Genomic DNA, 144,179 nt, shown 5'->3' on the forward strand with positions numbered 1-144,179 from the left:
AATGCTTTACAACATTCACATTAAATAGAGAGAAAAAAAAAGCCACATAAGATGATTATTTTTTATCCATTCGAGCCACGAAGGCAATATAAAGAAGGAAGGGGGAATTCGAACATGTGAATGATCGTTCACAACACTTCAACCTTAACCACAAAGTTAAGATACCTTTGGCACCATAGAAGATGATTATGTATGCATTTTGAATATTTTTAGAGAAAAAAATGTTACAAGTTAAAAAGAATAATAGATGAAAAAAAAATTTGCAAGTTAAAAAAAAAGTTAGTTACATTATCTTGAAAGTTGTGACTAAAAACAAGCAATTGGTGTAGTGAATGGCAGAGCAAGTCTCCTTTGGCATGTCGGATATTATGCATTTGCAATCTCCGCATGCCAAAAGAGATTTGCGCTGTAATTCACCAAGCCCACATTTTTCCAACTTTGTTGTTTTTGCTTTGGATAGGAAATTGAAGAAGTCCGTTATATATAAGCTACACATAAGTTTTTTTGTCAATTGGAATGTACCAAAGATGAATAGCATATGCTACAAATATATATATATGCTCTATGCCTCTATGTATCGGATGTGTGCCTCCTGAGTCTTCCAATTTCTCTTTTTGTGTGTTTTATGGTGAGACTCGATGCTCTTTATATTACGGTCCCTATTTTCGGGGTGCTAATACATAGTAAAGTACGCGATAAAAAAAACTTTTGTGCTATGCACTTGTATTATTTCGTGCACCATACATTCTTATTGGTCCATGTTTATTATGTATTACTTTTTTTCTTATCTTGACAAAAAAAAGTTGCGCTAAAGTTGATAACATGGATCAATATAATAAGTGGCACTATAATGGTACAAAAAATGGGATAAATATTTTTGACTCGTGAAATACATGAATTTGAATACTGTTGGAACATTTATAGGGTAATGGGTTTGAAATTCATATGTGTATGTACTAGAAGAGGAGGAGGTCTAGTATGCAAAAGGCTAGAGTGCATCAAGTGGCAAAACGCATTGATAAACCAAGGGAGACAGAAGACTAGCCGCGAGTCGCGACAACCGTCGCGAGTCGCGACCAGTGGCCCGTCGTGAGTCGCGACAGGCGTCGCGGGTCGCGACCAGCTTCTTCGCGAGTCGCGACGTGTCTTCTGCCTTGGAATGCGAAAAGATGCCTTGACGGTTTTATGTCCGTTGTGATGTTATGGCCTCATTTTAATGACCTTTAAGGTCCTTAAATCAGTAGATTAAAGGCCTTTGATGGGTGATTAAAATGGGGGTTATGGGATTAACTACTCTAGTCAATGAAAGGTTTATTCTTCCTATATAAACCTTGGGATTCCTATGAGTGAGGGGTTAGAAGAAAAAATCAGATTTTCTAAACTCTCAAATACTTTTGCTTTGCTTAAGAAACCTTGCAATCTTCTCTTGAGTGTTCTTCACAAACACAAAAACACAAGTTCTTGTTGATTCACTTAGAAGATCATCTAAGTGGATTGTTTCTCTCCATTGTATCTCATTAGTTATTTCGTGTTAACTCGGTGATCCTAGAGGGGCGAAATTAAACTAATAGGAAAGCGTAGTTTCTGTGCCTTGGAGTGAGATATCCGGTTCTCTCATTATATTGATCACATATCTAACAAATACTTTGTTTCATGTTTTGTGTAGAATTTTGTGCCACTCATTTCATTGTTAATTATAATATATATAGTTTAAATACTTTATATAATAATAGATGGATAATATAATACCAACCAATAAAATAAAGTGGTACACAAATGGTAAACAAATAGCGCGACATAAGATTTTGATTCAAAGTATATATACTATTTTTTTTATCGAAATCTTCTGTCCCACTATTTATGTACCACTTATTATTTAATTGGTTGGTATTAATATCACTATGGTCCACCAACTTTAAGTTAAATTTATTTAAATATATTGTAATCAAGTAATAAGAATTAGTGATACACAAATGGTACACAAAATGTGTGGGACTGCAAATTGAGTTTAGTAATACACTTATTCTTGTTACAAATGGGTTCGATTATTTGATGTATCATATTTATATATTATTTTTAGGTGCATTTAGATTGCACTTTAGAGTATTTAGATTCATATTTAGGTTCATTATGACTTTATACAAATTAAATATAGTAAAAAGTAGGGCTGACAATCAAGTCAGGTTGGATCAATTTCAGGTCGACCTGATTTATATTTCAGGTCGAAAACCTCAACCCAAACCCGACCTGATTTATATTTCAGGTCGAAATAATCAACCCAAACCCGACCTTATATATTTCGGGTTGACCCGAAACCAACCCAAAATGACCTGAAATAAGAATCAACTAAAATACTGCCAACTTAATTCGCAAAGCACTTGTAGATGTAAAAGTTAAAGTTTCAACTTTCTACATTCAAAACCATAAATTGGCCACCAACTTCAAATTACAAAACATAAATTCAAGATTTAACTATGTCTTGCAAAAAGTAATATAAAATAGTTCAATTCACTCAGTAGTTGCTTTATTCTTCTTCTCTGACTTGCCATGACTGTCACAGTGTCACTGATATCAGAATCCGAATCATCTCCAACATTAATGGGTCGCTCACGATGAGAGTCAGCCATCTAATAAGATTAAACACAAAAAAATCATCACTACATGTCTACTGTCTAAACAAAGAAACAAAAAAAAATGAAACCATCAACATTCAAGTTTCAACCATGCGAGCACAACATTCACAGAAACCAGCAACATTTATAGAAACCAGCAACATTTAAAAAAAAAGTAAAAACGAAAATAAAACGAAACCATCAACATTTATAGAAACCAACAACATTTATAGAAGAATCAGCACACAAATTTAAAGTCTAAACACTCGAAACTTAGAGAAGAAACAACAAAAATTAACGAAAATAAAAACGAAAGTAAAAAATTAAAAATGAAACTATGAAAGATGAAACAGAAAAAACACGAAAATAAAAACGAAAGTAACTAGATTTAGTCTTTTAGAGAGAACTTACTGTTAGCCTTTGAAGATTTAGCAGAACGGCGAAGAATTTCGAAGAACTTCAAATCTTCTACTCTCTAGGGTTTTTTTGAGAGAAGTCTCTCTCTACTCTAGGGTTTTGATTTTTCAGCCTTTGATTGTAATTGCAGAGCGGCAGAGTAAAAAGTAAAAAAACACTTAGCCTTATTTGGGTTATTGACTTATTGGGCTTGGCCCAATATTATAAAAAAGTTTATGTTATTTTTATTTCAGGTCATTTCGGGTTGTTTTCAGGTTCAAAACCTCAACCTGAACCTAACCCATTATATTTTCAGGTCGGGTTGGGTCGACCCATTTTTTTTTTCGGGTCGAAAATCTCAACCCAAACCCGGAATTTTCAGGTCGGGTTATCAGGTTGGGTCAGTTTTTGCCAGCCCTAGTAAAAAGCGTATGTGGCAATGTATACACACCACATGTCACCTATGTTATTCCACTAGCATTTTCCAATGTGTACATAAGTCATGTCGATTAACAAAAGTAAAATGATCTTGCAACAAGATTTGAACCCGTGACCTCTTGCTATTATAACATGACACAATTACCATCTCAACCAACTTTTAATCATGCTTTAAGTGTCCACAATAAAAATTTAAATTACCATCTAGGAAAAGACATAATACAATAAGAAAGCACCCGAAAATCAACCCTATTGGTAAAAATAAACCCGGAGGCCATCGCTTTACATTATGAAAAAAGAAAACCTCACTTACATAAATAGAAGTGGAAGCAAGGATGTGTAAATCAATAAACATTAAAAAAAATCTAAAAATCTATTTAACATGGAAACTCTCATGAAGATCATGTTTCCCATTTTTGAAACTCGGGAAGACAAAATATCTTTGAAAGACCAGCGAGTTTTCTGCCTCTATGATCTTCAGTCACAAAATTATATTTTCCCAACTAAAAATCTCTTAGCTAACTCTATAGTCTATGCCCTATTATATACATCTTTTGTCGGTAATAAATAAAACTACAACATATTTCGATACAACAATAGTGATTTAATTCTAAATTTTGGGTTTCACGAAAAATGAACAAATGGGGTATTCATAGGCTTTTTTTGAGGCAACATAAAGGTGCCAAGCACCCGTGCAATGTTACAAGTCACATCGGCTTTCCTACGATTGTTTCGTGAGAAAATATGAACATGCCCGAAAAAGTGCAAAAATGTCCCAAAAACAGCCAAAATTGAAGGTTATAATACACGCTTTCGTACTTTCCCATGGCCCGAGACCCGGAAGGCACGGGGTGCCTTCTAGGAACATGAGATGTCATTGGAAAGAAGTAATGTGGATTGGAACGAATATGTGGATGCCTTTACGTTCATCTCGAGGCAATTTTGGGTTTCACGAGAAATTAACAAATAGGGTGTTCAAAGGCTTTTCGAGGCAATGCAATAGTACCAAGCACCCGCACAACGTTACAAGTCATGTAGGCACTCCTAGGAATATTTCGGGAGAAAATATGACCAGGCCTGGAGAAGTAAAAAAAATCCGAAAAACGGCCAAAATTGAAGGTTATATAATACACGCTTTCAGACTTCCCCGAGGCCTGAGCTTCAAACTCTACGGGGTTACTTTTAGGGGCATGGGAGGTCATTGGAAAGGAGTCATTTGGCTTGGAACGAATATATGGATGCCCTTACGTTCATTTTGAGGCAGTTTTAGGTTTCACGATAAATGAACAAATGGGGTGTTTAAAGGCTTTTCGAGGTAACACTAATGGTTTCAAGCACCCGCGCAAATTTACAAGTCCCTACGGCTTTACAAGGAACTTTCGGAAGAAAATATGGTCAGGCCTGGAGAAGTCCTAAAATGTCCCAAAAACAGTCAAATTTGAAGGTTATAATACACGCTTTCGGAATTTCCCGGGGTCCAAGCTACGAATGTCGCGGGATGCCTCCTAAGGACATGGTAGGTCATTAGAAAGGAGTCATGTGGCTTGGAACGACTATGTGGATGTCTTTACGTTCATTTCGAGGCAATTTCGGGTTTCACAAGAAATGAACAAATGACGTGTTTAAAGGCTTTTCGAGGCAACACTAATGGTGTCAAGCACTCGCGCAACGTTGTAAGTCACTTTGGCTTTCCTAGGAATGTTTCGGGAAAAAATATGGCCAGACCCAGAGAAGTTCAAAAATGTCCTCAAAACAACCAGTATTGAAGGTTATAATACACGCTTTCGGAGTTTTCCGGGGTCCGAGCTCTAAAAGCCGCGGGATGCCTCCTAGGGACATGGTAAGTCATTGGAAAGAAGTCATGTGGCTTGGAGCGAATATGTGGATGCCTTTACGTTTATTTCGATGCAATTTTGGGTTTCACGAGAAATAAACAAATAGGATGTTCAGAGGCTTTTCGAGGCCCGCGCAACGTCAAGTCACGTCGGCATTCCTAGGAATATTTTGGGAGAAAATATAACCAGACCCATAAAAGTCGTAAAATGTCCCAAAAACAACCAAAATTGAAGGTTATAATACACGCTTTCGGACTTTCCCGAAGTCCGAGCTCCGAACGCCGCATGATGCCTCCTAGGGACATTGTAGGTCATTGGAAAAGAGTCATGTGTCTTAGAACGAATATGTGGATGCCTTTACGTTCATTTCGAAACAATTTTGGTTTTCACGAGAAATGAACAAATGGGGTGTTTGGACAACAATGTGTTTGGACAACAATTTACCGAATTAATACTACCTCCGTTCTTTTTCTATTAAAACAATGTGTTTGGATACAATTTTTAAGGATTTGGAACAAATGAGTAGTTTATCATAAAAGTAACTCTTTAATTAAGTAGAGTAGGAGAGAAATCATCCTTAGAAAATAAAAGCAATTTTATAAGACAAAGTGAGTAATTAATGATGGTTTTGATAAGATAAAGTAAGGGTAATATTGTCAATTAAAGTTGCTTTTTATACCAAAATTGGAATTTGTTGAAATAGATGTGAAACTACTTGAAATTGTAATTATTGTAATATAAAAAGAACGGAGGAAAGAGATAAAAACAAAAAAAAATTATGGCCTATGTGCAGAAAGAGTCGGTCTTATAAGAGACCATATAATTTTTAATTTAAAAAGGCATTTTTTTTGTAAGATGAAGGGGAATCACTTGAGGGGGATATGGGAAATTACTCAAATGAGTCCTATGAGGTTTGATCCCTTTACCTCAGGGATAACAGATGGAAAGTGATACCACTACTCCACCACCTCAACCTTCAATTAGGCAACTATTCAAGTTTAATATTAAGAATAGAACATATGCCACTTTTTTAATACAGTGAATATTTTAAGCTATGTTGATTAACAAAAGTAAATTTAGCTTGCAACAAGATTTGATCCCATGACCTCTTACTATTGTAACTTGACACAATTAGCATCTCAACCAACTTTTAATCATGCTTTAAGTGTCCACATTATTATATTTGTATCTTTTAAATGTTGAGTTTTCCTTAATATATTTTAGTGGGAATGGAAAAAAATGTATATCAAGTGCGAAACACACAATACCAACCCGAGTCAACGCCCTGACCCAAATACTAGTATGTATTATGTAACCTGCTAAGTTACATGACTTCAACTTATTTTACTTTAGATAAAAGTTAAAACGGCTTTTTTTTACTTGAACAAAAAGGATTTCATTCATAATCGAAAATTCAATACAAGTATATAACACCTTAGAACTAATACCTCGCAGATTTGATTAAAAAAATTTCATCCGAAGCAATACAATATGTGAGTTCCCTCTGATTCGAGTTAACTTCTGGTGATGCATAGTCGTTTGGGTGAAAATACCTCCGTAGTCGTAGTCTTCTAGATTCTTAAAGAGATTAGAGAATGTTAAATCTTCCTCCTTCATTAGATTAACAAAAAAAGAATTGAAAACCTAAAATAAATATCATTTTAAGGATGGGATGTACTTATTGGAAGCAATTAATAAAGGAGTTCTTGGAGATTACCACTGGTATGAACACCAGTGGAAGCCTCTGCAAAGATTCACAATTAAGGCCAAGAAGAAAAGAGATGAAAGATAAAAAGAATGAAGGGTAAAGAATGAAGGAAAAACCTTCAAAAAAGAAGAATAACCTAGCTATGTACTATGAAGGTTAGGAAAAAAAACTCTCCCGAAAAAAAGCCCTAGAGAGAAAAACCCTCTCAAGGAGAAACCGTAGAGGGAACCTTTAAAAATTTGCTAGTAATGATGATGTATTTTAGTGAAAATTTGCAAGGAAATACCCATGTGTTCATACATATTCCAAAATATCTATTTTTCTTTCTATAATCTCATTACATGGACATTATTCTAATACCAGTATACCACCAATGGAGAAGGTGGTATTGAAGGACAATAAAATATTATGCAGATTAGCCGATATTTTATTATGAAATTTCACCACATAGATAATTGACATGAGATTTTCTTACAAATTCACACTATATATAATTCATCAACATTAGCACCATTAAGTCTGTTTGTTCAAATTATTTTAATTTATATCATAAAAATAAGATAAGATCAAATTAGATCAGATAAGATAAAATAAACTAAGATGTTAGACACATACAATAAACTATCTTATAAGGTAAAAAAAAATATAAAATAAAAAATGATCAGATCAAATAAAATAAGTTGAATCAAACAAATTCTTAATACAGTCTATCAAATTGGGCAAAGATAATTTCATGATTTGGTTGAGCTACTAGATAGCTTGTCAAGCAAAAAAGCTTCGCAAGGTGTAGACTGTTGAGAAGATAACCGCACATTTCACATTTGCCGCGTGCTTTCTCTTTCAACATGGTCGACTTGCCACATAATGCAGAAGCTATATTGACTATTGTTTATGCTGAATAATATGCCGCCTAGTTTTTGTATATGCTGGAGAAAAGCATAGCATATGCTAGAAGACAATTCTACTTCTTAAAACTCTTTTCCTCATTTTCTGTTGTTTAAAGTTGCAACTGATGCTAACAGGTCAATGCCTACTTTCCCCTTTCGCACTTTATTAGATTTAGGGGCCTCCTATTGACCAAAAAGTAATAATATTCTTGGGCCTGTTCTCCTTACCTTATTTTCAGTTCAATTCAGTTCAGTTTAATTCAATTCAGTTCAGTTCAGTTCAGATCAATTCAGTTCAGTTCAGCTCTGGACAATACTTTTACTCTCACATATCACTATTCATTTCAGTTCATTTCAATTCAGTTCAGTTCAATTCAGTTCAGTTCAGTTTAGCTGTTTTATGTCAATGAGAACATGCCATTAGTATATTTCAATGTTAAATTCTACTCCCCGTTTCAAAATATAAGGCACGCACGATGTTCGGGGTCAAACTTTGATCGTTAATTGCTCTCGATATATGTTGATAGAAAATATTAAAAAAATAATATTATTATAGTATTTTATAACACGAATCCAATGATATAATTTTTATAATTTGTATTCATCATATTGTGAGAAATATTTGTGATCAAAGTAAATTTTCATAAAGTGTGAATGTCTTATATCTTGAAACGGAAGGAATATCAAAGAAGTCAAACTTGCTAATTCATAATTTGTCACTACTGATAACTTCTAGCACATACGCATAGTGTATATATATTAATGCCTATTATGTACTTCCTCTATTTTATTTGAGACAGTTCTCTTAACATGCTTGTCAATGCGTACGTGCATATCTTTAACTATTATTAATAGTAAGTTCCTATAAAATTATGAAAAGTTGATATTTTGAAAATATATATTGAGATAAATAATGTAACAAAATCACATATGATTGTATTATACGGAATTCACAAAAACCAGTCAAAATAGCATAGAGCGTGTGAATAATGCACAAATCAAACCGCGTGTCTAGTATTTTAAAACGGTGAAAGTATAATATAAGAGAAATCACGCTAGCTAAATAATCAGAAATTTTCAAATTGCCCCTTCATCATCGTACTAAACAGTGATAGGTGAATTAGATTCAAAAAGGTAGATTCTGAAAGGTTTTGTGTGATACGCGTCTCACTAATTTTAAATGACAGAAATTCGTGCATCAGTTTCCGCACATTTTTATTAGTTTGTAGGAATTTGTGTATCAATTCATGGGCATAATCTATTAGCTATTCTAATATTTTTAATCAATTTATAAATTCTTCTATAAATTTATACTTTAAGCCAATACATGTATGCCTTAGGAGATGGTATTGTGTCAGACTCGTCTGACAAACCATTCTCGTCGGACGTCACACACAGAAGACCAAATGAAAGAAAAACAACATAAGCTGAAAGAATTTACACACCAACTGAAAGAATACAATAATTTTAACTGAAAACATCAAAAAATCAAAGAAAAACAAAATCAAAAATACCAAATGAAAGGTAGAAATGTCCAAATGAAAGAAAAACAACATCAAATGAAAGGATAAACCAACCAACTGAAAGAATAGACCAATGAACTGAAATAATAAATCAATCAACAGAAACTGTAAAAAACAAGTGAAAGACATGAACTGAAATAAAAAAGACATCAACTGAAACATTATAAGCATTAACTGAAAAAAAGATCAAAGTTGTGGAAGATGTTCAGAAACCAGTACGATACCGACGTAACAACATGGAGTCCCGCGGGACGGCTGTTTCAGGTAGAATACGCCATGGAAGCAGTGAAGCAAGGTTCTACTGCAATTGGCCTTCGATCTAAGACCCATGTGGTATTGGGTTGCTGATGTGTTTAAAATATACCGCAAGTGCACGGTGTCTGTTTAGCAGAAACTGGCAAATACGGGTCGATCCACAGGGAGAGGAGTTCTACAGATTTATGTTCAATTATCTAACTACTTCCAGAGAGTAATTGATTGAGTAATTAATAACTAAACTAGACTAAACTAGAACGCAGAAAAATGGGAATTTATCAAATACTTAAAAACCTAGGGCAATCGATCGGTCCACCATGCTTATACCAGTTTAATCAATATAATATAATTCAACAACACTTGGATTGAGATTCAAATAATGAAGTAATTCGTTAATCCTTGGTCAGGCATTAACAACTCCTAGATTAACATATGCCAGTACGGTCGCTCAACATAATCAAATCTACCTATTGTAATAAGCCTCTAATGAATATGATCTTTCGATTCTAATTCTTATTAGCTAAACATAACTCATGATATTGCGCAATTACATGAATTAAACAAGTATAACAAATCAATAGGAATTATTCTAATTCAATCCAATTATTAAAGAACATCAAACCACAATCAAAAAGGTATAAACATGGCTTCCCTCTCTAAACCCTAGAAAATAAACTACTCACTCATGATGATATTGAAAGCAATAAACATAATCTAAGTAAAAGAATTCATGAAATTAAACTAAGTAGAGAAGAATACCAAATGATTGAAGAACGATGGAAAAAAATCGACGATCTATATAATCTTCCAATGTAAAGGTTCAACAAAAGTAGAGAGAATAAACTAAGTGTTTAGCCCTAAAAAACGTAGAAAATAAGATAGGTTTAACGAAAATACTAAAAACCTATTTATACTAATTACAAAACCGGCTAAAAAAACCGAAAAATCGCGTCTTGAGAGTCCGCCCGGTCGACCGGGCGAAATCCACCCGGTCGGGCGACGGTGATCAAAACTTACGACGAAGGAAAAATTCCGCCCGGTCAACCGGGCGAAATCCGCCCGGTCGGGCGCGTAAGCGTTTTTCTTCGTCTGATCGCCCGGTTGACCGGGCGAAATAAAAGATGAAAAATCCCAAGTATTGAAGTTCGCCCGGTCGACCGGGCGAATCCGCCCGGTCGGGCGCGTAAGCGTTTCAAGCTTCCATTTCAATCAGCAGCTAAGTTCGAAGACTCGCCCGGTCGGCCAACCCGCCGGTCGACCGGCGACATCTTTCCTTGCTTTTTCTTCGTGGAATCCAATCGAAATGCTTGCGTGGTTTTCCGGATGTTCCTTGGACCATGTGTGAGTGCTAGACTTCCGTGTCGCGACTCAGATAAATGCACAAATGCCTAATCTGCATCAAAACCTGCAAAAATCGACAAGAGCTCCAAACACATCAAATCCACAAGAAAAGAGCTCAAAAGAGCCCAAATCGACTATCAAAACTAAGGGGATTAGAGCGAATAATCGATGAATAATGAACACATCAAAATCCCCCAAGCTACCCTTTTGCTTGTCCCTAAGCAAAATCATGACATGAACAAGAATATGATTGCCTCACCCTTCAAATATGAAAACAGAGATCAAAATTTTTATAAGGCTCACAAATCATCAAGCAGGCACAATTCAAGTTCAACTGTTCAGATCACTCTAGTTACCAATCACCCAAATAACCAATCCAATGCAGCTGCCTTATATGACGTACAAATCTTGAAAGGTACTCACTGGGGTGTCACTCCTCTCGACATTTTGTGGCAGGCAAAAGATGTGCCCGATCGCTCACCATCCCAACCATAATGACCCTTCCCACTCACACTCTCATGTGTTTAAAAGGTGATAATGTCACTCAACCTAATCATGTCGACTCAAGTAGCGAACGTACTCTTTAACTTTGACAAACTGACCACATCAATCCGATAGACAATATAAGCGCAAGCTCAAGAGGACTTTTTCGGGGTTGTAATGGGGCTTAGGTATGGGTATGGATTATGTATGGAAAGTGGTGGAGAAAACCAAGAATAGGGGAGCACAAGTTATTTAGAAGTATCCACTGATATAGCCAATAATAGTTTCCCAATTCTATAAATCACCAAATTTGCAATGAACTCATTCTAGAAACAGCGTGATTGAATTTTTTTTCTTTGCAAGCACTTGGAAAAGAAAGAATTTTTGACTTTTTGTTCGTTTCTTCTTTTCAATCTTTCTTTTTCTTTCTTGCATTTTTTTCAATCCCATAATCAATGTATTTCATTTTGCTCATTCTTTTCTTTTTCTCAATTTTGTACCTTAATACAATCTTCCATCCAAAGTAACTCATAAAAACTGTTTCAAATACTAGCTTAAACAGATGCTCCCCCAAGCTAGGCTTGGGATTAATATCAAAACAGGGATATGGGCATGTAATGAGGTTTAAGTAACATGAAATAGTCATTAGGCTCAGCAGGGCTAAGGAGGATAAAAGTATATCAAAAATCACTTTAGGCTAAAAAGCAGACAAAAGAACGCCTCTATCACATCAATTGCCACAATCATCAGATTCAATGCGTACGATGTCAAAGTCAAGATCAGTCAGCTAATGAGGAACTAACACACAAGAAAACAGAATGGATATAGAAATGAATCCATTGGCAAAATGAATCCTCACAGTCTAACCAATTCAAGTATGCAGTCAAGATAAGCGCTTTATTATCAAAACTCATTGAGGGTCAAGGCTTTAGAGTTCACATTCCAGCATCACAATCTCAAGTGCCCAACTATCCAGATAAAGAGCCCAAATATACTTTCAAAGAACATCATGGGGCACAGGGAAGCAATCACACCAATCCAGTCAAATCGTATTTTTCGTATTTTTTCAGCAATATTTGTTTTTTTTTTTTCTGAAAGCAAATAAATCTGGCCTAAGAAAGCAAAAGATCTACACTAAAAGGTAGTAAAAGAGAGAAAATACATACAAAAATCCTCCCCCAAGCTGAACGCTGGCAATGTCCTCAGTGCCGCAAGATGAACTATAGGACTATGCTTAGAGGAAAAATTAACGTTAGTACGCTCCTGCTCTCTCACTCTCTAAAAGGGAAAAAATGAAAAAAATAAGAAAAAAAAAAAAAGATAAGAGAAAAAAACTACGGGTTGCCTCCCGCTTAGCGCTGGTTTATAAAGGTCCCGCACGACCATATTACCTCCTCAATCTCAAATCGGAGGGGCTTGGCAATGAGTGCCCCCCTCATCAAACATTTTCCTCCTGCAGCAATTTTGCTCAAGCATAGGAGACTTAACAGCATTGGTTAGTTTAAAAGTGACATTATCATCACCAACACTCAAAGTTAAAGACCCAGACTTGACATCTATAACAGCACCAGCTGTACACAAAAACGGCCTACCAAGAATAATAGGAATTTGGGCATCCTCCTCCATATCAAGCACCACAAAATCAACAGGAATATAAAACTTTCCCACCCTAACAGGGACGTCTTCTAAAACACCTAGAGGGTATTTTATAGAACGATCGGCCATTTGCAAAGTAATTTGAGTGCACTTAAGTGCTCCCATATTCAGTTTCTTATAAACAGATAAAGGCATGACAGATACAGAAGCACCTAAATCACACAATGCCTTATCTATAAATAACGCACCTACATGGCAAGGGATGGAAAAACTACCAGGATCCTTCAACTTAGGCGGGTTCATTTTGTAAAACAGCACTACACTCTCAGTTAGAGCGACTCGATCTACCCCACCAAAGTCTTTCTTTTTAGTAATCATGTCTTTCAAAAACTTAGCATAAACAGGCACTTGAGAAATAAGTTCAGTAAAAGGAATTGTTACCTCAAGGTTCTTGACCATTTGCCAAGAACTTACCAAGTTTCTATCGACCTTGGACTTCTGCATCCTATGGGGAAAAGGTAGCCTTGGTGTAATAGGCGTTTCAGAAACCTTTTCCCTCCGCTTTCCTGTCTGATCTTCTTAGCTAGTTCGACCTCAGACATCGAACTCTTCCCGCTTCTTCTCTTTACCACCTCTTTCTCCTTGCTCGGAGCAGCATCATCAATGGGCAGTGGAGGAGCATCATAAACAGTGCCGCTACGAAGTGTAACGGCATTGACAGTCTCCTTTGGGATGGGTTGTCCCGGCAGATGACCTGGTTGCCTCTGTGCATTATTTTCCGCCACCTGAGCAAGTTGAGTCTCCAAATGCTTGGTGGTGTTCTTCAGCTCCTTGATGCTCTCCTCATGATTTTTCTGCATAGAAACCATCATTTTCATTAGATCAGACATAGTAGGCTCTTGAGAGCTGGTATTATGAGGAGTTTGCTGCTGATAGCCTTGGGGTGAAGGCCTATTGAAACCGGGGGGGTTTTGAGGAGCCCCTTGATAATATGGTTGTCTAGCAGCTGTTGTGGTGGGTTTTGATGTGGTGGTTGGTAGGAAGATTGTGGTGGAGGTTGAGGATTTTGAACATTGTTGTTCTTGTAGGAAAAATTAGGATGTTCTCTCCAACCTGGGTTGTGTGTTTAGAGTATGGGTTGTGTGGAGGTCTTTGCTGAAAAACATTTGCATGCGCCAGTTGATTCGGATCAGGTTGATTGTAGCAACAATCATGACCAAAGTGGCCTTGAACACCACACACTTCACAAAAGGAAGAAGTAATAGGAGCCATGGAAGACATTGCATTAATACTCATAGGAGGAATAATAGACTGCAAAGATTTCAGCGAGTCCATCTTCATGCTCAACTGGGCTACTTGTGAAGACAACAAGGCATATGCATCAACATCCAACTTTTTCTTTGTAATAGTCCTGGAAGAACTATGATCATTCTCTGCTAAGTTGGCCAGGAAATTATATCCTTCATCCACCTCCTTATCTAAGAAGACTCCCCTGCAGATGAATCAACTGTACTCTTGATATGGGTTGTAGACCATTGTAGAATGCTTGGGTGATGAACCACTTATCCAGATTGTGGTGTGGGCATTCTCTCTGCAGATCCTTGAATCTATTCCATGCTTCCTTCAGTGTTTCATCGGGTTCTTGTTGGAAGGTGGCAAGCTTGTGTCTTATTTCTGCAGTTTTGGTGGGAGGGTAGTACTCTTTCAGGAATGCTTCAGATATAGCACTCCACTCAGTTTCATTAACATCATTCAGCCACTTCTGTGCCTTGTCCTTTAGTGAAAATTCAAAGACCATGACCTTCAACTGATCAGGAGTGACCCCTTGGTGCTTAACGGTACGACAAAGCTGTTGAAACCGTTGTAAATGATTTGCAGGGTCTTCAGATGGATGGCCACCAAATTGATTCTGCTGGATCATGTTGATGAGGCCAGGCTTGATTTCGAAGTTGACTGCTTGATATCAGGCATAGTAGGGCCTGTGGGAACATTGCCAGGAGAAGGTACCCCATAAGATTTCAGCGACTTAGGAGGCATAATTGGTTCAGTTGGTTCTTCCGTGGCTTTTTTGTTATTACAGACTGCTTTTCTTCTTCTTGTGTCTTCTTGAGCTGCCGGATGGTTTTCTCAAGATCAGGATCAGTCTGAACTGGAGAACCTGTTCTTTTAGACCTGGGCATAAAAGAAACAAAGAAAAATGTGCAGTGAGATGGCCTCAATTGGAACTTGAAGTTCCAATGAGACAGCAGAAATAGTCAAATAATTAATCAGAAAGATATAGAAACTAGCCGTCTCCCGGCAACGACGCTAAAAACTTGATGTGTTTTAAAATATACCGCAAGTGCACGGTGTCTGTTTAGCAGAAACTGGCAAATACGGGTCGATCCACAGGGAGAGGAGTTCTACAGATTTATGTTCAATTATCTAACTACTTCCAGAGAGAATTGATTGAGTAATTAATAACTAAACTAGACTAAACTAGAAGCAGAAAAATGGAATTTATCAAATACTTAAAAACCTAGGGCAATCGATCGGTCCACCATGCTTATACCAGTTTAATCAATATAATATAATTCAACAACACTTGGATTGGATTCAATAATGAAGTAATTCGTTAATCCTTGGTCAGGCATTAACAACTCCTAGATTAACATATGCCAGTACGGTCGCTCAACATAATCAAATCTACCTATTGTAATAAGCCTCTAATGAATATGATCTTTCGATTCTAATTCTTATTAGCTAAACATAACTCATGATATTGCGCAATTACATGAATTAAACAAGTATAACAAATCAATAGGAATTATTCTAATTCAATCCAATTATTAAAGAACATCAAACCACAATCAAAAAGGTATAAACATGGCTTCCCTCTCTAAACCCTAGAAAATAAACTACTCACTCATGATGATATTGAAAGCAATAAACATAATCTAAGTAAAAGAATTCATGAAATTAAACTAAGTAGAGAAGAATACCAAATGATTGAAGAACGATGGAAAAAGAAATCGACGATCTATATAATCTTCCAATGTAAAGGTTCAACAAAAGTAGAGAGAATAAACTAAGTGTTTAGCCCTAAAAAACGTAGAAAATAAGATAGGTTTAACGAAAATACTAAAAACCTATTTATACTAATTACAAAACCGGCTAAAAAAACCGAAAAATCGCGTCTTGAGAGTCCGCCCGGTCGACCGGGCGAAATCCGCCCGGTCGGGCGACGGTGATCAAAACTTACGACGAAGGAAAAATTCCGCCCGGTCAACCGGGCGAAATCCGCCCGGTCGGGCGCGTAAGCGTTTTTCTTCGTCTGATCGCCCGGTTGACCGGGCGAAATAAAAGATGAAAAATCCCAAGTATTGAAGTTCGCCCGGTCGACCGGGCGAATCCGCCCGGTCGACCGGGCGAATCCGCCCGGTCGGGCGCGTAAGCGTTTCAAGCTTCCATTTCAATCAGCAGCTAAGTTCGAAGACTCGCCCGGTCGGGCCAACCCGCCCGGTCGACCGGGCGACATCTTTTCCTTAGCTTTTTCTTCGTGGAATCCAACCGAAATGCTTGCGTGGTTTTCCGGATGTTCCTTGGACCATGTGTGAGTGCTAGACTTCCGTGTCGCGACTCAGATAAATGCACAAAGTGCCTAATCTGCATCAAAACCTGCAAAATACGACAAGAGCTCCAAACACATCAAATCCACAAGAAAAGAGCTCAAAAGAGCCCAAATCGACTATCAAAACTAAGGGGATTAGAGCGAATAATCGATGAATAATGAACACATCAGTTGCGTTAACAAAGCCCAATCTGAACTTTCCTCTCATCAGCGTCGGCTCGTTCGAATTTGAGTTTTGGGCTCTGCCCGTCTGACAGTAAGCATTGGTCAGATGGTCTAACCCAATACTTTTACAAAATTAATATATATATGCCTTAGACTGGTATTTATGCTTTAAATTGTAATGCTGAGAATTTCATAAGCTCGACAACGACCTATCAAATACTATTGGCATAGTCTGCTACCGAAGACCTATATTCTTATGGCTAAAGCATTATTCAAGAGCATATCCATAAACAAGATGAATATAAACAAGTAAATTAAACAAAATCCTTTAAGCTAGGTAGTCCCTCTCCTGATCATGGTACTTCAAGTCTAATAATCGATTCGAGGCAACCATTTAACTTCATTTTTCGATTCTTCGCTAAGGGTACCAATTATGCTTATATGATGGCCAATCATACGAACGTACATTTTTTTTTTGTTGATTGGGAAATTAAGTCAGCCCAAGGGCTAACCCCTACCAAGGCTACTAGCCTTGTAGGAACTACCAGCACATTGGCTGGTAAAACATGCTAAGGAAATACCCCAACATAATGTTGGGGATAAGGATCGAACCCCTGACTTCAGGGATCAGAGGAGAGTGCTCTACCACATGAGCTAGCTCCTCATCCTTTCATACGAACGTACATGAAACCGACAAATCAAATAACAAAAATTATCTCAAGTCAAAACCCAATATTGAGTACAGAAGTGCATGAACTCATCAATGACTTCAAACACTAACAACTAAAACATGAAATCGAACATTAATGTACGATAGACAAGTCATTATAGTGAAAAATAAAATGAAAATAAATGAATAGAGAAACAAAATACGAGAGAGAGTATGAATATAAATCCTTATTGAAATTAAAGGAGTCACCAAAATTTCAAGGTTTTTTCTTAGATGCTTTATAATTCAAGCTTTCAACAAATTTCTGTCACTTATCTGTAAAGAAGATGAAATGTTCTTTCTCCAAAAACCTTAACTGAACCTAAAACTAAAATAATGAAGGCTAGCCCTCCTTCCTCCATTGAAAAGTTAAGCGTGCATGCCTTCTAAAGGTTCAAACATTACATTATTAAAGGGAGTCCAGATCCTGATCTAGAGTTTTAGTGAAACTCTACAAGATAGAGTTGTATCTGATCCATACAATTCATAGCATAAATAAGGTTTGCAACTTGCAAGGCATTTGGAGCGGGCGCTCCGTTCAAATCCGGAGCAGATCACGCTCGATTCTAGCAAATACACCAGACTTCAAATGGTAATATCTCCCTCTTTTATGATCTGATGAATTAGGATTACGATAAAAAAAATTTATGTATCGAGCTAAATTTTCATATCCAACTTTAATTACCCAAGAATACTAAGTGTGCTTAAAGATATGTCCATTAAAAGTTGACCTTTGTGTACAAATCCTTTTAAAAGGTCTTATTTTGCTAAATTGCTTCATTTAATGCTCATTGTGCACGATGGATACCTTTTTGAGGTAGATCCTACACCATCAAACACGAAGTAAGTATTATCAAACCCTATAAAAATAGCCGAAATAACTAATATTCACAAATAAGCTACAAATAACTTAGTTACTCTAAATTAAGCAAAATAAGCTAGAAAATGCAGAATCAGAAGAAAAAAGGAACCTAAACATAGGGAAAATAAGGTAGTAGAGAGATCAGGAGCGGGATGGGTGGCCTAGTGGTTCAAGGAAGGGTGGAGGAGCAAGAGTCGTGTTGGTGGCGGTGGACCGGTGGCGAATGAGAGGTGGAGGAGGAGGAGAAAGAAATAAAGGAGCTATTGATGTATCTTGGAGGGTAGGAGAAAGAAACAAATGAGAGGGTTAATGGTTTAAGGGTATTTTATTGGAAGAGAGCAAATTTTGGTGACAACATAAACCACAACAAGAGGGCTACTACTCAAATAAAATTCACCTGCCTAAGGGAAAAAGGAAGACAAAAAAATGTAAAGCATGCAATCATGCATAGAGAATATGAATATGTAACATGAAAAAAAAAAAAAGTTAGTCCACAAGTATATAAACCTCTAAATGTAATTTCGAACTAGCTCTCGACACTCTCTCTCCTAAGAATATGAGCATGTACAATAGTAATCATGCATAGAGAATATGAATATGTAACACAATTCAAGGCAACTAAACAAGAATGATACCAAAGCAAGTTTTTTCGGAGACAAACTCTCTACTCTCTACTTCTCTAGTACACCTTGATCTTCCGGGACTTTTCGACTTTCCGGCGTTGGCGAATGGCAGGGCAAGTCTCCTTTGGCATGGCAGCAAATTGGCAATTGCTGAATTGCATGAATTCTCTGCATGCCAAAAGAGATTTGCACTGTAATTTACCAAAGCCTATATTTTCTAATTAACTTTGCTCTTGTTTAAGGTAGTTAGGGGATTGTATGAGATAGCTATTTAAACTAGTGCTCAAGTGATTCTCTTTACTGCGGATGTAATAAAACCAGGTGGATATGCTAAAAAAAATGCTATGGATTTTCTTTCTCCATGAAGTTCCAAACATTCCTTTTTTTTGCATTTAGGGTTCTAGTAGTGGAGTCATGGTCCCTCCTCTTGATTCCGAACGAAATATCATAATTCACTTTTACCCTTTTCTATATGAGTGAGGCTATTTGGCTCTTTAACTAGCTAACTCTCGTCTTATGTAATACTTTCTCCGTTCTGTTTTAAATGAAACGTAGTGTCTTAGCATGGGAATTTAAGAGAGGATCGAGAGTGACAAATAGGAAGAAATTAAAAGACGGACTCGCATGAGGGGAGAGATAGAGAAAAGTGAACACCAAATAAAGTAATATTTTATTTACGTTGAAACAGTCTAAAATAATAAATGTTTCGTTTATTTAGAATGGAGGAAGTATAAAAATGTATCCTTGTATAACTAGCTACAATTAGCCCCATAGAGTTTTTTGTTTTTGTAGTCACGCCTATAGGCTTGATTTTCTGTTGTCTACTTGGAGAGTTGCAGTCACGTATATAGATTGTTATGTTGTTGCCTCTTTAATTGTTGACTTGGTGATGGAGCATTAAGGATTTCTTTATCTCTACCTTATTAGAATAAGTTTCCGCAAAGCTAAATTAAGTGAACAAAAATAGATTTAGATAAGAAAAAATAAGTCCTACAAACATAACTATAGTCCAACAACAATGATTGAGTTTAAGTTAAGCTAAATATAAGATACATTAGGCAAGACTAACTTAAATTCTACCAAAAATATTAATTTGAGCTTAGATATATTACCTCCGTCTTTTTTAGATACAACATCTGATTATTTTAATACACTCATTAAAAAGAGAAACGTTGCATCTAAAAAAACTCAACAAAAAGGCAAATGTTACATCCGAAAAAAGGGGGAAAGTATAAGTTTAGTAAAAATGCAGTAAGTTCAGCAAAATAAAATTAATTAATGCAATTTTAAATTTATCTCTGCAGAATAACTAGAGGAAAGCAAAGCCAACCTTATGCTCCCTCTAGTTTATCAGAAAATATGATTATCTTTCTCTTAAAAAAAAATGATTATCTATGAAACACAACTTTCAAAAAAATAAAAAATAAACTTGTAATTTTATTTTTTATTCAAAAGTTAGAGTGATAATAAGATATATAAAGTGTAGGTAAAATACTAGATAAGAGGAGTAAAACAGACTTTTAAATTTTTACCGAGTGTCAAGTAGTTGTGAAAATATATATTTTGTTGGTAATAAATGATGATTAATGGTGGTAATGAAAAATTAGTTAGGATAACAAAAACTTACCAAACGGATCGTTACAATCTCCACGCACTTTTAAGCCATACAAGTTTTTGGATCATGCTACAAACAATAAGTCTTGGTGTACTATTTTTTTTTATCCTTTTTCTTCCTTTTTTTGTATATCCATGTTCATCTTAAAAATGTGGCTCTAGAAAAGATAATTCTTTTGAACAAGCTCGAAATGTCACAAATTTTTTACTTGAGAAAGCCATGCATGTTTATGCTGAATAATATGCCCTTTGGTTTGAGTATGTGCTAGTGAAAGTCGTGGCATATGCTAGGAGACAATTCCATTTCAGTAGCCCTTTTTCTCATTTTATGTTCTTCTAAAGTTGCAACTGCTCTAGGTCAATGCCTTTTTTTTTTTTTTTTTGTAGTTTTAAGAGATTTTTGATGCCTCATTTGACCAAAAAGTGATATTCTTGGTGTAAAAATATATATAAAACCAGCATATATATATTAATTCTTTCAAAAATATAAATATATATTTTGATTGGTGTGAGTCCATGGATAGGGTCTGTGTATTTGAGGAGTGAACCCTTATCCGATAGTACTATGACCCATACCCTATCCTTACCCATAGGGTCCAAAAAATTAGGATCCATGCATACCCTAATTTTAGGGTAGGGTCTGAGTAGGGTCTTGGATCCATTGTCATCCCTACTTATTAGGTGGTAAAATAAAATAAAAAACCTAAATCAATATTTTGAAGAGAGAAAATGTCTCTTCAACTAACACATTTATTATACGTTCTCTTTATATCTCACGTAAGAATTGCTAATCTTAGGATTACTCTATCATTGTCCGATGTACTTAATTTACTGTGGAATATTTGTTACTTGTGTAATGGCATGATGATCAAGAAACTTGGATAACTATCAAACTATACTTCCACCGATTTGTTTTAAACTTGCAACTATGGAGTATCATACAAGAAATTAGGAGAGAGGAGAGATTAAAATAGCCAAAAAATATCTCGTGTGATAGAAGATAGATAAAGAGAATATATTGCTAAAACAAAAAATTACAAGTAATATGTAACTTATCCCAATAGAAAATGTTGCAAACAATAAAAAAAGGAAGCATATCATAAGTCGAAAACGGAATAGATACAAATATATATATATATATATAATGCAAATTAAACTATTTAACAAGTTATGCTAAAATCGACAACATTGCACTATTTTGCTCATATCTATTGATGTAGATATATAATGATCCAAAAGAGCTTTAATTTGGATCAGAAGCTATATGTTTGAAATTGAGTTGTCCACCTTAAACATGTCACATGTTCCTTTATATGATCATGTACCCTATCGATTGAGGGGTAGAAGAAGTCCACATTTGGGATCGGAGGGGAAGGTGAGGGAAGGGAATTAATAGAAAGGGAAGAGCGAGAGTAGAAGCCGAGAGGGTGGGAGAAAAGAGAATGGAAAGGAAGAAATGGCAATATATAATTGTATAAAATATAGGGTGATACTAAAAAATGTAGGACGAGGAATAGTTGCTCACATGTTCTTTAGAAGAATATACGCATAACGACTAACGAGTAATAACATTGATAAAGTAGTAAGTGTTGCCACATCAAGTTGCTTCTTCATTTCTTTTTCTATGTTTTTCAAGGTGTAGCCCTTCTTTAGCACCAAAAACATACAAAAAGAAAGGAGAGGCTAGACCCCTACCCGCCCCAACTAAAATCCTCCGATGCCCTAACGCGGCATCATATATAGGCTTATGATCTACGTACGTACGTTCTGCATGGCTGAATTGCCGGGCAAATTTCCTTTGGCAGTGAACTGATGATGGTAATCTCTTAATTAATTACCAAAAATTCGAAACCATCAACTGCCAAAAAGAATTTGCCCAGTAATACATCCATGCAAATTCATGCATTTGGTTTGTCAAGCTCAGTTGAAGCAACTTTAAGGCTCGAAATTACGTATATATAAGGGAGGTGCAACTCTTGACTTTTTGAGCATCTTAGAAAACTTATATTCATATTGCACAGAATAATACAAGAATTGCATATTTTAAAAAATATTGAGAATATATAGTATGGTGGTTGATTTATTTGTAAAAGAGATATTCCAGTAAAATGCTATATCTACTCCCAAGGTACTAAAAATGTGCTTGGGTGCCCTTTTTTTATCCCCTTGTTTAATTACTTGAAGTACATTATGATTTAAGTGAGGCTTAAATCACACAACATGTGACATTTTTGTAGCATAAAAGGTTAACTTAAAGGTAGTTTATCAAATTATGAAGCGCAAGTTAGTTAATGATGCAATGGTGTAAGTGCTTGCTGGTGCTTCACATGTTAATCAAGATTTTCACTTATTATTCACATATATAACCCGCTTTAACCATAAATTTTTACTAACACATATAGGCAAATTTTAACATAGAAGATTATTTTGTTTGGCTTTGAACTATTCATGATTCTTACTAATATATATAAATGGATTTTTGGTTAAACAAGACCAAATAAAATATATCTTGTGGAGAAAGACCTAATAAAAGAATTGCACGAAAAAACCAAATAAGAAAGTTTCATTGGCAACTTAAATCCGCTTTATAAAGATTTTCGGCTAACAAGTCCGGCTAGAGTTTTGATATTTCCTCCTTCATCATAGCCAATTCCTTCTTCAACAACTTCATATCATTCAACAAGGTTTTCTTCTCAACCACAAGATCATTTATTACATCTTTTTGCCAATTAGCGCTAGCTACCATCATTGAACCAGTAGAACATAATTGGAAGGAAGGAAAAGTCATACACAAGGAACTGCATGCCATGTCCCTCATGAATGCGAGTTTGAACTGCAGTGCAGTCCTCGCTTCTCTTGAAGACCCTAGTTGACTTGCTAGCCGAAAATTGAAAAAGTGATCTTAGTTACCATAGGAACCTTCTTATTTGGTCTTTCCCAGCAAAAAAAAAAAAGTAATTTTCTCAACACAAAACCTATTTTATTTGGTTTAATCAGACAAAAAATCCATAATAATTAAAGATATCTATATAACTATATTAAAAGACGTGTGTGACAATGTATACAAGCCACGTGGAACCTCTGTTAATCCACTAGAAATGTCCAATGTATACATAAGTCATGTCGATTAACAAAAGTAAAAATAGCTTGCAACAAGATTTGAACCCGTGCCTCTTGCTATTATAACATGACACAATTACCATCTCAACCAACTTTTAATCATGCTTTAATTGTCGACAATAAAAATTTAAATTACCATCTAGGAAAAGACATAATACAATAAGAAGCCACCAGAGAATCAACTCTCTTGGTAAAAATAAACCCGGAGACTATCGCTTTGCATTATGAAAAAAGAAAACCTCACTTACAGAACTACAGAAGTGGAAGTAAGGATGAGTAAATCAATAAACATAAAAAAAAACTAAAAATCTATTTAGCACGGAAACTCTCATGAAGATCATGTTTCCCATTATCGAAACTCGAGAGGACAAAATTTTTTTGAAAGACTAGGGAGTTTTCTGCCTCAATGATCTTCACTCACACATTTTCCCAACTAAAAATCTCTTAGCTAACTCTAACGACTATGCTCTATAATATACATCTTTTATTTGTCGGTAATAAACAAAATTACAACAGATTATTATGCAACAAAAGTTATATAATCCTAAATTTTGGATTTCACGATAAATGAGCAAATGGGGTGTTCAAAGGCTTTTTCGAGGCAACACAAATGTGTCAAGCACCCGCGCAATGTTATAAGTAACACCGGCTTTCCTAGGATTGTTTCGGGAGAAAGTATGATCACGTCCAGAAAAGTCCAAAAACGTCCTAAAAACAGCCAAAATTGAAGATAATAATACACGCTTTCGTAATTTTCCATGGCCCAAGATCCGGACAGGACACGGGGTGCCTTCTAGGGACATGGGATTTCATTGGAAAGGAGCCATGTGGCTTAGAATGAATATGTGGATGCCTTTACGTTCATTTCGAGGCAATTTTGGGTTTCATGAGAAATGAACAAATGAGGTATTCAAAGGCTTTTCGAGGCAATGCAAATGGTGCCAAGCACACGCGCAATGTTACAAGTCATATCTGCACTCCTAGGAATGTTTCTGGAGAAACTATGACCAGGCCCGGAAAAGTCCAAAAATGTCGCAAAAACAACCAAAATTGAAGGTTTTTCCGGGGATCGAGCTCCGAAAGACACGGGATGCTTCCTATGGACATGGGAGGTCATTGGAAAGGAGTCATGTGGCTTGGAACTAATATGTGGATGCCTTTACATTCATTTCGAGGCAATTTTGCATTTCACGAGAAATGAACAAATGGGGTATTCAAAGGCTTTTCGAGACAACGCAAATGGTGCCAAGCACACGCGCAACGTTACAAGTCATGTCTGCACTCCTAGGAATGTTTCAGGAGAAAATATGACCAGGCCCGGAGATATCCAAAAATGTCGCAAAAACCGCCAAAATTGAAGGTTATATAATACACACTTTCGGACTTTTCCGGGGCCCGAGCTTCGAACGACACGGGATGCCTCCTATGGACATGGGAGGTCATTGGAAAGGAGTCATGTGGCTTGGAACGAATATGTGGATGTCTTTTCATATATTTCGACGCAATTTTGGGTTTCACGAGAAATGAACAATTGGGGGTACTCAGAGGCTTTTCGAGGCAATCCAAATGGTGCCAAGCACACACACGCAACGTTACAAGACATATCTCCATTCCTAGGAATGTTTCTAGAGAAAATATGACCAGACCCGGAGAAGTCCAAAAATGTTGCAAAAACAACCAAAATTGAAGGTTATAAATTATAATACACACTTTTGGACTTTTTCGGGGCCCGAGCTTCGAACGCCACAGGATGCCTCCTATGGACATGGGAGGTAATTGGAAAGGAGTCATGTGGCTTAGAACGAATATGTGGATGCCTTTACATTCATTTCGAGGCAATTTTGTGTTTCACGAGAAATGAACAAATGGGGTATTCCGAAGCTTTTCGAGGCAATGCAAATGGTGCCAAGCACACACGCAACATTACAAGTCATGTTTGCACTCCTAGGAATGTTTCTGGCGAAAATAGAACCAGACCCGGAGATATTCAAAAATGTCGCCAAAACAGCCAAAATTAAAGGTTAATATATACACGCTTTCAGACTTCTATGGGGTCCGATCTCCGAACGGCACGGGATGCCTCCTACAGACATGGGAGGTCATTGGAAAGGATTCATGTGGCTTGGAAAGAATATGTGGATGTATTTACATTCATTTCGAGGCAATTTTGGGTTTCACGAGAAATGAACAAATGTGGTATTCAGAAGCTTTTCGAGGCAATCCAAATGGTGCCAAGCACACGCGCAACGTTACAAGTTCTGTCATCACTCCTAGAAATGTTTATGGAGAAAATATAACCAGGCCCGGAGAAACCCAAAAATGTCGCAAAAACAGCCAAATTTGAAGGTTATAATACACACTTTCGGACTTTTCCGGGGCCCGAGCTCTGAACGACACAGGATGCCTCTTATGGACATGGGAGGTCATTTGAAAGGACTCATGTGGCTTGGAACGAATATGTGGATGCCTTTACATTCATTTCAAGGCAATTTTGGGTTTCACGAGAAATGAACAAATGGGGTATTCAGTGGCTTTTCGAGGCAATGCAAATGGTGTCAAGCACACACGCAACGTTACAAGTCATGTCTGCACTCCTAGGAATTTTTCTGGAGAAAATATGAACATGCCCAGAGAAGTCCAAAAATGTCGCAAAAACAGCCCAAATTAAAGGTTATAATACACGCTTTCGGACTTTTCCGGGGTCCGAGCTCCGAACGACACACGATGCCTCCTATGGACATGGGAGGTCATTAGAAAAGAGTCATGTGGCTTGGAACGAATATGTGGATGCTTTACATTCATTTCGAGGCAATTTTGGGTTTCACGAGAAATGAACAAATGGGGGTATTCAGAGCTTTTCGAGTCAATGCAAATGGTGCCAAGCACACGCGCAAGGTTACAAGTTATGTCTGCACTCCTAGGAATGTTTATGGAGAAAATATCACCAGGCCCGGAGAAGTCCGAAAATGTTGCAAAAACAGCCAAAATTAAAGGTTATAATACACGCTTTCGGACTTTTACGGGCCCCGAGCTCCGAACGACACAGAATGTCTCCTATGGACATGGAAGGTCATTGGAAAGGAGTCATGTGGCTTGGAACGAATATGTGGATGCCTTTACATTCATTCCGAGACAATTTGAGTTTTACGAGAAATGAACAAATGGGGTATTCAGAGGCTTTTCGGGGCAATGTAAATGGTGCCAAGCACACGCGCAACGTTACAAGTCATGTCTGCACTCCTAGGACTTTTTCTGGAGAAAATATGACCAGGCCCGGAGAAGTCCAAAAATGTCGCAAAAACAGCCAAAATTGAAGGTTATAATACACGCATTCGGACTTTTCCGGGAGCCGAGCTCCGAACGACACGGGATGACTCCTATGGACATGGGAGGTCATTGCAAAGGAGTCATGTGGCTTGAAACGAATATGTGGATGTCTTTCCATTCATTTCGACGCAATTTTGGGTTTCACGAAAAATGAACAGATGGGGGTATTCAGAGGCTTTTCGAGGCAATCCAAATGGTGCCAAGCACACGCGCAACGTTACAAGTTATGTCATCACTCCTAGAAATGTTTCTGGAGAAAATATGACCAGGCCCGAGAAATCCAAAAATGTCGCAAAAACAGCCAAATTTGAAGGTTATAATACACACTTTCGGACTTTTCCGGGGCCCGAGCTCTGAACGACACAGGATGCCTCTTATGGACATGGGAGGTCATTTGAAAGGACTCATGTGGCTTGGAACGAATATGTGGATGCCTTTACATTCATTCCGAAACAATTAATGTACAATTAAATGGGGTATTCAGAGGCTTTTCGGGGCAATGCAAATGGTGCCAAGCACACGCGCAACGTTACAAGTCATGTCTGCACTGCTAGGAATTTTTCTGGAGAAAATATGACCAGGCCAGGAGAAGTCCAAAAATATCACAAAAACAGCCAAAAGTAAAGGTTATATAATACACGCTTTCGGACTTTTCCAAGGGCCGAGCTCTGAGCGACACATGATCCCTGACAGGCTAAAGTCGTATCACCTTATCAAAAGTAATCCTAAGTCCTCTAACAAATAGTAGTCAGGGAAGTAGGGTCGAATCCACAGAGAAACAGTGCTCTTTTCCTAATTGTCAGTCAAATCTAGAGTATAGGAACGAGTGTTTGTGAGTAATTATACTAAACTATAACTAATTCAAGAATTATCAATAATAAAAAGTCTAGGGCATAGGTTCACCAATGATCAATATTTCGGGATGAAACACAAAAATAAACAATTAATAATGCAGTTAAACAGATTGATTCGCTCTCTCAAGTCTAAATCAAGCATAGAACGATATTAACAGGCTCTCGCAATTTATTAACACCAATTCTACCTATTGAAACTAGCCTTAATATCAAGTTTATACCTCTCGGCGCATAACCTAATATTGCAACTCTATAACAATCAAATCTGGCCAAATTGGATTAAAAAGACATAAAAACATTCAATAGGAATCAACATGCATTAATAAAAATCAATACTTTAATAAACATCCCTTCCTAATTGATCATGGATCCCCCTAAACCCTAGAAATAGACTACTCAATCATAATTGGGGAAAACATATTCATAATTAAATAAGCAAACATGAATTAATAATAAAGGATTGAATAGGAATAAAAAGAGAAGAGAAATAATACCAATTGTAGAACCAATCTTGCAAAAATCAAAGCTTCTATTGAAAATTCAATGTAATTGGGGAAAAAGCAAAACTAGGGTTCTTCAATAATTGAGAGAAAAAAAAGAGTTCTAATTTTTAATCAATTAATTACGGAAAAAACAAAATAGAAAATAAGATAGGAAAAAATCATATTCCCTTGAGTCCTTATTCCTTTCTATTTCCTAAAACAACTAGAAAAATAGAGTCAATTCGTCAAAAGATAAAGCCTTATCCGACTAGGAAACCCGGAATAATCCGCGGCCGCGGTTTTCGGGCTGCAAAACAGCGTCAACTTGCAAAGACCATATCCCAAACTAGAAGTCGTATCGGGGCGTGTAATATACCGTTGGAAAGCTCTTCAAGTCTAGTTTCCAACCCACTGGAATCACTGAATTCCGATCTCTGGATAATAAGTTATGATCAAAAGAGTGCACATGACTCAATTTCCATACTTCTTTTAATACGTTTCCGCTATGTTTGGTTGCAATCCGACTTGAAGATGCCCTTTGGACTTCTCATTTGACTTAGCTCCTTCCTAGATGCTTCTCATGCTTAAGCTTGTCCAATAATACTCCAATTGTTTCTCAATACCTGAAAACTATCAAAAACACCGAAAACACACAAGAGTAATATCTTCTCAACTTAAGTAACTATATGCAATTATGGACTAAGAATGCAACTAAATGATCCTAAAATGCAACCTAAATGCATCATGAAATGCCTATATTAATATGACTCATCAAACTCCCCCAAGCTAAACTGTTGCTTGTCCTCAAGCAATAAACAATAGACACGGGAAGAAAATGATAACCTACAATATGGGACTAAAACAGGGTCAAGCACACAATCCAAAACACGAGAGATATCAATCCTACATGAACCAAGCATCGAGTATCAATGAAACAAAGCCGCATAGCACGTCATGTGAAATCAACTCGACAATCTTACCACACCCCTTTCCCCCAAGCTGGACTTAACAACACTTGACAGACCTCACTATAGGTATGTGAACTAATACTCTCTTGTGTTTAGGGCGAAAATCAATGACACTCAACGATCTCAACCTATATATATCAACTCAGAAGAAGCATTACTCTTTAACTTTGACCTTTTGACTCACTTTCAACACGAAAAATGTAACACACAAAGATCAAGAGGACTTTCAAGGGTTGTAATGAGGCTAGGGTTAAGGGTATGGATCATATTTTGGGAAATGTGGTGGAAAAGCCAAAAGGGGAGCAAATATCAATGTAAAACGGCCTAACAAGGCATTCATACAACTTCATATAACACCATCATTACCAAATATCACCAAATATCTTTCATGCATAGTAACCCATATTAACCTTTTCACTTTTCTTTCAAAATATGTTCACTTTCTTTGTTCTTTCATTTCTTTTTCTTCACTCTTTTTCATATTGCCAAAATCTCTTTGCACCACATTCAAATTCGATGATAAAGCTCATTAATAACACTTTCCTTCAACATAACCATGCATTAACTACATCCATGTAATACAGTATGACCAAAACTAACACTTGCTCCCCCAAGCTAGGCTTGGGACAATAATCAAATGAGGTTAAGGGTTGTAATATGGGTGTAAGTAGCAAGCAAGGGTCAAGAAAGCTCAGCGGGGCTAGAGACGGGAAATATGTAAACAAATAGAACTCTGGAGCTAAAATCATGAAATGAACGCCTCAATCATATCAAATAGTGTACACAATCAAGTATCAAGGATGTACCAGGTCAAAATCAAGATCAATACATCAACTGAGGAACTAATCACTCATGAAAGAACATAACTGACACAGATTCGTCAGTTTATTAGGCACAGAAGCTCACATGGGTCAATTTTGTCTGCACAGTAAAGTTAAAGCCAGCCAGAGAGATCAAACGTCTTACCATAAGCCAATCAATCGTATCACAATTATGCTATGAAGAATCATGAAACCACTGTACAACAAAGCTGTAGAGCTGTAGTAGAGATATCCACAAAATTCTCGAAGGTGTGCCAACAATAGTCCCATAGATGAAAACTATAATGAAATGAGCTATCTAAAATGCAACTATGATGCAACTAAGAAAGCAGTACATTTTTTTGGTTACACGTAAACTCCCACTCCTAATAAGCAGTACAAACCGTGCAACATCCTATGAAAGCAATGAAATCTACACTAAAAAGCCATAAAAGATAGAATATTCCTCCCCCAAGCTAGAATTTGCAGTGTCCTCACTGCATAAACTAGTTTAGAAAAAGAATCAGAACCAACCCCGACAATCATCCAACACCAAAGTCTCCCACAAACACCGCAATCCACCACAAAAACCACACACAAATCCTGACAATCCGATGAACTAACAATTCAGTCAATGTGTAAGATTCTCAGCGAGATGGGAACAAAATAATCCAAGCAAAAATGCGAGATGAACATTAACAACAATTATAAGTGAGAAAAGATGCTATATACCCAATGAATTGGGGAGAAGAGTCAAAATACTCAAAAATCATGTCATACTGCTTCACAAACGCGAACTTAGACTAATTTGATGCCTTCAAGAAGAAACCCCAATTCAATGAGAAAGGTTAGGGTTGGAAGTGTAGGTGAATGGGGAAAAAAAGGAAAAGGTGGCTTTGTGGTGGTTTTGTGTCAAGTGGCCGAGGGTGGCTCGTCGCTGGCGGGCGGAAACCGGTCGGACGCCCGGTGAAGAGGCGGTAGAGAAGAGAGGGGTCGAGTGGGGCCGATGGGTGCTGGGAGAAGGGCGAAGGGCGAGAGGGCGCTGAAGGGTTTTAGGGTCGCCGGCGTGGTCGGGGTGGTCGGACGCCCGCCGGTCGTCGGGGCTGGTGTGGGGGAAAGGGGTGGGGAGAGGGTTTGAGGGTGTGGGGTTGGTGGTTGGTTGTTTTTTTTTTTTTTTTGTGTAGGTTTTGTGTTGGGTCGCGATGGGGTAGGGGAGATCGAAAACCCGCGGGCGCGGGGATATCCCGCGGGCGGACAGGAGGGTGGGCGTTAGGGGTGTTGGGGTCTGCGGGCGCGGGTGGGAGAGAGTGCGGGGCGCGGGCTGGAGGCTAGATGGAGATCCCGCGGGCGCGGATTGGACCCCGCGGGTGGACAAATGCGTGAGATGTGGGGGGAAATTGGTGCTGCGGGCGCGGGATTTCGGGTGGGGGCGCGGGTTTTACCCCGCGGGCTGGCGGAACATTGGTGAGGGAGGGGTCGTGGCTGGCCGCGGGCGCGTGTTTTACCCCGCGGGCTGGAGGAAAAAGGGTGATAGTGGAGCCAAATTCCCGGGCGCATGTTGGAGCTTGTGCTTTCACCTATAGTCAAAAATTATACACCAAAACCACTAAACAACACTTGTTAGCATGGTTAGTCTAATAAAAAATGAAGCTTGAATTCAAGTGAATTCAAAAACTAAAAGAAACTACGAAAAGAAACTAACTAAACTAAAAAAAAAAGAAACGAATTCAAGTGAATTCAAAAACACACAAAAGAATAAAATTAAATTGAATTCAAGTGAATTCAATATGCAAATATTTTTGTTCTTTTCTTTTGTTTAGAGAAATGAAGATAAAAGAAAAAAGAAAGAGTTAGAGATTCGGGTTGCCTCCCGAATAGCGCTGGTTTATGAGGTCCCGCACGACCGTTTACCTCTACATTACACACAGATCGATCGAACCTCTTTACCTGTTGGCATCCATCAAGGTCGAATTCTTCACTTTCTAGCATCTTCTCAATAGCAGCTACCTCATTGCTCCATATACTGCCATCACCTGTGGAAGACTCAAGACAAAGTACCGCCTCCAAGGGGTCTCTATAGAGAGCTTGGGGCATGTTATCATGGCAAATTACATCAACCACATCAATACTCCAACACTTTTCCTCTAGCATAGGACTTTTCAAAGCAGTGTTTAGATTAAAAGTGACCTCATCATCCCAACAGATAGTGTAAGCTTACCATTTTTCACCTCAATGACAGCACCAGCAGTATGAAGGAATGGCCTACCCAAAATGATTGGAATTTGCCTATCTTCCTCCATATCAAGTACAACAAAGTCCACGGGAATAAAAAATTTACCTACTCTAACAGGTACATCCTCTAAAATACCTAGGGGGTATTTAACAGAACGGTCGCCATTTGTAGAGTAATATTGGTAACTTTCAAACTTCCCATATTCAATTTTGAGGAAACAGACAATGGCATAACACTCACACTAGCCCCCAAATCACATAAAGCTTTATCAATGAACAAACTACCAATGTGACAAGGTATAGAGAAACTACCAGGGTCTTTTAATTTTGGTGGAGATTTATTTTTGTAAAATGGCACTACATTCTTCAGTAAAAGCAACTGTCTCCACCTCGTTAAAAGCCCTTTTCCTAGTCAAGATATCTTTCATAAATTTAGCATAAGCAGGCACTTGAGTAATTAATTCCGTGAAAGGAACTGTTACCTGAAGATTCTTGACGACTTCCAAAAACTTACCAAATTGCTTGTCCAGCTTACTCTTGAGGTGACGATTGGGGAAAGGAAGTTTGATAGGAGGAATCTCAATAGCAGGCTTTTTGGCTTCATTGGTCTCTTCATGTTCAATGGCGTGCTAGAGTTCTCCTTGTCATTTTTAGCTTCAGCTGGGACCTGTTCCTTATCATTTTCACACTCAAAGTATCATCAATAGGCATGGGTGGTCCATTATAGTGAGAACCACTCGGAGAGTGATGGCATTTGCCGAATCTGTAGGCTGAACAGGTTGTGCTGGAAGAGCACCTTGTTGGCGAGTAGAGTTCGAAGTAGCCAATTGTGCCAACTGATTCTCCAACATCTTATTGTGAGATAGAATGGACTCAATTTGTGCCTTGTCAGCTTGTCGATCTTTTTGCATTTGTAGCATCATGTTTCTCATCTCAACCATCATTGGATCGGCAGGAGGTGCTTGTTGAGATGGATTAAAAGGTGGTCTAGAGAAACCAGGAGGGTGTTGGGAGGTTGTTGGTAGTACCTTGGTTCAATTGTTGTGCTTGTGGTTGTGGTGCAGGAGGATTCAGGACATTAGTCTCTTGTAAGACAAGTTAGGATGATTTCTCAATCCTGGATTGTATGTGTTGGAGTATGGGTTGTTCGGCCGATATGCTTGAAAAGCATTAACTTGTTCGAGAGAACTCCGACACTCTTGTGCCCAATGTCCAACTGTACCACAATTATCACACAAAATCACGGATGTAGTACCCAAAGCAGCAACACTTGCAGGAGAGGAGAGTGCATATTGTCAACTTATTGCTGATTGCATTCATCTGTGCAGCTAATAGGATATAGAATCTATCTCATGCTTTCCACCCTTGTTAGCTAGTCCTCGAGGATTACCATATTGAGAGTTGTGGATAGCCATCTCCTCGATCAAATCATGTGCAGCATCAATTTCTAGTTTCATGAATCTCCCATTTGCTGCAGAGTCAAGGATAAGTCTCGAGTTGTTCCCCAAACCATTGTAGAATCCCTGAACTAGGAACCATTTTTGTAGACCATGATGGGGACATTCTCTCTGAAGATCTTTAAATCTTTCCCATGCCTCATGTAAAGACTCATCAGTCCCTTGGGTGAAGTTTGTAATCTGACTACGCAACCTAGCAGTCTTCTCTGGAGGGTAGTACTTTCTGTAGAAAGCTAGAGCCAAGGTATTCCAATCAGTGATCCCAAGAGTGGCTCGATTAATCCCATTGTACCACATCTTTGCCTTGTCTCGAAGTGAAAATGGGAAAAGAATCTCCCGAATCTGATCTTGTGTCACTCCCTGCTGCTTAATGGTAGAGCAATATTGGCAGAAATCTTGATAATGAAGATTGGGGTCTTCATTAGGTCCACCACCAAATTGTTTTCTTTCGATCATGTTTAGCAATGCAGGTTTGATCTCGAAATTTACAGCTTCGATTTCAGGCATTTGATTGCTCTTGGGAAGTTCAGCCAAAGAGGGTTGGGAAAAGTCAGTAAGCCTCCGAGCCATCTCTGATTCTGGTGGAGCAACAGAAACAATGCTGGTAGAATCAGAGTCAGAATCCAAAGGATTATCTTCCCTTGGATTATCTCGCAACTGTCTGGAAAAGTTCTTCTGTCTATGAAAGGATCTTTCGATTTCAGGATCAAATTGTAGGCAATCTGAACTCAAACTCCTGCGCATAGAAGAACTAAAGAACAAACAATTAAGAGATTTTGTCCAAAGAACAAGTGTTCTCTGAGACGAGAGTATATAATCTAGACTCTAAAACAATTAAAGAAAATGGAACAAAACCGTTTCCCCGGCAACGGCGCCAAATTTTGACAGGCTAAAGTCGTATCACCTTATCAAAAGTAATCCTAAGTCCTCTAACAAATAGTAGTCAGGGAAGTAGGGTCGAATCCACAGAGAAACAGTGTTCTTTTCCTAATTGTCAGTCAAATCTAGAGTATAGGAACGAGTGTTTGTGAGTAATTATACTAAACTAAACTATAACTAATTCAAGAATTATCAATAATAAAAAGTCTAGGGCATAGGTTCACCAATGATCAATATTTCGGGATGAAACACAAAAATCAACAATTAATAATGCAGTTAAACAGATTGATTCGCTCTCTCAAGTCTAAATCAAGCATAGAACGATATTAACAGGCTCTCGCAATTTATTAACACCAATTCTACCTATTGAAACTAGCCTTAATATCAAGTTTTATACCTCTCGGCGCATAACCTAATATTGCAACACTATAACAATCAAATCTGGCCAAATTGGATTGAATAGACATAAAAACATTCAATAGGAATCAACATGCATAATAAAAATCAATACTTTAATAAACATCCCTTCCTAATTGATCATGGACCCCCTAAACCCTAGAAATAGACTACTCAATCATAATTGGGGAAAAATATTCATAATTAAATAAGCAAACATGAATTAATAATAAAGGATTGAATAGGAATAAAAGAGAAGAGAAATAATACCAATTGTAGAACAAATCTTGCAAAAATCAAAGCTTCTATTGAAAATTCAATGTAATTGGTGAAAAAACAAAACTAGGGTTCTTCAATAATTGAGAGAAAAAAAGAGTTCTAATCTTAATAATTAATACGGAAAAAAAAAATAGAAAATAAGATAGGAAAAATAATATTCCCTTGAGTCTTATCCTTTCTATTTCCTAAAACAACTAGAAAAATAGAGTCAATTCGTCAAAAGATAAAGCCTTATCCGACTAGGAAACCCGGAATAATCCGCGGCCGCGGATTTTCGGGCTGCAAAACAGCGTCAACTTGCAAAGACCATATCTCGCAAACTAGAAGTCGTATCGGGGCGTGTAATATACCGTTGGAAAGCTCTTCAAGTCTAGTTTCCAACTCCACTGGAATCGCTGAATTCCGATCTCTGGATAATAAGTTATAATCAAAAGAGTGAACATGACTCAATTTCCATACTTCTTTTAATACGTTTCCGCTATGTTTGGTTGCAATCCGACTTGAAGATGCCCTTTGGACTTCTCATTTGACTTAGCTCCTTCCTAGATGCTTCTCATGCTTAAGCTTGTCCAATAATACTCCAATTATGTTCTCAATACCTGAAAACTATCAAAAACACCGAAAACACCCACAAGAGTAATATCTTCTCAACTTAAGTAACTATATGCAATAATGGACCAAGAATGCAACTAAATGATCCTAAAATGCAACCTAAATGCATCATGAAATACCTATATTAATATGACTCATCAATCCTTCCTATTGACATGGGAGGTCATTCGAAGTAGTCATGTGGCTTGGAACGAATATGTGGATACCATTACATTCATTCCGAGGCAATTTGGGTTTTACGAGAAATGAACAAATGGGGTATTCAGAGGCTTTTCGGGGCAATTCAAATGGTGTCAAGCACACGCGCAACGTTACAAGTCATGTCTGCACTTCTAGGTATTTTTCTGGAGAAAATATGACCAGGCCCGGAGATGCCCAAAAATGTCGCAAAAACAGCCAAAATTGAAGGTTATAATACACGCTTTCGGATTTTTCCGGGGCCCGAGCCCCGAACGACACGGGATGACTCCTATGGACATGGGAGGTCATTGCAAAGGAGTCATGTGGCTTGGAACAAATATGTGGATGTCTTTCCATTCATTTCGACGCAATTTTGGGTTTCACGAAAAATGAACAGATGGGGGCATTCAGAAGCTTTTCGAGGCAATCCAAATGGTGCCAAGCACACGCGCAACGTTACAATTTATGTCATCACTCCTAGAAATGTTTCTGGAGAAAATATGACCAGGCCCGGAGAAATCCAAAAATGTCGCAAAAACAGCCAAATTTGAAGGTTATAATACACACTTTCGGACTTTTCCGGGGCCCGAGCTCTGAACGACACAGGATGCCTGTTATGGACATGGGAGGTCATTTGAAAGGACTCATGTGGCTTGGAACGAATATGTGGATGCCTTTACATTCATTTCGAGGCAATTTTGGGTTTCACGAGAAATGAACAAATGGGGTATTCAGAGGCTTTTCGAGGCAATGCAAATGGTACCAAGCACACGCGCAACGTTACAAGTCATGTCTGCAATCCTAGGAATGTTTCTGGAGAAAATATGACCAGGCGAGGAGAAGTCCAAAAATATCATAAAAACAGCCAAAAGTAAAGGTTATATATATAATACACGCCTTCGGACTTTTCCAAGGGCCGAGCTCTGAACGACACAGGATCCCTCCTATGGACATGGGAGGTCATTGGAAGTAGTCATGTGGCTTGGAACGAATATGTGGATACCTTTACATTCATTCCGAGGCAATTTGGGTTTTACGAGAAATGAACAAATGGGGTATTCAGAGGCTTTTCGGGGCAATTCAGATGGTGTCAAGCACACGCGCAACGTTACAAGTCATGTCTGCACTTCTAGGTATTTTTATGGAGAAAATATGACCAGGCCTGGAGATGCCCAAAAATGTCGCAAAAACAGCCAAAATTGAAGGTTGTAATACGCGGTTTCGGACTTTTTCGGGACCCGAGTTTCGAACGACACGAGATGCCTCCTATGGACATGGGAGGTCATTGGAAAGGATTTATGTGGCTTGGAACGAATATGTGGATGTTTTTCCATTCATTTCGACGCAATTTTGGGTTTCACGAGAAATGAACAAATGGGGTATTCAGAGGCTTTTCGAGGCAATGCAAATGGTGCCAAGCACACGCGCAACATTACAAGTTATGTCTGCACTCCTAGAAATGTTTCTGGAGAAAATATGACCAGGCCTGGAGAATTCCAAAAATGTTACAAAAACAGCCAAAATTAAAGGTCATAATACACGCTTTCGGACTTTTACGTGGTCCGAGCTCCGAACGACACAGGATGCCTCTTATGGACATGGGAGGTTATTGGAAAAGACTCATGTGGCTTGGAACGAATATGTGGATGCCTTTGTTCATTTCGAAGCAATTTTGCATTTCACGAGAAATGAACAAATGGGGTATTCAGAGGCTTTTCGAGGCAATTCAAATGGTGCCAAGCACACGCGGAACGTTAAAAGTCATGTCTGCACTCCTAGGAATGTGTCTGGAGAATATACGACCAGGCCCGGAGAAATCCAAAAATATCGCAAAAACAACCAAAATTGAAGGTTATAATACACGTTTTCGGACTTTTCCGGGGGCCGAGCTCCGAACGACACAGGATGCCTCCTATGGACATGTGGGGTCATTGGAAAGCAGTCATGTGGTTTGGTACCATTATGTGGATGCCTTTTGCATTCATTTCGAGGCAATTTTGGGTTTCACGAGAAATGAACAAGTGGGGTATTCAGAGGCTTTTCGAGGCAATGCAAATGGTGACAAGCACACGCGCAACGTTACAAGTCATGTCTGCAATCCTAGGAATGGATCTGGAGACATTTCCGGGGCCCGATCTCCGAACGATACGGGATGTCTCCTATGGACATGGGAGGTCATTGGAAAGGAGTCATGTGGCTTGGAACGAATATGTTGATGTCTTTACGTTCATTTGAAGGTAAATTTGGATTTCGTGAGAAATGAACAAATGGGGTGTTCAGAGGCTTTTCGAGGCAACAAAAATAGTGTTAAGCACGTGCGCAACATCACAAGTTACGTCGACTTTGTTAGGAATTTTCGGGAGAAAATATTACCAGACCTGGAGAAGTCCAAAAATGTCCCCAAAAACAGCCAAAATTGAAGGTTATAAGTAGTAAAAGTAAAGGTGACACAATCCAATTTTAAAATTTGCCGAACTAATTCTTCCTCCATTCTTTATCTATTATAACAAAGTGTTTGGACACAATTTTTACGATTCGGAACAAATGAGTAGTTTAGCATAAAAGTAACTCTTTAATTAAATAAAGTAGGAGAGAAATCATGTTTAGAAAATAATAGCAATTTTATAAGAAAAAGTGAGTAATAATGATGGTTTTAATAAGATAAAGTAAGGGTAATATTGTCAATTAAAGTTGCTTTTTATACCAAAATTGAAATTGTTGCAATAAATGTGAAACTACCCAAAATTGTAATTATTGTAATATAAAAAGAACGGAAGAAATATATTGTAATCTCGTCTCATGTATGAATCTATATATGTAAAATTTTGTGTATTATAGGAGTTTTAGTGCTTTACCATTTAATAGTACCATACATCATATGAGTCCTATGAGATTTGTTATTACTCAAATGAATCCTATGAAAATTGTTATTATAACTTGACACAATTACCATCTCAACCAACTCTTAATCATGCTTTAAATGTCCATATTATTATATTTGTATCTTTTAAATATTGATTTTTCCTTAATATATTTTTAGTGAAATGGAAAAAAATGCATATCAAGTTCAGAAACACAACCAACCCGAAGCAACGTCCGAATTCAAATACTAGTTGATTGTCAAATATGAAAGTCAAATTGTTGCAGTTTTTGTCTGATAGATGGATTGAGTATAATACCCCCTCTATTCAATAAAGTAGAATTTATCACACCCTCTCTTTTCAGCAAAGTAGATGGCCTTGATATCCATGATATGGTCAAGCAGCTAAACTTTGAAAGAATCAAATATCTTGTCCATTAAGGATTTGATAATCAATTATGCAAATAGACTGATTTAAGATTGGTGATTAAATCATGTATCAACTGCACAAGCCAAATTTAGAAGTGTAATAGCAGTTTTCCCTGTACTCCTTTCTTTTTTTATCAGTCTCCAAGACATCACTTTGACGAATAATATCATCCGCTATGTATAAATAAAATTTATAAGTAAAATCTACACATTGAAACAAATCTAACAAAATCTAATGATTTTTGTTTAATGTCCACTATAGTTGTACTGTTACAGAACTTCTGCATGGCAAAGTTGGTAACGAAGTCAAACTTTATACAAAAATCTCAGTTTCATAACTGCGTGCATCCCTCACAATTAGTAAAATGGTAATCATGTCAGTTTAGAGCACATTTCAGCTGGCTTATCACTTGCAGAAACTCTCACATCAACATCACAACCTAAGTTTATAGGCATTTCGGTTGAAACGTCTGATACAAGGATTCAGGCACTCGTTTCAGTTTATAAGAGCCAAGTCCGGAATCGTGATAACCTCCAGGACAACATTACTAAAGCCAGATTCAACCAGTACAATTGACATAGAAAAACCCACATGGCTACATAAGTATCAAAGAAATCTAGAGGTAACCAAAACTAAGAAAGCAAAGGCTTAAAAAACGTATCAAAGAAAAGTGTGTTCAGAATATAACTGGATTTATCAAAAAGAAGAGGGAAAACTATCAATAAACTCAACAAATGCTGAGAAGAAAGCAACCGATGAAGTGAAAAGGTAAGCAAACCTACTCTCAGACACTAATCAATTGAAAATATTGAACACAGAAAAGTAAAATAAATTTACTACAATACTACTTTCGGATCGGAACTGATGGAGAGGTTATTGGTGAGGTTAACAAGAGCTGGAACAGAGGTCGCTTGAGTCCTTTTCAGTTCTTCTCCACCTTTGGCTTCAGTATCCAACTGCTTCTGCCATACATGAATTTGATTTGGTCAGTTAGGTACAAAACTTAAAAGGAGACCCATCTTTCAAAGAATTCAGTTCTGCAACATTTTTCTCATAATTGACATCATTATCAGCAGCAATACTGATTACACAGCAGCAACACGTCTAATGATCCTTGGTTGGTTATAATGCATCAAAGATGCTTGCAAGTTTCGAAATAAAGATATCACTAACTAATCTGTTTGTTGACTGAACTCTGTGGTGTGCAAGTCCATATTATTCTTTATCATGAACATAAATTACAAAAACAAAGATGAAGTTACAAACGAAATATCAAGGACTAATCTATGACTGATTAACCGATAATATGTAAGTACAGTGGAATAGAGAAAATAGACTGGTGAATATGCAATTCTATAAAACAAAGAGGACACCATATGATAAACAAAAAAAAAAGAACAGATCGATATTAAGTAGTAAACAAGAGAACACTTGGGAGGAAAGAAAAAAAGCACCAGAAGGCAAATGAAGGAAACAAGAGCAACTTACTACTGAATCCGCATTCCCAAATAGCTGAGTCTGATGGGGGACAGATTTGCTGCTTCTTTTTATGTCCACTGACTTTTCTCGGGTTTCATAGAATCCCAAGTCATCTACAAGTGACGACTTTGCCAAATAATTCTTAAATATCTTCAGCATTTCTAATCCTTGCTTTAGCCCAATCTACACAATCATTTAGAACCAGAATTCAGACGTGGAAAGAAAAACAAATTTAAAAACGGAACGCTATTTCAAATTATTCACACTAAAGAGGCATGCTGTCCAGGAAACTGGAAAAACATCTCTGGGATTTGAAGAATGCTGCATACAGTACAACAAAGAACGCGAGCGCCCTGAGGGCTGAGGCCTCACCTCACCCTAGGCAGGATCGTCATAGCAACTTTGGATATGTATGCTACAGAAGAGACTTCCCAAAAATCGTAATAAAGGAACGCAACAATGATTAAGCCTACTTTAGAGATTTATAGAATATAGAAAGAGGTTCAAATTCTATTGACATAGAAAAGAAAGCGAGAAGGTATCAGTCCTGGTAATTGCATAGTGCAGACTGTAGATGTGAAAAATTAAGCCACTCTTGAGAGAGAGTAGAAAAAGAAGAATTATAGCTACCACAACACTGAGAATTTAAACGAATAGTATTTAGCATGTAAAACACCTTCACTCCAAGTTTAACTTTGCTTAGGGCAATATAAAGAGAGCCTCAGCAATTTCACAACTCTAATCGACAAGGGAGCACATTTAGAAGTGCAATTTCAGATTCGACAGCCTATTATCCTGACTGTAGGTGAAATTGTCATACATTTGCTGATAATGTTTGTTTCCTCCATTCTCAAACACAAAATTGGTTGGAAACATCAAAACACAGTCAAAACATCAAATATCATAGAGTTAAACAAGCCAAGGTCAATGGGATATTAATTAATAAATTTATTACATCTTACCTCTTGGGTATCCCGAGTGTAGGTCACAGGCCTATTATCATTGTTTTCAAGAAGGATATGTCTCAGTTGGGAATTAGGAATATCTTTCACAATATGCCACTTTACTGGGAAGAAGCCACTCCACTTGTCAAGCTGCCAAAAGTCCATGTTCTTATTAAAATCCACTTTGCCTAGCATCTCCGCCACTCCAACGAATTGACCACTTCCATTGACCTGTAATATTAAACCACAAGGGCAACAAATTTCAGCAAGAACTCAAACCTACAAGTAAAAGGAGCACTTTCCAATAATAAAAAAAGATCTGATTCCAATTTGACATGGGACATTTCCAGACATGAACATTCCATACAAGATGCCCAATTTTCTTTTCATCATTTGTAGCCAGTCTTGGTGAAAAAAGTTTCAAAATCTAGTTCATCAAATACTTCTAGTTCATCAAATACTTGCACACCAATTCAGAATCACCTTTTGCAAACCTGCACATGCTTTCTAGTCACATAAACAGTTTTTAACAATATCAAATCCGTCTTCAATGTTATTCTTGGATTACATTTATCAGCACAAGAGAATTGCTCAATTGAGATAAAATTAAACACACTGTGATCTTATTCTTTAGATGTACCCAGTAACACTTACTGAGAAGAAAAGGAATACTGGACACTTGATGCCCATCTCATTGGATTTCACTTCTGCGTCATGAAATGCTGCATCTAGCTTCTTATTCCCATTTGCAGTACTTGACCAAACAGCATACTTGATACATTTGTGAACATCATCTTCACTATATGATTTAATTACGTAAAACTTTGCAGCTTTATACTCCGTCGGGAAATCTGCCAAATTATATTCTTCTCTCTGAACAGCTGAACCTAATGATTCCTTTTCAGATGAATCTGAACTGCTCTTGTTGGCTCGAGGACCACATGTAAGCTCAGCTGACATCTCAAACTCACTTTTCCTATTGGATCTAAATTTGTCATTTCCATTCCACATCCTTGCAGTTGGTCTGTAGCCCATTGGACCAGCATTTCCAAACATACCTCGCTTGGGGAAAGACAAAGACTGGAAGTTCCCGCTTGGATGGTAAACGTTTGTAAACCCAGCTGACGGTAAATAGGAACCTGACTGAGTAGAGATAGGAAGGACACAGAATCAATCAAAGTGGATGACTAAAAAAATAAGATTAAGGACAATATCCAAAGCAAAGGCACATAAAATGAAGATGGAACCATTTACAAGTTTTTCATTGCATGAAAATTTGCATAAGAATGATCCAACCATGAGCAAAGGTATTACTTGAACTCTCTGAGACAAAATACTAGGTCAATTTACACGAGCTTTTCTTGTAAGCTACTACATGTTTCCCAGAGTCAAACTACATGGGAACAAACATCGATTCTAGTGCTTTAAGCAGTGTCAAGCAGTGCTTTTATACCCTGTTTGTTGTTTATAATCACATAACTCAAAGGCTGGTCTCACCAAGCAAATCTTTAAGCTTAATTAACCAGACTAACCACTTATATAAACCTTAGATATACAAAATAACATTGAATCACCACAGCAATTAGAACATCAACCACTTGATGAACATCAAAAAAAAATGAATGGAGCGAAACATAACACAATATATGCAAAGAAATGACAAAGCCTCTAACTGAAAAAAATATTATCAGAATACATTGCATAACATTCAAAAGACAATATTGTATTTACTATTCAGGACTTTGTGGTCTATATGAGCCTCCTAACCTGATAAAACACAAGCAGCATACTACAATTATGAAACTCAAGCCTCTTCAGCCAAGAACAAGACATACAAAACATGCTCTATTAGCAGATAAAGAAAATAAAAAGACATTAAATTTCACAAAAGGTCTCTGAAACTTAGCGATACACATATCCCATTTTTAATATAAAATAATAAAAAGGTCAAAATTTCATACATCCACCGCTAAGTGCTCAATTAGATTATTTGGTTAACTACAATAATGCTTACTTTCAAATCCAGTCATCACAGAAAGCAAGACTCAACACCTTGATGTTAAATGATTAGGACAAAAAAAAATACTCGTATCCTTGCATAAAATTTATAACTTTGCAAAGTGATAAGTTATGCACACCTTATTCAATGACTTGTTTGGTTGAGCATCAAACTTGGGTTGAGGAACATTAGGTGCACCAACAGAAGCACGTGATTTAGCGTTTGAAGACATTGAGGAGAGCTTGCTCATGGAACTATATAATTTTGAAGGTTTGATGCCGTTTGACCTCACCACAGTAGCGGGAGAAGGATTAGATTTGACATTCGCAGAGGCAGCATTTGATCCAGTTGAGGGATCTCCACCATAATTATAATCCCAAGCATAACAAGGAAGCGCTTCAGCCCCATAGGTAACTGGAGTATAATATGGCTGACTAACACAATGCCCATCAGCACCAACAAAAGTTCCAGCACCATAAGGATTATAGCCAGGCATATAATAAGCTATTGAACCGTGATTTGTTTGTACACCCTGCATTGCAAGAGACAGCTATGTGAGAAAAAGAACTACCATCAAACTTTGTGGAAGATATATAAGAGCATCAGTTCAAAAAATAAATTCAAATGTCAATGATAAGTATACCATAGATGAATGATCCCTGCCATCATCTGATTGACCAAAAGACCCACTGTAGCCTGCACAATAATTGCTGAGAAATGTCAAGCAAACTTCTTTCATCCTTGTAATTTTTTTACATATTTTGGCAGAAGGACAGGGGAAGGGGAATTTAAGCCTAGTAGCGCATCACAAAAAAGCACTGAGGTCTAGCTAGCCAAGTTCATAAAGACAAAAAAAAATCCATAAGTAGGCTATTTAGCAGAATTAGCACTGAAGAACTAATAAAAATGTTACATATACAAATACAAATGTCTAACACCCTGAGGTTTGTATCTAGTTCTTCCCATTTCCTTTTATCTTTTCTTATATAGAACAATTCACTTGTCAATGTTTCCTTAGATAATTAAGAAAATTATGTGACTCATTCTCCAAGTTGTCAAGCATCTTCTCAATCCCGGAATTGTTTCACCCAACTATTATAGTAATAGTTTTACTCTTCAGTTACCGCTAAAGCTAAACTAACTGCTTATATCTTGATCCAAACTAAATCCCACAGAAACATACCAATAATACTATTTTCAAGCAAATCTAACTGCTATGCATCTAGATTGTCTTGCCTACATAGTTCCCTGAAAATTACACGATCCTAAAGTCCAAAATCACCAATTTAAGTCACCTTATGCAACGATCATTGTACTACTGTGCAATTCCTTTATTGAGCCTAATGTTCATCGGAGTAGTTTGCAGTAACTGATTAATAACACTTGCATTCAACTTCAAAACAAACATTTTTATTCATCAAAGCACTTCAGCAAGGAAACATACAGATATAAATAGATAAAAATGCGAGAAAGCAGATTTTGAAAAACAATAAACTACTACTTCGAGTCTGACCTGGATAATAATAATTGTAATAGCTTGCAGGTGGATTAAACATATCTTGCCCTGCAACTGACTCTTGACCAGTCTCGCCTTTGATGCTGGAGGCAGCATACTGGTTCGATGAGGTAGAATCAGATGTGATCCCATTTTCAGATGCAACCTAGTGAATGCCAATCAGTGACTAATAAGCCAATCCAGCAAAATTTGAGCTAGGATAAAAAGAGAGATGATTTCCCAAACAGATCAAAACATACTATCAAATTTACATGACAACAGTATGACACAGTTACCAATCACATAGACGAAACACTGATTGGATGATACAAAGAGAAGCCACTGACACAAAAGATCTTGGGATGAGGTCACGAACAAAATCAGTTTAGAGATAAGTTTACAATTGATGGCCTAATCATCAATCTACACCACCTCACTAGAAACCATCTTTTAGGACCTCTAAGTGAAAATTTGAGTTGCATTGCTGAGTCATTGAAACATAAACAAGCATAGTGAGAGGCCACTGAAAAGACAATCTTCTAGAGCCACAGACAAGCAGCTTATCAACAGATAAACTATTGCAAACACCTTAGAAACACCTCGTTCAATTAAGCACTTGAATTCAGAACTGTGCAGTTTGTTTAATCACAATTGCTTTTTGAAACAACTGTTTAAGCACCTCAATAAAATATAAAACAAAAAGCATAGCAGTGCAGTGCAGCCGAGAGAAGTTTCCTTTGTACATGGTAATTGCTCCAATTATATAACATAGATAAAACCACACTAATCATCTTCTTCCCGACAACCATTCCAGATGCCATGATGTTGAAAAGTAAAATATGGGTTCATACCAAATTAAGTCCAGTCCATTTCAGGTTCCACTCATGTTTACTCATGTGTTTAGTAATTTGTCTCATAGACTACAAACAGTCCAAGGAACCTTGTGGCTCGTACGCATTAACATGTAATATGGAATAAAGTAAAGTGAACAAACAAGTAATTGACAAGAAAGAAACTTCCAAAACAAAGTTACAAATTTGCTGCCAAAACAAAATTGACATACTGTAGCGTTTTCTGCTGGTTTTGACAGAATCAAACCGGAATCCACTCCATTAGCTGAATCATGAAGTCAAGAAAAGCATTTATTTTTAAAATAGCTAATGGTCCATCAAAGAACATAAGAGCAAACAGTAAACCCCCACTCAGCTACCAAAAGATATCAGCTAAGCTATGCCACATTCAAAAGCGTAATAATCTTAATAGATCAACATCCCCGAAAGGAAGGGGGGGGGGGAACCAAACTAAATCATCCAGAGTTGTATATGATGTCTTATGCAACTTCATGAATGAGATGTACTTTTACAGACACATATCAATAAGAAAATCAATAGAATCAAACCATATCCTCAAAATAAATTTGTGGATAAGAATACAGCCACACTTAATCAAAATCGACAATAACATTGAAGTCCTTTCATTTGTCTACACTAGTTTCTAACATCATTTACCCCACCCAAACACCCCCCCCCTCTTTCTACAACACAAGGAGACTTCTCTTAGAGACTGGCTCGCCCCACAAGTTCCCTATATTGATTATTGAGTAGCTCAACAATTGAACAATCATATATCTAATACTTTCACATTAACAGAAATACTGCCACGATCAAACAGGAAGTGGAGTAACAAATATGAATATATGCATACACCAAAGGATACATTGCTCTATCGGCTTTTCGCAAACCATCCTTCCTCCAAGTCACACCTATATCACAAGGGTGAAAAGTTAATGAAAAAATTCTTCTTAACAGAACAATCAACTAATTCGTATGATTTCCTTAATGAAATAGTATACAAACTGAACACGGGGAAAAATAAGAAAGAACCCTTTTCCCCTTAAAACAAAATACCTATAAACTTGGAAGAAAACTAACAAGAGAGTAAACAAATATCACACGAAAATGTCACTTTCACAATTATATACTCAGTATTACCAAAAAAATAAACAACTTAGTGCAAGGCAGTAAGAGAGTATTGATTCTGCATCACTAATCAACCAAAGTAAAAGATTCTATCTCTTTGAAAATGATAGATATAATAAGATACAAATATTTACTTATATTACATCACAAGAAATCAAAAAAAAAATCAATACTTTGAATTTTCTAAGCAAAAAATAAATAAATCTTAGCTATTAAGAAATTTGAACTAGCCAAAACAAAGGGGAATCACATCAGCAAAAACCCAAAAAGTTCATCAAAAAAAAATCTTTAATCAAACCCACAAAAAAAATAGATTTTCTAAGATCAAAAAAATCATGGGTTTTGACTAAAGCTCAATACTTTTCTAAATTTACAATTCAACAGTTAATTCAGTGTAAAAATCACAAAAGAATCTTAAATCACTAATATTTGGCAACAATTCACTAATAATTGACACAATGAAGAATTCAGTAACAATATACTAACTAACTAGCAGCATAATCATAAATCCATTAATTTTATAAGTACATAAATAGATTAACAATTTAATCTTCACAAACCATGATTTCAACAGTACATAAATTTACTAACCACAACCACAAAAGCCCAAATCACTGGTACGTAGAAAACTCGAAGGGCACAGGTTGAGGAGAGAGAACGAGGAGTCGAGGAGAGAGAGAAAAGAAAAGGGGGGACGCAGCACAATTAGGGCTTCCTTTATATTCTTTGCAGCTTCAAAATTGAATTTCTTAAAAAGAAAAATTAGGGGTAGCCTTTGTTACCACGTGGCTCCGCTATTTTATAATGGTGGAGGACTCGTAAAAACTGACCCGATCTGAAAGTCCGACCTGAAATCGATCTGAAACATAATTGGATTTGGATTGGTGATTTTTTACCTAAGTAAGTAAATGGGTCGATCTGAACTCGACATGAAAACTAAACAATTCGCCTAACTAGAATTTAACCTTTTATGTTTAGAATTTAAGTTTTATTTTTAATTTTGGCCCAAGCACAATATAATTGATTATAAAAGATAATACCCTAAAAATGTGTTTAATTGTTACTCATGCTGCTACACGCTACTTATCTCCCTTCCCTTTCCTCGCATCTCTCCTTTACCTTTATCTTTCTATTCAAAGAATATGTGGATTGCGAATTTGTAATAAATGTTAGTATATGAGTATATAATGGTTGGAGAGTAAAATTTTAGAAATTTCACTGTGTTGATATCAATTCGAATCGGGTGAACTTTGGATTTGTCCGTTTTTAGACCCATAAACATGAAAAAATAATCAGGTTAAATAGGTCTTGTTTGGGTAAATCCGTTTATAAATAGACTAGGATCTAGGTTGCAATTTCTGACCCATTGAGGTAAAGAGGTCGGGTTCATATTTGGGGATGTCGACTTGTGTACATAAACAAGTCAATCCAAACCCGACACTACCTAATTGACAGCTCTAATAACGGACAACTTAATTCAAGTAAGATACCTTAAAATCATGTTACTACCATTTTTATGTTTAGCTAACATTTATTATGATACATTGCATCAAGCCCTAAAGGGTTTAATGTTTGATGTTTATGTAAGTGTGAAGGCCCAATCATACTAAGAAGCCCATGATAAATAGTCAACAACTAGGAGCCCATAAAGAAAGCCCAACAGTCAAGAGTGGTTAAAAGATGGAAGTCAAGAGATGGAAGTCAAACGACGCCAAAAATATAGACAAGGACGTGGGTGGTAGTTAATCTGATTATGGAGCATGCAAAAACGTGGGTGAAGGGATATGATCATTGTGGCGCCAGAAGATAGCAATTGTGATTTGAATCATAAATGATTCAAAGCATTTCCCTCCAAAGAAGCAAGCAAGTTTCACATAGTTACGCAGTATAAATATAAGAAGGAAGATCAAAACAAAGACAACAAACACAACACACAACAACGTGTAAATTTACTTTCTTTTTAGTGTAGCTTTCCTAGATTAGTCAACCCCCTTCTGGGGTTATAGTTAGTTCCTAGCCTAAATCTAGAGCATGTACTTAGTGATACGTTTGTTCAAACTCCGTTTTTAGCCGGAACTCATGGAGTTATCCATCTCCGTGTTTTCCCTCTAATTGTTCAGTCTGGTTTATCTTCATGTGTGTTATAAAAGAATCTTTCTAGAAGTTTGTGATATATGTGGGAATATTCAGCAATTAATAGATTAATCATTCCACTAACTGTCTTATATAATACCTATCGCCTGAATTTATTAGGCGTTGTAGTTTAATTACATTAACCTATAACAAAGTACGTTAGCAAGGTTTTATCTAATTAAAACCGGTAACCTCTAGGGACTAAGACTCCTGTGACACTCAACATCTAACTCTTGGGTGTGCATTGACTTGTTCACAAAGTCATCCAACTGATTTTGCACCAACAAATCCTCAACTTGTTCTAATAGTATAAAAAACACGATAATACTTGTATATTTCAGTCCAATTTTCTACCTTATAATTTTTCATCTTACAAGTGTTAGGAAAAACTAGAGCAAACTATACTGCATTTAACTGCCCTATACCTCATGTCATCTTTGAAAAATCCTTTTATTTAGTGGCTTCATCTTTGGAAATTAAAGCATGTAAACCTTTTTGTCATAATATGAGTCATATGACCCTTTCATATGCTGCCCCAACCCTTCAAGGGACATTATAGTAGTGTGCATTTTGACTTTTGTCTAGGATAAAGGCATAAAGGGTATCCTCCAAAGCCCAAGACATCATTTTTAGCATATATGAGAAAGATCCAATTGGCATGTTTTATGTTGGTCCAATCACATATCTTTTTATGTTGTAGAAGAGAAAGTTTAGTAGTCCTCTTTTGTCAGTTCTTGACTCTAGCATGATTGACTTTCATGAAAGTATCCAATAAAGTTATTGCTCCTATGAAGAACCAGCATATTACTAATCCCTCTATCCCAATTTAACTATTATACTTCCTCTATTTCGTTTTAAATGCAACAAAGAGATATTATTTATAAGATATAAAATATTACTTTGTTACATTTAAAACGAAACGGAGGAAGTATAAGCTTTTAGCACAAATTTAAGACAACGAAATAGTTTATAACAAAAAATAATCATGTAGGATCTTATTAGATTCAATTTAATGTGTATAAGTCAACGATTTATCTTTACTTAGTACATGTTTAAAGATATTAATGGTTAAAATTACGTCTTGAATACTATGCAAAAGCAAATGAAAACATAGTGTTTAACATGTATATGGGACATCCAAAAAGGACCATGCATGATTGCTATTTTGCCACATACTACAAAATACTAGACATGTCCTAGTCACCTGACAAATAATGTATATGACATCATTAATATACTTGCAAATCTATACTTCCTCCATTTACAAATAGTTGATCCATTTCATGTCTTCATGCTTACTGAAGCATGGTTTCAAACAATAATATCATAAATTATCAATTAAAAAAATTTATAAAAAGTTGATATTGAAAATAATACATTGAGACGAATCTAACAAGATCTTATATGACCATATTTTTCCTAATTAAGTCACTAAAGACAATCAAAGTGTAAGATGTGAATAGTAAACACCATGCAAATTGTGCAACTAATTCTAGACGAGGGAAGTATATGAATACTTCTCTAGGTTTCGGCAACTAAACGAACAAGAAAAATTAAGAAGATGAAAGATGGGTCCATGGTGATGGCTTGGGACACTTTAAGGACCATGATTTTGAAAGTAAAAGTACAAATACTCCTCCTATTTGCAAAGCATATGCCACCATTCTATGGCATATCCAATAATCCAGTTTCAGGGTAATATGATCAGCATATATATATATTAACATTTCAGTATAGGTAGAAAAATAACATCTGAAGCAAGAAGAAAAATGTTGGTGCTATAGGTGAATAACAGTGCAATTCTCCTCGGGCATATGGAATGTGCATGCATTGTGCATAACTTATATGCCAAAGGAGAATTGCCCTGCTATTCACCAGCATCGTGATTTCGAGACATTGACAAATGCAAACCATATAAGATAGTTATCTCTTAACATCTCTAACTATGTTTCTTCTCTCTTTGGACAGACCTGAGACCTCTTTGAACTGTGTCGTATCAAGACGAATTGCTCATGCTGAGATGAAGTTGCGGCGAGAAATTACAGTGTTACAGCAATCGAGAGACAAGAGCTAATGGCGCAAGCAATTTGCTTGGATCAAGTATTTAGTTTGCACGAACTTTGTACAAGTTGAGACACTGAGAACAACATTACAAGCTTAAGGTAGGAGCACATACAGCATCTTCCAGATAACTGGTCCTTTCATTTCACCGACCTAGCGTGCCCTCTACAGCAAGTACCTGAGCTGCATCTTGCTACCCAGTAGTCTGAACGCGCAACAGTTCCTTGCACAAGCCTCTACAGCAAGTACCTGAGCTACATCTTGCTAGCCAGTAGCCTGAACGTGCAACAGTTCCTTGCACAAGTAGCACAACAAGCTGGGCTGTTCCACAAATGCTCACTAAGTCACTAGTAACCACATCAGTCTACGACCTAAATACAAGTATACAACCAATGGATAAAGCAAGATAGATGATTTACATATTAAGAGAAGCAATAGTAAAACATAATAGAACAGAAAACATATTGATCTGTTGAAATGATTCAGATTAACTTCAATACAAAAATTTAACTCAAACTTCTTCGAGAATATTATACTTCTTGTCAGTGAGATTTAAATATTCTAACTTCAACAGCAAGAAAGAATATTCTTTAACTTCAAAAGTTGTAAATATACATTTAAATTACAAAAAAAGACTGGAAGATAGAATTTCTAATGCATAGTTCTATAGTTCTACATAATTTTATAACAAAAGCCCAGCTACATTCTATGTAAATATAACTAGATACAGGGATAACTTTTTACAATCACCAATATATATACATTTTTGAGCTAAATCTTCCTCTTCCCGCGTCTTCCAGGATCTAAATCCACAAGCCTTGAGGACGAACTTGCAGGCATTGATGCGGTCAGACCAATAGATTCAGGGATATCAAGATCAACAGCCATAGATGAACTTGCGATAGCACGTTTACTATCAGATTCATGCAATTGCTGAACTTCAATTTTCTCTTTGTTAATCTGCAGAAGAAAGAGACAAGTATGGTAATAATAATTTACGAAAGCTAAAGCCTACAACGTTTTAATCTTTCTTTTTTGACGGAAAGCATTTCATCAAGCTTTTAATCATGTAAGTGGAACCAACAAACGAATAAATTCAAAATTATCATAGGCAACATAAAGAAAGCTTACTAGCTCAACATGATAAATCGATGAAAAAGCATCTCCAAGTCGTTTATACAGATCATCTATCTTCTTTCTTTGGTACTCTGTATTCTCCATTTCATTTCCCCTCTCTCCGAGCTCCTGATACAGTTCTGCAGTTGCAAAATTAACAGTCTTAGAACCACCTTTGCTTATGTATTTGGCTACCTTACAGATCTTGCCACATTAGATTATTGACACAATTGATTTTCACTATTTCATACTCATATTTATCATCCAGAAAGTCCATCATATAGCCTTCCTCCAATTAACACATAATCACAGATTCACAGCTGACAGGCAGTAGATGTTTGAATTACTTATCAGTGTATTGCATAGTTGTACAGTCCACAAAGTATTTTAGAAGTTCCTACAGTACAATCTCAACCAATTCCTTAAATCTTGAAAAAACATCAGAAACTCCGAGCCAAGCCCCGAAACGACACTCATTGCAAGAAATTGAAAAGAAGTTTCTTCAGTCATTGAACTGAGGGATTCTTATCCTCTAATTAAAATGAGACGCTATATCACTATCATATACCTGACATAACTGATAGTACCCAGATCTGTGTAGGGACATCATTGAGTTTCTTCGCCAATGTCAAGGCAGACCTCAAAATTTCTCTAGCTTGCACAGTGTCGTGAAGAGCAAGTGCCAAACTCCCAAGTACTGTTAGATACTGTGAAACCAGTTGAAGATTACCGAGAAAACTGTGTGTTATTTGCAATCCACTGGCCAGACGTATACTGCAGCACGGAAGCAAAGTAGTAAAATTAAAGATCTCAAACTTCACCAAACAGCCACAAAAAGAAAAAGAAAAGGAAATAGGTGAACATATGAACTGTTAATCGATATCTATGATTTAAAAATACTGAAACCAAATACTACAATTTGCGCAATTTTGGATATGTTTCATGCACGTTTCTAGACATGCACCTGTACAACAATAGTCTAAATCTACACACATGTAGCAGGAATTTGGGATGCCAATATGCCATAGAAGGACAATACAAAGAAACGGAATTAGAGGAACATATGAACATTTAAAGATATTTATGGTTTGAAAAAAAAACTACAAATCTACAATTTGCGCAATGCATGTTTTTAGACATGCACTTGTATAAGAATAGTCTTAATCTACACACATATAGCATTAATTTGGGAAGACATGTGTCCTCTTCTTTTTCCCTCTTTCTTAAAATCCAAATTAAGAATATAAAAATACAGTCAGAACCAACTAAAAGATTTGCTCTGCAAAGGTTACAACCCTCTCCTTTCTCCCTTCTCCTTCCCATTTCCTTCCCCGTCCCCTTCTATCTGCTTGCTTCCTAAATTCTACCCTTCCCATTCCCAATCATCATTCTAGCAATTACTATTGATCAAACCCACACACCCTTCCAGGAACTTCTGAGAGACAGTAAAGCTCATATTGCAGATACTTCTGCTTTCAAGCGTTGTTGCTTTCCTTGAATCAGCGACTTGTCAAAAAGTAACAGCCAGCACAAACAATACCGCCGCTACTATGGCCGCTTGAGGCACAATCTGGTACCTTTTCTCCCTCTTAAAGGTGTGTCTAATTGCAGAAGACCATTTCACGTTCTAAAGTTGGAAGTTTTGTATCATGTCTTTAAGGGTGTGTTCTTTGTGAATGGAATCTTTTGGTTTAATTAGGTTTAGATAGCATTTCAAAAGACCATTGCCACAATCTCGTTCTCTAGGTAGGTGCATAACTCATTTGATTACTGGATTTTTCTACCTCAGATTAAGCAACATGGCTATTGTCTTGGAGAAAAATAATTACAGCCACAAGCTTTCGCTCTCTTCCTCTCTCAGATAGCTTTAGGCAGATATGGGTGAATTTGATCATTGGAGCTAATGCTAATTACTTTTCCAAGGAAAGTTGGTTCTCTAATCCCATAATCTTTCAATTACCCCAAACAAATTTAAAGGCAATTGTTCTTTCTTGCTATTACTCTTTAATCCCCTTATTTTCATTTGCTTCAAAACCTTTACTCACTAATTCTGCTTTGCAAACACTGCCAGTTCAAAACCATTAATCAAACTTTAGTTCAAAACTCACTTAACTACATTTATTGTCTCCCTCTCCCTCTCTCTCTCTCTCCCCCTCCCTCCCTCCCCCCTCACTCTCTCTCCCCTTCTCCTTCCCTCCCTCCCTCCCCCCCTCTCTCTATATATAATGTAAATTTTGTAGTTAAATTACATAAAGACTTTGTAGTCTCGTAGTCAAGTCTACAACTATTTAGAATACAACTACTCCAATAGGGCAGTTGCAGTGGCCATGTAAAATGCCACAATGTTTGACATAGCTGTAGACTGTAGTAATCCAATTGAAGCAAAAGGCGAATTATGATTTTAATCTCATACCGTGCATCCTGAAGGTTGTTCTGCTTCATCAGCAGAAGACCATAACCAAAAAGAACACTTGTTTTCTCTCGGACTCCAATGAAAGAATCCATCACCCTGTAGACCGGCCCTATCAGATCAAGAGCCTGCCAGAGACCACGTTAAATAAAGGTCTGGAGCTTATTATACACATGATTGATATTACAAAAGATATCATTCTTTTAGAGATGAGGAAAAGAATTTCATTAATTCCAGGAAAATTTATTACCCGTGAAATAGATTCTGCGTCTCCAATACATATGTATGAGACAGCTGCATAAACTTGACACATAGCTTGGACTGACTTACTCTCTGTCAACTGCACGTGATATGACAGTCAGGAAATCATAAATAATAAATACAATTCTGTTGTTTCAGAGCAAGAATAAGGCAGTGTATATCCTGACTGCAGTTACCAAGCAAGCTTAGCTTAGGGGTGGGATTCTCACCTTCTGACTTGGAGATCAGGGGTCCAAACTCATTAAAGCGCACGCTATTTGTAAATTGTAAATGGCAACTCACAGGTTTCTGCATACTTAAGAGCCTAACAAGGCAGTTGATATTTGTCGGTCATCAAAGGGTAATTGGTGAATGTTATTCAAGCCATGGATATGTGGTGTAATTATTTTCTAAAAGTTTGGGGGGGGGGGGGGGTATTACCGGATTTGGTGAATTCTCTTAAAACTCAGAGTCATATGGTAAATATTACCTATTAGTTCTTTTCTACAACAATATATCTCAGTCCTCAAAATGATCTTTTGTTTTACTAAGTATTCCCCATCCAAGCACCCATGGTCCATCCCGAGATTGACAGTCATTTTGCTGTAGAGAAACATTCCAATAAGGCATGCATTAACTCACATACCTTGCCAAGGTGCAAATAGGGATATTTATGGGGTGGGTTTAATGAATAGCCTCCCCACATCCTCCCCAGTTGGGGAGGAAATAGGCATTCGGTAGAGCTCTGGTGGGTAGAGAGGACGGAGACAGAATTGTACTTGCCATGAGGGAACAGCCAGCTGTGGTTTTGAGATTCTACACGTCTCGTACCTATCCACCCCATACCCACCCATGAACATAATCTCAAAAACAGACTAACAATCTTGTCATAATCTCAAAAAAAAGGGCAACTCAGCTGTGGTACAGATTCAATGTTTCTAAAATGAGATTGCAAAAGAAAATTTTGGTTGGTATTTGAATTCTGAAGTGGATGTGTAAGGTGGGTATGATAACCAGGTAGGTGGGGAGGGGGTGATTTAATTCTGTACCCATGAAGGCGGTGATAAATTAAGATTGTGTACCCTCCATGGAAGGAGAGGCAGGGATGCATGTGGAACTGTGAGATGGATATGGGTACGGGCAGACCATTCTACACATCTGACTTGCCAATTCACATCCCTAGCAATGAACATGCTCCTAGCTATAAGCAATATTTTTAGTGTTAAATGATAAATTGGATACATATACAAATTTCTCATAGGGAAAAAGGTGGAAAGGTACAGAAAAATGTTCAGGCTCTGGCTGAACAGCCAATAAAACATTTCCTTCCTACTAAACCGAAAACTTTCCCCCTTTGAAGTACTTAAAAGTTGTGTTCATTGCCCTTCTAAGTTCTAACAGTCCAGTATGAGTAGAGTGGATATTCAACTAACTAAGAAACACCGGTCAATTCGAAACAAGAAAGGAATCTTTATATAAAAAATTGTTTCAGGAAGAACTATGATTCTACGACATTGTCCATAAAAAGGCCATTGTTAATTGAACCCCAAGAAATAGAGAAATAAAATTAGAAAGATTTATTATACAGATTAATACTGCTTCCGGTAGTCATGCATTCTACTATAAATCAAGTTGAGCAGCTAAAGCAATACCCCCCCCCCCCCCCACCCCCAAAAAAAACAAAAAACAAAACTGAGAAAATAAAAGATGTATAAAGTATATACCTTTGCTGCTTCAACAAAATGGAAAGCTGCCTCATCGAAGCAGCCAATCGAGTGAGCATATTGTCCTCTTAACATCTCAATAATGCTTTCACAAGCCTGTAAGATTGTAGGAAAACGGATGTACCAATTTCTCATCTGCACCAATGCCTGCAGAGACATACAAATAACAAGAACATAGAACTGGTTAACTTTGTGAAACATCAACTGGATTCACCTTGAGAAGGCTTCTTAGACAGCCAGGGAACAGATAAAAATAAAATCCCTGATGAGGCAGCTTCACGACCCCACCCAAAAGCTTAAAAGGGAGAAAATAAGAGGTGAACTTTAGAGTGACATAACAGAATAAGCCATATTCCATATTCCACCCATCCAATGTATTTAGGACTCTATGAATATCTGGGTTTTCTCCCACATAAATCCCTAAAGGAAGCCTAATGTAATTAAAGAGTCAAAATGACACCACCTCACTAGGAAGAAAACCATTCAGGGTAATGGGTCTAAATTAATCCCAATCATACTAGAGCTAGCTAAAGTGATCTTGAATCTCTAGATCAACACAAAAATATAAATAAAAGTTAAAGCGCTCATGGACTTCTCCAAATCAACAACTTTAGGGAGATACAAGTACCCCCTGGCCCCTACTAACGAACCCCATGTACATCCGTTAAGAACGTTCTACTCAAAACATCCACCACCTTGGTAATAGCAGCTGTCATTGCCTCAGACCATAATAAACCATAATTCGTCTTCTCCAAATCAATGAACCCCTCATTATCCTGCTATGCTTTTCTCATACTCCATTGCCACTAGGGAGATGATCCTAGGCTGCATCAGCTCTTCTAAAGTAGAAGCCTTCTAGTATTTATAGATTCTGATTTCGAACTCAGTACCATATGATGTTTGTGTTTGGACAAACTTCTAGAATTTAATATTTGGTAGGCTGACATTCGAGATCAACACCCAGTTACCTATATGTGCTGAAAAGTGTTCACTATCCAGGTCAGATTCAATCATGCGCTTCATCCAATAATAGAAGTCCTACTTAGGGAATCCAACAGAAGAATGGACTAGGTAGAGGAAACCTGAAGTGATACACTTGGAAACAACTTATTTCATGCAAAAACGAAGCTGACAACCCACCTCTTGAGCCTCTACAAAATCAGCTCGTGTGAGATCCACTGCTACCTTATTTTCGAGGAACTGCATCAGAAGCATTAGATATACACCAGCCATCCAAATGGCAGAATGCTGTAGATCTACTTCTGTGGAAAGGATAAAGCAACTGTCACTTGTTACTACTCATTTAATATCAGTATCCTGTGTTACAACTAAGAGGAGATTAGAGACTAATGGCATAAACAGAACATCATACTTTGGTATAAGAAGAACAGCTTCTCCTATAGCAGAAAAGAAAAATTGCTCAACATAACCTGAATTATTGACCACAAATTTTAATAATGCCAAAAAATATATGTTATACAAGGATAACCTAATATTTTAACGACAAAACTGGGAAAAATAGGCCAGCATCTCACTTGATAATGGAGTTTCCATCAGAAAGGATGATGTATACATGTATTTTGCTTTCCCTTTCATTTGTCTGTACAATTTTTCTTCGTTTTCTAGGTATGATGTATGTGTTTCCAGATGACAGATTTGTTTACAACTGAAATACAGGTTATAAATAGTTCAGTTGTTGAAAAAATAATATTTTCGTAACATTTGATTCATATATTACTTATTAGTTGTTTTGGTCAATAGTTCAGGTTCAATTAGGCAATTTTCCCATACAAGAAATCCACCTTACCTCTCACACCATCAGTAATTCCCAGCCTTGATAATTCCACTGCAGAAAGATACATGTGAAACATCCAATCAGAATTCAGACTAGTTTATGGAAGTACTACAAAGTCATTCTCATCAATCAAAATGCTTTTCACTCATAACTACATGTCAACATCTTAGCAAAAAGGAAAATAAAGCAAAGCACTCCGGTAAAAACTCAAGTGTCTCACTATTAAAGTAAAATACATCTGCGGATAACTTCATTTGGATATATCAGGCAGAGATAGTAGGGGAACCAATCTCACATTTTCTTAGCATCACAGGACTGGAGCCTTGTATAGGTAAAAGTTCCAAATTAGTCAGCAAAATAGAAGAAGAACCACTCAAATTTGGAAATAAGCTCATCTTGACAGCAAGAAGACTAAGGCACTGACAAAAGGGAGGAAGACTATCAGATACTTCTACAAGTACCAACCTTGGATAACCTGTATTCCAGATCGAATCCGCTTTGCACACTCCTTGAACTGTCCTTTTGGGCGCCCAAAAATAACGACCATAAGGTCCACCAAAGCATAAACTGCACTCTTGGGCAACCACTCCCCATCAATGGGATATGGTGCCAGCTCAAGCTTGTCAGCAGAAGGCCTCCTCTCATATTCAACACTTGCAGGATCAGCATAGCCTTGGGGACTGAGACTTGAATTGGTTATAGTCCTGAGCTGCTGCTGAAGCTGAGCACGTTTCTCAATCAGCATTGAGCAATCTCTCTGCTTCATAGCAGGATCAGAGAGAGTTTCATTCAATTTTTTTAGTTCACTGGTCAGCTCATGAACATGTTCTGTTTGCTGCATGTCAGCCTTCATAGCAGCATCAAGCTTGTCAACATGTTGAGCAATATTCTTGTAGTCGCATATGCGAAACCGATAGAAAAGGTGTAGCAACTCATTATAAAAGAGCAGACCAAGACATTGCTGTCTCTGCAAAGGCGAAGCAAGAAGAAGATAGGCAAACAGATGCAGAGGTCATCAGTATAATAAAAATAAAAAGCACGTTGACTGCAAAGGATAACATAAGTGGCAAAAGAAGCATCTTTTTCCACAATGCAGCATGTAGTTGCGACTTGCGATATGCAAAGACACAAGGAACCAAACAATAAATTCAAGGTATTCAACTACAGTATCACTAAAGAGACAAGAAGCGCAACCATATATATTATGTACTCATTTGTGTTATTTGCTTTCACTAACGCATATTGGGCATTAGGCAAGTTCCTTCAACAGATTTTCATTTCAAAAGAGCTCAAAGGTCCATAACTCAATAAAGCCTTTAAGCTGTATGTTGTCATTCAATCTACATATATTCTCACCTAAGATAAAGGAGTATATCAGAGACTAGGTCCAACATGTTGTCATTCAATCTACAAAAGTTTGTAAAACACAAGGAGTAAAGTCAAAAGAATCAAAAGCACTAAATACAAATTCAAGTCGTGTCGTCAACATGAATTCTATCCCTCCAAGTTTGCCCTATCCAACGCCATATATTTCTGAATACCAAGTACTCATATCACTCTCAATCACCCTTATCCATGTTTTCTTAGGTCTTCCCATACCCTTACAATCTCATCACTTTGCCATTATTCAAGCTTTATATCTGGTGCATCACTTAATCTGTGTCTCATATGTCGAAACCACATCAGAAGATGCTTACTCATCTTGTTCCCAATAGATGCAGCCCTTACTTCCTAATTAATTCATTCTTTAACCTAACTTTTCTTGTATGTCCACACATCCAAAGTAACATACACATCTCTGCCACCTCCATCTTACGAACGTGACTTTGTTTCACGGCTCAACATTCAACACCATATAACAGTGCAGGTCTAATTGTCGTGCGATAGAATTTTCCCTTCAATCCTTGGGGCAACCAGGATGACATACAAATCCCATGGCACTCTTTCACTACAACCAACCAACTTAATTTCTATGAGCTACATCTTCATCCAATGCCCCATTCTTTTGGATAATAGCTCCTAGATAGCGAAAGGAGCAAAAAAAAAATGTCAACTACTACCTCATTTCAAATCATATTTCAGAAAATGGAAATCTGCTGTAAGGAGCAAGGTTTTACCAACACTTCAAACTGCAGCTTTTTGATGACATTGATACGGATGTCAATTGACAAATCACAAATCCTAAAACAAGAACTACAATGCCTGATATAAGTCACGTTTTAAGGATAGTGAAAAGACTCCGAATTACATGATTCTGCGCCGCATTACAAATAATAGCTTACCACAAAGAGAATCCCATGAATCATGATACTTAAGGTTGGATTTGTGCAACTATCATTGGAGTATTCTTTGGCCAAAATACAGCAACAAATGCTTCCTTTTGATAATGTTATTAGAAAGCAGAGAAAGCATCCTACACCAGAAAGCTTTCAGTCTAATATTTTGAAGCACTGAAGCTAATTCATGTCCTTTATGGATGTGCTTTTTTTCACTATGAGGGAGGAGCTCTATTAACCAGCATTATGTGTTATTTTTTACTTTGTCATATACTCAAAAGGGAAAAAATTAAGGGACACACTCTTTAAATTCTGTAGCATCCCATATAGAGCTATAAAAGTGATTTTGTCATGGACTTATATACTGAACCAGAAAAGAGAATGCACTGCCATAACAAGATCAAATGAGGCCACAGATATGAAGAGACCCAGATTATCTTATGCTGAGCCTTTATAAGCCCCTTTCTCACTAAAAAGAGAAGGTAATCAAAGCTTTAGCAGAAACCTTAGCTTAATTGACATGGTACATGATAAGTGCATATATTTCTATATTTTTGGCCCCTAAAATTAGTTTTATGATTGTCTTCTATGTGTTATTTTATAATATTTATTGACTTTTATTAGTAATGGGTTATTTATGTTCTTATTTTATTTTATTAAACAATTATCTTAAATAGTGTATTATTTTGATTATAGGTACTTTACAAGTTGACTTTGCGAAAGAAAGTCAACAAGAATAAAAGAAAGAAGAAAAATACTTCATAACAAGTATACTACAAAGAAGCCACTTTTGGTGGGATGCAAAGAAAATAAAAATATAGAACATGAAACTACAACAACAGTAGCTCACATGAGCTTGTGTAAAAGAAAACAAGAAAAGTGCAAACCCATATTTCCTTCTGCCTTATTTCCTTCGTCCACTGAGAAGTGAAAGAGAAAATAGGAAATTTCCTATTTTTCAATTTCCACGATATGTACAGTAAAGGAAAGGGAAATTGTTCCCTTCATTCAATATTCTTCAGCGAATCAAGAGCTTAATTTAGGAAATCAAAATCAATTATTTATTTTCCTTCTTGCCAAGTAATTTCCCTTAAATCGTTAAGGAGGATTTCTCAGTATATATTGGGCATTCGTCTTCGTCAGCGAGACACATAAGTATACACAATGTAAGGGTTTTGTGAGATATCCGATTGATGACTTTGACGTTGAAGGCCTATGAAGGTGGACGATCGTTCTTTGTGGGTGAAATCGAAGGCAGCGGCTGCGTCGGCGGAACTCCAATCTATGAGTTTTTCCCTTCTTACTTTCAATTAATTAGTTTTTAATTGTTATTGTATTCATGACTTCTTAATTTTAGATATAGTTTTAAGTTGTTTTGATGTTCTTATACTTTTAGTGCACATGATTGAACGCGGCGTTAGTCATGATAATAGTTGATTTAGTAATTATTCAATTCATATTATCGTGTTCTTAATATAAATTCAATCTCTTTGCTTGTGATTGTGCGCACGCTTACAATTAGAGAGTAATTAAATTATGCTAAGTAGTCATTAGGCGCAGCGTTTAATGGTTATTTAGAGTCAACGGCTTAATATAATTAGAGTGAGCGGCTCACCTTAATTTTACTAAGTATATGAATTGGTCTAATAAAACAAGTTTGTTAGGGTTGTATTTGTCTTAGTAAGATCTAGTTTTCTAGTGAACAAGACAAGAATTGATCGCGGCGATAATTCACCAACCTAATTGCTAACTCGAGTACTAAAGGGAACTAGATTATAAGTATTAAACAACTGTTAATTATCTAATTAATCTATGATCGAACCGTTATGTTGGCTTGCTCGTTTGTCACTTGTACATATTTACATTATTTATTAGTTATTTGATTTAGATTAAAAGGTACTCTAGCATGATTCCAAACCCCCCCCCCCCAATTCTATGTAAATAATGTATATATTAGTTGTCATATTCTTTATGTGCATAATAGTTTATTTTTGTTTTAGTTAAGCTTTGAGAGTTAGGAATTTTAATAATCTTCTTGTGGGATCGACCCTTTCTTACCCTTTTACTAGTTGTTAATATTTTTGAAAGACTAAGATAGGTATTATAAATTATTATTTTTGTATACGTTAAACGACACGTATCACTACATGAATATAAAACGATAAATTCTTGCATGGTAGTTAGAGTAACCTTCGTGACAAAAAATCTTAAGTTACCTTATTCAACTCAAAGGACTCCCACACCTCATCGCATTTTGTAAGAGCCCGCTCCACCAAGTTCACATCATCCCACTGCATCAGGTGTACATGGAATATCGAAGTCGCAAAAAACATCTGACAACCACGACAAATTTAAGAACATATCATCATATTAGTGGATGAACTAATATGATACAATCTATCTTCATCTAAGATACTACCATATAAGTCAAGAAAAGAGGAGCGAGAACATCATGCGTTGAACAAATAGAACCTTAAGTTTATTTTTAAAACCCCAACACATGTACACATATACATGTCTGACATATGAGATCCCAAGTCCAAGTAAAGTAACATAGTCAACATCACCGAGAATTGTAATTTTACCCATTCTAATTGGTGCTTCCATTTATGTGGTCCTAGCATCATGACCAAAAGAATGGTATTTTAGGTAATTAATGGCACTCAAAGAAAATGATAAATATGCATACTTGTGGCGACCTGAAAGAGGACTAGGAGAACAAGTACATATAGTTAATAATGCGTTATCTAATCATATTAGACACCCTATTAGAAGAACACGGTTCTAGAGGACACCTTTTACATAGATATTATCATACAACCAACCTAAATTAAATTTACTTCTCTCTTTACACATATAGTAAAAACAACACACCCTGGCAATTTAAGGATCAGAACTTTTCAATTGGGGAACAACCCACCCATGTAAGGATCTAGAAATATCTACGATATCTTAACAAATACAAGAAGTGATCAAGTGAAAAACTATCTTATTTCTATCTCACACATACAAGCCATAGAATCTAGACAGCACCCAATTGAGCACTAACCTGCATTTCTGGATAACATATTTCAGCAGCACAATTGTGTCCTTGTTCAAGAGTAGCAAGGGAATTCTGATAGTCCCCTTCAATTATTAAAGCCGTCGAAAGCTGTGAAATGAAATTGCAGTACCATAACTTTGCTGCAAATCTTCAACCAAACAACATGTATCATTCAGTGTCAATCCCAAACATCGGAATTTTATAAGAATTGCGTGATGGTATGTGGCACTAAATGGGGGTAATGGCAATGAAATCCAATGTAATTTGCAGAGACAATCCACTACTCAATACCATGATAATGGAATATCATCCCCAAACATGTGATTGTCTGCACAATTTTCCATCCTCACTCAATGCCACATCTAAAATGGTAATGCAAATATGTGAAGAGAAAGACATCTTTGGGGATGGATTCTCATTAACATGAACATCGACACGAGTTTTTTTTCCATAAAAAATACTAAAAGTGATTATAATTACCGCCATTTATAACCACCAACCAATCTGGCTGTTACTTATTTACAGCAACAAGTACATACAATCAAACCCATGATCTCCACAACAATAACAGCAGAAAGCACATCATAATAACCCACAAACTTCACTCCAAACACCCAAAAAAACAAAAACAAAAAGTGGGCATACCCGTCGCCGAGTGACCTTGTGAGCTCTAAACCCTTGTTCAAAATCTGCTTCTGTGAAGGAATAGCTCCAACCAGATGATAACATTGGCTAAGCAAACTACAAGCTCTACATTTCAATTCGAAACAAGACGGAATCGACTTCAATAACAATTGCTGTAGAACAAAACATACATCAAATCACACACCAAACCCAAAATTAAGCAATACCCAATACACATTTTTTAGTAAAGAAACAAAAAAATTAAGCATACATTAAATCACAAAACAAACCCAAAATTAAGCAATACCCAATACCCATTTTTGAGAAAAGACACATTACAAAAAAAAAAATCATACATAAAATCACAAACAAAACCCAAAATTATGCAATACCCAATACCCATTTTTGAGGAAAGAAACATAAAAGAAAAATTCATACATAAAATCACAAACTAAACCCAAAATATACCCAATACCCATTTTTGAGGAAAGACACATTACAAAAAAAAAAAATCATACATAAAATCACAAACAAAACCCAAAATTAAGCAATACCCAGTACCCATTTTTGAGGAAAGACACATTATAAAAAAATTCATACATAAAATCACAAAAGAAACCCAAAATTAAGCAATACCCAACACCCAAAACTTAATTTTGAGGAGAGAGAAAACAGAAAGAAGCATACTTACAGAACGTTCAAGGTGAGCTTTGGCATGGTTGACATTATGAGAGTGGCGCAACAAAAGTGTGGCGATTCGAAGGCGAGTTTTGACTTCAATAATTGGAAGAAATGAAACTGGACTCTGACAAATTGCTTCTAAACATTTAATTGACTTTGATATTTCCCCTTTTTGTACGTGGTAATCTGCTAATCCCCATAATCCTTCTGCTAATGCATCCATGGAAGTTTTAGTTTTTCTTCAATTGCAGCACTTTATAGACTTCACTGTTTTAAGACCAAGAAATTTTCACTTTGAGATTTGAATTGGATCCTCATGTAGCATTCCCACAAGTTACAGTTATGAAGTTCAGGAATGCCAAATTTGCATAGAGGTCTTTACTCTTTTTTTTTTCTTTTTTTTTTTAAGAAACATCTTGAACAAAAATTTAGGGCTCGTTTATTTTTTATTTTTTAGTTTTTTTTAAAGACTAGAAAAAAAATACTTCTAGTTTCTAGAGGTGTATATTAACCAAAATAAAATTCTAAATTTTTAAAGTAGAGTCGTGACAAATCTCTATTCTATATGGGAAGAGATATAGGACATTAAAATATTAGAAACCTCATTTTATCCTTATTACATCTCTATTCTAACTATTTACTTTAATTAAAAAAACAAAAAAAAACTACCTAATTAATTAAAAAAAATAAAAAAAGACATTACAAAAAGAAAATCATCAACAATCCAAATATCCCTAATTTATTAGATATAATTAACAATTAATTTAATTTTCGACATCCCCTAAAAAAAAATTCTACGTATCTTGACACGCATTGCGTGCATATAAAACTAGTTATCAATAATGCAAGACCATGTGAATCAAGAGGTGTATAAGTCTCTCTTTTGGAAAATTAGCACAACAGAATATTTCATTGGTGCATGTCAAGCTCAAATCAGCACGAGTATACAACACAAGACCCACTAACTTGATACGTAAGCCAACATGACAAGAACATGCATAATCCAACACCTAATATAAGATGAAGTCTTAGGCAAAATTCCAAATTTTAACTAAATTGGGTCAACTCCATAAACCAATTAAGTTAGAAAGTTAGGTTAATCATTGGTCGATTTACTTAGCTGGTTAACTTTCCAACAACCTATTATCAAGATATTCTATTAGCGATAATCCTTGAATAATTTCACACCATTACGATTAAAGTTCATATTGCTCATATCAAATAGTTCAATTTATTTTATTTTGCACGTACCAAAGAACGGTATACAAGTGATAATATGTATCTAATATAATTTCCAAAATCAAACTACCTAATCAAACACCTCTCGTGCAATTTCGTGCAATTTCATTTAAAATTTAGATAATACTCAACAAGCGATAATATAGTATGTTATTATACTATTCGAGATTTATGTAATGGTTTTAAAACCAATTTGACTAAATAATTAATTACAAAAAGGGCCTCGATCATGGATTATAAAAAAATTAACTTAACATTTTACAAGACTTAAACTAGGATACAATATGAATTGAGCTGAACAAACCTAAATTCAAAACTGAATTTGGCTATCTCATTCCTTACATATGACCATGGCTAGATGTTTTCGAGCATTGTCTGCAAGTCCTAAGCTAGAAGCACTGTCTGAAGATTCTCCTGTACATGTCTATGGAAAACAAAAGATGTATACACATACCAACTAAGTTTCATCTGTTGAATGCTAAAACAAACCAACATAACCACCAAATTTCAGCAGGGCTACAAGTTTTCACATGTACACATTTACATCAAAGGTTTCTTTCATGTGGTTCTAGCCAAGGAAACCCCAGGAAATCAAAGACCTGCTTCTCTGTATCAAAGTGCAAACTCGCCGTTCCTCTTGAACCCTGAATTAAGGATTGAGACACAATATTCATGAACTATATTAGGAACATGATGAACAACATGACAGTTTTGATATTCGAAGAACGAACTAACAACTTAATCCTTACTCGTTTACTGCCTGAACCTGGAGTGGCAAGAAATAACCCCGTATCATCAAGCCGATACCCTTTTGATTCTGCCACTAATCTCAGCCTACACAAAAAATCACAGAGACACAAGTCATCAATGCTTCAAGTGAGAGTTAAAGATGACTTTGCTAACTAGGAAATCATCTTGTTCATTAAAAGGTTCACTCCGTGTGAACAAGTGGTAATAGTTTTGTGACGATTAGACTCCCTCTGTTCCTATATAATAGGCCACATTTATAAACGAGAGCCACATTTAAGGAGTTTAATTATATAACACACTTTCTTTTCACTTGTTCAATCCCTACATTTCTACCATGTTTACATAGTCTCAAGTATTCACAATCCATGGTATCATCAATGGTATTGTGGAAAAGTTTCAGATATCAATACTAAATCCAGAAAGTGTCTTATTAACTTGAGACGGCTTGAAGTAAAAATTTCTAACTTTAAATAGGACAAGAAGGGTAATAGCACTTACACAATGCAGTAGCAATACAAGTTCTTTCCTGTATCTGATTTAGAATATTGTGGTTAGCTTTAAGATACATAAATGCTCCTAAATAATTTAGTCGTCTATCATGGTTTGAAGAATTAGGAAAGAGAGCCACCAGGGAGCGGTAAAACTAATCAGATATCAAGGGGAAAATGGTCCAAGAGGAGTACAGGACAAGGTCAGAAGGTCTATATGCACAACGTGAGGGTAAGTTCAACAATTGTATAAATCCCTCATTATTTTTACTTTCACATACAATTGTAAGTTTATATAAAAAAGATTAAACTCGGGAGAGAAATGATATTAAAGTATTGACAATCTGAACATTGCATACCTTCTATTCAATGTATCATTGCCCGTCCATGCTATCAGCCCAAATGGGTATATTTTCTTAGGATACACCTAGAGAAAGCAAAGAACTACCAATATCATGCAACATACAAAATCAACTGTTATCTCATTTTGTGTAAATAGGCTTGAACTAAGGAAACATGAAAATTTTGAACTTCGACTCTTTATCTTTTTGGGTCATAGATATATAAAATGCAGGTTGCTCGCTCTCATTCCAGCGCATGACTTACTTTTATGAGCCTATGAGGACCTTACAGCTTATACCCCCCTTGCAGAAGATAATACTTCCTGTGAGTACCTTAAAATCAATGCGATGGCGTAGCTCTCGGCCAGGATAAGTGCACAAGCCAAAAAATGTGTCTACTCCATGATCAGTACCCTGCATATACATTTATAACACAAACGATCAGAAGTCTTGTGCACCAACATACCCATCTCGACCTGGACCCTCTGAGATAAGGGAATAAGGACTATTCAGGTCCCAAATAAAATCATAATCATACAGTACATCAGTGTATATCACAGTAAAGACAGTAGATTCTAAATTTCAGAGTGCTTGTTAAGCAAGAATCATATAAGGTTAATGGAATGAGCTGAAGGTTAATGGAATGAGCTGAAGTGAGGTAGATTTACCTCTTCACTGTGAGTACTGAAGACCAATTCCTCCCTTAAAAAATTCATATCCTTTAAGTGCTTGACAAACTTCGATAGAAAACCTTTGTGACTGAAAATTTGACACATATCAAGCCACACCAATATGTTAGCTAACAATCACAAACAAGATGACTTCACGAATCAGGGTTTCTTCTGAACTTTTGCTATTCTATGCTCAGCTAGGTGCTATTACCACAATCGATTAAATACACTTATTAAGTTAGCTTTTCCTGATTTTCTGTTACTCTACTAGCATCTAGTGGCTCGGGGGAGGGGGTCAATTCTGTGGCTTTATTCTGGTTAATCCATCGTCAAGATCACTCAAAGACACCCGATTTTGCAAGTGCTTTTAGATCCAGCCATTTAAAAAGATGATGTAATATTATCCTCCCGGTTTTTGTTTTCTCTGGAAGTGGGGAAAATACTCCATTCATTCCCAAATAATTGTTCCTCTTCCTATTTTGCACCATCTCAAAAAAAGTAATTCTCCTTTCCATATTACTCTGAGTTTCTACAGCTACCAGATGAATAAAGCCATCCACTTTCTTGATGGCGCATGCTTTTTAAAATGGTGAAGATCATTTTGTTATGGAGGGGCCAATAAGCACAACAGCAGCAGAATAATTAGATTATGAAACAGAACACCTTGATATCTGAAGCAAACTCTAAAATGCTAATAATGATATTACATAATCTTAGGAAAACCATGAGAAAATGGTTCATCAAATGTCTTATTCATACAATTAGAAAAACTCTATTTAAATTTCAATTAGCTACTAGCCATATATTCAAAGCCTCTTGTATTTTCAACTTATAGGTCTCCTGGATTTCTTTCTTTTGGCTTCAACATTAGCTACTAAATGGAAAAGAATAAGATGGGAGAAATTAGGATTGTAAAAAAAAACAAAAAGAAGATTAAAAAAAGAAAAAGGAAAGTACAACCATTTACCTACAAAGTGCAAATGATGATTTACATTAACTATGTTACAAGTTATGCAACGGTATAAGAGAGGTCCTTACCTCTGCCCATCAGGATGTGTAATTACTATGTCCATATCTCCGCAAGATGATTTTCCACGTCTATAGGATCCACCACATACAATCAACACCTTCAAAATAATAGATATGGGGTAACGTCAGTGAGAGACAGAAATAAGAAAAACATGCTTAAGAGACCAAATCAGTAGCTACATAGACTGTATTTTGAGATTCCACCGACTAAGAACTAGTAGCAAACAAATCTAACGGTCAGGCCAGATATGTTCACTTGTTTCCAATAATAGTCTAATACTTCCAATCTATTAAATTCATGAAAGAAAAGTGTGCTAGCTCTTCATGCTCATTTGCAAGTCCCTATAGATATCCAAGCCCGACACTTAAAAAAAAGCATCATCAGAGTAGCTCTACAGCAAGCTGAAGTGGACATGTACAGTAACACACCATAATTCAAGATATGCCTTTTAATAAGACTATCACCTTCAGGGTGTATAGGGGATTAAATTTACGCACCCCAACCAAATGTGCTGGGGTTGTTTCCTACCGACTCTTGAGTCTTGACTACTTGATCCAAAGATACCTGGGTTACTACTTATCGTATAGGAAGTGAGAGCAGTTTATTGAGACATTTGATTTTGTTTTATGAATCAATGTTTTAAAAAGTTGTCCATTTGAGGTATACAATTAGCCAAAAATGGACAAGAAGAAAAGGACATGAAGGCTATCTTATATGACAATCAAGAATAGAAGCAGAGCGCATGTGATGCATACACCAAAACAGCATATATGCCACCAATGCATGGCTGCACACAAGTACATCAAAAAAGTGAGAGAGATGGGAAACTAACCACACAATGCAGAGATCACAAAACAAAACAAAAAATAAAGTCCACATTGCAACTAACCACCAAGTAAAGGTGAAAAAGGCTCATTATCAACACTCACAAGCAAACTATGTGGCCGTACTGTCATACAGGAGGAGATTCGACGATTTCAACAAACTCCTCACCCCAAGAAAAAAATAAAGCAAGAAGTGAAACAAAAAAACAGCAGGTAAAATACTTTCTCTGTTTTTTCTACTTGCAACATTGAAATAACACAAGACTTTCGGAGAGGAGAGAGATAGAAAGATATAAAAAGGGCCCCAATGTGCTAGGAGAGAGAAAGAGATAATATATTGCCAAAAATGTCAATGTTATAGGTAATATGCAACTTCCTAAAATGGAAAACGTTGCAAGTGGAAAAAAATGGAGAAAGTATATGTTTATGGTATCCCAGTTACAAGAGAGGGTCAACAAGCTCACTCCTGGCAGAACTTCTTCTCCAGCCTTCTGCAGCAATTTCTCCATTTCTGCTACCTGTTAATTTCAATGAAGCATAAGATCCTAATAAAAACAGTTTAATAGCAATCTCAAAAGATAAGTCTTTCTAGGGCGCAGACAAAGTGCAAGATTGAACCTCGTGCCGCGGAATCCTTTTCTTGATATCATCAAAATATTGTAAACCTATCTTCTGGGCTTTGGTCAAAGATGGATCTTTCTCCAAATCTTCCAAAGTACGGTGTCCTTTTTCATAAAGTTTTAGAGCAGTGGCAGGACCGATTCCCCAAACTTCCCCAAACAAAGAGATAGTTTTCACCTACAAGGATTGTCAAAAACGATCACTCAGAGAAGACCAACACAAGATCTGTGACAAAACCACCTCAAGTCATACCAAATTCAATCAATGGAGAAGGTTGAATGTAAAAATTGATTTCTTAACAATACCCAGAAAGGAAGGATTAATTTAAAAGCGCATATAAAATGGAATCAGAGAAACCAATAATAAATTGGTGTGACAATCACCACTTCTGCAATCCTCAGCCCAACAAAGTAATGAACCCGAGAGAGATAAAGCATATAAAATCACAAAAGAAGATGAACAAAAGGAAGAAAACGCAAATAAGTTGAAATACAATCCTCCCCCCCACTTTCATACGGAAAGGATGGCACTAGTGGATGAACACCTTATCTCATGTTCAAAAAGATATCAAAATCAAAGAGAAGATAGATATAGAAATGCACCAAGATAGAAAGAGAAAGCTTGAGGTTATTTGTATCACATAATGAAATCTTTATTAAGGTATGGTTTACCATTGATTAGATATTGTAATATAGAACTCATCCATAACTGCTATGAGAATTCTCATGGAGTAAGAGAAATCGAGAACCTAATTCACCCCTAAAAACATTCCCAAGCCATGCCGATTCAACGTATTAGCACTATAAGCTTAATATCAGGTGTGAAAAAACTAACTTACCTTTTCATCATTCTCAAAGTGCTCCAACTTTGACAACTTTCCAGTAGACACTATCTCTTGTATCTGAAACAGATATAAGACATGTAAGAATAGCAGTCATCTGTCATTACGTGCTGGTATGTCCACACAGGAAGCCTTCCCAGTTAAAGCACAAAAAGATTTCTACCAGCAGACACCACACTGGACCACTCATCTAACAATTTCTTAGAAGACAAAGAAATGCATGCATGTGGCTTTTCCATATTTCAGAAAAACCATTTCGCGAAAAATCGAATGTCAGGCAACTAGGCAAGTACTCATGTCGATATGCACATTAATGCTTAACCATAATTCTTCATACACAAGATGTCCGTGCCAGTTATTTTGTCTTAATACTAAATTTTTACAAAATTTTACAAGGCCACAAGGCAATCAGTATTTGATGAATAATTATATGCCCAACTTGTGCAATTTAGCATAACGACAAAGGAGCTCATTAGCCTTCAATAGTCATATATGAACAAATGTAAAAGACAGAAGCTATACAAAAGGATCACAAGAGTAATTGCATTATTTGTGACAAAGTTTGTTGAGTGCAAGCCCAATATGATGTGGACGTGGGAGGACCAGAAATGTACTTGGCAAATCATGTAATAGTGGAAGAGAATAATGTGAAAGAAAAGGTAATAATGGGTTTCAAAAGGGTGGCATGCTCGAGCTACCAGGCAAATACCAGTCAGGCAAGGCACGCCCATGCTTCTTGTTCCAGATTCTTGTTTACTGTTTCCTAATCAGAGGCGATTATATTACGATATAATAGTATGTTTTATAGAGTCTTGTAATTCTAGTTATTATACAATTTAATATCTCCAAGGGTTGGTAGGAGTAGCTAATCATCCATTATATCATGTCAACTTGTCAAGCTACTGGGACCAACCATGTGAAATATTGTTTGATTTTTGCAAACCCAGCAAGTGGGTCTTACGATGCTAGATAGTGTTATTTATACAATTGTGTATTGCGAGAATCATTTTGTAACATTTGGAAGCTAGAGAATGTTAATGAGATTTTGATGTAATGTAGTGAAGCATTTGAGCATTCTTGGTGGATTCATATACTACACAATTTAGGGAAATTGTATGTGTTATGAGGTATATCTGAAGTTGTTGATTGACTAGTAATACAAGATTGGTGGTTTCCCCCTACTTGTCTGAAGGGTTTTCCACATATATTTTGTGTGTTCATACTATAATTTCTGTAACCTTGTGATTCACAATTGTTGATTATACATCCAACCATTGTGTGTGTTGCTTTTCTCAAAAATGCTGGCGGTATGTTAACCTAAAAATGCTAAAGTTGGACTCCAAGACAAACCAAAAGATTTTTTCATAGGCACAGCTATTTGGATGCTCTCTATGGAGACATCTCCAAATTTTTAAAATCAAAACAACTACCATCGAAAATGCCAATAAAGCAGAAGTACAAAATGCAACTGCACAATCAGCATGTCCCCTTGTAATGTAGACTATAAGAAGCTCCAGTACTAAAGAACAACAAAAACTTAAAGTAGAAAGCAGTAATTAGTCAGAACGCTGAAGAGTATAAACGGTAAATTGGTCATGTTTCTATCAGCTTACATGATCACGCAATGACTTCCCGATCCCAGGCAAGTGCTTGACTTGATCAGCACTCTCAATTTTAAAAGGCAACTTCTCAATCACGGGAATGGCCTTATAATAGCTGAAAGACCTTCGATCATCACCAAGTGCTTACCAATTGAACAACCAAAAATAGCAGCCGTGAGAATAGAGAAAAAAATATAGCCATAATGCATGCAGAGATCGCTGCATCGAACTCTAAGCTTACCTCTATAATTATCGATGAGCTTCTTGAAGACATCAGTGATATTCCTGTTTAAATCAGGTGGGTTGTATGTGCTAACCTTAATCGAGGTAAAACCAAAATCTCATTAGTTCCATAAGACAGCTTTGTGAATTTAACAATGCAACACTCTCTCTGTCAGTCAATCCTTCTAATCCCTAATCTCATGCACTCACACATGGACAACAACATAAAGAAAGCCCTTCGACCCTGGGAAGACAGAAGAAGAGGCAAATCAAGAAAAATAGATCATACGGATAAGTGAAAATATCAACAAAGTTCATCAATGAAGGCATTCCGACATATGCATCTATGTACATTCTGTCTGCATTCAAGAGTGTTTCGAGTAACAGCATAGTATCAGATTAGTTATAAAAAATCATAGAGAATTACTTCTTTATCTGAAATTCCAGCTACATTGAAATTGGCAGTCTGTGCATCCGAGGTGTCAGACAACCCATCATAACTCCTAGATCTAAAAATCTCTCCATGCAATTCCTTGCTCTCAGCACTTGAATCTCTAGAATCTTCAGGCAACGCTTTGGTTGAATCTTTTAAATTTAGAGGAGGAGAAGATCTCAACTTCTTATGAGGTGAAACCTCTTCACTGCCTGAAGAGTTCTCATTTGCATGACCAGAAGCCTCCGCTGAAGACTGATGGGAAACATTTTCACCAGGTTCCTCTTTGAGACGATAGGAATCCTCGGATACCTTTTCTCCTAATCTCAAACTATCTTCCAGCCACTGGTACGCTAGAATATTCTGAAAACGGAAGCAGAAACAACATGTTATCACTGCTGACCCTTACTCAAGCCTCTTGCTTTTACTCGCACACAAAAAAGTTATTTTGAAGTAGACATACACATTATTATTCAATGTCAAGGATGAAACAGAGAAAAGATGATCATTGAAAAAGAGTGTACTTTGAGATTCACCTTTGCATTAACACAATGGAAACTGACACCAAACAAACATACACCCAATAACCAGACAAGTATAAACTTTTAAAGAATGTTCAAGTCAGACAACAAAAGGATGGAACTCACTAAAAGTAGTTTACTGCATTCAGAATACAGTATCATGAAAACTCTGCAAGCTACCTCGTTTTTCATGATTCATGAGAAATCCTGGCCATCGGGCTCCCTCAGCTAAAGCTCTCAACTTGATATTGTGAACCTAACAAAATCCCTTGGAAGAATTGCTAGCTTCTTGATCAAACTAAGATCCACATTTTCACTTAAGCCCTCCCTTCCATGGCATTAAAAATCGGCTGCATCTCTCCATCGCAACTGCATTGCAAAGGTTTTTGAGTTCATCGCAACCGAGATATAAAGCCACAACAACCTCAAACCGATTGCGTTACCCACAAAAGTGGTCCCACAATCGTGACCGCATCCGATATTGAAACCATGTTCCCTTCTGAAATTATCACAGCACTTCCTATTTGTATTGTCCCAAAAGCACAGCATGTCCTGTGATACAGTGCACTTCTCCATGCCATTCTTCTAAATTTACTAACAACCATTTTTGACAAGGTATGCCTTGAATTGCTATATATAGCAGACATGCATTGCAATTTGCACATTATCAAACAAACAAACATTTCATCATTCAAAGACATTATGAGTCAAATCTTACCATATCTACATCTTCTGCAAACTAGTTTGTTTATAACCAAAATTTTCCATTTAAATACAATCAAACATACTTAAACCCTATTTTAGAAAAAGGAAAACCTTGTACTAAGAAAATCAACAAACACAAACACTTCAAAAAAAAAAAGACAATTTCTTGGAGCAACAATTCAAGTATTTAATCAATTAAAAAGAGAAAAAAGGAACATACTCCTTTGAAGGTTGACAAACGCTTAGAATCAATTTTCTGTTTGAGAGCATTCAAATTCATGGCAAAAATATGAGTTACTTTCTTTGACAAATACCCTTCAATTTTAGCACCCATTTGCTCCAATTTCTGCTTCCATATCTGAACCCACCAAAAACATTCAAAAGATAACATGGTATAATTCACTAATTCAGCATAACAAAAAAAAAAGCACCAATTTTTTTGGAGAGAGTGTATGTAAAAGTGAACCTGTAATCGACGAGGTTGAACACCAGTATCAACTAAGAAGACGAACATCCCAGAAAACATGCTATCTGAAGGAGATGGTAGTGAGGTTTCCTTCTTCTTTGGCGCCATTTCATTGATTTAGTTACTGTGTTTGAAGAACAACAAAATTGAAGGAACATACTTTATATATTGGGTTAAATTCACATAAATAATCCCAACTTTTTGCATTGTTTTTTATATGGGCTAAAACGACTAGAAATCCGGGGGTATATGCTATACTAAAGTGTTGTTTTAGCCGGAACAAGTATATTAAAATATTGTTTGATTGACATAAAAATATAGGAATAGAGTGCGATTGTTTGGTTGACAAAAATGTAGGAAGTTAGTAGAATTTCTCCATTTTCAATTTTTCTTTTTTCCATCAAAACTTCTTATGAAATTATTAATATACTTGCAAGATTTGTGTTTTCTTCAAGATTGAATATAGTTATGCTAAAAATCATTTAAGTTTTATTCCAAAATCATTTTTTTGTCTGATTTACCAGCAAAGAGATGGATGACGAAATTTCCCTATGGCTTCCTTTGTCTCAAAATATAGTTTCTGGTTCTATTTTTTAGTTAAGGTAAGTAGAATTGGCGAAAGAGAGGGATAGTAAATATTTTTTGTTTATTTAAAAAATTGTTGGATGAGAAAAGATGGTTTTAGGAGAGATAATGAAAAATAATTGGTGAAAAAGCATTAATTGTAAGACGGGTTGAATAAACAAAGCAAAAAACTTGTTTCAAAAAATAAATAAATGAAAGGGATATGGTTTTTCTAGGCAAATTACGGAAAAATGTGGAATTAAATATAGAAAAACGAATTACTCCATCCGTTTCAAATTATAAGACATGTAAACTACTTTTATGCATATTAAGAATTTAGTTAGTTTTTCATAGATAATAAGAATTGACATTAAATATTGTATTGATAATCGAAAATAACCTATAATCTTATCTTGATAGTATAAAGTTGCATTTAATTTTACACTGATAATATACAATGCCTTATATTTTGAAACAATATTTTTTAGCTAAAATGCCTTATAATCTGAAATAGAGGGAGTATATTTTTGGAACACCCAAAATGACAATAGGGACTATATTTTGGACTGAGTAAGTATTATTATTCAATTTCCAATTGAAGATTTCCTTTTTAACATAGACTACCATCGTCTTTTTTCACCGTCTTTTATAAGGTTTTTTTTACAAGTTCTTTTAATATAATGAGGGTTTCTGAATTTAACAATTGGATTGCCAATTTTTTTTTTTTTCACGGGGCTCAAGTTTCATTTGACTATTTGACGGAGGGCGAAACCTATTAGAGGAGAGAGAAAGTGGCATAAATGGGAACACAACTAGCTCAACCAATAAGCTATATATGGTCGCTGCAACAACACATGTAGGTGGGATTAACGTCTAACGACTGCAATACATATGAGGTCGTGAATCGTGATGATGTCGTATAGCTAACACAGACAGAGGGATCGGGAGGCGTTTAAGAGGGGGTTTGTGTAACAATTTGCTCTTTTGAGCTGGTAGCCAATCATACTTAGCCTTTACAAATCTCAATTATCAATTAATAAGCCTCAATATACATTCATTTGGAGTAGACTCATAACCTACAAAATGAGAACTACTGAAATCCTCGATCTTAAACATGTGGGTTAGGGTCCACATCACAACAACCCAAAAAGATATGAATTGATCGAAAAATCTCCAGCAAAATACAACAAACTACCATAAGAGCTTTTCTCAACTAAATTGTTATTCTTTACGATAGCTCCGGCAAAACATCTCTCCTATCACACAGTTACAAACTTTGGTTCCTTTTGGAGCTTTTACAAGACATGCAAAACCATTAAAGAGAAAAATATATCCCTAATATAACAGGTTTGAATAACAAAATCAACAAAACTGAGTATAGGCTATCCCATCGCAAACTCTTTTCAACGGCTTTAAAAATATGAATGTATTGTTGAGTGTATCTTAAAATAAAATGAATAAAGTACGTAATACAAAAATTATCTTTAACATGTAAACTTTTTATATCAAACATAATCAATATACTTAAAGCAAATTCACAAAAGTATTATCTAACATGATCTTAAAAAAACAAAACATAAACTTAACCTATTTTCTCATAATTAGATTTTAAAGTCAATCATGTTTCCTTTTTAACACATCTCTATAAAGCCGATGCAAATGATGGTGCGATTTTTCAGCTTCTCCAAACCCTAATTTCCGAATTTCAATCGCATGATCTCTATGGTAATCTCTGCATCTGCTGAATTTTCTCTAATTTCAAGTTATATTTCTATACAGCTGAAACCCTAGTGTTGTTTATCGTCTTTAATTTCTGAAATTCAGTTACATTACCCACATGAAATTCTGAATTTCTGTTGTTTTTATATATTGATCACGAGTTCTATAGATTGTGATGATTGATAATGTCGAATTTGAATGTGAATGATACATTGATGACTATTCCTTTAGATGTTATTAGGGATATTCTCTTACAATTGCCTGCAAAACCTTTGCTACGATTCAAGTGTGTGTGCAAATCATGGTATAATTTGATCAATGATCCTAGTTTTATTCGGCGCCATGTCGAACAATCCCTTGCTACTCAATCAAATCTCCACTTTGTTATTAGAACCCCCATGCTTCATTTGGCAGATTTTGATACTTTCGATAACCCCGTTGAGCTCGATTACCCTTTCAAGAATTCCAGTGATGGTGGTGGTGAAATCGTGGGATCGTGTAATGGTTTGTTTTGCCTTTGGAATTATGATTATGGTCTTTCCTTATTCTTGTATAACCCGACTACCCAAACCCACAAAATCCTTCCCGATTTGCCTATCATTGCTCCCTTTTCTTTTAGGCTGTCGAAGTTTGATATTGGATTTGGTTATGATAACATTTCGGAGGACTATAAATGTGTAAGGATTCTTCAGAATCATGACAAGGAAGCGGGTTCTGTTGAGAGTGAAGTCATGGTTTATAGCTTGAAGAGTGATTCGTGGAGAAGGGGTCCGGATGTTCCTTACTACTTTCATTACCACAATGGATTGGGAAATACTGCTCTGCTGAATGAAACTGTCCATTGGGTTGGTGATAATGGAGATAGAATCGCACTACCTATAGTTGCCTTCAATCTAAGGGATGAAACTTTTAGCTCAATACCATTGCCCGATTTTGATGCTCAGTGGAATGCTGGCATGTTTGTGGGAGTTCTGGATGGGTTTTTGTGTCTTTCGGTAAGCTATGTAGATAACTTTGATGTATGGGTTATGAAAGAGTACGGCGTGGCTGCATCTTGGACATGCTTGTTTAGTGTTGATAAACGCACGATTATTGAGCATCTGGAACGGCCTATCTTTTATTCACTGAACAGGAAGGAATTGTTTGTTAGGATTTGCCTGTTGAAAGTTGCCGCCATCAATTTGGAAACACTGCAAATCAGAGATGTGAAGGTTGCTGGTTTTCACAAATGTGTAGATGCCCATGTTTGTGTAGAGAACCTTCTTATGTTGAAAGATGTTGTCGTTGATGTTCCTGTTGGGGAGGAAAACCAAGGCCAAAAGAAGTCTAAGAGAAGGAAAAGAAGGAAACATAGGAGGTGAAGATGGTTCAGTCTTTTTCTCTTCATCTATTATCTTCACTTTGATGATCAATGTTGGTCTCAAGTAAAATAAAGGGAAGATAAAGCACATCATTATCTTTTATCTTTCGTGTTTGCTAGTACTATTTGTTGTGGATCTTTGCTGTTATTACACTTTGAATATAAATGCATCTTATACCTTGTTATTTGTTTCACATGTTTGATTCTTTTTATTAGCATGATCTTTATTGATGGTTATTCAGAGAGTCAGAGTTGGTGAAGTGCGTGATACCTTTATGTGCATGCTTGTCTTAATATCTTGACCAGGTTACCAGATTTACTCCTCCCCTCTCTATATATCTGTGTCATTTTCGCATTTGCTTTTCGTGATTTGGGCATATCTAATGCTAAGCAGAAAGTATACTTGAAATTACTTCCTGTAGTCTTGTTACACTTGTATCCCTACTACTTCCTCCGTTTCGTTTTAAATGCAACAAATGGGTATTATTTGTGAGATATAACTATATTCATTTGTTGCATTTAAAACGAAATGGAGGAAGTATATTGTTTCCTGGTTTGATGGTCTATTCCTACTTAATCACCCTGATGTTGTCTCTCTCTTCTCTACACTAATCTGAAGCCATTTAAGCCCAATGGAAGCTTTTGCTGTCTATACCTTTTCATCCTAGTATGCTGCTAGCTTCCGAGTGTTAATATTGAGCTTTGAGATACTTCATATCTCTTGCTTTCGATGATATCCTGCTGGCTTGTCTTGTTTGCTCCACATTGGTGGCATTTTTTTTTATTTTTCTACTTCTAGAAGCATCTAATGAAGTCTCTACGTTGGCCGCAAATGTGACCAATAATTCCTGCTTCTTATACTTCCTGAGTTCCTGGTGCTTCATAGCATTGTCATTCGCCAAGCTTTGAATTTGAGATGATAATGTCCCCCATGGGCCCATGGCCCTCTTCGAGTTCGGTAATGGTGCTGTGTGGTGACTGGTGAGCTGATTCAATGAGGGTCCGATTTAAAGGTAGATTTTTCGAAATTGATGTGAGCTCCGATTTGTTGCTTATGAAGGAGTTTGATAGGCTTTGTAAACATTGGATATAGGGATGGTTTTTTTTGGTACAACCAAGCGTTGTACTAATCTAAATAATATTGCACTATAATTGTTCGTATGAGATAAATTTCTACCTCGTTAGAAATTATTGTAATATGCAAGCAATTGAGAAATACCAGACTTTCTTTGACATACACCCTGAAGTGACCCAGCAACTGCAGTCAAGGAGACCAGCAGGCAGACTAAACTCAACAGCTGCAGCATTAACCACTTCAACGATTCTTTTTTTAAAGGTAACGAAAATAAAATTTTAGGAGACCCTCCTCGCGAGGACAAACTTTAACGAATATGGCGTGATCTTGTTTTGAGCAATGTACATCTGAATTGAGAAGTACACGTTTCGAGGCCAAAACCCAATTGATCCGATGACCCGTATTGGAATTTGAAATCTTCTTTGTGCTTAATTTGTGGCAAAAAAACTTGTGTAGTCTAGTCAAGCCAAGGATAACAGGAAAATCATGAGTAATGTGATTACACCAACCATCCATCCAAGATTTGCTTAAAAATATAAGTAACAGAAGTTAATGACAGTTCTCTTATGGGTACCTACATTAGCTTGGACCTCCTTCATGCATGTGTAGATTTGTGGAAAAAAGTAATTAGATACTTAAATTTAATGGATGGCTCATAATCCTCTCTAAAACCTAGAAGTTTTTAGTTAATTTGCTTGGTCTGTTTATATTTTAAATTAATCTTTTATTTTTAAAATTTAAGGAAATCTAGAAGTTTTGTTCGTACTTATTTTTTAACATGGTAGTTTGTAAATTGTCATGTGTTGATTATTGTTCTAGAAAGTGTCTCATTTTCATTATATGATTCTGCCCTAGCACCACTTAATTTTTCTAATTTTTTCTAATGAGAATGAGGGATAACTAAGTTGGTTAGAACTTTCCTCCGATTCTAGGAGATCATGTTTTCTAATCCCTCATTACAGACTCTCGCTTTTGCAATACTCGTTAATTGCCCTGTCCTCATTAGAGCCAAATATTCTCATTCACATCACAAACTTCTAGAATAAACTTTTATAACACATATGAGGATAATTCAGGCTGAACAATTAAATGGAAAAACATAAAGATGATTACCTCCATCGGTTCCTGCTAAAACTGGAGATGAACAAACTTGTCACTAGTACATGCTCTAAATCTAAGAACTAAACTATAACCCTAGAAGGGGGTTGGCTAGGCTAGACTAAGACTACGCTAGAAAGTAAGTTGCAAGTTGTTGTGTTTGTTGTTGTTTGCTTGATCATCTCCCTTGTATTTATACACCAATGTGATACATAACTTTCATGCATCTTTTGGAGGGAAATGATTTGAATCATCTTTGATTCAAATAATAACTGCTTTTCAGGCGCTGAAGTATGCACATTCTTGATATTCACGTAGCTCGTCCCATGATCATGTTATTCATTAACTGCCCATTTCCTTGCCTTTGCGTGACTTCCATCTCTCAAGAATTAAATCAATCTTTGACTTCTGTTGACTTTTTTCATGCACTTCGTAATATGATTTGGTCTCTATATTAAAATAAATATTAAACTTTTTGAGATTCAATACAATGTACCAATAACAAATATTTACTCATCATCTAAAAATGAAAGTAACAACCTTAAACGGGTCGCTTCTGTACAAGTGATCTATTTAAAACAATAAATTACCTCGTCTCACACACTAAAATATATTATACACCGATCTCATGTAATAATTTGTGTTTTAACTTACGTGTAAAATTTAGATAAATGGTCTTTCACAATTACAAATATAGAAATAAGGGTTTGTCTTGTAAGGGATCGTCTATTTTTAAATTAAAATTAGGCAGCAATAAGCCCAATATTAAAAAGAGAATTAGCATAATAATGACTAAGTTAATTTCTTTCGCTGACTAGTTTAATACATTTAGTGACTAAGTCTACTTTTATATTAAAATTAGACGGTCTCTTTTAATAATTTTTGTAGGAATAATTAATGTACATACTATAAAGATTACAAATATTCCTACCACACTTTTTTTATTTAGGAAAACATTCCTACCACACTTTGCTTAATTGCTTCATCGATCTACTCATTTGGCATTTGCCAAAGTTGTATAGAGCTAGCAGCCAAAATATAATACAAAATAATTACAAAAACACAACAGAAAGTTTCAAAAGGCAGATTGGAATATAGCAACTTCCTTCCGTAAATCCCTCCTTATAAACCTTTGTCCTTTCTACATGCCTAATTGCCTATGCCTCTCCTTTTAAAGTGTTCTTATTAGGCTTTTTATCAGGTCTTTTTTTGTCCCCTGATTATTCACTTTTAAAGTTCAACTATATTTAATTATTTCGAAAAAAAATTAGCGGATACCATCTTGATTTCTGATAACGAGTTTCTATCAAGTTCAATTTACATGTATTTGTTGCCAATTTACACTTTAAACATAGTTATTATTAATTTATACATATTTATAAGTAGTTTATGCATATTTCATACCAACTTATACATTTTTTTTGTGTCGATTTAGGCATATTTCATACCATTGTTTATGCATATTTCATACCATTGTTTATGCATATATATTATCAGTTTATACATATTTCATAAAAACTAATACTTCCTAGTTCCGAAATAAGTAAAATAGTTACTTATTTGACAATAAGTAGTGAAGTATGAAATATGTATAAACTTATAAGCTAATCACTAATACGTTTAAGTTGATAACAAATATAAGTTTAAGAAGTTATCATATACAATGTTTTAAATTTGTCTTAATGTATATCTTTCAAATATAAACTTTTCATAATTTTTACTAATTAATAAATAGATATTAGTTGTCAAAGTTGTGGCCTACTAAAGGCCTGTTCTCCCCAGCTTATTTTCAGTTCAGTTCAGTTCAGTTCAATTCAGTTCATTTCAGTTCAATTCAGATCAGTTCAGTTCAGACCAGTTCAGTTCAGATCAGATCAGTTCAGACCAGTTCAGTTCACTTCAGATCAGTTCAGCTCTTGACAATACTTTTACTCTCACATATCACTATTCATTTCAGTTCAGTTCAGTTCAATTCAATTCAGTTCAGTTTAGTTCAATTCAGTTCAGTTCAATTCAGTTCAGTTCAGTTCAATTCAGTTCAGATCAGTTCAGTTCAGATCAGTTCAGTTCAGTTCAGCTGTTTTATGCCGAAAAGAACAGGTCCTAAATAAGAATTAAACGTTATGATGTTTAAAGTTATTCATTGTCGATAATGAAAATCAAAGTGAATCAACTTAAAAAAAGAGGATCATCATTTATGGAAAATATTTTTTTTTAATAAAAAATCTGTTTATTATGATATTATCATTCAAAATCTACCTTATCTTATAGTATGGTATTGGCAAAGGATGAGGAGATAGCTCATGTGGTAGAGCACTCCCCTCTGATCCTTGAGGTCAGGGGTTCGATCCTTATATTGTCTTAACATTTTAGCCCTTGGGCTGATCTAATTTCCCAATAAAAAAAAAAATAAAAAAAAAAAATAGTATGGTATTGGCATGGAGTTTGCAGGAGACTGATGATCTTTTTGTACCTTTATATTGTCTACTTGTTAGAGCTCCTTTTGCCATTATCTTTTCGTCTATGGAATCACTTGTTCACATGGTGTTATCTGAAAGGCTATAAAAGAACCTGAAAACATTTCTGTTTCATCAAATCCATGCTATAGTTAAATACCATATCTGATCTGTATGCATGCTATGGCTTCTTGTGCGTGCTATAAATTAACATATTAATTGGGATTTGTGTCATTAGAATATGGTATAATCCCATATTCATTATTATGCTTTATTAGGAAAAAGAGATTTCATGATTTTGTCTCTCATTATTGCTAAATTTTGTCAAATCAACTCAGCATGGTTTAGGAATTATTATTGCTATTCTATCCGTGTCAAAATTTGGCTGGAAAAAAGATGAAGGTAATTAATTAAAAGTTAATAGATGATATGAATTATGAAGCACTTCGGACCTGTTCTCTTCGGCATAAAACAGCTGAATTGAACTGAACTGAATTGATTGGAACTGAACTGAACTGATTGAAGCTGAACTGAACTGAATTGAATTGAATTGAATTAAATTAAATTAAATTAAATGTAATAAATATATATTAATATTTAAACAATAATAAAATAAATATTAAATAATAATTATAATGATAAGTAATAATAATGAATAATAACAATAATAGTATTTTGGATATTTTTAAATGACAGTTATAAATATATAATATTAATAATCATAAATTAATAATAATAATAATAATTAATGATAATAATGATAATTAATAGTTATTATTTTATATTATTTGTATTAATATATTAATACATGATGATGATATAATAACAATAATATCTAAGAAGTAAATTAATATTACTATTTTAATAATTAGATTTAATAATATAATAATATTTAGTAATAAAAATAATGATTGGGTTTGACCGCGAAAATTACATCATAAACCGTCTTGACGCGATTTGATTGGTAGTTTATGGGCTAAAAACGTGGGTTTATTTGTGCTTTGACCTAGACCATGTTCCTCCTAATAATAAGGGCCTGTTCTCTTCGGCATAAAACAGCTGAACTGAACTGAACTGAATTGAATTGATGAACTGAACTGAATTGAATTGAAATGAACTGAACTGAACTGAATTGAACTGATCTGAACTGAACTGAAATGAATAGTGATATGTGAGAGTAAAAGTATTGTCAAGAGCTGAACTGAACTGAACTGGTCTGAACTGAACTGATCTGAACTGAATTGAACTGAATCGAAATGAACTGAACTGAACTGAACTAAACTGAAAATAAGCTGGGGAGAACAGGCCTTAATAGTAATAATAATGAGTAAAGCTATAATAAACAAAATAATATATAGAAACAAGAACAATAATAATAATTAATAATAATAATGATAAAAATAATAATAATAATATTATTAATAAGAGTAATTAGTAAAATAAATTATACCAACATAATAATAGTTATTAACAAAATGGTTATAAAAGAATGGAGCTGAATTGAACTGAGCTGAACTGAACTGAATTGATTGGAGCTTAACTGAACTGAAAATAAGCTGGGAAGAACAGGTTCTCATCCGTTCTTATTTTATTGTAATAATTGATTTTTTACGCTTGTTAATATAAATCTTTAATTATCAATATTTTTAATTACTTTTTAGTAAAAATTATAAAAATTTAATTATATAAACTATAAAGAGGAGAAATCATTACCCTCATTTTGATTAAACGTTACCTACCACCTTTTAGGGTATATGGTTATAATTATGATAACCTCAAAATGAGAATAATAATTTTCCGTTCCTCTTAGTTTCCATCATCCCTTCTACTTCATGATCACTTCAATTAAAATCCATATTCATTTTCTTCATTTTAACGTATTACTCCTAAACCAAGCCTACCCTAATAGTGGTAATGTAATGCATTATATATAGTGTGAATTTGTAAGCAAAGTCTCATTTCAGTATTATCGCTACTTTACTCTAAAACATCAATATATTCATTATTACCATTTCCTAACATATTGAATTTGATATTTATTGGTAATAAATAATAAATGAAAAAAAAAATAAGAACCTTAATTTTATAATTTTCTTGTACGAAGAGTCATAAAGAACATTGAACTATACAAAATCTAATCCCAAGTTTTAAATACCATGTTTTAAGATCGAGTTATTACTAAAACTTAAGCACGCTTACAACGAACCATCTACTGATCTACTCCCTCCATCTCATAATATAGTGGGTGCACACTGCGTGTCTAAATTGCGCAACAAGTATATAGTTGTGTCGTTCTTGTACGCCGTAAATCAAAACTTTGTGAAATAAAAGCAAGCTCGCTCTATACTACTAGTAGTATTAGGATGAGTGAATGCCATCTAACTTAGTTGGCAAAGTCATGTGAGGGTGATACTGATATCTCGTCTACATCATTACGCTTAGTCGCTCATTTACATCGAAAGAAACTATTCGGATGGAACCAACAAGGACTAAGGAGTCGTCGATGTCGGTACATTTGAGCCACGGCAAATAGCAGGGAAGCTTAAGAGGGAGCAATTCTAAGAGACAAAATGAGAATGAATCAAGAGTCTCGTGATAACTGCAATCACTGACCAGTCTCTTGACTCTGACACTCGTCATTCGTAAATTCCAATTCTACGTCTAATCCAATGCACAACTAAATCGAATTCCACAAATTATATTCTCTTCCTTTTAACTCTCATCACATTTTTCTCTATAACTTCTTACAAGTAGTACCATTTTTTTTATTTTTGCAGGCGCATGCACTACTCATTCAAATCCATGGGAAAGTTCCTTTAGAGTTTTGCAAGTTTCTGGATCAAACTATTTGCTTTCTACATCAACATTATTGTCAAATTATTCATGTTCTTTTTATTCATTTATGACTTCTATAGATTAGGGCAAATAGGGTTTAATTAGAGTTTAGCACGCGGTTAGGGTTTAGAGTTTGCTGTTAAAGTTTTGACTTTTTGTTCAAAAAATTTGACTGCTGAATTGACAACTTCTTTTTATAAATGTGTTTGGTAACAATTAACTGATTGCTAAAAGTTTATTGCCATTTAATTTGTTTGTACGAAGTGACATTTATAGACATTTTAATGCACATAGGTAGTATTATTATCATTAGACGCATAAAAGTCATTGCACATATTCTTACCTAATCCTCTAAAGAAATTTCATTTTGAGAGTTTTTATTCAAAAACTCTCTCTAAAACTATCTTTTACCAAACGCCCCTTTTGGAGTTTTTAACTAGTCAAAATTCTAAAAATGATCAAAAATTCTGTTTTTACTCCAAAACTCTAATTGTCAAACATCCCCAATATATACAAGATTTAAGAAGGGTTTGTAATATACTTCATGTATGTTGCTCACATATATTTCACAATTGGGAAAAATAAGACACACGCTATTTAACATGAAAATCATTACTTAGAAGATAATCTATCAAATTAACCAATAATATGTTTATGATTTCTTAAGAAAAGAGTAAAACATCATTGAACTTTAGTAATATGATCTCAAATAACAACCATATTTATTGAATGCGTCTATAACTCTATACTACACCCAACGTTATCTTTCACGACTTGGTCCACAACTATCAACATCTTGCTGCATGGTGCGAGCCACCAAACTTATCATTTATCAAGACTCTAGTTATGTGTTTACTCACACTTGGTTGTGCACCCATCCACACCACAATTGATGTTTATATTGCATATATAGTTTAGATCTCACATATCTCTTGAAATGTCTCCCATGCAACGAGCCTATATCCTATGTATAAGACTCAGAAGTTCTTAGTACTTCGTAACCAAAATAAGGAATTTAAATAGAAGGTAGCTAGCTTAGAAGAAGCTTAGAAGAAGAGTGAAGGTAACAAATTAAAGAGATGCATAATTATGATGGTTCAACCTATCATTTAAGTATAAAGGTCAAGTGTTGTAAGTAAAAAGAAAAGCGTATAAATGATAAAATGATCCAAAAGAGAGGGTTGGGTACTATATAGTCTTGAAAGCTTTGAAGCAAAAGTAGAACAATTTTCTCCATAATTGTCCAACATATTTCCAACTTCCCGAAATGCATTTAACTACGTACATAGGAAATATATGAAATCTTGGATATACGTACATAAGGAAAAACTAGGAGAATATCTACCTCATCCAGCACAAAACCATTTGACATATTAGAGTTGCGCATCAACTTAATAGATCAACATTTGCTATGTTGGACCAAATAAATTAGACACGCAAACCCGTTATTTTACTGGTTTCTCTTCGAATAAGATAGGGGACCAAGGTATATGTGGCTTGTGTGTGCCCTTAAACAATTAGAATGAAAGACGTGAAAATGAGAGATCAACAATTGTTAAACGGTTTATCTACGCGGTTTAATAATATATATTGATTAAAAGAAGCGTAAGAATTAATATATACATATGTGCGTGTGTGTGAAATAGATCAGAGAAAATGCTATATTTCTAATTGTGAAATAGAGATATCATTACTCACTATCTACCCATTCCCCCACATACTATAGCCACCCCCTCTTCACTCTTCACTCTTCACTCTTCACTCTTCCAAATTCAACTTCGACGGTTCTGTTATCAATCTTCAGCAGTCGTCGGGTCATTATACGCAAACTTATGCAAAGTCCAGCATGCTTGCACCTACAACCTGGGCGACACGTCTATTTTGGTGGTCGAAGCTTCTGGTGTCCATCGCAGTGTGTGTGTTTAGCTCTACAGCATGGTATTCAAAACATTATCATTGAAGGCGATAACCTTCATGCTGGTATCAATGTCCTTAAAGGCATTTGGTCCGATCCATGACAGATTGATCACATTATCAAGGATACAAAGCTTTTCCTTCAATTCAACAGTTCATTTCTTGGCAAGCACAACACAGTTTTTGTGAATCAAACTCTGCGGCAGATTGGATAGCTAATGTAGGTCAGCTATTTATATTAATTTATTTTTCCTTATTAGTCCTTGTACAACTTCTTCACTTCAATATTATCTGTTGGAGTTAAGGCTTGAAAAAGCCTTGGCTTCTTTTGTTGCTTGTCCCACATTGCTTGTGGGAGGGAATGCCTCCTTGTCTATATATTCCCTCCATCCTTCCTACTATTGAGTTGGTACTTGAGATGCTTTTGTGGTTGGATGTCATGTTTGGTTTGGCTTGCTATCACACACGCGCGCCGCCCTCCCGGACCGGGCCAACAGGGCCATGGGCCTTTGGGACTTGGGCCTTGGGGAATAAACTTAACAAACACTCTCTGTTGGGGAATTAATTGTGGTTGTCGTTGGCTGTTGTTGAAGCAGCTTTTTGGATTGGCTTTTGATTGTGGCCCACAAACTCTCTAATAAACAGCCAACAACCACAATTAATTTTGCCAAACACTTTTGCAAACAACTGGCTTAAACAACCAACTTAAAAAGCCAATACATACATCCAATGCTTCCAGCCAGTCAAACAAGCCAAGCCAAAAGCCAACAACCAACAACCGATTACCAAACAACCCCTAAATAATACCTTGAAAATCGTGCACAACAATGTAGCAAATAAAAAAAAGCAGAGAGAGTATTTTTTTTGTCTATATTTACTTCATAAGTTTTAGCAGAATTTAGGTGACGAGTAAATAGAATGACAAATATTTAAGAATTATAAGTAGGAAAATTAGATATTAATATTTTTACACTAGTGACAAGTTAAAGAGAGATTCACTTATAAAAAAATGATGCTAAGTTAATAAAAAGGAGTAGACAAATTAGAAAACATACAAATGGAATGCTAATGGAAGGACATTTTCATTCCATATAAGACACAACATAAGTGCAGGATAGCTGCCAAGATATTTTGAGCACGTCACTTTTGTCTCATATCTCTTTTCATAATTTTACATGTTTTTTAGATTATAGTACGTTCATTTCACTATAAAAAGCCAATTAATCCACACTATGAAATCACTCAATAAATCCTCCCATTTCACTTACACTTTAGAGCGAGAAAAAGGCAAAGAAATGGCATGTTGTAGCAAAATTAAGGTGCAAAAGAAGAAGGCTTTCCGTAGAAAACTCCACATTCTTCGAGATCTTATCAACTCCAACTCGGTATAATATATACACACTTTTCTCTTTTGGATGTTCCATAATATGCATAATTTTTTCTTTTAGATGTTTCATAATATATACATGTACCATTTTCTCTTTTGGATGTTAAACAATATACTCCCTCCGTGAAAACATAATCACATGGTTTAAAATGCGTCACAACTCTATCTCTCCTCAGTCACCTTTATTTGTGTGCCATATAGAAATAGTGCATGTATGTAATGTGATACGGAGGTTAAGGTAGTATATGCATGTAATGTGAGAGAATGGATATCAAAATATAAGACATTCATGCTTACGAAAATTTATTTTGACCACAAATATCTTTCAAATACAATAAATAAAAATTATAAAAATTATACCGTTGGATTTGTCTTGAAAAATACTATAATAACATTACTTTTTAAAATTCTCTATCAACATAAATTGAGAGTAATTAACGGTCAAAATTCGACCTCGAACTGCCTTATATTTTGAAATGGAGGGAGTATAAAATAAACATAGCGATAACCGAGGATAACAAATAATTTGAGCATAAATAAATGACACAAATAATTTGCTAATTTACCTTTATTATGATTCTTATGGAAAATGTCTCCAATATGCACCTACTAGATGCTAGCTAACTATTGTGTTTTTGTTTTTCCAATGAGTTTAATTTCTTAATTAAATTTTGATTCTTATTTTGTTGTATAATTATATATAAAATAATGCAGAACAAGACTAGCTCAATCATAATTGACGCCTTCCTCTACATATCTACCTTGACGCTGAAGCTAGAAGAGCTTAAAAGAGAAAGTATGAACCACATGAAGAAGCATATTCATCATCAACTTCCTTTATTGGTATGGCTAAGTTCACTTCTACTATATCACTAATTGCTTCCTCTTTTTAATTTATCTATGAAGCACGAAAATCTCTATTATTATTTAGCATTTTCAATTATGAAATGTTTCAATTCTATTAGAATTTAGAGTAGTATGTAACTATGTTTAAAAATGACTCTTATATTATTTTTCTATATATATATATTACCTGGTCAAACCAAAACGGTTAAGCCACACTAATTCCAATTATCGTACACATTCTTGTCAAATCCTAATCCTTTTGTGCTAATAATAAAAAAGACGTACATGAGGTTTTCATAATTGACACCTCAGTTGTTTTCGTATTACGTACCTTTTAGTAAGAATACACCAATTATCGGTTTATTTCTCATGATTAAGTACTAATAATTATGGAAAAACTTGAACTTTGAACAGGATGTACATGTAGAAAAGCAAGGAGAAAATGGATTCAAATTGAACGTTACAAGTGAGAAAGGAAAGGATAATCTAGTTCATATTTTAGAAGCATTTGAAGATATGGGGATTAATGTTATAAATGCTAGGGTTTCATGCAACACACATTTTGCCATGGAAGCTACACTTGAAGTTAATACACATCATGTTGATGATAATGTTGATTACAAAGTAATTGATCCAAGTGTTTTGACTCAAGTTGTACTTAAAGCTATTGAAAGAAGTGGTAGTAGTTAAGGATATAAAATGTAACGTATCTTTTGCTTGGAATTATTCACATGTAATTATGTCAGTTGCACTTTTTATGTTCACGGATTTCTCAATTCTCAGTTCACTTATTAGCTAGTTACTTAGAAAGGAATCTTCAATCTTGAGAGCTTGCTTCATGAAATGTTCATTTCATGATATATTTTTCTATCTTATCTTTAACCTAGCAATGTTTACTCCAATATCGCATGAGTTTTAGAGTTCGAATGTAATAGTTTTTACGTACCAAAGTTTTAGTGATGCGATGATTATGCACATGTTTAGGCAAAGACAAATCTAAAGCCCATCTCCTCTCTATGTTAAGCCCACTTTTAGGCTTTGAAAAATAAGATCTACATACCAAGCCCACTGCAATAGTTAATCATGATACATGGGCAGATTTAGGGATACAGTGGGTACAACTGTACCTCATCCTTGAAAAAAAGAGATAAGAAAATAGAAAGGCTAAGGGGAAGAAAATAGAAAGGCTAAGGGGAAAAAAATAATTGGAATTGAACCGAATTGAACTTAATTTGCCTAAATTCAATTTGTTGAATTAAACTGAATTGAATCTGTAAGAAGAAACTAACTGAACTGGGTTTCCATTAATTTAGTCCAAAAGAACAAGGTTTAATTGCCCTCTTAAGAATAACAAGTTAGTATCGTAAAAGTTAGATTTTGTATTGGTAAGGACACTAAGTTGTAACCTTGACATCACAAATTTGACCTAAATGTAAGTTTTTAGAGCTCCTTCAACATTATTCTAGGTCTTCATCTTAGATGGTTTGATGAATTTAATATTAATCATACTTGTATTAATCATGTTAATTTATAAACTGACTATAAAAAAATGGCCTTTAGATGTACAATTCTCGTTATCTTCTCCTCTCAACGATTGAGCATGATCTATGTAGATGGGATTGAGTGTTACAACTGTACGAAGGTGATACCTCCCTTTTATAAAATGAGTTTTGTTTCACAAGCTTGACTTTCGAGAGAAAGCAGGTATGAATAACCCCACTTTGGCTCGGTTTTGTGGGATCCTATGGGCTATTTGGCTTATTCGCAATAATCAAGTGTTCCGTCAGAATCGCGCCACTATGGAAGGTCTACAACTCAATGTGGACACTGCTATGAAGCAACATCAGCTTTTTTTGGATAAAATTATTACGGGTTTGGTCACTTCGACTACTAGGGATGCTCTCCCTCCGGGTTTTTTGATGATTGACATTGGTCAACTATCGTTGGCTCAACCTCGACCTCAACTCATCTTTTGCATAGATGGCTCGTGGGATGCTAGTAATAACAGCGGACCGTGTGCTTAGGTTGCTTCTCATTGTTCTACTCGATCTAGGCCAAAACATGCAAGGTCAAAAGGTCTTTGCGAGCTCCGCACTTCAGACAGAAATCCGCGCATGCCACCTGGCATGGCGGTATCGTGGGCCAATTCTAAATCTCTAGACCGTATTCTGATATTGACAGATTCAGCATAGTTGATTCATCTCCTTCAGTCGTCCCACATTAGGGATATCTCTGTTCTCCACCTAATCACTGAGATTCGAGCCCTGGGTACCACATTCCAGTGGTGTAGGCTCATGAAAGTAAGTAGGAAAGAGGTGAGGCCAGCTCATGACTTAACAAAACTATGTTGTCTATCCTTTTTGCATGTTGATTTGTTGTACAGTTTTGCTTCTTGTATGTTATCTCGATGTAAAAAAAAAAAATTATGTTGGTGGACTTAGATCCAAATCCTAACAAGTAAAATTATCTAAATATCTAATTTTGACAGCTTTGAATCTTTGTTACCTTTTTAGGGGTAGGGGGAGATATTATCTATTCATCTGTACACCGCAGTAGCACCATTTGACCCATTCTCCCAAACTCTTGTTATCTTCCCCAACTTTCTCAATTCTCGTCAAATCTTCTAAAAATCTTTCATTTCCCAATTTTATTTCATCCTTTAATTCTTGTCATATTTCGAGTCGGGCTTAATAAAAGAGAAAGAAAGGACGGAGTATTCATTGTAATTGAGAAAAATATTATATCTTTTTCCAGCGGGGCTTAACATCAATATTTGGCCCCTAAAAAATGTGACCCTGTGTTGTAGACCTTTATACACATATCAAAATCCAGCCCTGGCTTAACTCACACTTTTGCACTCTTTACTAGTCGATATTTGTTGATAATCAATCTTGTTAGTATAGTAGCTTTTAACAGTGTTGATGTAACTTTATGTGATTTTATAAAATATAATAAACATATTGAATTGGATCATGCAAATTAAGGCCAAATTTGGGCTGATTTGAGCTCTTGGCTTAGTTCGTATTCTCGTCTTCCAAAGTTTCATTGTTTAGGAGAGGAACTTTTTTTGGATTCATTTTCGATGTCTCTTTTTGTCCTTTTGTGAAATTTAAAGGATTTAAAAGTCTTCCTTTAAACACTTGTTATTACTAATCCCAAGAAAAATGATGGTAGTGCGACTATTGATTTCGTTATTCGAATTCACATGACCTGGTTATATGTACATGTGCTTAATTACTTTCTTAGGCCTTGAACTTTCTGTTCTTTAGATTGAGGCTTGGACGACATTTATACTAAGGCCCTCCTTTCACGACCTGTTTAAATCCTTTTATCCATTCTAAAATTCACATGACCTTTTCTCATTATTACTGTAGGGATATTATAAAGCATAAATATGTATATATCTACTTATGCACATATTATTACATTTATTTCTTTTACATGTAAATACAATCATTGAGCCTGTTAAGAGTTCATCACTATCACAAAAAGCAGTCAAATCCAAAGTGTTATGAGAACGGAGCAAAATACCTTGACCAGGACTGCCCTTGATATAACGTAGAACCCGAATAGCAGCTTCCCAATGAGGAATCTGCGGATCACTAAGAAACTGTGCCAGAGTGTGAACATCATAACTCAACTCTGGGCGAGTGACAGAAAGATAGACCAAACGCCCCACAAGGCGACGATAGGAGTCGGGATTGTCAAAAGGGACTCCTTTCACAAGAGCCAGACGGTGATTTTGCTCCATAGGGGTGTCTATAGGCTTACAGCCCAACATACCAGCTTCAGTCAGAACATCTAAAGCATATTTACGCTGCGACAAGAAAAGACCATCAGGGCTACGAGCAACTTCAATACCCAAAAAATACTTCAAAAGGCCCAAATCTTTCATATGAAAACACGAATTGAGATAACGTTTGAAGCGAGATATAACAGCAGTGGAAGAACCAGCAATAATCAAATCATCCACATATACCAAAACATGAAGAGAAACATCTCCCTGTATATAACTGAACAACGAATAATCAGCATAAGACTGAGTAAACCCATAACGCTTCAAAGCAGCAGATAACTTGGCAAACCATTGTCGGGGAGCCTGTTTCAAACCGTACAAGGACTTGCGGAGACTACAAACTTTACCAGGCGAAGAACAAGTATAACCAGGGGAAGTTTCATATAAACCTCCTCAGACAACTCACCATGAAGAAAAGCATTGTGAACGTCCATTTGATGAAGTTCCCAGTTGCAAACAGCAGCTACTGCAAGAAGAGTACGAACAGTACCCATTTTCGCCACGGGCGCGAAAGTCTCATTATAATCAATTCCAGCAACTTGCCGATTACCATGCACCACAAGACGTCCTTTAAGACGTTCAACCTCTCCAGTGGATGTATATTTAATCTTATACACCCAACCACTACTGATAGCTCGCTTACCAGGAGGTAAGTCTTCCAATGTCCAAGTACCATTACGCTCTAAAGCGTCTATTTCATCTTTCATTGCCTTACGCCAACCAGGATGAGTAACAGCCTCGCGATAAGACTGTGGTTCGGTACCTTTAGTAACAGCTGCCAGAAAACACCGATGGTTGACAGAAAATTTATCATAATCAACATAACAAGCTAGATCAAAAGGCTTACCTGAAGAACCAGACGAGGCAGGAGAAGCAGTGGAGGGAGCAGGGTCTATGTTTTGAAGAACAATAGTATTTGTCACAAAATCATGAAGCTTGACAGAAGGCACCTTCACACGCCGCCCCCGACCTAAAATCTCAGTATCATTAGTACTACCAACCAGAGTATCCACAAGGGGGCCCCGTAAAGGAGGTGAAGAAGTATCACATAAGATTTCCCCCACACGAACAGCAGTGGAAGGCGAGTGCCCAACCATGGGGGTTGATGGCGGAGCCAATGGCCGAGGGGGGGAAACCGCAACCAGATCATCGTTACCACGAACATCAAAACCGTCGAGAACAACACCGTCCAAATCCCCATACAGATCATCATCCCAGATACCCGGGTGAGCCAAATAAGAATCCCATTGATGACGAGCAGCGTCAGAGAGAACATCACAATAAGGAAATGAGGATTCGAAAAACTGAACATCACGACTAACAAAAAACTCACGAGTCTCCAAATCAAATAACCGCCAGCCTTTTTTACCAAAAGGGTAGCCAACAAAAATGCAACGTCGAGACTTAGAATCAAACTTGTCCTTAACACGAGGACGATTAGCAGCATAACAAAGACACCCAAAGACACGAACACCATCATAACTTGGAGCCACACCAAAAAGATACTCATATGGAGTTTTACCATGTAGAACAGGAGTAGGGGTAAGATTAATAAGATGAGCAGCAGCCAGGACACATTCACCCCAAAACAACTTAGGCAATCGAGCTTGGAAACGCAAAGCACGCGCCACATTGAGAAGATGGTGATGCTTTCGTTCCACACGCCCGTTTTGTTGAGCCGTAGCCACACAACTAGTTTGATGCAAAATACCCTTCTTAGCAAAGAAACATTTCAAACTCAAGAACTCGTGACCATTATCACTGCGTAAGATTTTTAGTTTCTTATGAAATTGAGTTTTGACCATTGAATAGAAGTTTTGTACAAGTTGACCAACCTCAGATTTATTAACCATCAAGAAAACCCAAGTAGCTCTAGAAAAATCATCAACGATAGTGAGAAAATAACGTGCATCACAAGTGGAAGAAATTTTATTTGGTCCCCAGATATCACAATGAATAAGATCAAAAATAGCACTAGTTTTATTAGCACTCATAGGAAAAGAGTTTCGAGGCTGCTTGCCCATAAAACAAATAGAACAATCCAAATCACAAGTAGAGCTACTACAACCTACTACACCAGGTAATAAAGAAACAACTTTAAGAGAAGGGTGACCTAAACGACGATGCCACAACATACTTGTATCATCCACTTTGGTCACTTTATTAACTTGAAAGGTACTATCACGAACACCAGAACTAACACGAGCACGCACAGGCTTGAAAACATAGACCCCATTACAGTGCACTCCTGCTCCAATCAGGTTCTTCAAAGTGAGGTCCTGTATAATACATAGCTTATTAGTGAAGAAAACAACAAATTTTTGGTTCTCCAATAGTTGAGAAACAGATAACAAACTATAAGTAAGAGCAGGAACATAAAGAACATGGTCTAAGATCAAACCATCACTACTCAAAACAATAGTGCCTTCTTTAGTAGCAATGGTAGTTTTGCCGTTAGGCAAACCAACAGTGGAAGAGATACTCCGCAAGTTAGTAAATAATTTCAGATTACCAGACATGTGATTAGAAGCGCCAGAATCAATAAGCCATTCATCAGAACAACACATACCACTCAACTTGTCGGTGGACGAGATTGCCGAGCCATTGGGCCCTTTAAGATGGGCCATAAGTTGCTGCCACTGCTCGTCGGTTAAGGTAGGAGCAGAGCGACGATCACCATCTGTGACGTCAACCGGGCTCGAAGTAGTGCGTGCAGCACTACTGGTATTTGCCGCAAAAGCCGCACCGCCTCGCGAACCACGACCACCACGCGGACCTCTACCGCGACCACCGCGACGCTCCGGAAAGCCATGGAGTTGAAAGCAGTGTTCCTTCAAGTGGCCAGTGCGACCACAATGACTACACAAACGCGTGTCGTCCCTGGCAGCAAGAGGAGGACGAGAAACAGCAGTAAAACCAACAGCATCTGGGCGACTATCAGGGCCCTCGAAAACCAACTATTTTCGTTCATCTGAGATGATCTTCGCATAGGCGACGTTGAGCGACGGGAGAGGGTCCTGCATTAACAAGCCCGACACTAAAGTTCCGAACTTCATGGAATCAAGCCCAAGACAAAACTGATGAAGATGATCAGTTTCTTGGAGCCGCAAATATTCGGAGGCAGCAGGACACACACACACAGGCAGCTTACAATAACTAAGAACGTCTTGCAGTTGACGTAACTCACCAAAAAACACAGCAACGGATCGACCGTTTTGACGACAATCACGAATCTTATTTTTTTACTCTAAAATTCGTGGGCCATTACCAAGAGAATACCGATCACGCAAATCATCCCACAACGCCTTGACATGATCGGGAAAACGCATAGTAGAGCGAACAGAAACATCTAACGTATTAAAAATCCATGCAACTAACATAGAATTAACAATACCCCATTGAGGAAGATCAGGAGATTTGCTATCGGGGACGGGAATCGTGCCATCAATGAACCCCAACTTGTTTTTTGCGCGCAGGTTATTACGGAGCGAACGAGACCAAGACTCGTAGTTATCACCAGTGAGCATGATCGGGCTAATAACAGCACCCGTGCCCTCACTCGGATGAAGGTAATACGCAGAAAACGGTTCGTAACGGGGCGGTTCAGCAGTCATGATGAGACGAAGGTAAACATAAAGATCACACAGCGGAAGCAAAAAAAAACAGAAGCAACACTCGGAAGAACGTCGAGTGAAGAAAGGATCGAAAAAAAACTAAACGTGTTTAGAGGCTCTTGATACCATGTTAAGAGTTCATAAGTTTGAGGAGAAAACGGCTTAACTTTTCATTGATATCAAACAGTATATATATATACAACCCTAATAATACCTAACTCCTCAATATTAGCCAAATATAATGCTAATAACAGAATATACAGAATATTCCTTAAACTAGGAAATAATTATCGCCTAGTAGAGCCAATAATCAAGACCTAGGTCTAATTTTTAAACTTTATAATAAACAAAACCATAAAAACCAGAGCTCCCAAAGACTCTGAATTCATTTTGGAAAATCCATAAGTTTATTGGATAATAGTAGTAAATAATTACGTACAAAAAATGCAAAATATGCTACGTGAAAAAATTCAATGAAAAGTTGTACATTCTGTTTGTGATTATAGCAGGATTCTTGGGATTAGCAATTGTAATGTCGTTTTGCAGAATATATTAAACAAATGGTGAGAACTCATACATTCAAAGCAATGGCATATACTTCCTCCGTTCCATAATAAGTGAAACATAGGGATTGGGCACAAGATTTAATAAACATCACTTTCAAAAGCCAAAAAGTCATAAAATACCCTTTTTATCATCAAAAGGAGGAGAGAGAAGAGCAAACCACACAAGTTTGTGATGGGCACTCTTGTCATTTTGTCACTTTCTTTTATCCATTTAAGGTATGTTTCACTTATTTTGAAACGTTCTAAAATAGTAAGTGTTTCACTTATTATGAAACGGAGGAAGTATATGTTATTGTTATATTGTACTACTATATAGTATTAATCATTAAGATTACAAATGGACATATCATACTCATCTTTATAACGCAACGTAAGGAGAAAAACTGATTTCGAGATGATACTTCTATATAGTAATATAACAGTGAATCCATGAGGAAAGTTCCTTTTGCTTTCCTAATACTATAGTAGTAAGAATATGCGATTAAATGGCACAAAATGATGTTTTCTGATTGATGAGAGTATAATATTAAAGACTTTGCTTCTATGATTTTGTTAGTTTTTTTTTGAAAATTTGTTAAAATAGACCTTTTATATGTCACATTTTGTGAAAAATAATATTTAATTTTTTTTTGCAACTTAAGACCTGAAAAAAGAAATTTGTTTGTAACAAACAACTTTAGGTCACTTTTACGTATTAATCAATAAGACACTGAATACATAAAAGAAGAAAGCTTCATTACATAAATTATACAGAAATACTGAATGTTTACATTTTAGGTGTTTTTTTTTACCGGAATTTTAGGTGGTTGTTAATTGAATTTCTTCACTTCAATGATGCCCAAAAATGGCCTAAGGTTGTTTCTCGCAAACAAATTCTGTTTTAAGGTACCAAGTTCGTTGATAAAATAAATTTAAAAGGTTGTTTTTAGCAAACTGTGACATATAAAAGGTCTGTTATGACAAATTTTCCTAGTGTGACCCAATTCAATAAGTATCACATCTTCTCGTTAAACGCATATGCTTCACCCCTAATCTTTTGGACTTATTTTCAGTTCACTTTCTCGCGGTCCAATTGAGTTCACACACTATCTCATGTTTAGCTTTCTCGCGATTCAGTTAAGTTTCTCGCATATCAATTTCTCCCGGTGCAAAAAGAACGGGGCCTTCATATATTTAACTAGAGGTGGCCAAGTGGGAAAGGGCCAGCCCGACACGCGGGTTGGTCAGGCCCCAGTTGAACCTCGCTCGAGGCTCGTCCCGACCCGTTGTCCGCTACGTGGGCCAGACCTGCAATGATCACGAAATTTTATTTTAGTTCGACCTTGCACGAGCCCGCCTATATGGCCTGTGAACCCAACACCCCTTTTCATTATTTTTTAGTCTAATACTGTCCAGAATAAAAATAAAAAAAAAACAACATAAAACACGGACCAAATATGTGGGCCTGAGCCGGATTGTGGACAAATTTTGAAAATTTCATACCCAACCCGCCTTTGTCGCAATCCCGTAAATAGGCCCGACCCATGACATGTCTATATTTAGACAATGCACAATTATTCAAAAGGGACTAAGGGAGGAACAATAATTTTTTGGGCTGCAAAATTTGGAACAATATAATACTTCTATTACTTACATACATATGTATGATCTATGATGACATGTTAACTACAGTTGTGATAACGTATAGAAAGGTTAGCATATTATGTTATCTTTGTATAATCAAGCATAGTGTTCATCACTTTGCATATATTAATTAAAGTGTTACGTAGTAGTAACAGTACTTGGTAAAAAAGAATATTATCATCATATTGCTTCGCGCAACTTTGATAAGATTGCCAATAGAGTAGGTTATTTTATTTAACATATAGGCTGAATAAGGCTGATTAAGACCTTTGAATAAATTTGTTTATATTACTTGGTCAAAATTTAATACCCTTCAAAATTATTAATCTTCACATCTAAGTATAAATAAAGAAAGAGTCAACGTGTCAGAGATCCAAAAAAGGGATTAGATCGTATAAATTTTATTTAATTTATCATGGGTTAACTTGATTAATAGTCTAGGTAAAAGAAAATACTAATTTTCTGCAACGGCGTTAATTCGCTAAATCCCAAAAAAGATGCAAAAGTATTTAATGTGTTCATATTTTATTTATGGTGTGGCTGTTTTTATATGTAGTAATAAAGGATTCTTTGTTTGTTGGCCTTGATTGGTTTATTTCAGTGATCATGTGCAGTTGTTCTGTTTCAAAATTTGAGTGATTTTAGTCTGTAATTTAGCAAATGCATGTGGACAAAGCCGTATTTCTAGAACTAGTGTGCTGCATGAATCTTGCTCTTTGTGTGATGTTTGTCTAATGAAATCAAATGTGTGTTTAAGATTATATTGTAAAGATTTGTCTCCATTTCTTGGCTCGTATAATGCACAAACGAGGCTCGATTAATACTCCTAAGGAGGGGAATAAGGAGCATAACAATGAGACTATATGTTGTATATATTACAATCTTAGGAGCGAGATTGTTTTTGACGTAGGGAGATTAGCTGCAAGGTTCAGCAAATAAGTTTGAAATGATTTATACTAGTACGACTTTCGGTGTTAGAATGCTTAATAAAATACTTTTTCAGAAAGGGAAGCGGGGCAGCGAATTCACTGTTATGCCATGACGTACAGGCTTTTTAAGCCATTTGAGTTAGTTTAAGGCGCGAAAACAATATTTTAATAATTCATGGAATTTATTTTTGCCTAATTTTCGTATTAGGGTTTTGTTTCGACTATTTTTAAATGTTTTTAGCCGTCATTAAGAAGGCAACTCTTATTCTAATAATTATCTTTGAGAGTTTAACTCTTATTTTGGTGGATTCCGGAGTTTCTATAGATTTATTTAATTTCTTATAAATATGTTTGTTCATATTAGGAATTGCGTTTGCTTTTCCTCCATTAATTTCGAATGCATCAGTTTTGATTTGTGTGGCACGCATCTTTCCTTGGCCTTAACCATATTGTCCCTCGCCTTACATGGAATTAAAGCTAAGTGATCAAGTTCGTATGCAGAATTGATGAATAATGAAAGAAATCTAAATATTCCGTGTCTGAAGAGACCAAGTGGATATGAGAAAGAGGCAAAATTAGGAGGTATATATATATACGAGAAAATAGACTCAAGAGAGGTGAAACAAGGATTTTATCGATGCAAAGGATCATAGTCAAGAATAACTAGATCAACAATAGTTGGAGAGAATACTGTGAAGAGTTTCTATCCCCTAAACATAAAAAAACGTTTCTCCTAAAGATAATTATTATAAGATATATATAGTGTCCTAAATATGTTATAATTAAGGTTATAAAGTTTACGACCTCTCTGTCAAAGGACCAACTCAACCAAAAGCTTAAGCTGATGGTTGAGGCCCTAGAAGAGCCTTTTGGGCTTGAAGTGTGGATGCAACACAGATCTCCCTCATACCTGACGCTAAATATTCCACTGAGAAAGGAGGGGTGGATGAGATTCAAACACGTGACCATTTTGTCACGCTGGCTCTGATACCATGTCAAAGGACCAACTCAACCAAAAGTTTAAGCTGGTGGTTGAGGCCCTAGGAATAGATTTATACTCTATCACTCTCCATTGTTATAAGGTATATATAGTGTCATTCTAATTAACCTAAACAGTTTAGGCCTAAAGGAAACCCAAAATAGAAATTGTATACAAAACAACATATCCTACAAAAGCTTCGACGACGTTGCCCCCATACCCTCACCAGGCGTGCTTGATTAATTCTATTGCCAAATAATTCAAGACATATTTCAACAATAAATCTAAAATACAACGAAAAAATTAAAGATTAGAGCTTACTATCAATACACCCTATGAAACTATCTAAATCAACAATTGAGGGCAGGGTTCGAGAGAGTATCTTAAGCTATAGTGATCATCAAGTTACGCTCTACTAGCTACACGAAACTTAAAATCAACTTTTTAAAACCTAATCACGCATGTGTACATGTTAAGGACAAAAATACTCGTTAAATTAGTTAAAACAAAACTTCTTTTTTCATGTGATCTCATATCATTACATGAAAAAAGGATCATGTTATCTGACTTTAATTAATTAGTTACATACTTACAATTCCTATCTATAAACTATAATCTAAAAAAGAACTTATACTAATTACTAATTAAAAAAGTATGATATATAATTACTCCCAAAAACTATATTGTGGGTTTTATTAAATTAATATATCGAAGAAGGCTAATGAGATTAGTTACTTATTTAAGCAAATTGCTGAATTGTTTAAGTGGACTGGATAATGATCGAGGACTCGCCTTTACCATTAATTGAAGCGAGCAGTTATTGCGAATATCTAATTTAGGCTTTTCCTTCCATGAAAAGATAGAAGAAAGTTTAATATTGGCTGTAGCTCAAAGAATATTAATTGTGTTAGCTAATAACGACATGTGATGACGTTTTTGAATTAACGTTTAAAAATGCTACACACAAAATTAAGACAAACTTCAAAGAGTTGCCAGCATTTTTTCGGAGGCAAACCTAAAACGTCTTTACAGATGAAAAGGAAAAAATCAATACAATAAGAAGGAGACCAAAATAACGCATTCGAAGAGAGATGATCCTTGTGTGCCATGCATGGAATCCGTTGTTCAGTTGGTTGGCCTCCATGTAACAATGTTGAAAAAACACTTGATCAAACTGCTCCAAAAGAGAACCTGCATCCACAATAATATTCGCAATAGACCACGACATATTAGAATTAGGTTTTATGGAGTTAATAACCGTGAGATTGTGTCGTTCAATGACAATCTTCTTAATATGGAGCGAAATAGCTCAATTTTAATGCCTTCAAGTAACCCCGGCCCATAGCTTCCCGCTTCCGCCATAATAATCGAAGAATAATCTCCCAACGCTAGTACTAGCCAACAAAACTTCACCAAGAGAATTCGTAAGTACAAAATCATAAGAAGCTTGAGCATTATCCAGCTTAGAACCATCAAAATGTAACTTATTATTAATAACATCCTCAACGGGAGGGGTGTGCTTACTAGAGCGAGGAGGCAGCTTAGTGGCCTTATTAATTAGTAGGAGGAAAACTTGTGGACGGAATATCATAATTAGAGCAATTAGCTATCTATCCCATTTCTTGACGAAGGGGTTAATAACAAAACTGGCTTAAGAGAAAGTGACACTCTCATCATTGAAAATAAGCTTATATCTGAAATACCAAACATGTCACCAAACAAAAGAGAGCTGAGTAAGATGAGACAATAGCTAAGCAATTATGACAAGCTTCTAAAGCCGAATAGAAGGAAATTAAATCTAACGACGAAAACCACGCAGGAGGAATAGGCCACTGAAAATTATCCGTCGGATGCACACAAATGTCTAAAGTAAAAAGACACTGAAAACATAAATGATAAGTTGTCTCAGTTGGATTATTACAAAAACAATAGTTTTGAGGAACAAAAATATAACTTTTTCCAAACGATTAGTAAAGACAAGACCATCATTACAGGCTTTTCAAAGAAAAATTTTAATTTTTGAAGGAGCACAAACCCAAATCCAATTGTATTCCACATTAAGATCATCATAACTATTAAAATTTTGGATTAAAAAACTCCCTGATTTTACTGAATAATAATACTTTATTTTTGCTAAAAATTAAGTATTTTCACAATTCCATTAAGCTCAAACAAAACTAAGGCGATATCTACGAGACCGAAGCCTGAATAGCTATCAACTATCATGGTTTCGCCATGTCAGAATTATATTTATTTCATTTTAATATGTATTTGTTAGCTGAGGATGCTCTTTGCTTTTGGTGGTTTTGGATTTTTATCATTTTGTACCATCTTTTGGTGGGTAATAAAATTATTTGCCAAATTCATAAATTAAAACCGGAAAATTTACGATCCACAAGACATAACTTTGGCCAACATAATGATATAAACTTTTTATGTTTCTATATATATGCAACACTTTGACTTATGCACTATCTATATATAGACTATGACTCATATTATTTAGAAATATATACAAATAACTATTATTATATAGATTTTTGTTTGATTAGTCTCAATATATATTTAAAGTATCAATGTTGTCTATAATATTTTACTTGTATATAGTTAAATAAAGATATTAATAGCTAATAAAGTTATGTATTGACAAGCGTGATTGATTTATTTAGAAATAATGACAAAAGTATTAAGCTATCTATTAATTAGATTTGTAAAATCTTATTAAGTGAAAAATATGTGGCGATAATACAACAAACAACAACAATAATAAAAATATATATGTATTATATGTACATGCTGCTTGAGAAAGTAAATAGAAAAAACAAAATCGTATTATTAAATCTTATAATCTCAAATAATAGGTAGAAAAAATTGTTCAAAAAGCTCATCTAAATATAATTTTTAAAATTATTTCTATTTAGCTGACATTAAATAGTCATGTGCATATACGTAGTGAAATTATTCATTGATAAATTTGTTTGCATTATTTTATAAATTATTAAATTTAATTATCATATAAGTGGGAATATTTTATTCTTTTTACACGAACACCAAACCTTTTAAGAGTTACTTATAAAATAGAAATCACGTGATTATTCCGTCCTTAATTCTCTTTCTCCCATTTCTCGATATATCATGTGTAGCACATATATATCCATATAGCAGATAAATTGGATTATGTAAAAATTAAGTTTTGGACATAAACTCTACGAAGGGATTAGTAATTTTGTATTAGCAACAATAAGATCTTGTCAGTAAAACAAAAGAAGACATCTGCATTAGGTGAAAAGATAATAAAGCCAAAAATGCTTAGATTGTTAGAGATCCAAAAAAAGGTGTCATATTCAGTTGTAGTAATATATTCCATGGCTCGGAATATAATGTTTCACATTTGTTTGCACGTCCCTTTGGTAGCTTAGCCTATACCCATTGGCCTATCCACTAGAAAATAAACAAGTGACCGTACAAAGAAAAAAAAAAGACAACCCTTAGCTTGAATATTATTATTATTTTTGTAACAATAATAATACACCTCGATCATTGACAATTAATTATGACTAAATTTAATTAATCACCAAAACAATAAATAATTAGCAATAATAATAAACAATAATGCTAGTATTTGAACAATTCAACCACTCTGAAAAGCCCTTAATTGCTTAGTAATACTACCTTCCTCTCAAAATACAGTGCTTGTTTATTTTTTATACGGTTCTCAAGGCGAACCTTTGATTTTCGATATCTTCAATTCATTATTAATAAAAAATAAAAAAATTTGATATTACGAAACTACATATTGAGGCGAATCTAATAAGATCCCGCATGAGTATGTTTTCTTATATATATATATTAACTAGTCTTATATGCACGCGATGCGTGAGAAAACAAACAAAAAGGTCAATTGCGTAATAATATATACGAAAAATTATTCATAAAGTTCATTATATATTTTTCTTTTGTTTTCTGAAAGCCGATAAATCAATGATGATGTAAATATTTTGTTAATTGAGGATATAATGATAAAAGATGATGAATTTGTATTTTATTAGTTAAGGATATAAAAGAAATTATCATTTTTGGTGCCCCCTTCCTCTTAATTTCCTTATATAATAGAGATAAAAATATTTGGTAAAAAATTTTAAAATTTGACCCATCTAAAATGAAACAAGCACTATATTATGGACGAAGGTAGTAGTTAATACCACCCTCATGCCAGCCCTTCTCTTGCTACGCATCAGTCAGCATGACATCTCCCCATATTAAAAGCACAACTCTTTGATTCTTCTTCTTCCTACATTATTTCTTTCTAGTACTCTTTCTCTCTCCTCCTACTCCTCCAACATTACACAAACAAACATAAGCTTTTTAGGATTTGGAATATACAAAGATCAACCAAACAAAGTAGAAGAATTATAAGATCAAGACAAGTAGGAGAGAGACGGGTGCAAAAACGCAAGAAAATCTACCTCAAGCTAGCATGGAAGCAAGCTTAAGTGACTTGTACTCAAATGTTAATACATATCATTTAGAAGATAGAGAAATCTCGTCGGATAACAGCGGCGATAATTCGCCGTCTACTACCACCTTCAACGCCGCCTCCATATCATCTCCTAAGAGAAGGTAAGAAGAATTACCCTACAATAACTACGCTTTAACACAAGTCGTATGAGTCACGCACCCTTCTAAATCTGTTGTGAAGTTACTTCCTCCTCTTTGTGGTCAATTTAAACGACTGTCTGTATATTTTTAAAAATATACAGACAGTCGTTCATAGGATACAATCTTGAGAGAAGACTTCTCATAGTTTATGTATGTTAGTCTTGTCAAAAATTGTCACTAAATTGTTTATTTAGATTAGTTAGGGTAAGATTGCTATAAAAAACTTGAACTATGCTAAGAAAAATTCCTAGTTATAATTGTTACATGTATGTTTTGACAGTAGACGAGCTATACAAAAGAAAGTTGTGACATTTCCCATCAAAGAAATTGAAGGATCTCGATTCAAGGGTGATTGTACTCCACCATCTGATTCATGGGCATGGAGAAAGTATGGCCAAAAACCCATCAAAGGTTCTCCATATCCTAGGTAATAACACTATATAATTTTTCATGAGATTTTTTGTTTTACATAAAAATCATGTTAGATCTTGTAATATGATGATATGAAGTCATGAAACTGCGCATAATAATCACATGTTAGTTTGTTCATGGTTATAAATCTGAGCACAGAAGAGAATCATGTGAGAGTCTAATGGTTGGAGCTCCTACCTCCCAACCTCATGGTCGGGAGTTCGACTCTCATCAACTCCATATTTAGGGTGTTTGTGTGAATTTATGTTTCTGGGTATAAATTCCCAATTTCCAATCTCAAGCTGAGCCTGCGCATGCTTAGGCCGGTTCATTACCGAATAAAAGAAAAAAAATTGAGCACAGAAAATATCATATTCATACAGTATAAACATAGACGGACTTCTTATGAATATGGAAAATATGTCGAATTAGTTGATTCGAATAGGAATTGTCGAGTTATCCATACCTCTTTCGTCAAAATAACACTTATAGTAATTATTAAATGTAAAACCAATTTTGTAGTAACTGTTTGATTAATTTTTATGTTTTGTGCTTGATTAATTGCTTATTTTGACAGGGGTTATTATAGATGTAGTAGTTCAAAAGGATGTCCAGCAAGGAAGCAAGTAGAAAGAAGTCGTTCAGATCCAAACACATTAGTAGTAACCTACTCTTATGAGCACAACCATCCTTGGCCTATAACAAGAAACCACCACCACCAAAACCGCCACAACAACGCGGCTTCCGCCACCTCAATCGAAAACATCACCGCCATCACCACCACCACCGCCACCGCCACTACATCACTAGTTATTCCCTCAACTACCATTACTACCAATAATACTAGTACTACTACTAATGAAAAATCCCACCACAAAACAGAAAGTCATGATATAATGCATGATGATCATAATAATAATAATAACAACATATTGTTCCAACAAAATATAGAGGAGGCATTGATCAATCCAACAGACGAGCTAACATGGTTCTCCTCCGACGATCAAATCCTAGAAAACAACTCATTTTTCAGCAACTTGAGTGATCTAGACATGGCAAAGATTTTTCCAATGAGGGAGGAGGATGAGTCCCTTTTTGCCGATCTCGGCGAGCTACCGGAGTGTTCGGTGGTGTTCCGGAAGGCGGCTGGGGTTGTGGGCGGTGAGGAGTGCAGCTTGGCACCTACAACTTGGTGTGGAACCACGGGTTGAGGTTGGTTAGTTAAGGGTAATATGATCACCCACCCGTATGTGTTTGTCTTCATTTGTGTGATAGCCTCTCTTAGCTAGCTAATTAATTTTACTCTAATCAAATATTATTGTCATACTCCTCCGTTTCGAATTAAATGCGACAAAAGAATATTTTACGTCTCACAAATAATATCTTTTTGTTGCGTTTAATTTGAAACCAAGGAAGTAGCTGATTAGCTTTGAAAAATCAAGGGGGGCTTACCTTACGGCTTAAGAAAATCATATGTGATATGTTCACACTTTGCTTACGTTGCTTGGTACGTATATCTTATGTTATGATGATATTGTTTAATTATTTTCATTAACTTTGAATTTGAGGTGTATGGAAGGGGGGTGGGTGTGGGGGTGGATTAATTAAAGTATAGTTATGTGATTAAATTTGAAGTTTAGGGATTGTGTCTTCATTTTCAGATTTAGGTTTGAGTATGTAGTTGCAGTATAATAATAGTAATAGAGTTGCAGAGGTGATTATAGATTTCCTTATTTAACGGATAAACTTTATGAGCAATTATGTACATCATGTGTTATTATGTACATGGATGTGTTATAAGGATGTTTTGACCTCGCCTATTGGTTAAGATTGAGGTTCGAATCTCCTTTTCCCTTCTTTTGTACTTTGTACTACCTTCGTGGTTTATATGGATAAAAAAAAAAGATGGGCTTGAGAGTTGAGATATAGATTGAGGAATTTATATATATCTATATATATATATAAAGTTAGAAAAATTTGCCTATGTGTCAAGCTATTACTCATTTCGCCACATGTCATCACTATACTTATTCTCATTTTTTTAGTGCCATAAAATGGATCAATTACAATCTTATAAATTTGGTAAGTTTCACTAAGCAAATGGAAGTACTTTACAATCATATTATTTCGTGTATAATTCCGACACAGTTGCTAACTAATAATAAACAATGTTAATATTGATATAACTTACCATTTTACATTACCAGAGGGGTAGATGAGGGTGTGCAAGGAGCCCAACAGCACAGGGCCCCCAAAATTATCAAGGCCCCAAAATATATTATTTTGAAAATTTTACTTCATATTCGAAGAAATCACCCTTGTTTCCCATCCTTAATAAATTTGTCAATGATTTATCTTTAGATTTTCAACTTCCTATCTTTAGAACTCTAACCTTCCATTTTTATTTTCTATAAATTTAGGGGCCCAATTTTCATGTTAGAACCGGGGCCCCAAAATCTTCAAGACGGCCCTGTACATTACCATTTATGTAACCTACCCGTAGTCGTAGATTTTGATTTATAATGTAGACAATTTATTTTGGAATTGCGGGATTGATAATTTTCACAACTTTTTATATTGCTTAATTATTACTCCAGTAGAATACATTATTATTAGATATTATTGTAGTATACAATAATTATCTTTACGTGTCATTTGTCTATATTAATAATGTAGGGTAGCAATAAGTTCGAGTTGGATTATTTCAAGTTCACCTGATTTCTATTTCGGGTCACTTACCCCTAATCCAAACTTGACTTGATTCTGATTTCAGGTCGAAAATTAGAATTTGAACCCGACCTTTTCGATTTCAGGTTGACCCGAAACCAACCCAAAATGACATGATTTTAAATTTAATCACTGCAATAATTCAACATATTGAGTGAGTCTTGAATTCAAATGCCAACTTAATCAAATTTAGAATATTCAAGAAACGAGTTTGGTCTAATACAAGTTAGATAAACATAGGTTGGCCTGCCTTGAATTTGACCCCACTTCAAAGTCAGATATTCGGATTGTTTTGAGGTTCAAAAATTCAACCTGAACCTAACCCATTATTTTTTCTGGTCGGGTTGGGCTGACCCATCTTTTTTTTCAGGTTGAAAATTTTAACCCAAATCCGAAATTTTCAGGTTAGATTCGAGAGGTTATCATATTGGATCAGCTTTAATTTTGACAGCCCTAATGAAAAGATTATATCATGAAATATAAATTTACAATTTATAATCTTTCAATTTTAAATGTAGTCATTCCAATAATTTTGGAATTAAAAAAACTATTTGAGAACTAAAAAAAATCCATGTGCATTATGCACGGGCCTAGATAATCTTAATATAAATTATTTCTCAAATAGTCAAGATGTAAATTATTTCGCAAGTCAATAGTAACAAATTTTAAAAGATCTAATCTTTTATTTCTCATTTATATCTTTCTTAAATTATTTCAATATTTAGTTGTGTATGATCACTTCATGATTCTAATGTAAATATCACAAAATATTCAATTTCTAAATTGAAATATTTTGGGTTTTCATATTTTTTCTTAGATATATGTTATTAATATTAATTATCAGCACATATTTTGCTGACCCGCAAATGAAAACCATGCTATCTAGGGGAATAGATATTTTTTTTAATATGTAACAATATTGATATAAACAATTAGATTCATTGTAAGAAAATTTATGTGAGCTTAAAGCGAGTTTGAACAAGTTTGACCACTAAATGTTACTCAAAGTTAATTAAATTATAACCTAAGCAATGTATGTGCTATTAACTTAGTACCATTTAATCATTTATATGGATAATAATAATAATACTGATTATTATAGATAATTTATATTTCAGTATAGTGCATCGCACGGGTTGTAAGCCAATTTTAGACTATTCTTAATACAATATTATATCATTTTAGATAACAAGCCCATTTAGTTATTTTGTTTAAGGTTAAACCCATTTTAATTTATACGATTCTCATTACAAGATCATAATATCGTGTAGGATATTTCTATATTCATTTCTTAGGTATATATTAGAAGAAAAATTTATACATTACAATATATATTTCATTTTATATTACAATATACATGAAATTTTTGTATAATAATAATTATGATTAAATGGGTTAAACGGGTAATTCGTTTATCAAATAGGTCGGGTCAGGTTGAGTATTTCAACCTGTTTATTAAATTTTAGTAAACCCGAACGCAATCCAACCAAACCTGAACTGATTGCCAGCCCAACTTGGTTGCCTACTCTACTTTTATGTTTATACTATTTCATTACATATTTATATAAATATATATACCATGATTTCAAGGGACGTATTATATAATTTTAAATATATATTGTCATATCAAGAGTTATTAGCAAAAAGGGTTTGATGAACATTAATAACTGATATTTCTATATTCATTTCTTAGGTATATATTAGAAGAAAAATTTATACATTACAATATATATTATTTATATATTACAATATATATGAAATTTATTGTCTATTTGATAAGATGAGTTACATGTTATTTTTTTAATAAACTAAATTGAAAAATGTATTTTCTCTTTAATTTTTTTGTTAATTTACATTTACTATACAGTGTAAATTATAATGTCACTACTTTATGTAGGGTTTGCAAAAGCTAACTCAATACGAAATAGACCCGAACCTAACCCAAAATAAGCAGGTTAGGGTTGGAACTTTGACCGATTTTCTAACCCATTGATTAAACAGGTAGGTTGAGGTTGACATTTTGACTCGAAATTGACATGCTTTGACTTTATTAACTTACATATATGTAGAAAATTCTCGAAAAATATATTGATAAACTAAAATTTGGTTAAAAAAGTAAATATTGCTAAATTGGTCACAATTATTATAAGAAATATTAAACATGCATTTTAAGTTTCAACAGTGAACTCTCATATATACTTTTAAGAAAATAATTAATTTTTGATAATACTATATTATAATTAAATGGGTTCAACGGGTAATTCGCTTATCAAATAGGTCGGGTCAGGGTTGAGTATTTCAACCTGTTTATTAAATGTGTAGTAAACCCAAAAGCAAATCCAACCAAACTTGAACTGATTGCCAGCCCAACTTGCTGGTTGCCTGCTCTACTTTTATGTTTATACTATTTCATTACATATTTATATAAAATAGATACACCATGATTTCAAGGGACGTATTATATAATTTTAAATATATATTTGTCATATCAAGAGTTATTAGCAAAAAGGGTTTGAAAAACATTAATAGCTGAAGAACGTGAAAATCAAATGTTACCAAAAGTATAGTACAAAGACGTGGTTCAAAATGTTTTTAAAATACTCTTATTATTATTGTCATTTAATAATTCATTTGTGATGTTCATTCACTTCGTTGAGATAAAAGGGTTTTTTCGTGTTTCCTCTTCAATAAATGCTACATGCAAACTTGCAGTGTTTTACCATGTATAACATAATATATACACATTCTTATTTGATATAAAAAATTAAATCAAAAAAATAAACTTCCCGTGCATTTTTGCACGGGTGGAAAACTAGTTATCATGCTAAATGTTTCTTCTTAAGCAGAGGGGGAAATCACAAATTAATTAAATATGGCTGTCCAAAAATATTCTCCTCAATTAATTATGTAATAGTAGGTTGAAGTGTTAAACTTAATCATTTGATGATTGTTTACATCTAATCTTATTTTATATAAAGGAGAATCAAGTGAAAAATTTTATTTACATGCAAGCATTTAGAATATTCTTATATCATTTTGCCAAATATTTTTTAAATATAATATGTCCGATCATTAAATATTCATTACTTCTAGAATGATCAAACTTTGTATAGTTCGCATTTTATCGTAAAGGGTTTATTCCACTAAATTTGTCTTGTAAGAGACTGTCTATTTGAAATTAAAATTAGATAATGGTACGTCCAATATTAAAAAGAAAATTAGTCCAATAGTGACTAGGTTAATTTCTTTTGATGACTAATTCTAGGTCTACTTTTATATTAAAATTAGACCGTCTTCTTTAATAATTTTTATATTTTATAAAGCCTAGAGGAGAACGATGACAATTAATCTCGAAATTTAGATACACGAATTATTACCAATACACTCATCCAACTGAATTGAAGACTCATCTTTACTCAATTTAACTTTACTATTAAATAGAATGAAACTTTACGTACAAAGTTTCACTCTCTAGACATGCTAATCCAATTTAACTAATTATGTCATCGATCACAAAGTCAATGTTCTCGCCTCAAAGTCGAACCAATACAAGGCTGACTTGTAACTCCGTCTTACTTCCAAACTTTCATTAATTTAACTTGTAAATATTTGAACATGTTTCCACCGGCCACTAGATAAGTTCAAAGAACAAAAGTGAGGCAAAAAGTTGAGTAACTAATATGATTTTAATGATGAAAAGTAAAGAAGTTAATTAATATAGTTTAGGTAAAATTCGTCTCAACACTCTGATCAACTATAGCGCGGGTGCTGCAAACCGACTCAACTATGACTTATAGCTAGAACACTTCAAAGTACGGACCTAGGTGTAGTGCGTACCATAAATGAGATCCGTGCCCGAAATTCTCACCGTATTCTCCCGCTCTCCTTCTTATTTTCTTCTTTTTAACCTTAATTTTTTTACTTAAACAAAAAGAAGCTAAGGCACGTGTCTTTATTTTCTCCTTCCTCAATTGAAGACAAAGACTTTCTTCCCCCAATTTTCTCTTACTTCCCCATATTTCCTCTTGAACCCTAAATTTTGAAAAATTGAATCTGCATAACAATAATGATCTCAGCTTCATCTTCTAGTTTCAAGAAAAATTCAAATACCAATTTAGATAATGATAGGGTATAATGTCGACAATAGTCCAAACTACTTGGAAGTTCAACTACAATCAAGGAAAACACTTCTATGGCTACCCAATATCTAGCACTCAACTTATAGCCGGTGAGAATTCTGATCATCGACCTCGTTTATGGTACTGATTGCACCAAAGTCCCTTTTTTGGGTGTTCTGACTATAAGTCTTAGTTGGGGCTGTTTGGTCCACCCGCGCTATAGTTTGGAATGTTGAGGCCAATTTTGCCTATAATTTACTATTAATTAATAATAGTGTCAGGTGAAGATAATAAAGAAAGTTCTTAATAAAAATTCCACGAGCAAGAGGAGAAGTTTTTGAGTTAGAACTCCATATCAAGAAGTTTGATTATATGAATTTTATCGATAGGTTTCATGATGTAAGGAAAAGAAAGTGTGTTCTAATTAAGGAATTGTTCTTGTCAAACTAATTAGTGAAGTGACCAAACGACTTTGTCACGAATAAGAACTCATGATGTTCCTCTATAAGTTAATGAACACATACGTTTTTCCTAAAGTCAAGGAACAGGTGCTTATCATAGTTAGCATTATGTAGTGCTCCCTTCGTCCCAAAATATAGTTCTCATTTCTATTTTGGAAGTCAAATTTTAAAAACTTTGACCAAATATTCTTACTAATGTATTAAAAAAACATATTCATGAGGGGTCTTATTAGATTCGAATCAATGTATAAATTCGTAATATCAACTTTTTATATTTTTTACTAATAAGAAATAGAAGATATCGTAGGTCAAAGGTACGTCTTGGAGACTGTGCAAAATGAAATGGGAACTATATTTTGGGACGGAGTGAGTAATTAGTAAAGGATCACAATCACAATATACTGGTTCATTTAATATTCGGGCTTGTATGGAGTAAATGAACTAAGTTCAGAAAGTGGTCTATTAGCGAGTATGCGTTTTTAGTTCTTGGTCCCTGGAGTGGTCTAAGAGGTAATTTGTGCTGCCGACTACAAATATGCTACGTGAAGCTTCTGACTTGTTTGATTGTTTTATCTTCGTTTCCTCTTTGTGGAATAATTCCTAGATTTGTTTAGTTTCCTAGTTTCATATTGTTTCCTACTTGCTAGTTTAATGTAATTACGAAAGTTAGAAAGATATTCTAGTTATTATAGAATATCAAGTGGTTGCTACTAGCTAGGAAGGTTATTATTAGTTTCTACTTGTAGGGTTTAAGAAGTACGAAGTCTTATAGATTAGAGTTTATAGGCTCATTGCTAGTGTATGCAAGTAATGCAACCAATTATGTGAGAAACCCAATTATGCGTTTTTAGTTCTTGGTCCCTAGAGTGGTCTAAGAGGTAATTTGTGCTGCCGACTACAAGTATGCTACGTGAAGCTTCTGACTTGTTTGATTGTTTTATCTTCGTTTCCTCTTTGTGGAATAATTCCTAGATTTGTTTAGTTTCCTAGTTTCATATTGTTTCCTACTTGCTAGTTTAATGTAATTACGAAAGTTAGAAAGATATTCTAGTTATTATAGAATATCAAGTGGTTGCTACTAGCTAGGAAGGTTATTAGTTTCTACTTGTAGGGTTTAAGAAGTACGGAGTCTTATAGATTAGAGTTTATAGGCTCATTGCTAGTGTATGCAAGTAATGCAACCAATTATGTGAGAAACCCAATTATGCGTTTTTAGTTCTTGGTCCCTGGAGTGGTCTAAGAGGTAATTTGTGCTGCCGACTACAAATATGCTACGTGAAGCTTCTGACTTGTTTGATTGTTTTATCTTCGTTTCCTCTTTGTGGATAATTCCTAGATTTGTTTAGTTTCCTAGTTTCATATTGTTTCCTACTTGCTAGTTTAATGTAATTACGAAAGTTAGAAAGATATTCTAGTTATTATAGAATATCAAGTGGTTGCTACTAGCTAGGAAGGTTATTAGTTTCTACTTGTTCTAGGGTTTAAGAAGTACGGAGTCTTATAGATAAGAGTTTATAGGCTCATTGCTAGTATATGCAACCAATTATGTGAGAAACCCAATTATGCGTTTTTAGTTCTTGGTCCCTGGAGTGGTCTAAGAGGTAATTTGTGCTGCCGACTATAAATATGCTACGTGAAGCTTCTGACTTGTTTGATTGTTTTATCTTCGTTTCCTCTTTGTGGAATAATTCCTAGATTTGTTTAGTTTCCTAGTTTCATATTGTTTCCTACTTGCTAGTGTAATGTAATTATGAAAGTTAGAAAGATATTCTAGTTATTATAGAATATCAAGTGGTTGCTACTAGCAAGGAAGGTTGTTAGTTTCTAATTGTGCTAGTGTATGCAACCAATTATGTGAGAAACTCAATTATGAGAGGTTGAGAGCATCCGACTTGTGTGGATTACTTAATTGATTGAGTGTGTGTATTGTGGTGAAGGACTTGTTCTTTCAGGTTAAAAGTTGTGTGTTTGTCAATACTGTTTGTTCTTTGATTTCTTACTTACAAATTTTGACCCTTATAGTATAACTAGAACTTCGTATTAAGGCTTCCTATTCTTACTTAATTACCATATATACTAGAACGTACGTGTTCTATTAATTCTATACTTTGAGTTCAGGATTAAATAAGCCTAGCTAAAGACTTAAAGTGAACTCTTGTATTAAGATAAGAATTTGAGTGCGTTCTTTTTGTGCATGAGAAGTATTGAGTGAAGCTTTAGAGAGAAAAGAGTGATGACACTGAGTGATGCCTATAGTCCAGAGAAAGAACTTCAATGGACAATTGTAGCGAGCTTGAGTAAATTCATAGAGGAAGCCTAAGTGCATTTGTTGTGATTGGAGCGTTCTTCGAGATTATTTCTGTCTTTTTTAGAACATCTTGTGAGTTTTGGATACCTAGAAGCACCATTTCGGCTCCGTTTGGTAGGGCGTAAAATATTTTCAGTGTAAAATGATTTTCATGGAAAACAATTTACAATGGAAAACACAATTCCAAATTTAGTTTTCCGTTGTTTGGTTCGATGTAAAAAAAAATGATGAAATGAAAGGAAAATGAAAGGGAAAGTAAGGAGGTAGTGAGAGGAGTGTACAAGAGAAAGAAGGAAAATAGTTTTCCCTTCATTTTGAAAGGAAAATGGTTTTCCATCCTTGGGAGAGTAATTTTACCCCAAGGGAAAATTGTTTTACACTCTTTTGCCAACCAAACAATGTAAAACTGAAAATAGAGGAAAACAGTTTTCGGGGAAAACGTTTTACGCCCTACCAAACGAAGCCTACAAGAGAAAGAAGGAAAATAGTTTTCCCTTCATTTTGAAAGGAAAATGGTTTTCCATCCTTGGGAGAGTAATTTTACCCCAAGGGAAAATTGTTTTACACTCTTTTGCCAACCAAACAATGTAAAATTGAAAATAGAGGAAAACAGTTTTCGGGGAAAACGTTTTACGCCCTACCAAACGAAGCCTTCGTGAATTGTTGTTTAGGACGATATCGTTCTTGCACTAACAATTACGTAATATGCTAGTTTCCTAATTTTTTTGAGACACTTTATACTGGGTTATGTTCCGAATATCTGTCTGGATCATTTCTTGTTTAGGAACTGTACTAGATGATCTTGAACTACTTTATCTTGTTTTCTAGATTTTCCAGAAACACAAATCAAATTGCACGGGGTCTTTGTATCATGGTATGTTTCAATCCATAATACAATGCAAGTTGGTGTGGCAAAACGTCAAATTATTTATCTGCAGTTATGTTTTTACTACAATCCAGATCACACAGAACTAGATTGCAAATATTCCTTTACTTAGGTTTCAATTTTCAAAGTAAACTTCATTACTCATGTATATCTTTCATTTGACGAAAAAGAAAAAAAAAAACTTTTTTTTCATTTTCGCGTAATCACTCTTTTCGCAATCACATGTATGGCTAGGGGTATGCTGCACCGGTCCAATACCAAATCAACCGGTCTGATCCATTCCGATCCGGTCCGGGTCTAAAACTGCACACCCCAATGTGCGGCCAAATAAAACTAATGAGATAATATAAGATGCTAACCCCAAATTATTGGTCCTTGAGAATATATTCTCAAGTGGGAAAAGCTTAGACGTTATAGTTTTAGTATATTTGACTTTCATGATTGATTAAATAGTTTAGTACATGGCATATATGATTAACTAAATTACTCAAACCTAAGGTGTCTTAATCAACCACCAACGTTTCTACCAACCATATAAGTTAATCGGCACCGGCTTCACTTGCTTATATAAGTCTGGACTTTCTGGACACTCTCTATGTGCCAAGTTGGCAACTACTACTATTTTTGTCTCACGTTCACCAGCTCTTTTTTTCTACGGGTAATTTATCTCACCAGCTTTATTTGCACTTGTATGAATTTCTTCATCATAAATGTGAACTCTAATTAGTCAAACTTTCATTTTTTTTTTTCTGTGTGTTACATCTATTATAAAGACAGACAGAACATAAAATTTTACGCAAGAAACCGAGTTATTATATGGTGTATCTTTGTTTTTTGATAGAGTATTAAACTATTCTTGAGATTTCAATGAGCAGTTTATATAGAGTGTAACAATCTCTCCTCTTTCTCTAATGTGGGAGACTCACAAGTGGACTTTCAATGAGTTTCAATACACCCCCTCACTTGTGAGTGTCCTTAAAATTTCAGAGCTAACTAGAAAGGCCAGAGCAATAATCCTCCTAGGGACTGGACATCCTATCAAGGTAAATCCTTATCCAGTAGCAATCAAATACCCAGTTTAGACGAGACCTGCAACCCGGGCTCTGATACCATGTTAAAGGACCAACTCAACCAAAAGCTTAAGCAGATGGTTGGAGTCCCAAGAATAGTTTAATACTCTATCATCTTTGTCGAAAATCTATGTTATAATCTCACCTTTTTTAAAGTCTTTGGCTCGCTGAACTTTCGTGTGATTTTAAATACGTCTCAACTCTCAACTATTATGCCTCGATCCTATTGATATATATATCATGTATTGTGAGAAAATCATTAGTTAATGTGACTAGTGTTTTCTATATGTGATAAATGCGTGTTTTCATTCGAAAAGAATCAAAGATTATATGCATGTGCATTTACTAAAAAAGTAAGTACATAATAAGATGATTTTATACGCATATAGAAAGATCTATACTACTAAGTCTTTCTTCTTTTTTCTTTTTCGGGAAATTTTTTTATGTAATCAGTGGTTTTCTAAAATCTTCTATTTTCAGAGGTAGGATTAACATTAAAACATCTTGTTTTAGGATGCATGTGTGATATGTACCTTGCTAAAAAAAAAAAAGTAAAAATGTCAAAATGAGTTGCTATCAGCTAATAGTACTTCTATAAGTTCACGTAACAAAGAAAGATTAGTCGGTTAATGTCATTTTCTGCAAGTAATTCACGTGCGGGGTTTGAATGTGACACGCGCACCAAGATGTGGTGTATTTGGACTAACTAGTAATTAAGCCAGTAAGCCATACAGTACGATTCTTTTTTTATTCATATAATCCATGAAGTCAGTATAAAGAAAAGGAAGGAGGGATTCGAACATGCGACATATCGTTTACAGTACCTCAATTTTAACGACTAGATTAAGACATCCTTGGTGGCTTTACAGTACAATCTAATAATCTACTCCATGATACAGTGACGAATTTTGAGTGTTGAATTGTATAATGACAGAAACAAATTGCTTCTTCCGCGTATAAATGATAATCCTTTTCTATAGGTTAAAATTTTCTTACAAATCGTATGATTATGGGTGTAAACGGATAGCGAAAAGTCTAGATTTCAATTAGTTAATTTAGTCAAAACTTGTTGGATTGGACTGGATTGAATTTTTTTGAAGTAGATTCGGACTCAAATTTTCGTGTCCAAATATTTTCGGACTGGATTTGGACTCACTCCTTTGGTGTCCAATAAGTCCAGTCCAAAAATATTTAATATTTAATATATATTTAATATTTATATATATATAATGTATATATATTTAATATTTATATATATAGTATAAAAGATGTATGTGACTTGTTTTACAGAATGGATATAATGAGTTTAATTTTTCAAAATTCAATTATGAGAACACGTTGTTAATCATTGAATCTAAATCGGAAAAAGAATATAATAATCGGAATGGACTGGACTGGATTCGGACTCATGAAAAAATTATCGGACTCGAGTACAAAAAACTTTGAAATAGATTTGGATTTGACAAAGTTCAATACATTCCAATCCACTTACACTCCTATGTATGATGGATGGGCTAAAAGGATAAATATTAGTTAGACTATATGTATACTACAATATTTTTGTAGTTGTACCATTTGTTTTTTTAGCACTATTAATCAACTAACTTTATTAAGCTATCTCGCACCATTATATATAAAAAAATAGTCAAGTGGAGTCTTTTTCAATTCGTCTCAATGCGATGATTTCAAATATCAAATTTTTATAATTTTTTACTTAAATCCAATAAGAGATATCTATACAAATATATTAAAAGGCGTGCATAAACAAGAAACTGTGCCACGTGGCGCTCTCCCTAGGGAGTTTTAGTTCATGTAATCCATATACAATAAAAAAATTTAGAAATTGCTTAGTATATGGGTTTGATCCGAGACCTCAAGTACATATACTAAAGTCTTAACCACTAGACTAAGTTATATTTAGTATTATTATCTTAAAGTATTCTATTAATAAATGAAACTTTTTCTTACCCGGGACATAGCCGGGCCTAATAACTAGTTGACGTTTAAAGAAGCGTTTCGACAAATATAAAAAAAAATCAAATGGTGTAACTAATAAAATACTGAGGTAATATTATGTTTCTTAATTATGGTGGGTTGTAAGTGAAAAAATAGTAGTTTATTTCAATTGTAAATCAGCTTCATTTTTCCTAATGCTGCTTCTTTTAAGATTGTTTTGTGATTGGTAACAAGAATTTATTTTTACTCATCAAACCAAACAAGAGTTAGAGAGAAGGAAGTAGTCACCACACGCATGCTGGCTGAGCTGCAGCGAAGGCGCGTGAGTATTTTTTTTGTAAAAAATATAAATGCAAGGACCAACTCAAACCAAAAGTTTACGTCGATGATTGAAATCCCAAGAATTCTATTATACTCTATCACGCCCCCTCACACGAATAGCCCATTGGCTTGAAGTGTGAATGCAACACAGGCTACCCTCATACATGGTGATAAATATTCGCCTTAGAAAGGAGAGGTAGATAGATTTGAACCTTTAACCTTTATGTCACGCTAGCTCTGATACCATGTCAAAAAATTCATCTGTCCTATAAATTTGTCCTCTTAGCTATACTTGTGAACTTGATATGGAACATACAAAATCACTACCTTAGTGATTAGATTAAACTAGTTCAGATATTCTCCTGTTTTATTAATCTAGTCAAGCGAGGATATATGTAGATAATTAATGTCGAGGAACACAACTTGAAACTTGAAAGGTGTAAAGATCTTTCTCTTGTATATGTTGAACAAGATTTCCTGCGTATTGCATTGAATATATGAATATATGATGTCTCAGAAAACTCTTTGAAAAAAGGGGATGAGAGGGAAATGAAGTAAACCAAATAATTCTCTAACTTCTAAGGATGGGAAGATCTCAAGAAATTATACATATCATGGTGTAAAAAAAACCGTACAGCATTAACAACCCAGCTGCAGATCCTTAACCAATCTAATAGTCAAATCTAATTGTGGAGAGGCGCCTTAACTGGAGCAGCAACCACCTTTCTTCACGTCCGACACTTCTTTGCCAATATCTATCTTCTCGCCTGCAGGGACCGTGGAACCATTTGCATCCTCACCGGCTTCCATGGCCTTCTTGCTGACGATTCGGTAAATCTGAGTAAGAACCTCTGTAAAGGCGTTCTCCACGTTGGTTGCTTCGAGGGCAGAAGTCTCCATGAAATAAAGAGACTCCTTTTCAGCGAATGTTTTCCCATCCTCCATTTGAACTGCAACTAAGTGACGAAGGTCTGATTTGTTCCCGATAAGCATGACTACGATGTTGGGATCGGTGTGATCCCTCAGTTCTTTTAACCACCTCTCTACGTTCTCGAATGTAGCGTGCCTAGTGACATCGTACACAAGAAGTGCACCCACAGCTCCTCGGTAGTAAGCACTGGTGATTGCCCGATACCTAGAAAAGAAAGGTATGGGTAAGCACATGAGATACTGTCTGGCTTATCATATTATACGATGATGTTCTTTAATCCATTGTCATATTAGCAATTTTTATGATACATTCCACATACACAAACATTCAAATACTACTACATGATTATATATTCATGTGTTGGTGATGTACCGATGTAAGACTTATTTTTTGGCTAAGGTGCCTAAGTTAAAGGCACACAAAGATCGTCAATCCTGCAACACAGCGAGCAGTATGTATCGATACACACTATATAACAGACATTAAAGACATGGCAAGTAGTAACTACACAGACAAGGACAGAGGTACTGTTGCAGCTAGGATACTAGGATAGGAACAACTGAACAAGTGTTAGAACAGCAACCACAAAACATGGAGTAGCCTAAATTAGGGCTCCGTTTGGTAAGGCGTAAAATATTTTCAGTGTAAAATAATTTTCACGGAAAACAATTTACAATGGAAAACAATTTACAATGATGAAATGAAAGGAAAATGAAAGAGAAAGTAAGGAGGTAGAGAGAGGAGTGTATAAGAGAGAAGGAAAATAGTTTTCCCTTCATTTTGAAAGGAAAATGGTTTTCCATCTTTGGAAGAGAAATTTTACCCTAAGGGAAAATGGTTTTACACTCTTTTGCCAACCAAACAATGTAAAACTGAAAATAGAGGAAAACAGTTTTCCGCGAAAACGTTTTACGCCCTACCAAACGGAGCCTAGACCTGCTTAATGGACATCATAGCCCAATGGTGTAAGGGTTGGCTTAACTTTGAAAGGCTTTTATCCACCAGGGTCGTTAATGGACAGGACCATTATTGGACAAGGTCTATATAGCCATATAGGACCACGATTGTAGGCCAAATATTTTGCAAAAGAGAAAAATTTGTGAAAAAAAAACTGAAGTATGGTTATGTCTTATGTATGTCATTTCTCTGTCTTCCCTATCCCCTACATTCTTACTCTTCTATACTTCCATGTTATAGATCCGCTAGTGGCCCACAACAAAGTGACCCAATAATAGCCCGACCTACTATTGACCTGCACCGACCCAGCCCGAGACGCCCAATAACCAGGTCTAGCCTAAACATGGTGCCAAAGTCGCAAAAAAGAAAAGCCTCATGTAAATTAAAATTAGCAAGTGACTGACATCCCAAATTAGTATATGTAGCTTGTTGTTTTGGGATGAAAGCAACATAATCTTTACCTTCACAACCCCTCAATGAAGAGCTAATTATCAGACGAGATGCTTGATGCTATGGAAGAAAGAAAACTCACTGCTCATGTTACTTTCTTCCACTGATTTTCTACAGAGGACTCATGATCTAAACTGTTCCACTTCCCTTTTGTTGTTATTGATGAAAATTTTCCAAATACAATAAAAATCTCACCCCATACATCTCCATGACCCCAACTTACTAGTTCATATTATAGAACATTTGCAATTCTTAGGTGCTCCCAGGAATACATAGAACTCTCTGTGCTCCCAAGCACATTTTTTTTGCACATTTGTCACGTACTCTGGTCAAATGAGCAAAATATAAAATGTGGAAAATATATGTGAAGGAGCACTTGAAGGCTTCATTGAACATTGTACTACAACAATAAATTACTAAGAATAAAGCTTTAAAGGCTCACTTTACTTACATATATCGTATAGTGAGTGCTAGTACACAAGAATTCAAGATCAAATTATATTGCCTCTTATTATTGAACTTAAAATTGATTTTTATATTCTATTGGCAGCCACAATTAGAAGTAATTGCTCATATATCCCCTCCTTATAGAACCCTTCACACACCATATATTAACTTCCAATTGCCAACCAGAGTAGAAAGTTGAAAACTAAAGATTAATGATACTCTCTCCAGCTAATCGAAAAAACAAAACAGAAAAAGAAAACGAGAAAATTTAACTAATTTTCTCTAAAAACCATTATTTATCAATATTGTTCACCAACCATCATAGGGTCGCTTTCTTTACTTTCACTAACTTCTTGAGATAATTCAAAGAACACTCTATGGCATTATATTTTGATATTTTGTGGAAACAGGATAGTAAAGGAAGTGAGCTGCATCACAGGTCATAGGCATCTATGAGAAAAATTATTATCAGATCCATTGATTCCCAAGATTTCAGGAACGGAAAGAGGTTATCCACAGAAAAAAAGACTAGAGAGGAGGAGGTCAGGACTAATAAATTTCTGGCTGAGACGCAGCCTTGGCTACCTCGCAGTGACATAAAATGTTTGAAGTAAAAGGAAGGGGAAAATGCCACCACTAAAGACTCTCTCCCAAACACAATTTGATATATCAGCTAAGCATCTCAAATCTCAATCATATCAAATGTAATACTTTTCGGCTTTCACTCATCATATGTATAATCCTATCTAAAAGTTTCATGTCAAGCAAATAAGAAACAAAGAAAGCAGACAAGAATTTAAACAGTGAAAACATAGCGCCGACCTGCCTATCCTACAAGCAATTGGCCAACCACGCAACACCTATTATGTGGTACATCTACCATGACAAGACAGTTGGCAACAGGCTACCAGCCATTAGTACAGTCAATTAGGTTTTGAGACAGGCTCTATCTTCTGATTCTAGAATCTTAGCAAGAAAAATGGAAGCAGATAAAATGCTTTATATTCTTAATGCTATCGGGACACCTTTCATTACTACTACATTTGACCTAGATCCCTGAACTGAATATAGCCAAAGAGCTATTTGTAGAAAATGAAAATAAGTTAGTCTTTATACTCATGTTTTGATGCAAAAGGATTTCTCGGATGAAGTATGATTCCTTGCCATCCTCCCATTGGGGTTTAAATATTCCAAAAGATTAGGAATAATACTTATAGTATCTCATTAAAGGATTAACTAAGGCATCTAAAGGGCTCTAGATAAAGAATAGAGAGGTCAGATGTACATAGGCTGTCCCAGTTCCCTCGATCCAACATGCAACGACCATCAACTACATTTACAATAAAAGAAATGCCATAGGATCCCCAACTGCTTTATATAGATAAGAAGACAAGACAGATTGTTTAAACTGTATTTGCAGGCAGGTTGCAGGTGGTTATTCCGTGGAAGTTAAGGCCTAATTTCAAATACATTGTCAACAGTTAGACCTGTATACCAATGAGAGTCTACCAGCATGGTAGACATGCAAGCTGCATGATTTCCTAGTTTGGGGTAAAGTAAATCATGGGAATAACCTAGTTGTTTGGTAGACATGCAACAGCTACTATGCAAGAAAGATGAGGTATACATAGCCCATTAACCAATCCAAATCCGTCCACAAATGCGTCCGGTTCTTCATTTCATTTCTTGACTAGCTCTTCAATTCTTTACCACAAGAGACAGGTAAACAGTCTCCCCCCCCCCCCCCCCCAACCCCAACCTCGATCATCTTGGACTCCACGCGGGGTGCTGCATTCGCCCTCAATTCACACAGCTAATGATAAGTAGGAAAATATAAACCAAAGAAAAGCAAGAAACTTAATATACAAATCATCAGAACAGACGGAAAGCAACATTTATGGCTTGTTCTCTTCTTACATTTGCTTATGTAATATTTAATTTTTCAGAACCTTGTGAACTTAACCGAAGTTTTCAAGCTTCTTTGCACTACCAAACAACTAGCTTATTCCCATGATTTACTTAGCCCCAAATGCTCATGCTTACTCCACAGTCCAACATGATTCTCCTTCATCATGGACCAAAACACAAAATTTTCCTAAATGGCCAAATTTAACTCCTGGAAACACACCAGTACCCAAACTAGCACCCAAGTCTGAGTAGCACCGAAATTCCGAGCCATATTCATAAATGTTCACATTATTGAACTTAAGAGGTTAGCATTATACCCCAATAATAGAATAACAAATCATCAAAAAAATCCAAACTAAAACAAAGAACAAGCATTCTCTTCTGCCAATTCATGATCAAAAATCACAATTAGCTTTGCTTCTAATACAAGCTCAGCTACCTTGGATCCAAATCTGCACAATTCTTGCTCACTAAAAAGAAATCAAATGCAGCATTCTAACATAACTCCACCAAAACAACTTAGATCACCCCCAAATCAAATTCAAACCCTCAACTACTATCAAACAAAACCCAGATCAAATCAGATCTACCAATTCCATAGTAGTAAACCCAAATCACAAAACCAAAGAACTACACCAGAAAATACCCAATAAAAACACATTCATAAAAATATAAACTGAAAAAAAAAAACCCAGAAATCAGCAAATTAAATGAAGAAAAACTCAGAAACTAAAATGTCCAAAATTTACAAACTTTAGGAGAAAAATGTTACCTTTCTTGTCCAGCAGTGTCCCAAATCTGAGCTTTTATAACTTTGCCATCAACATTCAAACTCCGAGTTGCAAACTCAACACCAATGGTGGATTTTGACTCAAGACTGAACTCATTTCTAGTAAATCTAGAAAGTAAATTAGATTTCCCAACACCTGAATCTCCAATTAAAACAACTTTAAAGAGATAATCATAATCATCTTCTGCTCTATAACCAGCCATTTCTGCAAATACCCACTTAAATTTTCTCCCTTTTTTCCAACTTTTTTAGATTGTTTAATTTGATAAAGTTGAGAAATTTTTAAAGTTTGAAAAAAAAGTTTGTATCTTTATCTTTTTTTCTACCCCAGATGAAAAGGTAAAGCAAAGATTGTGTTTCAAAATTCTAAAATTTAGGGGGGAAGAAGCTAGAAAATTAAGAAATGTGAACGTAAAAGTTGTATTTGTGACTTTAATTATGTGAATAATTATTATGAAGTATAATTTACAATCTTTTTTTTTCCTGAAAATATTGCCGCTTTTTTTTGGGTGGGGAGGTAGAAAGGTCAAAGGAGTGTGAGTGTGAGACTGATGTGGACTGGGTAGGAGTGTAGGACACTTGGACCCTTTTAGTTTTGAAATACCTTTATTTTATGTATTTATTTCTCTCTATTTTAAGGTAAGATATTTTTTTGGGGCCGACCGGGGACTCGTCGATAAGAAGAAGATCCCTACTAAAGTAGGCACCTCGCTCACGTCTGTTAGCCCAATTATACAGGTCAACGCTTGAGAGTAAGGGATATAAGGAAATCCCTACTCCCAAGCACAAATAGGTGGTGGGGTCCGAATTTGTAACTCCAAATCATAAGGTGAGTTCCCCATCAGCTCCACCAAACGAGCTTGGTTATTTTAAGGTAAGATATGGTCATATGATATATGGGCATTTATTTAGAGCAAGCTTGTAACTGTATATTGTAGGTCCATAATATTAAAACTATGATGGTCTAATAAAGAATACTTTGGAAATGTTTATTTGAGGACTTGTTCGTTATTGTTTTTTAATCATGTTTTTAAATTATGTCGAAAAACAATTAGGAACTTGATTGTTTTAGGAGGAAATTTGAGCTGCGTGATAATTCTAGGACTAATGGATTTATACATTTCCAATTTCAAGGTATGTACACACTTGAGAGGATTATATATGATAAATCTAGACGTAATCATGGCCAAAACCGACTATTTTAGGAGGGAGTCTAGTGGGTTTTTTTGCGATTGTGTTAAATTTGACCTAAAATTTTGGTTTTGGGTTTTCAAAAGTCTGCTTGTTTTGCTGAAAAATTTGAACAAGTTGGGGCCGCACACAAAATCCGAGCCAAAAAATTGTGCTCAAACCCGTGTATTTTATGAGCAGGTCAATATTGATTAATGATCACCCTTATGTTTTGAAATCTTTTTTTATGCTTAGTACCATGATTAGGAAATATTTGTTCTTTGGCATAATGTGGTGATTAATTGTGGATTATAAGTTGACAGTTGATCTTAGTATATTACTCCCTCCGTTTCCTAAAGATCTTCCCACTTACTGTTCCTACAGATACCAAGGAAAATCAAGTTGTGTGGGGAATGGTGTGAGTAAAGTAGGAGAGAGAAAGGGGTTAAGATAAATAAACAAATAAAAAGGGATTAAAGTAGGAGAGAGAAAAGGAGTAAAATTGAATTAATAATGTAATGGTGGACCATATGATAGTGACATGAGAGGGTAAATAGGGAAATTTGTTTTGCCAAATAAGGAATAAAGCAAAAGTGAGAAGATCTTTTGGAAACACCCTTAAACAGAAAATGAGAAGATCTTTAGGAAACGGAGGGAGTATTTGATGAGATTTTGAAGATGAAGCATGTTGTTTTGATTTATGGATTGCCTTGTAGATTATCACTACGAAAATGCTATGGTTCGTTAAATGCATGTTTTAGCATGTTCTCACGAATTGTCTTCTTATAGAAATTCATGGTTAGGCTTTGGTTTTATGCATAGAACACGTGAAGTATGTTTATTAACTTCAAATAGATCCATGATTATTTTATTATGTCAAGTAGTAAGTTCGTTACTCCTTGTTAAATAATTAAAAAATAGTATATTAGAATGGGTTTAAATGTTTATTTTATATAGCATGATCAGTTGTTTCGAACTTTTGTGACAAGTTAGTAAATATTCAATTTTGTCTTTAAATCTTGTTCTTATCAATTAAAGTTAAAGTTCTTAAAAGAAAATTATATTTATTTTTTATTGTTCTTTTTACAAATTAAAGTATTTGGGAGTGAAAAAGAATTAACTTTTAAAGAAGATGTAAACAATTTTTTTGAAAGATAACTTCAACTATTAGAGACCACCATAGCATTCACAGTAACCCAATCGGCTTCGGTGAATGGAGAAATTGGACCGGTGAGACTACCGTCGACGAAACAAAACTTCCGGCGTGCCTCTAGGGTGAGCTGTACGTCGGACGACCAATCGTCATAATTGTTAGAACGGAGACGAGTCGGCGTGATGAAGTCACCTGGACGATCACCAGTACCGAGAAAAAAAGGGTTTGAGATGTCGAGACGGGGAACAGAAGATTCCGGCGGCTTGTTATTGTCGCCGGCCATGAGAAAAAAAAACTGGGAGAAAGAAAAATAATGGCTCCAATACCATGTAAAGAAGTAATTAGGGTTTAATGACTTGCCTTTCTATTCATCTCAAATGTGTATATATAGTACATAAAAGATGTGAAACTAAGGAAACTACTGTAACAAGAAATAACAAGAAACCCTATACATAAGGAAACTAATATTTACACAATATTATACACAATATTTCCTTAACATAATCTCCCAATCCGCGCTCGAGATGACGGATGAATGAATAGGATAGGTAACAGATAAATTAGGTGGATGGGAGAAGAAGGAGGGCGACAGATAAATTAGTGTCTCATCATAAATTTTGTGACATAAATGGACCCAACACAAGTTAATTCAAGAAGAAGTGTAATCTTATTGCACCATCATTTATAACTCAAAGAAAACCATACAAGTACTTTGGTACCTTTGTCAAAATCTTTCCACGATATAATGGTTCTGTAAATGTATATGTGCTAATTGAGAGCCCTTCACAAGTCAAAAACAAACTAACCCACATTATGAAAAGTTGTAGGGAGTTCCTGAATAGGACTTGCGTGGAACTGAGCAGCACCACGAGGGAAAAGGGGAAAAAAAAAATTAACGCATGATATAATTTAAATTACACACTTCTTCCAAAAAAAAAAAAAAGTATAGGTCATGTTTAGACGTGTCAAAAAGTTATTCTTATAAGGAAATGCTCGACTCTACTTAGGCTCTGTTTGGGGAAGCATTTCAGGTGACTTAAATGATAAGATGCTACAATTATAAGTCACCTTATATGATTAGTGGTGTTTGGTGGAGGAACTTAAATAAAATTTAAGTCCAAAATTTGACTGAAATTGAGTTGGAGTAAAAAATAGCTTCTGAGATCAGGTGCTGAAATTTTTTATTTATTATTATTTTCTTTTTATCTTTTTAAGCCTAAAAATATATTTTCTTTTTATGTTTTTAAGTTTAAAAAGATATTTCAGCTACAGTCATAAATAATATTACCAAACAGGTTATGTAATCAGCTAGCTTAACAGTTTCAGCACCTTAACAGTTTCAGCTGCTACCTAGTCAGTTTCAGCCACCTTATCAGTTTCAGCTCCATTTCAGTCAGTTTTGCCAAACATAGCCTTAAACTTTCACCTCAATTTAGAGCGTGTTCGGCAACAGTAGCTGTGGTAATAGCTTTTAGCTGTGCTGGTAACTGTTAGTGGTTGGTGTATAGCTTTAGTTGTTCAAGTAGCGGTATAAGATATTAATGTTCAGTAAAAGAAGTTGTCAAAGTAGTTGTTTATAAATAATTAATTAAAAACTCAAACAAAACTTTAATATATAATTTATGCACCACTCTACCCCAAAAGGTACAAATAGTAGATTTTCACAAACATTACTAAAACACTACTTGTAACACTAAAAACTATTTACACCATTAAACTTACCAAACGCTACTATTTTTCTAAATTAGTGTTTTGACCTAATCAAGACACTAAAAACTACTTAAAAAATTTGTGCCGAACATACACGCCCTTTAATTTGTCATGGTGAAAAACTTCTTATCTTGATTGAACTTTTCATATATACATACTAGAATTTTTTGCACGCGATGCGTGCTTGAATTTTTTTCGAAACGGAAACCCGATTTTCATCGGCATAAGAGTCGAAATTTGAACATTGGACATACGAAGTATAATTGTTTTTAGTTGAAAATTTGATTGGTTTAGTTTCTGTCACTTAAGTCTCTCACCATTCTTTTTTGTTTTTTTTACTTTTCAAAGTTAAATTCTATGAACAAAATAAAAATTTAATTTATTTATGATTTCTAATATTATAATTTTTTAGTTGATTTTTGAATTAAGTACAATACTTCATAAATTGTAAAGAAAGTGGACACTTTGATTTCAAGTCAATTTTTTCATAGGTTGTAGTTTGTAAGTGAATTTTTAAGTTTTTGTAAAGTTCTCATTTTAGTGATTTGCATAACGTAAATTATGCAATTTTATGATTTTAGTTGACTTGTGAGTGATTGTTATAATTATATTTTTGATTTTTTGTTTGAAGCCCCCTTTGATTTGTAAGTGAATTTGTAATTTAGAATGGGAAGGGGTAACATAGTCTCTTCATTCGGGGACATCATAGCTCCCCCTTCCCTTATATAATAGAGATATGTTTACTTTAATTCTTGAATGATATTTTACATAAACCTTTTTACCTTGATAATTAATCCTATTATATAATAGAAAAAGATAGGTCCAAATATATGTAAAAGTTTCATTATATATGAAACACTATAAAAAAGTAAATAATTTTTTTCTTGTCTAACTTCTAAATATGATTTCACTACAAATACACCTCTATTTTTTTATCATGACCCACCATTAATTGTGAATGGTTCTTGAGAATAGTGATTTGTAAGTAAATTTTTGTAAATATTTTTGTATGTATTGACGTTCTAGATTATTTTAGTTTGTATGTTAATTTTAATTTTAATAAAGTTTCCTGATTATTTGAGTGATTTGCGTGATTTTTATAAGTGATTTTCTCAATTGTATGAGTGATTTGTAAAGTTTTTTCTTTTAAGTGATTTGTGAGTGAGTGTTGTAAATTAATTTTCGGTAGTTTTCTTTGAATGTAGATTTTGATTTTGACATTCTTTTCGTAATTTAGAAAAGAAAGGGGGGCAAAATAGGCATTTCAAAAGAGGACACCGTTGCTCCCCCTTCCCTTATATAATAGAGATAGGGGTTGTTTGGTTAACATTATTTAACATAGGAAGTTAGAAATCATAAGATTTGGAACTGTTTGGTGTTGTTTGGTTGATAAATTCATGGAAAGTAGAAATCCCTAGGAAGTTTCACTTCCCATAAAATGGAGGAAGTTACTTACCTAGGGGGAATTCCCATGGAAATTTCCATTTCCCTTGAATCACCAAACAACATCTTGCAATTCGTAGGAAATACAATTACATGGAAAAATAATATTCAAGGAATTTGCACTTCCTATCTTCAACCAAACGAGAACATAGTTTACTGAATGTGAATGCATTTTTGCGCTAAAGATCAACTGAAATGGGGAAAAACTGAAAAAGATGGTACATTGGTTCTACTATTCTAGTAAGAAACATCTTGGATTCTTGTCACATCCATCAAATAATGACCTCATTTCTGTATGCAATAAGTCAAATAATTGCAGCAAAATCATTTAATAATGACTGATACTCATCATAATTTCATTCTATAGTACGTACATTGACTAACTTTTACCCTCTGTTTCCCCCTATTCTACCCATTCACACATGAGCAACAAATGAAAAAGAAAAAAAATCATTACTAACTAGAAAGAGAAAACAATCTTGTTCTATACATATCCTTGAACCCAAAAAAAATTGAAAAACTAAGAACAATTAATTACATCCTAGACTAATTAATCAATGAAATTAAGATATATTTGAAAAAAAAAAGTCTTTACCTTGAAGATTGAAACTTGCCCAATTGAAGATACACGAGTGACGTATATCATTGTGGCGATTTTGTGATTTTTAAGAGAAAAATACCCTTTTTAGTTTATAAAATTTTCTAAAATACTTACAATTACCTTTTGATTTTTTTCGAGGTAACCCATCTGATATAGTTCTGTTCCAAATCGCCGTGATAATTTAGAACAGCCTCGATAAAAAGAAGAATATGAACATAATTTAGTAATTTAAAGCATTTTGAATCAAATAAAGACTCACATACCAAATGTAATTTCTCTTCTTCTCTTAACCCTTTTTTGGAAAGTAGAAAACAATGAAGAAATGCAACCCCAAACATCCAAACAAGCAGAATTTCTTCTAGTACAACTACCATTTCTTGCTTCCAAAACATCTCTAAGTTTAGCCATCATTTCTTCTTCTGTAAAACATCTTCCAGGTGAACCAACATAAGTTGTACGTCTAACTGGTGGTGACCAAATCCCACTTTCTTCATAGTTAAAATCGAACTCGAATGCGTCAAAATACTTCTCCAAGAGCCTCTCACTTTTCGATTTCGATACGAGTTGAATTTTCATACCACATTGTTGTGTAGATGTTGATACTTGTACATCTTCTTCACAAATTGACATTGTAGTAATATAATCATCAATAATAACTAACTACGTACTAAAAAAAATGTTCTTAGAACAAATAGAAGTTTATACGTGACACTATAATTTTTTTTTGAAAAAATAGATGATTGAGATTCTTGAGATTGAGAAGGAGACAGGAAATTAGAAGTGTGTGTGTGTATGTATGGTATGGATATATATGTAATGGGTAATTGGAGGGAAATTATTGATGATAAAGACGTGTATGGCTGGCTAGAGATGGAATCAATGATTGTAAAGGACGTGGGTAGGCAAGTTTGGGCATGTTATAATGGAAGACATTTTGTTTTGGTGTTCCAAGTAAAAATATAAGGGTATGTACTCCTATTTGAATGGGGCATGTGCCCATACCTAATTAAGGGTACTAAACATTCCATGATCCATACAAAACATGCATTAATGGTACTAAGAGGCTTTTCATGTCTATTTTTATGGACCCCAATCAATTAGGCAATAGGCATCCAATGATGTAGTTAATTTTTTTGAAGTATCCTATTTTCAAGGGTTTTTTCGGTACTTGTTTGGAGGGATACTTTTTAAACCTGGAATAATGTTAAGGAGGTGTTTGGCAATTGGTTGTTGGATGTATTATTTAAGTTGGTTTGATTATTAGTTGATTTTATTGGTTCTTTTTACTGATTGATTGGTTGTTTTTATTGGCGGTTTATATATATTGGTTGTCTGAATATAAGTTGTTTATTGAAGTGGTTGACGAGTTTTAATATTGGTAGTTTGATGAACTACGAATGCAAAAGCCAAAAACGAAAGAAAAAAGTTACTCAAACAAGTTTTCTTTATTTTCCACTATCCAAAAGTCATTTCCTGAATGATGGAAACCTTTGTGGTCCCGCGTATAGATTGCGATATATGGCAATTCTAGTACTAGTTGTTAGAAAACGTTAGATCACATTTGACCTTAACAACTAGTAAAAAGAAGCTAAGAGCAACACTACAATAGTTACTTTTGTCGAAAAAACTCTCAGCTCAAAAGATCGCATGTAAAGAGTGTGACTCCATCCTCGCCTTATACTTGTATATTTAGTGGTGTTAGTTTTCCTTATTCTTGGGAGGTGACTGAAGCTAATTGAGAAATTAACTAGTGAAAAATTGAGTAATTTTAGTTTGATATAGTGAATCAAATTATATTATGATGTTTTCTTTAACCAAAGAAATCGTTAATACAAACAATTTTTGTTGAACCCTATGTTTGTTGTGCACTGTAAATTGTCCCATGTTGAAGAAAGAGGAGAGAAAGTATCACATTATAAGTTAGAGGGGCTACTTCTATTGTTGCCAATTGATTTTAGTATGAAACCTCCTTTGGGCTTGTAAGTGTACCAAACTCTCATCTTCCTTATTTGATTTCCCACACCCATTTTCAGTTCTACTACCAAATTTATCATGGTATCAGAGCTAGGTTGTTGGGCCTTTCATATTGGGCATTATCAAGCAACTGGATAGGGGGCCTCAATTGGATGTTCATTCACAATAAGGATTATTATTATTGTATACCTCACCAATATGTTCTAATTCTATGGACACTCGCACGTGAGGAGGGTGTTGTACTCCATGTTTGTTTTGCACATATGAGTTGTCCCGCATTGTAGAAAATGAGAGAAAATACCACATTATATTATAAGTTATAGGAGCTACATACCCCTAATATTGTCAGTTGGTTTTAGTATGGAACGTCCTTTAAACTTGTAAGTGAACCAAATTCTCCTCCTCCTTATTAGGTTGCTTTAGCTTGTCCCATTTTCAATTCTTGCTTAAGCTATATTCCCTATGTTTTAATTTGTTGAACCCACTCTAACTCTTTTGATGAAACTAAACTAAACCAACATATTTTGCTTGATAAAATAACACTCTAATAAGCTATAACAAAAAATTACTAACACTATAAGCTAACAATTATAGTAATCATAATAGAATAACCACCATGCATGTATCTTTATACTACTTGAAAACCACTTCACAACCAACTTCCATATATATCAAAATGCTACAAACACACAAGCAACAATGTACAATTGTGTAGATATTTCAAAACTACTCATACAAAGGGTAAATCCATACATATAATTAATTCCTTATCACCTTTGTAACCAACAATTATTAAGATAATAATCAACATTATTCTTTCCAAAGCAATCAACCTTTGCTAAACAAAAGTGAGTACTAGATCCAAAACAACATTTCACCTGACAAGTCTTTAAAACATAAGAAGCAGGGAAATTAACCCCTTTGCCTTGAACAAGTACACCCCACAATCTAGTTGCAGGAGAACAACAAGAAGAAGAAGATTCCATCTTTTGCATATTACTACTACTATTATTATTATTGCTATTATAGCTAGCATTATAAAACTCCAAACAACTAGTATTATTATTATTATTGTCTTCATTCTTTTGTTGTGTAGTAGTATTAGTACCAATTGTTTGTTGTTTGTTGCCACTTAATTCTTCCACCAAGATAATACCATTAGGGATGGTATAGCTACTCTTCTCCCACCTATGTTTCAGATTTGTCCAACTCTCTGATGTCGCTTTCTCCATTACCAATCTCATTTTTGTTGATGATAATTTTGAATCTTTGGTCCCATAATTTTCTGTGTAGATGTGCACTAGCAAAGGCCCCTCACCGACGTTCTTCACAATCTATATATCATATAATCATAGTGTTACAATAATATAGTATAAGTATTATTTTTTTTAGGTAAGAAGAAGGCGTCCTAATCAGATCGAAACGTCGCATAGGTCAACTCGGCTCGAGTTTGCAGGTAAGACCCTTTGGGAGTAGGGGGAATGGTAAGGGATCGGGAAATCCCCACCCCCAAAGTGCCTTTAGTGGGGTTTAATTTGATCCCACAACCTCAAGGTTGTGTGATACAAATCAAACCACTAGACCGAGTACTATTTAATATATATACTAGTATCTGGGACTGGGTGTTGCTCCGGGTTGGTACTGTTTTATAAATTTGATATGAATTTTTCCCCATTCCCATTAAAATATATTAAGAAAAACTCAACATTTAAAAAGTACAAATACAATAATGTGGACACTTAAAACATGATTAAAAGTTGGTTGAGATGGTCATGGGCTCAAATCTTGTTGATAAATATGGTGAATGAGAGGTGAGTGAGAGGTCATGGGTTCAAATCAAAATATAATTGCAAGATGTCATGAGTTCAAATCTTATTGCAAGCTAATTTTACTTTTGTTATTGACATGACCTATCACTTGTGTACACATTGAACAATTCTAGTGGAGTAACAGATGTGTCACGTGGCGTGTATACATTGTCACACATGTCTTTTAATATATATATATATATATATATATATATATATATATATATAATGAGAATCAACCAAATATTTATATAGTGTATAGTATCATGAAGTATTGTAGAGTAAGTCATGCATCACATTGTACTGCTCCCTGTCCTTTCAAAAAAAACAATATAGTAACAGCTAATAAGGTTAGTGTGTGTGTTTTGTTCTTTTATGATTGAAAATGTCAAATATATGTGTGTTTTTTTATTTCCTCTTTATGTAGTCCTTGAACTTATTTGAATTGTTTTAGAATTAGGCTGTGCGAAATTATTTATTAAAACTGTTGTTTTAACTTGTATATGTGGACCTGACTTACTAGACAAGATTTCTTACCCCTTATCTCAAGTTATTTGAGCTTAAAAGTCTTGTTGAATTTTTTCGGAAATCAAACTTATTCTTCTAACGAGTAAAATATTATTTAATAGCTAAATTTCGATTCATGTTTGTTGTGCACATCTACGTTGTTTCATATTGGAGAAGAGGATAGACAGTACTACATTATAAGCTAGATGAGCTACTACTATTATTGTAATTTGGTTTTAGTATAGAACATTCTTTAAACTTGTATGTGACTGAACTCTGCTCTTCTTCATTGGCGTGTCCAAGCACATACATTTAACTTTTATACATAGTTATAAATGTTGATTAACAAGTAATATGTTGATAAATATGGTGAGTGAGAGGTTTGTGAACAAGTAATAGCGGTAAATGTTGAATTATAGTAGTACATATATATCCGAACTTATCTTAACTTTTTTTTATGTGAACTAAGTTAATTATACAGACAAGTAACATGTTGATAGATACTGTAAGTGAGGTTTGTGGGGGTATCTTGGTCTAGGATGGACAACATAGCTGTAAATTTTCTTCCTTAATCATTATATATTATCGCAATAATTTGCTTAATTACGCTTTAATAGTGGTGGATCAGTCACTAAACATAATCTTTCGGGGACATACATATCCTTTGAAGTCTTAGACAAAATAATCAATTTACGTGCAGATTTGAATAAGTTTCGCCATAGCACTATAAAAAGTGTGATTATACGTGTACGATCCATGCAGTGATTTGAAGTATTGTTTTGTTTTACGAAATTGTCAACTGTCATCTCAATCAATCTAGTCTTGGATAAGTGAATAAAATTACATTTTGCATGTATATCTTTTTCTTCCCAAGTTCAAATTACTATACGTTGTTCAGCGCGGGAGATTTTTTTTTTTTAGTCAAGTAGTATCCTCCACCGATAGTAGGGAAAATCTCGCTCAGGAATACTATAGTTGATTTAGCTAATTAATAGTATCATTTTCGATTTCCACGAGGTTCTAAAATTGACTCTCACTCTAGACAAGTTGGAATGAGTCAACCTGTCAATGACCCTCATTTATCACTCACTTTTTTAGTATTTAAAGAAGCCACAACGACAAAATGAGAATTAATCCTAATATATAATATTTAAATCGGGATAGAAGCTCTAACCAACTGATCAATTTTTCACTCTCTTGTTTATCCCACATTAATTTGTAAAAAAATTTGAGGAGTGTCCTTTATAATCAGTAACAAGATTACAAGTAGACGATAATATTGACCTTTCAATTTGTATACTACCTCCGTTTCAAATTAATTGTTACAATTATACTTTTCACGCATGCCGATGCACTACTTTGAGCTTTTATATCTCTAATTTTGTATTTGTAAAAATATAAAAACTACATATAATAAAATACATACTAATACGAATCTAACAAGATCCCACATGACTATGTTTTTATTCACGTATAAATCACAAACGAGGGTCAAAGTGCAATTTATGAATAGTGTAAAATGTCAAAGTGTAACAATTAATTTGAAACGGAGGTAGTATATAAAAAATAAAATCTTCCATCACACTCTTTTTACCGTGCTCAGCCTTTCACAAATTGAAAGACTTTAGAGATTTTGTTTGAGGACTAATTGGAAAAATACTCGTTAAAGATGGGAGCATTCTAAATTAATTGAAAGTTGCGACACTCGTCATTCTATACCTAACGTTTAGGTGACATCAAAGCCTATAATGAGCTCTAACACTTTAAATGAATAGCGATATATTACCGTTTTTAGATGATCCGTTTTGACTTTTGTATTATTCATATGTGTAATTTTGACTACCTTTTGTGATTTATACTTAAGAAAAAATATAGTTATGTGAGATCTTTTTAAATTCGTCTCAATATATATTTTCATAATATTAACTTTTTGTAATTTTTGCTTATCGATAATTATGAAAAATATAGTTATGAAATTTTGATATTTGGAAACTTCAATATAATTTATCTTCTAATCCTATCTTATTAACTTTAACCATATCTCCTACTATTAGACTTTTATTGTCATAATAATACCATATCATACATGATATTATATCAACTAAGATAACATACCAACCTAAGCTACACATTGGCATTAATCCAACAAGATCCTACATATATAACTTTTTTTTTTCCTAATTAATGGTGATAACTAATAATCAAAGTCTTTCAAGTTTGATTTGAAATAGTAAGTTTTAAATCAATTATGGAACGAATATCTATACAAATATATTAAAAGGCGTGTGTGACAATGTATACATGCCACTTGTCACCTCTGTTATTCCACTAGAATTGTCTAATGTATACATAAGTCATGTCGAATAACAAAAGTAAAATTAGCTTGAAACAATTAAGATTTGAACCTGTTACCTCTTGCTATTATAACATGACACAATTACCACCTCAACCAACTTTTCATCATATTTTAAGTGTCCACAAGAAACATTTAAATTACCATCTAGCATAATACAATAAGAAGCCACCAGAGAATCAACCCTCTTGGTAAAAATAAACCCGGAGACCATCGCTTTGCATTATGAAAAAAGAAAATCTCACTTACAGAACTAAAGAAGTGGAAGTAAGGATGTGTAAATCAATAAACATTAAAAAAATCTAGAAATCTATTTAGCATGAAAACTCTCATGAAGATCATGTTTTTCATTTCCAAAACTCGAGAGGACAAATTTATTTGAAGGACCAGCGAGTTTCGTGCCTTAATGATCTTAATCAAAAAATGATATTTTCTCAACTAAAAATCTTTTAGCTAAAAATCTCTCAACGAGAAATGAACAAATGGGGTGTTGAGAGGCTTTTTCGAGGCAACACAAATGTGCCAAGCATCCGCGCAATGTTACAAGTCACATCGACTTTTTTTTAGAAATATTTCGGGAGAAAATATGACCAGGCCCGGAGAAGTACTTTCCCAAAAATAGCCAAAATTATTGAAGCTTATAATACAAGATTTCGTACTTTCCCGTGGCCCGAAATTCAAACGGCACAGGGTGTCTTCTAGGGACATGACATGTCATTGGAAAGAAGTCAAGTGACTTGGAATGAATATATGGATGCATTTATGTTCATTCTGAGGCAATTTTGGATTTTACGAGAAATGAACAAATGGGGTGTTGAGAGGCTTTTCAAGACAACACAAATGGTGCCAAGAACCCGCGCAAATTTACAAGTCACGTCAGCTTTCCTAGGAACGTTTCAGGAGAAAACATGACCAGTCTAGGATAAGTCCAAAAATGTACCAAAAACAGCTAAAAATGAAGGTTATAATACACGCTTTCGAAGTTTTCCAGGCCCGAACTACGGATGCCACAGGATGTGTCCTAGGGATATGGAGGTCATTAGAAAGGAGTCTTGTGGCTTGGAACGAATATGTGGATGCCTTTAGGTTCGTTTCAAGACAATTTTGGATTTCACGAGAAATGAACAAATGGGAGTGCTGAAAGGCTTTGCGAGGCAAAACAAATGGTGCCATGCACCCGAGCTATGTTACATATCACGTTGGTTTTCTAGAAACGTTTTGAGAGAAAATATGACCAGACCCGGATAAGTCCAAAAATGTCCCAAAAACAGCTAAACTTGAAGGTTGTAATACACGCTTTTGGAGTTTACCAGGCCCGGACTACGTACGCACGGGATGCCTCCTAGGAAAATGGGAGATCATAGGAAAAGAGTCATGTGGCTTGGAACGAATATGTGGCTGCATTTACGATAATTTCGAGACAGTTTTAGGTTTCACGAGAAATGAATAAATTGGGTGTTTATAGGCTTTTCGAGGCAACATAAATGGGGCCAAGCCCCGCACAACGTTGTCACGCCGGATTTCCTAGGAACATTGCGGGAGTAAATATGACCAGACCCGAAGAAGTCATAAAACGTCCCAAAAATAGCCAAAATTGAAGGTTATAATACACGCTTTCAGACTTTCCCGGGGTCTCGAGCTTCGAACGCCATAGGATGCGTCCAAGGAATATGGGAGGTCATTAGAAAAAAGTCATGTGGCTTGGAACGAACAAATGGATGCCTTTACGTTCATTTCGAGGGAATTCAAGGTTTCACGAGAAATGAACAAATGGGGTGTTGAGAGACTTTTTGAGGCAATGAAAATGGTGCCAACCACACACGCAACGTTACAAGTCACGTCGACACTCATAGTAATTTCTCGGGAGAAAATATGACCAGGTCCGGAAAAGCTCAAAAATGTCGCAAAAACAACCTAAATGTAAGGTTATATATAATATACGCTTTCGGACATTCCTTGGGCCCGAGCTACGAACGCCACGGGATGCCTCCTAGGGACATGGGAGGTCATAGGAAATTAGTCATGTGGCTTTTAACAAATATATGAATGTCTTTACGATCATTTCGAGAAGATTTAGATTTCACGAGAAATGAACAAATGGGGTGTTTAGAGACTTTTCGAGACAACACAAATGGTGCAAGTGCACACACAATATTACAAGACACGTCGGCACTGTTAAGAATGTTTCGGTAGAAAATATGACCAGGCCCGGATAAGTCCAAAAATGTCGCAAAAACAGCCAAAATTGAAGGTTATAATACACGCTTTGGACTTTCCCGGGGCCTGAGCTTCGAACGCCAAGGGATGCCTCCTAGGGACATGGGAGGTCATTGGAAAGGAGTCATGTGGCTTGGAATTAATATATGGATGTCTTTACGTTCATTGCGGGGTAATTTTGGGTTTTACGATCAATGAACAAATGGGGTGTTCAGAGGCTTTTCGAGGCAACACAAATGGTGCCAATCCCCCGCGCAACATCACAAGTTACGTTGACTTTCCTAGGAATGTTTTGGGAGAAAATATGACCAAGCCTGGAGAAGTCCAAACATTGTCCCAAAAAACTGCCAAAATAGAAGATTATAAGTAGTAAAAACTAAAGGTGACTCAATTTGATTTAAATTTATTAGCCGAACTCTTTTTCTGTTACAACAATGAGTTGTTTAGCATAAAAGTAACTCTTTAATTAACTAGAGTAGCAAAGGAACCACCTTTAGAAAATAAAATCAATTTTATAAGGCAAAGTGAGTAATTAATGATGGTTTTAATAAGATAAAGTAATGGCATTATTGTCAATTAGAGTTTTTTTATACCAAAATTGAAATTATTGCAATAGATGTGAGACTACCCAAAATAGTAACTATTGTAATATAAAAAGAACGGAGGAAGTATATTGTAACCTCGTCTCATGTACGAACCTATAATATGTTAAATTTCGTGTATTATAGGAGCCTTAGTGCTTTACCATTTAATACTACCATACATAATCTATTCTAAAAAAAAGAAATAAAATGTTGATGGAGACCATGGAACTAAGGAAAGCAAAGAGATAGAAACAAAAAAAATTGTGAACTATGTGCAGAAGGAGCTAGTCTTATAAGAGACCATCTCATTTTAATTTAAAATTAGGCATTTTTTTTGGTAAGATGAAGGGGACTCACTTGAGGAGGGATATGGAAAATTACTCAAATGAGTCCTATGAGGTTTGATCCATATAACCAATACTCCACCACCTCAACCTCAATTAGACAACTATTCAAGTTCAATATTAAGAAGAGAACATATCACGCACTTTTTAAATACAGTGAACAGTTTAAGTTATGTCGATTAACAAAAGTAAAATTAGCTTGCAACAAGCTTTGAACCCGTGACCTCTTGCTATTATAATATGACACAATTATCATCTCAATCAACCTTTAATCATGTTTTAAGTGTCCACATTATTATATTTGTATCTTTTAAATATTGAGGATTCCTTAATGTATTTTAGTGGGAATGAAAAAAATGCATATCAAGTTCGGAAACACAATACAAATCCGGGACAACGCCCGAGCCGAAATACTAGTTATTGATATTAAGAGGAGGTTTGAATCCTTATCACCCCACGTAAAGTTGAGGCATATGTTGTAGTGGTTTCACTTCTAGATAAATAAAATTCTCAATTTCTAGACTAAATGACTAGAGTTTGCTTGTGTATTGTGATCCCCTTATCTCCCGTCATCTTACAAAGATTATGGCCGCTTGAAGTAGAATTCTTGTGAGTGAGTAAATTTCCTATAAAAAAGTTATTAAATTTGTCGAGTATCTAGAAAAAAGGAAAATTAATTGTATATATACGGGCAATCCAACAAATCCTCATTAATATATCAACTGCTAAATGAGTCTAATGTAACCCTAAACAGAAATTAATCTAACTCAATCAAGTGCTAAGTTTCACCATATGTCACTAATGACGAAATCCTATGGGTTGAAAAATGTGAAACAACAAGCTCCAATAGTGTTACAGCTTGCAAATGT

The 144,179-nt window shown here is 35.2% G+C and overlaps 9 protein-coding genes and 2 non-coding genes across 18 annotated transcripts in view; 5 read left to right on the forward strand and 6 right to left on the reverse strand.

The window, feature by feature from the left end:
• Positions 1-14,642: 14,642 nt before the first annotated feature.
• Positions 14,643-14,749, forward strand: LOC125493006 (small nucleolar RNA R71). Its single transcript, XR_007269388.1, has one exon. It is a non-coding gene; the product is annotated as a small nucleolar RNA R71 (small nucleolar RNA).
• Positions 14,750-33,985: 19,236 nt separating this feature from the next.
• On the forward strand, positions 33,986-34,092 carry LOC125492988 (small nucleolar RNA R71). Its single transcript, XR_007269373.2, has one exon. It is a non-coding gene; the product is annotated as a small nucleolar RNA R71 (small nucleolar RNA).
• Positions 34,093-40,081: 5,989 nt separating this feature from the next.
• Positions 40,082-48,178, reverse strand: LOC104900510 (hypothetical protein). 2 transcript variants are annotated; one of them, XM_048635366.2, is made up of 10 exons: positions 48,021-48,178; positions 47,167-47,212; positions 46,514-46,566; positions 45,469-45,616; positions 44,599-44,651; positions 44,095-44,487; positions 42,611-43,099; positions 41,975-42,187; positions 41,022-41,195; positions 40,082-40,489 (listed from the first exon to the last, which is right to left on the reverse strand). In XM_048635366.2, the coding sequence occupies exons 2-10, from the start codon at positions 47,192-47,194 to the stop codon at positions 40,370-40,372; spliced, it is 1,671 nt and encodes a 556-aa protein (XP_048491323.1). In that variant the 5' UTR covers positions 47,195-47,212; positions 48,021-48,178; the 3' UTR covers positions 40,082-40,369. The 2 variants fall into 2 exon arrangements, with proteins under 2 accessions (XP_048491323.1, XP_010686234.1); XM_010687932.4 differs by having other exon boundaries at positions 40,082-40,495.
• A 3,991-nt stretch (positions 48,179-52,169) lies between these two features.
• LOC104900511 (sister chromatid cohesion protein SCC4) lies at positions 52,170-66,017 on the reverse strand. Of its 3 annotated transcripts, none has more exons than XM_010687933.4 (13): positions 65,543-66,017; positions 64,873-65,024; positions 64,234-64,375; positions 63,401-63,517; positions 59,374-59,875; positions 58,921-58,959; positions 58,254-58,375; positions 57,114-57,260; positions 55,400-55,489; positions 55,153-55,277; positions 53,308-53,513; positions 52,755-52,879; positions 52,170-52,583 (listed from the first exon to the last, which is right to left on the reverse strand). In XM_010687933.4, exons 1-13 carry the CDS (start codon positions 65,753-65,755, stop codon positions 52,395-52,397), a joined length of 2,169 nt encoding a protein of 722 aa, XP_010686235.1. In that variant the 5' UTR covers positions 65,756-66,017; the 3' UTR covers positions 52,170-52,394. The 3 variants fall into 3 exon arrangements, with proteins under 3 accessions (XP_010686235.1, XP_048490478.1, XP_048490479.1); XM_048634521.1 differs by having other exon boundaries at positions 64,873-64,977; positions 65,543-65,670; XM_048634522.2 differs by lacking the exon at positions 64,873-65,024 and having other exon boundaries at positions 65,543-65,684.
• Positions 66,018-67,001: 984 nt separating this feature from the next.
• Positions 67,002-76,511, reverse strand: LOC104900512 (DNA polymerase lambda). 4 transcript variants are annotated; one of them, XM_010687935.3, is made up of 14 exons: positions 76,286-76,508; positions 76,040-76,177; positions 74,588-74,956; positions 74,180-74,255; positions 73,951-74,081; positions 72,335-72,397; positions 71,494-71,673; positions 71,340-71,393; positions 70,060-70,148; positions 69,019-69,109; positions 68,684-68,764; positions 68,369-68,436; positions 67,521-67,605; positions 67,002-67,415 (listed from the first exon to the last, which is right to left on the reverse strand). In XM_010687935.3, the coding sequence occupies exons 1-14, from the start codon at positions 76,391-76,393 to the stop codon at positions 67,317-67,319; spliced, it is 1,632 nt and encodes a 543-aa protein (XP_010686237.1). In that variant the 5' UTR covers positions 76,394-76,508; the 3' UTR covers positions 67,002-67,316. The 4 variants fall into 4 exon arrangements, 3 of the variants coding, with proteins under 3 accessions (XP_010686237.1, XP_019106620.1, XP_057247177.1); XM_019251075.2 differs by lacking the exon at positions 76,286-76,508 and adding an exon at positions 75,295-75,483 and having other exon boundaries at positions 76,040-76,174; XM_057391194.1 differs by lacking the exon at positions 68,369-68,436 and having other exon boundaries at positions 76,286-76,511.
• Positions 76,512-78,573: 2,062 nt separating this feature from the next.
• Positions 78,574-80,122, forward strand: LOC104900513 (F-box protein CPR1). Its single transcript, XM_010687936.3, has one exon. The coding sequence runs from the start codon at positions 78,754-78,756 to the stop codon at positions 79,927-79,929; it is 1,176 nt and encodes a 391-aa protein (XP_010686238.1). The 5' UTR covers positions 78,574-78,753; the 3' UTR covers positions 79,930-80,122.
• Positions 80,123-90,531: 10,409 nt separating this feature from the next.
• On the forward strand, positions 90,532-92,414 carry LOC104900514 (uncharacterized). Its single transcript, XM_010687937.4, has 3 exons — positions 90,532-90,691; positions 91,408-91,536; positions 91,954-92,414. The coding sequence occupies exons 1-3, from the start codon at positions 90,539-90,541 to the stop codon at positions 92,227-92,229; spliced, it is 558 nt and encodes a 185-aa protein (XP_010686239.1). The 5' UTR covers positions 90,532-90,538; the 3' UTR covers positions 92,230-92,414.
• Positions 92,415-95,004: 2,590 nt separating this feature from the next.
• LOC130589689 (uncharacterized mitochondrial protein AtMg00810-like) lies at positions 95,005-95,627 on the reverse strand. The gene is made up of 3 exons (XM_057391182.1): positions 95,589-95,627; positions 95,071-95,542; positions 95,005-95,018 (listed from the first exon to the last, which is right to left on the reverse strand). Exons 1-3 carry the CDS (start codon positions 95,625-95,627, stop codon positions 95,005-95,007), a joined length of 525 nt encoding a protein of 174 aa, XP_057247165.1.
• Positions 95,628-107,253: 11,626 nt separating this feature from the next.
• LOC104900515 (probable WRKY transcription factor 65) lies at positions 107,254-109,661 on the forward strand. Of its 2 annotated transcripts, none has more exons than XM_010687939.3 (3): positions 107,254-107,666; positions 107,989-108,132; positions 108,694-109,661. In XM_010687939.3, the coding sequence occupies exons 1-3, from the start codon at positions 107,524-107,526 to the stop codon at positions 109,325-109,327; spliced, it is 921 nt and encodes a 306-aa protein (XP_010686241.2). In that variant the 5' UTR covers positions 107,254-107,523; the 3' UTR covers positions 109,328-109,661. The 2 variants fall into 2 exon arrangements, with proteins under 2 accessions (XP_010686241.2, XP_010686240.2); XM_010687938.3 differs by having other exon boundaries at positions 107,256-107,666; positions 107,986-108,132.
• Positions 109,662-122,424: 12,763 nt separating this feature from the next.
• Positions 122,425-127,987, reverse strand: LOC104900516 (ras-related protein RIC2). The gene is made up of 2 exons (XM_010687940.4): positions 127,429-127,987; positions 122,425-123,098 (listed from the first exon to the last, which is right to left on the reverse strand). The coding sequence occupies exons 1-2, from the start codon at positions 127,647-127,649 to the stop codon at positions 122,666-122,668; spliced, it is 654 nt and encodes a 217-aa protein (XP_010686242.1). The 5' UTR covers positions 127,650-127,987; the 3' UTR covers positions 122,425-122,665.
• Positions 127,988-136,144: 8,157 nt separating this feature from the next.
• Positions 136,145-144,179, reverse strand: part of LOC104900518 (uncharacterized) — an 8,880-nt gene continuing 845 nt past the window's right edge. Inside the window, exon 2 of the mRNA XM_010687942.4 lies at positions 136,145-136,831. Within this exon, the coding sequence (XP_010686244.2) occupies positions 136,268-136,831 (564 nt within the window). The 3' untranslated portion in view covers positions 136,145-136,267. The remainder of the gene's footprint in view (positions 136,832-144,179) is intronic.

The sequence above is a fragment of the Beta vulgaris genome, chromosome 8, assembly GCF_026745355.1.
Source record: "Beta vulgaris subsp. vulgaris cultivar EL10 chromosome 8, EL10.2, whole genome shotgun sequence".
Lineage (NCBI taxonomy): Eukaryota > Viridiplantae > Streptophyta > Magnoliopsida > Caryophyllales > Amaranthaceae > Beta > Beta vulgaris.

Excerpts from the sequence above, each read along its gene's own strand:
- LOC104900510 (XM_010687932.4), bottom strand. The coding sequence starts at position 47,194 with ATGGTTTGCGAAAAGCCGATAGAGCAAT. Across the intron at positions 44,652-45,468 it reads TTACAATTATTATTATCCAG|GCTACAGTGGGTCTTTTGGT; the intron begins GTCAGACTCGAA and ends ATTATTGTGCAG. Across the intron at positions 40,496-41,021 it reads TTGGGAATGCGGATTCAGTA|AAGCAGTTGGATACTGAAGC; the intron begins GTAAGTTGCTCT and ends CATGTATGGCAG.
- LOC104900511 (XM_010687933.4), bottom strand. The coding sequence starts at position 65,755 with ATGGATGCATTAGCAGAAGGATTATGGGGATTAGCAGATTACCACGTA. Across the intron at positions 64,376-64,872 it reads ACAAGGTCACTCGGCGACGG|ATTTGCAGCAAAGTTATGGT; the intron begins GTATGCCCACTT and ends GTTTGGTTGAAG. Across the intron at positions 63,518-64,233 it reads TATGTTATCCAGAAATGCAG|ATGTTTTTTGCGACTTCGAT; the intron begins GTTAGTGCTCAA and ends CGTGGTTGTCAG.
- LOC104900512 (XM_010687935.3), bottom strand. The coding sequence starts at position 76,393 with ATGGCGCCAAAGAAGAAGGAAACCTCACTACCATCTCCTTCAGATAGC. Across the intron at positions 71,674-72,334 it reads ACTTTGAGAATGATGAAAAG|GTGAAAACTATCTCTTTGTT; the intron begins GTAAGTTAGTTT and ends CAATCCTTGTAG. Across the intron at positions 70,149-71,339 it reads GAGAAGAAGTTCTGCCAGGA|GTGTTGATTGTATGTGGTGG; the intron begins GTGAGCTTGTTG and ends ATTATTTTGAAG.
- LOC104900513 (XM_010687936.3), top strand. The coding sequence starts at position 78,754 with ATGTCGAATTTGAATGTGAATGATACATTGATGACTATTCCTTTAGAT.
- LOC104900514 (XM_010687937.4), top strand. The coding sequence starts at position 90,539 with ATGAAATCACTCAATAAATCCTCCCATTTCACTTACACTTTAGAGCGA. Across the intron at positions 90,692-91,407 it reads ATCTTATCAACTCCAACTCG|AACAAGACTAGCTCAATCAT; the intron begins GTATAATATATA and ends AAAATAATGCAG. Across the intron at positions 91,537-91,953 it reads ATCATCAACTTCCTTTATTG|GATGTACATGTAGAAAAGCA; the intron begins GTATGGCTAAGT and ends AACTTTGAACAG.
- LOC130589689 (XM_057391182.1), bottom strand. The coding sequence starts at position 95,627 with ATGGTTTGCCAAGTTATCTGCTGCTTTGAAGCGTTATGG. Across the intron at positions 95,543-95,588 it reads GCTGCTTTGAAGCGTTATGG|GGAGATGTTTCTCTTCATGT; the intron begins GTTTACTCAGTC and ends AGTTATATACAG.
- LOC104900515 (XM_010687938.3), top strand. The coding sequence starts at position 107,524 with ATGGAAGCAAGCTTAAGTGACTTGTACTCAAATGTTAATACATATCAT. Across the intron at positions 107,667-107,985 it reads ATATCATCTCCTAAGAGAAG|TAGACGAGCTATACAAAAGA; the intron begins GTAAGAAGAATT and ends ATGTTTTGACAG. Across the intron at positions 108,133-108,693 it reads AAAGGTTCTCCATATCCTAG|GGGTTATTATAGATGTAGTA; the intron begins GTAATAACACTA and ends TTATTTTGACAG.
- LOC104900516 (XM_010687940.4), bottom strand. The coding sequence starts at position 127,649 with ATGGCTGGTTATAGAGCAGAAGATGATTATGATTATCTCTTTAAAGTT. Across the intron at positions 123,099-127,428 it reads GACACTGCTGGACAAGAAAG|GTATCGGGCAATCACCAGTG; the intron begins GTAACATTTTTC and ends TTTCTTTTCTAG.